General features: G+C 37.3%; 1 protein-coding gene across 4 annotated transcripts; it reads left to right on the top strand.

The window, feature by feature from the left end:
• The first annotated feature begins 25,887 nt into the window (after window positions 1-25,887).
• Window positions 25,888-140,954, top strand: PPP1R12A (protein phosphatase 1 regulatory subunit 12A). Of its 4 annotated transcripts, none has more exons than XM_027679778.1 (26): window positions 25,889-26,231; window positions 65,976-66,106; window positions 82,006-82,124; window positions 90,376-90,535; window positions 92,351-92,495; window positions 95,003-95,077; window positions 95,511-95,599; window positions 95,726-95,874; window positions 99,531-99,652; window positions 102,029-102,244; window positions 103,105-103,199; window positions 106,132-106,254; window positions 107,779-107,940; window positions 108,390-108,566; window positions 112,240-112,330; window positions 113,839-114,036; window positions 114,213-114,381; window positions 116,386-116,504; window positions 117,693-117,758; window positions 123,412-123,428; window positions 124,554-124,695; window positions 125,381-125,485; window positions 126,317-126,364; window positions 129,820-129,850; window positions 130,900-130,950; window positions 138,466-140,954. In XM_027679778.1, exons 1-25 carry the CDS (start codon window positions 25,995-25,997, stop codon window positions 130,929-130,931), a joined length of 3,018 nt encoding a protein of 1,005 aa, XP_027535579.1. In that variant the 5' UTR covers window positions 25,889-25,994; the 3' UTR covers window positions 130,932-130,950; window positions 138,466-140,954. The 4 variants fall into 4 exon arrangements, with proteins under 4 accessions (XP_027535580.1, XP_027535579.1, XP_027535577.1 ...); XM_027679776.1 differs by lacking the exon at window positions 129,820-129,850 and adding an exon at window positions 132,628-132,789 and having other exon boundaries at window positions 138,466-138,545; XM_027679779.1 differs by lacking the exon at window positions 106,132-106,254 and having other exon boundaries at window positions 25,888-26,231.
• The last annotated feature ends 3,225 nt before the right edge of the window (window positions 140,955-144,179 follow it).

The following is a 144,179-nucleotide window of genomic DNA, read 5'->3' as shown; positions in this document are numbered from 1 at the left end:
GCAATGTGAACAGTGTCTTTATCATGGTATACCAGAGCAGACTGTGTTGTTTGCTTCAGAAGAGAAAGTTACTAATGTTGCTACTGCATCTTTTAATCCTTCCTTTGACCCCCATTTCACAGTTCAGCTGCAGCACTCTGAAAAATACTGCTTTCAGCAACTGTCCTAGCAGTTGCAGAATAGGCACATCAGGAATCTCGAGACATACACAGTACAATAATTATGGGTGCTGCATGGAGACACCAAATCCCACACTTCCAGTACCAATGATACAACAAATACCTTGACTGATTCTGACATGGCCTTCTTGCAACTCGATCACTTGCATAACTCAAATATATTTCTCATTCAAAGGCAATGAGAGGTCTTCAAAGCCCTCCTATTTACTGTTGTTTAGATAACTGCAAGATTTTTAGACATCTCTTATTGCTGTTTTGCATAAGGCATCAGTAACATTTTTCATTGGCTGGGTACAACTTGCTAATTTTGTTTCTCTTAGTACGGTGATTATGCAGCTTCTAGGAACACCTTGATTGACGAGGTATTTAAAAGAAGTCATGGTCAATGAGAATTTATTTTAAAATTTTCAATAGCTTTTAATTCTCTGAATCTCTAGTGAAATCTGTGCAGCTTTCTTGACACATTTTCGCCAGGTCTATATGCTGTTGATGAGTATATGGATCAAAAAAATACAGGTGAAAATGAAATCATAGTGAAAATACGGTATTATTCTGTACCGTTAAATTCTTTAAGCTTAATGTATTCCTAAGACTAGGCCCATGACAGAAATTTCAAGATTCTTCTGCCAAAAATAACAAATCAGGGTGATTAACATCCCTTGCCACTTTTTTTTCCTTCTCTTTCATTATTGTTTTTTCCTATTCCTATCTTGCAAACTTAAATGCAGAACTTGTTTATATCAACATTATTATTAATAGTTTGATGGTGCCATGTAGTATATTATTGTGACATAAATATATATTGCTGTACAAATATTAAGTTTTGCAGAAAACCACATAACTCATCAGGATATCCCAGATTCTGAATTGACTATTTTTCATTGTGCAGCTTCAATAAAATTGAAAAGTTTAAGCCTTTTCATTCAAGAGCAAAAATTGGCTGAAGGGGAAAACAATGGATGTTTGTTCTGTAAGTTAATGATTAAATTTAAAAGATTAAATTATAAAGTCAAATATCCTTAGAATAACTTAATGAATCTCAGATGCTTTTGAAATTGAAAAGAAAAAAAACAAACAACATTTGGACTGATCCAGACCGCCAGTATCAACTCACTGTTGTAAAGTTGATTAGCCAGTTCATTTAAACTGTTTGTTGTTTTAGTTTTACTGAGCTTACCTGAAAGTAGAAATATAAGTATAAAAAGCAGAATTGTCACTCTGTTTCTCTTTTGTTTGTGTCTGTTTTCCTTGTTGCTAGACAACATGTTATTTTTTAGATGATTTCCCATAATTAAAAAATACCACTATAGCAGATAATATTAGAGAAAGTAAAATAACATACTGTCTCTTTTGTCCTAATAATGGGAAGGTATTTGTCTGGATAAGGTCACAGTTGCTTCTAAGTATAAGTTACTTAATTGTTTTCAGTAGGGCTGTTGTGTGAGTTCCAGGACTAGGCAGCCTAATCTAAAGCAGAACTCTCTGTCTTTGAAAGAATGTTTCTGGGGACGACCTTTGCAGGACATAAGGATGGAGTACTAGGTCACCAGGGGCTGGGCAGCTTGGATTTTATTAGTACTTTTTATTCTGTTTTAGAAGAGAATATGGATAATAAAGAAACATAATTTTACTAACACTGTTTTCTATGACCACATACTTTCAATCCTTTGTATTGTTTAGGCAGAGAAAAGGCCACTGCCAAAACAAAGATTGCCTTTGAAATAGCTCAATTCATGAGTTGCAGACATAGTTTGTGAGATTTTTAACAACAGCCTGGGTTTTTTAATTAAAAAATAAAAATGTTATGTTATTTATGTTTGCCATGTGGTGGCAAATATCGGTAAATTTATTAGGTATACATTCTAGTGGTGCATTTTCAATGGAAACAGGGGGAGAGTGGCACCCCATTAATACTATCTGCACATGTGCCTGTTACAGCTGGAACTGTGTTGCTGGGCACTCACAGAACAGCTCCATCTTCTTGGATAAAAATAAATTTCATTCCATCTAAGTTTGTATATGGATGGACAAGCCTGTGTGCATGGCTTTTCAAAGAGCTCTCCCTCTGCACAAACATTCTCTTTGCAAAGCCAAAGCTGGAGGCCAGTTCAGTCAAGATATGTACCAGTTTAACAACAAATTGTACTCAAGATGTTTTTTTAATTGACATATCTGTGGACAGTCTAACCCCTACTTTAATCTGGCTTGTATCAACTAATAAGTCCACAGCTTTTGTGGGAAAACAAGCTCTGGCCCTACCCAAGTCTTGTGCCTGTGCATGGAGTTTATAGAAAACTATGCAGCATTAGTTACAGTGCAATCAAGGGTTCACTAGGAGGAAAGAAAAGGACTCATCCTCATGTGAACTGTGCATAATATGCCTTTAATTACTTGTGGGGGCTTTTGAGGTGACACAAACTGAGAGGATGTTGGAGATGGAGGTAGAATTACAAAATAAATTTATGTAAGTGTTAGGAGCACATTTAAAATTCCTAATTAATTGATTTTTAAAATATCCCTGTTAGCCAAATGCATGCAACAGTCCAAAGATGAGCAAATGGCAGTACAAGAAGAGTAAATTTAGCATACACCACTATGCTAAAAAACAGTTATCCAAAACACAAGGCACAAGGAAGGGTGGATTTCAGGGTTGGTTATTTGTTTGGGGTGAGTTTTTTCAAATTTTCCTCCATAAAGCTAAAGTGATCCTCTTGGGGGAAAAAGAGGACTCAGGAGCTTTTTCCAGGGCAAGCAGTACACATATACAAACCTGCAGATGCAAACACAGAGATATATGTACCCTACATTTTCTCAGAGCCATTCCGGCTCCAGCGGAAGAAGGCTTGTTGAAGTGATCTTTCACTGGGTATGTAGGGAAAGCAGAAGCAGAAATAAATATTTGAACAAATATTCAAAGCCACACTGCTTCACACTGATTTTCAAGTAGCTTACTTTCAAATGCTTGTTACATGTTTTCATTATGATGTTTTACTTTCTTTCCTCATCTCTGTCTTGAATCATGTTCTGTCTCCCCCCTCTGCCTCCATTTTTTTGGTCCTTACACCCCTCCAGCTTTTTTTTCATAAACACCATAGTAAATTGTAATGTGGGAGCACCTATGACTTCACTTCATTATGCTTTTTGTGCTCAGCAATACTAGTATAAACATTTCTGGTTTTACATTTTGATCTCAATTGTTTAATCTGCAGTGTGTTTAAACTAGACATCAGCATGATTGCAGTCCTTAGCAGGCAATCCCATTCCTCTAGTGAGGATGCCTATTTTGTATAAAACATGTGATGTTAGAAAGGTTTGTTAGCGTATACAACAGTGAGACAGCTAGGATGCCATCTATGGATTTTGTTGAAGCCTATTATCTTATACAGTAGCTAAATGCCACAAAGTGCATCTTTAGCATGGTGCAAGACATTTTTATATATTCAATTCCTGTTATTATCAGTAGGATATACATCTACTCTGCCTTACTCCTGGCATGATATATTAACTATGAATTTATAGCTGCACTCTAAAAGAGCAAATTGCTCTTTTAGGTATTGCTGAATATATACTGTGTTATCTTGTTTTTAGTATGTTACAGGGGAAAAAAGTTTGCCAATATCTTGCATACCTGTACAAAAAAGAGCAAAATAGGAATAATGTATAGCTGAAATGCCTCACCAGCACTGAAAGGTTCTGGAAAGCTGCAGCAGCACATAAATAAAGAGCAACCCACAACTCTGTGCCAGACACGACTTAGTTGGGAAACTATGCAGTGATTAAACAATGAAATTAAACACATAAGACCTGGTACATTTAAATATTTAAATGCCACTTTTCATAACAAATTGTACTAATGCATGACTGGGAGTCTGACCTTGCTAGGATGGCCTATAACACTGTAAGCAAGAGAGATAACTTTGTGCATTCCTCTGCATCTTCATTTATGATCTGTGCTCTCACCTAAAGGCAGGGCAACCTACATGAGATGTTGACTAGGAAACATCTTTGGTTTTATATATTTATCAAGGATATGACAGTCATTTTTAAGTGAAAGGAGTGTGTTTCCATATAAGTGTAAACCTGAAGTAAATCCATTAACCTCAGTAGTGCTACAGGAAAATGCAAGTCTGGTTTCTCGATGGCTGCTACTTAAAAGTTTCCTCTTAGTATTTTAGCTACTACTCACATTACCTTATTGAATAACTCCATGGCTTTTTTCAGTGGGGTTATCTCCCCCCTTCATCTGCCATTAAGATAAACTTCACAGTGGAAGATCCATTCAGATGTCCTTCAGGAAAGAGGGTTACAGGTGGGAGAAACCTCCAGCAAAAGGAAACCTTTGTACCAGCTTTGTAATGAAGAAAAATGTTGCTGTGTGTTTCCAAAAGAAGTTTATACTCCAAAAAGGGAAGATCAGTAGCAGTCTATGCTGTGGCATACTGAGCAGGAGCTCTCAATCTTTTAGTGCTTTTATTTATGTCAGCAAAGAGCTGGTTATAAGATGTTGGTCCCTCCTTGTATCCATGCCAAAACTATATTAAAAGATACATGTAAATACATTAAGTGCTTTCCTAAAATTAATTTCCCTTGAAAGCAATTGCATGACTGTAACAGCATCATGCAGTTATTGAGTAACTTGCTAGTTTCTGTTTATGACATGTCTATGTGGAAAAAGAAGTGCCTTGGTTACAGCTAAGCTCACTTAACTAAAAGGTTAAAACAGCAAGAAAAACAAGGTAACTTGTGTTCTATCTCTGGGTAATAGATCGAGTTCCGATCAGCATTTTCCACAGATCTCAACTCCAGGTGCCAAGCAGAGCTAAACCAGACTTGCATTGTCACTGTCTTAGCCAAGGCTTTCTGTAGCAGGAGGGGGTGGGAAAAAGCTGTCTGGCACTATGCTGCTCTAAAGGTCACTCTGCCTTGCAGAGCCTGCAGCAATGTGAATTCCTGAGTCAAGATTGTCAGGAAACATTTTTTTATCTGAAACTACCTTTAAAACCATGTTAAAAAAAATCAATGGAAATGGATCATTCTCATAGAAGTCCTTTATCATGAGGGCATTTTCTCTTGGAGGGAATTTATCTTGATGGAAGTTTTGTAACCAGATTTAATCCTAAAAACATAGCATTTGTAGAACAGACATGCAATGGCCCTTGGGGATTATTATTTTAGCCCCACCCTGACACCTGCACATCTTCTGTTTGGTTGGATATTACCCTGGGGAGAATATTTGCTCCTACATGCAAGTCTCAAGAGTTTAAAAGGATTCTCTATTACAAATGTTCTGTCTCACAATTCCAACTTTTTTTTAAAATCTGTCAAAGTGTATAGTGTGTGCTAAGGCCTACTGACACATCCAGCTTCATCTCCATCATTCACTTCCTTTCAGTTATTATTGTAGGGTGCTTTTATTTGTGTGCACTCACATGTGTGTGTATCTAGCCCACCATCCATCCATCTATCCATCCATCCATCTATCCACCTACCATGGGGCTGCTGGGCAACAAGAGCAGAGGGAACATGTGGCTCAGGCTGTGGCCCTCTCACCCCTAGGTTGAGAGGTCACGTTCAAATCTCATTTTCTGATGCTGTGGACAGAAATCTGAACAATTAGTGTCTTCATCTCTCAAGCAAGGTATTGACCTAGGGTTTCTGAAAGTTGAAGATTTCAGGGGATGTTTTGGAAAGAAAAGGGGAATAACCCCAATGCCTTGGCCAACATCCCAGTCTTCAGCAGAACTAGCATCAAAACAGAGTGTGATTAATGCTAAGTACATAATGGCTGCCACATCTGCCTCTGCAAGTAGAAGGTCTCTTGCAAACAAGCTTTTTATTCTTTCTTTCTGGTTCCGGCTACAAATCAAAAAGTTTCTCTAACTGCAGGACAAACATTGTAAAATATGTTGGTGCTCTAGTGTTTTACAAAGATTATCTTGACTTATGAATATGTTTTCACTGCCAATTTTAAATTGGTGTAATTGAAATACTTGCAGAAGATTTCCATCCTTCTTAAAGACAACAGTCTGTGGCCTGAACTTATTGTCTTCAAACTCAACACTACTGCACTGATAATCTCTCTAAAGACAGAACAGTACTTACTGTTCAAAGATGGCATTTTTTTGAGTGAAATAAGCTTTTCTCATTCCTGTTGCTCTTGAAATTTGATGTAGCTAATGCTGGAGAAGCTTAAATGGCCAAGTTTAGTTTTATTTTCAGAATTATACTCTAACCCAAAATATGTGTTTAGAAAATCACTATGTTTTTGCTAACAAGCACATGAGAACTCAGACTGAGGCTGAGACAGTTCCCGTGTGGATCACATATACTTCAGACTTAGCACATAGAGAAACTACGTTAGAAGAAAATGTTACAATAAAAATTTATCTTAAGCCACATAAAAATTCGCATTTCCAAGTGGTGAAGGTGGACTGTGGTAGCCATTTGTATAGCTGTACAGCTCCTGGATAGGGAAAGGACCGCTCCCTGAGATCATAGAATCACAGAATATCCTGTATTGGAAAGGACCCGCAAGGATCATCAAGTCAAACTCCTGGTCCTGAACAGGACTACCCTAAGGGTCACTCCTTGTGCCTGAGAGCGTTGTCCAAATGCTTTTTGGACTTTGGCTGGCTTAAGATCAGTGCCCACCCCTCTGCTTGTCCTCCCACTTCCTCTCTGTGAGGAAGCTGTAGACTGCTATGAGGTTTCCTCTCAATCTTCTCTTCTCCAAGCTGAACAATACCCACCAGCTTTTTCTTTGCAGAAATTGAGTCTGTAAAAAGTGGGAAATGAATAATTAAAATTGCAGAAACTTGCTCTCCTAAACTGTAGGAAATAGAGAGGTAAAATACATCCACTTCTTACATGCAGCCTTAGCTCTGCCCTGAGGCCAGCAAGGACAGCTCTGCATGCACCACCAAGCTGCAGTTGCAGATGCATCTTGGAGAGAAACCATACGAACATTGTAGTAAAGTACTTGCAGTAACACCTTCTCTTTGCTATGGCAAAGCTCAGCTTCTCAGACACAGTGAACAGGAGACACAAATAGATGGCTGATTCTCAAATACTTGGGATCATCATGTTGGCACGAGGACATTTACCCACTGGGGTTACTTCTGGCATTGTAGCTTGGCTAGACCAAGAGAACAGCGAGTGCTTCCCCAGGGTGATATGCCCCAGCATTCTGCACTGCATTTCCTGGTGTGGCACTGTGCCAGGGGCAGCTTAGCACTGTGCTGTCAGTCCAAAATCCCTTCTTTAGGTTTGTAATGGGACTCGAGGGGAAAAGTTCTTACATACCAGCTTACACTTCCTATAGTCTTCTCTTCTCTTGTATTTTATTTTGCATTTCTTCTGTAACATCCATATTCATTTTCCTGTCACAGTTCATTCTCTTCATTAGTTTCCATAGAAATACAGGTGGTATGCAGGTCAACAGATGTTTCTCTATTAGAATTGTATAACATGAGGGGGTTGTGTTTTGGTTTTTATTATTATTATTATTATTATTATTATTATTATTATTATTATTATTATTATTATTATTTGCAGAATTTCAACACTAAAATGGGATATCCTGTGCAGGGCCAGGAGTTGGACTCAATTATCCTGATGGGTCCCTTCCAACTTAGCACATTCTGTGATTCTATGAAAGCAGTGAGAATAACTCCAGTGGACAATAAATTAGTTTCTGAATGTTATTGGCATTTAAGTAACACCTATACTTGGTAAGGTAAAGCTACAGGGATTGTAAGACAAGTCACAAGAAGTGAGGCTGAGTATTCATATAAGCCTTGGCAATCACCAGGGGAAGTGAGATTATGGAAAACAACCTTTGGAGAGTTCAGCCCCAGCCTCCAACTTGACATCCACTGAATGAGGAGAGCTTTGATGAAGAAAAAAGAGATGACACTGATGCAGACTTATTTGGCTTTTCAGCAACTATGTGGAAGCTGGAAGACCTAAGGCATTTCATCTAAGACTGCAAAGCTACCAAGTCAGCACAGAATTGTGACCATGGGCGATAGAGGGTCAGTAACAGAGGAACACAATAAATTTGCTTCCCTTTGCCTCCCTGTAATTTAGAAGGAAATAATATCACAATTTTGCTATCCACAGCCTCCTGCCTACTTTACCAATGGAAGAGAAAGAGCTAATTTACCAGGGATGGGAAAATGTCATTGAAACATTGGGGACATATCATTACTGTGAACACAACTGGTTAGGGAGATACATGATAAGTCTTCAGAATGAAACATTTTTTTTGTTTAAAAAAATGGACTTTTTTTCAAAACCTTTAAAAGAAAAAACAAAACTATTTTTTTAAGCTTTTTGAAAGTCCTAATGGGGGACATCTTCCTAGACTAGCACATTCACATTGGTGTTGTTGCCAGACTAACCTGTACCTGAGGAACCAGCTACTTTTCCTGTTCTTCGTGGAGCTGCTGGGATCTGAAGGCAGATGGGAGCATAGCTTGAATGTTTTGCATTTCCATGCAAAATGACTGTTTAATGACTGTATTTGTAGGCTGATGCTGGAAACACCACATAATTAGACTGTGTCTAAGTAAGCCAAAATATTTTTGTTCTGATATTTGAATATTGCATTTTACAGATTATTTATAAAACAAAAAGGAAAATGTTACCAGAAAAGAGGGTAGGGACAAAAATACCTCTGCTGATTTTGAACTGCGAGACACAAAGGCAATTATCACAGCAGACTGTAGAAATATGCACCTGAAGGAGGCCTTGAGGGCATGCTTTGACGTTATGTCAGAACCAGAGGAATATCTGCTTTGTGCTAATTTGTGTCACTGTAGTTGGCTTGCATATAGACTTTAAATGAACTGCTGATTTTAAATGAATATGCCAGTTTTGAAAGCTTGAGTAAATCATCGTCTACGTAAGAAATCATAGCAAACAGAGACATTTCTATGAAGATTTAAGCCACGCACAAAGAAGATTCAAGGTACTGATCATTCTTATATGAATCACAGATTAGAGTACCATTACCCTTAGGGTACAATGTGGTTAATATGCAGTGAGTACAAAGTGTATACACAAGTGAGAAGACCTAGTTTAGCCATAATGTGTTGTCATGTGGCAGGAGATGCCTGTAACTTAGATCACAAAAACATCCATAAAGTACAGTAGCTCTTGGCAAGTAAGTTTTAGGTTCTTCTGTGTCGTAACGCTTTATAACACAGTCTTTTGGTATTTGAAGGGTGCAAACATTTTGTATGCTTCCTTGAATCACCTTCTAGCTATTCTGCCCTCTCTTGAAAAGTTCTTGCCTTCACTTCTTAGATTCTGCACATTCTTGACCAGGTTAGAGATCATGTCCTTTTTTTCTATTTCTTCTTTCTTCCAGTTAAGTTTCTATACTTGCTTTTCAAGCATAGCACAGGAAGGCCACTGAGAAGTATCTGATGAGCAGGTAGAAAACTGCAAATGAGAAAACTCTTTAAAGTTTTTCCATAAGGATATTATTAGAAATATTTAATTTGCTTTAGATGATTCATTCAGGACAGTTCAGCAAATCCCATTATAATGAATACATGAAGGACGTGACCAATGGACTGCTGGATGTCAACAGTGATGAGATAACTGACTATACTTGTGATTCTGACTGATATTTGGCTTATCAGGATGCCAAGGGATCAGTGGAATAAATTGAAATGGATCAAGGATTTGTGCAATGGGATATTTCAGAGTGCTAATTCTGCCAGAGTTTCATCATTATTCCTGGGGTTGTTTTGCAGCCAAGCTTATCACTGATTCTTCTCCACATGGACTGAGGAAGCTGAGGACTTCTTTCCTGAGAAATTTAAGGAGCTGTACTTCAAATGGCTTTTTGGGAACAAGGCATTTTTTAAAACACACCAGGAATTCTAATGGTGGAAAAGTAGGGCTTTGAGATGTAATTGCTGCGACTTTGGGCCATAGAGTCAATAATATGAACAGTCCTACTTATAGGAACATCGGCATCTTCGATGAAGGATTAATCACTGACAATTAATGCAGCATCCCAACATGCACTAATGGGAAAGGATCAAAAGGGAATGCACATCAGCTAATTTTGTTAAATTGACGAAGATTTGAGATTTTACCAACAAGATTTGAGATTGCAATGTGAAAGTAAATGTCAAACCAGGGGTAGTTCTACTGATAAAATCAGAGTGGTTAGTGCTTGCCTACCTATAGGTAACAGTAACTGCATCAGGTTTGCTAAATGTTAGCAGTCTTCATTGTTATCCTGACAACATCTTTTAAAATATGCCCATTTTTACTACTCATCACCATACCATAGAAACTATATTTATTCACGGAAACAGGCTGCTGACACACAAATCGACAAGATATCTTTCTGCTTCTACTGTTTGTGGTCTACAGCCTACAGACTCTGGTACATTAATTCCATCTATCAGAAAACTTGTCTTCATATCTGAGTTTATATAGACACTGCTCATGATCAGCCTTAAGGATCTCAGTGCAAAATCAGAGTCAATTTTTTTCCCCTGACTTTCTCTAGGTCCCTGGGTCCCTTTGCCTGGGTGCAAAGGGCTGGCTGGATCAATCTATTTAAAATGAGCTGGAGATAAAATGCTCTCATTGTCAGACCAAAAAATTCATGCCTTGGGAAGCAGCAAATCGTTTGGAAAAATATAAATGTAAGAATACTAAGGTTGAATTATTAGAAGCATATTTAATGAAATATAAGGTTTTAGATTATTATCATTCACATCTTCACTGTAATTGTCATGTCTTATTTGCTCTTAAAAAAATTAAAAGAAGCATCTATCTTCAGTTCTTTAAAAGAAAAGTGAATTCTTCCTGCATGTAAGACCTAGGATAGCTGTATATACACACTGTACACAAATGAATGTCACATGGCAAAATAAAGTGAAAAACTGAAATTCTCCAATTGTTTTCCATTGTTCTAAATGCAAGCTTTAGTAGTGTTGAGATAGCAGTGATGTAGTTCATCGCTCAGAAATGCAGTAATATTATTTGGTCATTGATGTACAGTGGAGTAGGAACAGTCTCAGTTCTCAGTAGGCAGTCTTCAGTATCTGGAAGCTGCACCTCCAGCAGGGATTTTATTCAGAAAAGTAGTGAGGTTTTGAAGTGAATGCTCTAATCATCCTCACTCACTATATATTGGCTTGGTTTGTAGAGTGGGTTTGGTGCAAACATAAGATATTCTTTCTGGGGGAAACGAAACTGTAACTTTCATTCCAAAAGTATACCTGCTACACTCCAAGCCTAATTAGAGCAGAAGGATTTTGAACCACATGTATGGTAGGCACCACCCACAATATAAACCTAGAAATAGTTCAAGCATCACAGTAAATCTGTCCAAGGTAAGATGCCCATACATATATATCCCAGGGAAGTGGTTTAGTCACTATGGAAGTGGGATATGGTTTAGTGGTGGACTTGGCAGTGCTGGGTTAATGGTTGGACTAAATGACTCAGAAGTCTTTTCCAATCCAAATTATTCTATGATCCTATGGTTCTACAAAAGTCAGACTCAGTACCAGCCATTTCCAGCTGCTGATCTGCTCCTATGGCATGGAATTGCTGATGTACATGTGACCACGCTGCTAACACACAGTAGCATGCAGCCTACTACAAAACATTGAACGTGGAGTCAGACTGCGTAATGACACACATTTCCAAAAACAGATCTATAAAGCATGGGATCAACAGTGAAAGCTGTGAAAATCCAAGAACTGTACCTAAAGTTGTGAATAATAACCACTTTCAGGTGTTTCTCTGCAAGGTGAGTCTTTGGATTTTGCTTCCTTTGCTCATATCAGTTGAAGGCTGACATGAAATTGAAAGAGCTTGATTCACTGTCCAGCCATTTACACGTGTCCAAAGAAAATGTAATGGGAATGTTTAAAATCACCCCACCAGAAGCCCAGACCTTTCATTCCACTTTGCACTTGTGTTTTGTTAGTTTAAATGATTGTGAAGTAGGGGATATTAATGCTGCCTGACTTCAGGCACCCATCTTAGGAGAGCAGTCTCCCTGGACTCCGTGGTCACTGTAAAGAGAAAAACCTTTCCGGAAAGCAACTCAGATCACCTATCTTTGATGACTGAACTCAGACTCTGTAAACAATCCCTTGCACATATCAATAGAATTGTAATAATAAATAATTAAATAATAAAATGTAAAAGTGCATTAAAATAGTGAATTAATGCATTTTAATGTAATAAAAATTATGGAGAATCAATGATTTTTGCACAGCATGAAATTGACAACAAACATGGTTATTTCATGAGAAACCCATGTAATTCTTAAATCTGATTCAACAGAAGTTTAGATTGTAGAACCAGAGGAAAATAATCCTAAAGCATTATGATTATTTCCCTTTTAAACTACATGATAAACAACAACCAGGAGAGCCCTTGCTTTAAAAAGAAAAGACCTTGCAAAGCTTCCAGCTAGAGCAAGGATAAGACATGATTACAATGTGTTTACTGGAACATGATAAAGTCATTTAAGAAAACAAAAACCTCTGGAAACCTCACATTTGCTTTGGATACATATCCTAAACACAATGCAAAATATGACATTACCTTTTCCATTTCCTTATAAAACATGGAAAGAATATGAAAATGATTTTAAATTGTTGCACTTAATTTTTTTTATCCTGGAATAAACAAAGATCACTGTCAATAAATTCAGAAGATGTTACTGTGAGTGGATTTTACAATCTTATGTATGTTAGCAGAAGAAAGAAATTCTGTTTAAAGAAAGTATCTGATAGAAACAAGCCAATCTGGATAATTCAGCATGCAGGCTAGTTCCCTTTACGTAGACTTCCTTGTGTACATTTATATTATGTAAGAACATCCCATCCTGAAAAACCCATCTGACTGCTGACAATAACTAGTCTTGCTAATAGTTTATAAGTCTAAAGGTGAGCTGGGAATGAACTGATGCACTGTTTAAATGGCAAAGGCCAAAAGCTTTTTGGTTTTGAAGGACCAAAAGCTGGCATAGCGTCAAATGGCACTTTGGCACAAGTCCAGCATCTCACAGATATATATACATACATACATATACACAAACATAAATATACATGCAAGCTTAGCATCTTTCCAGCTAGAAGCAGATGCACCAAGGGAAAAAGGCTCACATCCAGTTCTGTTGCACTGCACAAGAGCAATGGGTGCGACAGACAGAATTTTTGTTATATGTATCTGGTTAGATTAATACAAATACCATAATTAATATCCTGGCAGTCATTTCACAGGAACTGTGCAAAGATGTACACAACTCTGTACCAAAATGTTTTATTATAATGACTGACACACATGCCAGAGAGCTAACCCATCTTCTTGCACCGCCTTCAGCCCTTGAGGTACTGAAATGCCTAGTTCCAGTTTATTACATCTTTTCATCCCCTTAAAAATTAAGGCTTCTGCTTATACTGAAGTAGAATCCTTAATAAGTATACGCTTACTTAATTAGTGTACATGTAAGCATATGCATACCTACTGGGCCTTTGAGGTTTCAATGGGACCGATTACATGATTGCGCCTCATCATATTGATTAATATTGTGTGAAAACAAATGTTCCACAGATTTCTTTACAGTCTTTCCCTAACTTTACTAAAATGAATAAATGCATTCTCTTCTAGGTATGAATATGCAATGACTAAGCGAAGAAGATGACTCTTCCCTCACGCAGCCAGTCATTGGGTGCTATGCCCTCAGGAAGTGGACTTGGCTTCCAAAACAGGTGTTATAGCCAGCAGACAGATGTGATTAGATGTTCGTAGATAGGGCATACACAAAAGATGTCCTGAGAACAAGTGCAGTGGCTTGAATTCTGTTCTCCGCCTTGCCTCGAGGTCTCTGTTGTTGTCTTTGGCTTCACTGTTCAAGATCCATCTGGCATTTGCCATGTGTTCATGTGTAGTTCTGGCCCAAGCCATATGTCCTTGCTGCTGCTCTGTCTGCCCCTTCTCCTGGACTCACCTCATGAATTGCACTCCCTGGTTTCCTGGCTCCATTTGAAGTTCAGCTCTGCTCTTGTCAAGGTGCATGCAAGCTTCCTGGTGCCAAACCCTACTTCCAACCATATGCCTGCTTTACTCGGTTAGCCTAATGACTATTATATGTCTCCGGTTCTTGATTTCAGATTGCTTTAATTACATCATCTGGCTCCTTCCTCCACCCAGACTCCAACCCTGGGGCCTCACTGTGAGGCTTGCAACACCCATGTCCCGTCATAACAGTCTTCACAGACAGGTGCAGACAGATGGCAGCTCGTTTCACTGGTGCTCCAAGCCCGGCAGAAATGAACCAGCTTTGGTCTTGGAAGCATACACCTACATTACCTGAAAGGAAGAGCTCTTTTATTTCCAGACAAGATACACAGAAGCTTGGAGCACAGACAAATTGAATCCATCTCTGTCTATACTTGCTCAGTTAGACATAATGTGTAAACCTATACTAACTTTTAGGGTACAGATTAAATTTAAATACTAAGTAGAGACAGACTGTTTACATGTCTCAAATGTTTGCCCAGATGTTGAGCAATATCCCTTGTGACACACAGGTGGACACAGACAGGAATCTACTCTGTGGTTCAGAGAGGACCAAGACAGAAAAATTTCTACTAAACTTTAAAAAAACTGGTTGTAGCTTACCTGCAAACATACCTATGTTTACCATGCCATTCAGGTGAAGTGTAGCAACTTCATTTCATTAATTTGGGTATTAACCAAATTCTAGTCTCAAGTGCACTTTTTTGAACATGATGGGCTGACCTTGGCTAGATGCCAGGTGCCCACCAAGCCACTCTATCACTCCCCCTTTTTAGCTGGACAGGGGAAAGAAAACAAGATAGAGAACAACTTGTGAGTTGAGATAAGGCAGTTTACTAAAGCAAAAGCAAAAGTTTGTGCGCGCACAAGCGAAGAGGAAAAAAAAATTTTATTCTCTACTTCCCATCAGCAAGCAATGTCTGACCAATTCTCAGAAAGCAGGGCTTCAGCACGCAGTTGTTCTGGAAGGCAAACATTGTAAATAATGAATGCCCTCCTCTTCCTCCTCCTTTCCTTAGTTTTTATATCTGAGCTGATGTCATACGGTATGAAATATCCCTTTCGTCATTTTGGGTTAGCTGACCTAGTTGTGTCCCCTCCCAGGATATTGCCCATTCCAGCCTATAGATGAGGGGTGGAATGCTGAGAGACAGTGCTGATGTTGTGCCAGCGCTGCTCAACAGTAGCCAAAACACTGGTGTGTTATCAAAACCTTTCTAGCTACCAATGCAAAGCACAGCACTGTGAGGGCTGCTACGGGGAAATGAACTCCAGCTCAGCCAGACCCGATACAGTGAATTAGGTGTCTCCATTTGTTTCAGTAGACCTAGTCTGAACTTTCTCAAAATATGTATTTCTGTAAGTGGAACCCAAATCTTATTCCTAAAGTACTAAAACTTGAAGTTCAGGACTTTATCCAGGGTAGTTAAAATAAGTTTACACCATCTGATGATTTGATCCTGTGTAACTTCCACACCAGCAGATGAAACATCAATAGATATAGAAGATGCCAAAAAGATGTGCTTGAGCTACCTTAAAGCTAACTAGTTTGGCTACTGTTGGCAGCATACACAGAGCTGCATAAAGCTCAAGTGTAAACTAAGTTAGGCTAGATTTAATTTAGACTAACAGAATTTTGCAGCTTAGGCTGAGCTCTGTGCTTACATAGCTTGTACCCAATCCAGGCAACCCAAAACTAACAAAGCCACTGTACACTGGAATCATTAAAGCAAATACTGAATCTAAAGGGTGCCTACTTTATGGCAGCTTTAGAAGCAAATGAAGCATTTATTAACTTCCAAATTGTTTCTAATACCTGAGTACTTCAATTAGACTGCTCCTAAGTACTGTACGATGTGAGCAACAGTGGCAGGATCTGCCCATAAATGCTTTCAGGCGTGTGACAGAGACAAATACTTCTGTGCTTTTGTTTCTAGGTAACTGCCTGGTTTTGTTCAACAATGTTTTGATTATGGTATGGACTTCACTAAACACTGTATGGGCAAATGGCATGCTTTATATTATATATAGCTTTATCTCTCTACTTATGAGGACCGCGTGGGGTAATTGCTTCTTTGAGGGCTGATCCTCATGTCTTTACTAAAGTTAAAGTGTGAATCTGTGGGAACGTTATATAACAGGGGAATGAGATTCCAGATCTGCTATAATATGTTTAACCTGAATAAATAGCCACGCTGGAAATTTTCTCTGTGTTGTATAATCCCCTCATAAGTTAACACATAATTAAATTACAGATTGTGGAATTTATACTGGAAATCATTTACTTGCATAAGAAACTCCAGTGGGATTCAGTGGGACATTACTGGGAGCTAATACAAACTCACTAAAACAAGTAGGAGTTTCTACAACGAGCCTTGACTGTTTTAAGTAAAAACAAATTAATGTATCTTGCTCTAGACAGAGCAAGAGGTCTAATGTGACCCCTATGCATGTATCACCTATACAATTATTAAATTTCTAGAAGAAAATGTCATTAAAAATACTGCAATATTTGGGGTATAAAAGACTAAGAAATGTTTTCTCCTTTGTGCTGCTGCAGAGAAGTGTGAGTGTTATATGACAGTGATTGTATGCAGGACACGGTTGCAGGATATTCCTGTTTTGTGCAGGGATCTGCCTGGTGTCTCTTTCAAAGTAAGAATCTTTGGAATATGCAATGCAGAAAAGCAGTGACATAGATTTTGAATTTTAAGTATGGATTAGCTCTTTTTTACAGAAAAAAGACATCAGAATTGTTCTTTAAGCCAATATTTTTATACACTGTTTCCTTTTCTTTAGTAGTTAGACCTCTTCTCTAATCTTATCTAAATGCAAAATGATGAAGGAGTAGGACAAGATCCTTCTCCTTTTGAAGTAATCATTTGGCATTTATTTTCCTTGGACTAACACTGTGATTTTATAAAGATAGTAACATTTCATATTATGCACAAATTCAAAATTATGAAAACTCTAAATTTTTTAAATATGGGAGCCCACAGATATTTTAGCACAGAAATCACTTTTGTGTTTTCTAACATGCAAGAGTGTTTGTGTTTTTTCAGAACACTCCTTGCTCAATCAAAATTCCCACTGCAAAAGAAGCTGCAGCATTGGGTGCTTCATCTCCAGTAGCCTTTTATATCTTTATTAAGGCTTTAATTTAAATATTTGAGATCTTAAATTGTGAACAGTGGGAGTGGGAAGATTCTAATTAATGTGACCAAAATTCTTTATTTAGCTCCTGAGGGTTAAATACAAACTGAGGTCAGAAATGCAAAATTAAGAACTTTGAATTATTAACCTGTGTAAAATCAAGATTCAGATGCACAAACAAGAATGTTCCAACTTCCTGTTAGTTATTCTACTTATCAGTCCATAGTCCTAAATAAGTAATCAAAATGTTAAAAATAATCAAAACAATTACATTTTAAAATTGTATCATCTTCCAAGTCTAATTATATACACAAGTAGTTAATTTTACTGTTATTAATCTAGTTGAAATAATGTCATTTCATATCTATCTATCCACCCATTTGTCTTAAAATAAGTGTAATGTAGAACTTTCCTAGGATCAGCCTTTACTTTCTTGAGCCAGTTCCATTAGAGGGAGAGAGCAAAAAGTGCACATAAACAGAAATCCAGGAATGCTTAATGCAATGTGGAGTCAAGTGCCTGATCTCAGCAAAATCCATGGTTTAGATCTCAGTTAGTACTTGAAATAAAAATATACATAATCATAAAGAAGTAGCTATACCAGTGCTGCAACAGGGAAGTGACCATGACCCAAACCTGCCAGGGAGGAAGAAGCAGGTGGGCATGGGAGATGAAGGACAGCACCAGCACTGCCTGGCTGTGGATGAGGGGGTGAGTTTCAGTTGGGTTCCTGCCTCACTTCATGCCACTGTTGCTGTACTCCTAGGACTGAGAGTGTGCTAAGTGTGTCCCCTCAAGATTGTCAGTTTCTAAAATTAACACTGCCAAGAATGAGAAAGTTTTTTTATAATTTAATATGAAAATTATCTATCCCTCCACTCACTACCATGTTTGCCCAGAATCCTATTTGCTAGCTGCCACATGAAAGCAAACAGAAAGTGAAATGAAGACAGATACATAACCTCTACAGAGAAGACAAAGGCAGTGCTCGTTTACTCTAGTTAGAAGATTTATTTTCTACATGCCAGAATCCATGTCCAAAGAACACCAAAACATTAAAGAAATCTTCCCAGACAGGAAAAAATACTGATTTAACAGTCACAACTAAAACTACGGGTGAGACTTCTTGTGATGGTTGAGCCTATATAATGTGTTCCTCCTTCTGCTGAGAGTGACTCTGTCCTTCCTCAGGCCTGGTCACACATTCCCAAGTCTTTTGGAAGCCCCCTGTCACCCTTTGATAAGTCTGCTCAGTTTGCTAGACCAGCAGAAAACTAGCTGAGCCAAGAAGTAAATAGCCTGCCAGTGCAGACAACTCACTCAAGTAGGTGTTAAATGAACACCAAAGCCAGGGAAAAGATTGGTAATGGCATTTGTGCATCTAGGGGTAGGGAATGGGCAGTACAAAGAAAGGAGGACTGCCCCCTTCTGTGGCAGTTACCTATCTGAATGTCTCCATTATCTAGTGAAATTTTAGCCTAGGTCTCTGAGAAAATGCTGGAAGACATGCCTTTGTCTTAGGCAAAGAGAAGGCTGAGTCATATATCCAAAATGTTAAGGGAAATAAAAAGAAATTGTCCAAGATCTAGAGGTTACAGCCTTTTCCTCATCTTACACTAAGTGATTAAATAATGCTTTGGTGAGAAGAAGCTAGTTTTGAGTTACTTAAGCATCTGCTAAAAGGAAAATTAATTTTACAGGTCCCTTCTCAACGAGGTGTTTTGACTTATCATGATGAAGGGGGAGTTGCAGAATTTGCAGGCTAGCAAGCCAATTTAGGAATAGTTGGGAAGCATAATTTCATCAGATGAGGGTTGAAAGTCATAAGCTTATCAAACCAGAAGCCATTTAAGAAGATTCTGAAGCGTACATCTCTGAGCATTAACGACATAGATATTAAAGTTTCTGGAGTACCTTGGTGTTACGTTAGTGGTTGCTGTAGGTTAATGTTGCCTCAGATTAATTATCTCAATTAAGTCAATTTTCTTTTGAACTGACAAGATGAAGCAATTCTATTTCACAGAATCACAGAATATGCTGAGTTGGACGGGACAAGAATCATTGAGTGTAACCCTTAGCCCTGCACAATCCCCAAGAGCCACACCAGGTGCCTGAGAGTATTGTCCAAATGCTTCTTGAACTCTGTCAGGCTTGGTGCTGTGACCACTTCCCTGGGGAGCCTTTTTCCAGTGCCCAACTACCCTCTGGGTGAAGAACCTTTTCTAATATGAAACCTAAACCTCCCCTGACTCAACTTCAGGCCATTCCCTCGGGTCCTGTCATTGGTCACCACAGAGAAGAGATCAGTGTCCACCCCTCCTCTTCCCCTCACAAGGAAGTTGTAGACTACAATGAGGTCTCCCCTCAGTCTCCTCTTCTCCAGGCTGAACAGACCAAGTGACCTCAGCTACTCCTCATACGGCTTCTCCTCAAGGCCCTTCACCATCTTTGTTGCCCTCCTTTGGATGCTCTCTAATAGCTTATTATCTTTCTGAATATTGTGCCCAAAACTGCACACAATATTCAAGGTGAGGCCGCACCAGTGCAGAGCAGAGGGAGACAATTACCTCCCTCAATCCACTGGTGATGCTTTGCCTGATGCCCCCAGGACATGGTTGGCCCTCCTGGCTGCCAGGGCACTGCTGACTCATATTCAACTTGCTGTTGACCAGGTCCCCCAGGTCCCTTTCCATGGCACTGCTTTCCAGCATCTTATTTCTTTATGGCCTTGTGCTAAGGAACAATAGGAGGCCACCAAAGGAGTCACCTGATGGTTTAGGATGAAGCCTGATCAGTTGAGCTGTAGCCTGAGGAGTTACAGAAGTAGCAGCTTTCCATAGCAAATAAAGGGCTTGTAACAAATTCAGGGGAGAGAAAAGCTGTAGTAGAAGTGTTTATTAGGACACTGAACTACTAGAAAAAAAGTGATTTCTGAGCAAGGAAACTGCTTTCAGTTGCTTGTTTCTGTTGTATTCAGAGACACAGGTCTTTATGAATATTCTTATAATAAGCATTGCTGTACTCTAACAGCCAATTCTCTTTCTTAAGAAACCACTTGGTTTTCACTTTAATGGCTGTCTGAATAGACTAAAGGATGACATTATTTTTGCGGTGATATAGGTGTGCCACTATATTACTGCATTGCTAAGACTAATCATGATGTGAGAGCACAGTTATGTCATATGCTCTGCTGGCTCACAAAAATAGAGTCTGCAGGCACCATGAGCAGCAGGGCATACTCCTAGATGCCCAAAATCCAAGCCAAGCCAATTGTTCAGCCACATAGAAATTTTAGTATTTTTAATTTAGAGAAATAACATATTTATATACCCCAAAAATACTTTAAAAGGAAATTCATATACCTTCTGGTAGCAGAAAGGCAGAAATCTAAGTGTCATGGCTGTCAATAACCCTTGAGTGTATGTATATATGCATTGTGAGTGAGAATCTAGAACAGGATGTCTTTCATTTCTATTTGTCCAAAACGTCTTCCTGCAGCCCTGAAAGTATGTTTCTCAGCTGTGATATGTTCAGAATGCAGCTCACAGGGAACATCTTGCATGCATTTCAGAGGGACAGGTCATTGCATTCCCCCTCAGTATTTAAATCGTGTGTTTCAACAGTATGCTCCTTGACTCAAGACACACACAAAAGCGGGAAAGAAACATTTTAACCTCAGAAATGCTGAGCAAAGATTCATAAAAGCTACTGTAGGATTGCATGGCCTTTTGGACATCAAAATAAAGCAAAGATCCCTGTTCTCAAGATCAAGAGGCCAAAATGGACAACTGTCATGGCAGAGTGTTTAACACTCTGTCTACATCCATACACATGCAGTATTCCCAGTACTGCAAATACTGAAGAGAAACAGAGCATCCATATTTCTGTTACACAACATATGGCCCACTTCTTTTTTTTTCATGAAGTGACTAGACAAAATTTAATTGAAAGTAGCAGTGGTTTTATAAAGTCAATGTTATAAAAAAGTATATTTTCCTATTTCTGAAGGATATACTTTTTACTAGACAAGACAATTTTAACTTAACCCATGTACTGTTGAAATTGTCCATTGAACATATGTCTAACTGAGCAAGTATAGAGACAGATGGGTACACACAGAAATATGTGAAAGCATCTCTATGTGACTAAAGTTTAAATGTTATCTTGCATTGCCATTCAGGAACAGAGAGACACCAATCTGTGTAAAGCTCATAGAAGATGCTGGTAGAATACACCATTGTAAATATGATTCTGAACTGCACAGTTTATAAATCTGTGCTCTAGTTGCTATGGTAGTGTTAGTTTTGGTTTTGGTGACTCAGGATTATGCAGCATCAAAAAGTAACTCACTTTGAAATGTGGGGTTTCTGTGTAAGAATCTTACTCAAAACTGACAAAATCAAAGAGCAAGAAGTCTGCTTCGTACATAGTTTACTTGAAAATTTTGATAGCAATTTCTGCATAGTCTTCTTATCATTTTTTTTCTTTTTATAAGGAATGTATCTACCAGAGTTGTCACTGTCACTTGTGTAGGTGTGTCACACAATAAGAATAGAGAATACACCAGATTTAAAGATAGAAAAGACTATGACTATCAAGTAAAACAGCTAAAGAAATGCCTTATTCTTATGATAAGTATCTCTGCAATGGCCTTTCCATGTGAAAAAAGACTTTTATATTTTCTTATCCTATCTGTCCTTTTATCATCCCTGATTCTTTAAAAATTCTGTTAGATTTATTAGAGCTGGGTTTGATGAAATTAACTGTGATATATTAGTTTTTCTTCAATGGGGAGAGAAAAATATTAGGACAAAATTTTTAGAAGCTACATTGTGTCTAATGCTGTTCAAAATGAAAGACAAAATAATTATCATGTTGGAGGTCAGAACAAAAATTCTACATCTCAAAAGCTGACTATTTTGGGTAGTGCAAAAGCTTCATCTGCGTACTTCTGTGGTCTACAAGCCTGTGGGAAATAGCTTTGAACAATGGTTGTAACACTTTTAAGAAAAAATGGAAAACCAGAGAGCACACTGATAAGAATCTCATTGCTAAATCATTGTATTGATCACTTGAACCCTGACATTTAATTAACTGGAAATATATACACACATAGATGCTATCTCTGCAAATGTTTACACGGTTACCTCTAGATGAAAGTAGTCCTACTGAATTCAGTCTTAGTATTTGCATATGGAAAATTACATATTCAATCAGCTTTAGTGCTATGTATATACACACAAACAAAGGATTTAAGAGCACATCTAGTGTGTTGGGTAGTCTGGTAGCATCAAAACAGCCCAATAAAAATAGATCTACTTACTGTGTCCTTAAGTTGGGCACATCAGGTAGCTCAAATGGTTGTGTCTCTTTTTAGCATACTATGATTATTGTAAGCACACATGCACACTTATGGAGTCATCTAATTCACTCTTGTTGTATTCTTTCTCTTGCAGTAGTAGCGACTCTTTCAGAATTAATTTTATACTCACTTTCAATGTGGCCTTCAAAGAGAGTTTGCTTTAGCCCTCTGCACAGATGAATTTCACCCTCCATGTTTATGTAGGTAATTGCAAAAGAATATTAGATTTCTACAGCAATTATTACTGGTAGTTACATATGTTTATCTCAATTAGTACTGAATTAGAATCTGTAGACAGTCTCCTCTCCTCTCAGCTACACTGATTTTACAATGAAATTGAATGACATTAGAATGGTAAGATGAGGTAAAGAATACGGCCCAGTATGCCTTTGCTATTGAAGTTACAAACTTTTATGAGAGACATGACATAGGAAAAATAAAAATACAAAAATTAAAAAAAGTTGTTGTTATTAGTAATAATATTTTTTTTTCCTGCTTTTTTTCAATTTTGTTGAATACAGAAAATGTGAACAACTGCAGAGATTAACTAGTTTACATGAATGACAGCTCTACTTTTTGCTTACGGAAGACCATATGCTTTGCTAGATTTAAGAGCCCCATATAATTTTCTCCAGAGCACACAGCTATCTCAGTAAGACATATATATTCTATATACATGGAATATCTGAATTTCAGCTGGCTGCACAGCTGAATTATATTTTGTCTGTAGAGTCTGCAAAAAGCCTCAAACATAACATCCAACCATGAGGTGCAACCTGAAAAATTTAAAAGTCAAGGAAAAATAGAGTCAAGAATGTGGAACATACAAATATCTGCAGTGTATGGAAACATATTTGCTGAGGTTTTCTGAAAAAGCTGTAGATGAATCAGTGAAAAATGCCCTGGAAAAAGGAATTACAGGAAAGTATTAGATCTGGTCTTTAAAACCAGACTGCGTGATACTTAAGAGCAGAATGAACTGTAAAACCTCTGCATTTCACTAGAAGGCCAAGAAGAGAAAGTTAGAGTTAAAGGGGCATCCATGACCAGAAAGAAAATGCTGAGCCGGAAAATGTAAATCAAGAAGAGGAGACTGGAGCCTATCAATTTGCCTAGAACTACTTTGTTGCTAATAAAGAACTGACTGAAACATTGCTTGCTGAAATCAGTGTATTACATTCTGCAGCTATATGGTTTCTTGAAGAGTCAAATTTTCAGACAGTCAACTGAGAGAGAGAAAGAGAGAAGCAGCATGTTGGGGAGGAGGGTAGTTGTACAATATCAGAGACATTCAGGGAAGGAGAATGCAGCTTTTATCTTGCTTTACCTTTTTCTGGCTTATAGTTTTCAGGTCCTCAGGAAATGGATTGAGAGTCTGTCCCCAAGGAAGTTTGCCCATGAGGAAAAGACCACAGTAGGTGGCTGGAGCCCACGCAAATCCCCTCCTTAGACATGAGTCAGGTGATCCAGCCAAGCTCACAGAAGGTAACTATCCATACAGGGCTGATGGTACCAGCACTACACCAAAGCACAACTGAATCACTCGTGTGAGTAATAAAAACTCAAAGACTGCTTTTGAAGTGCACTCTGAAGAGTCAGCCATATTTTCAAACCCAGGAACCTAAAATGTACCCTGGATAGTCACACAGGCTGTCAATAGGAAGGTATAAATTAGGTGCCAGGTAATCATTCATCCACCTACTTAACTGCAAATCTTTCTCTGGCAAATCTTTCATCTTGACTACCAGATGTTGTCTTTTGTTCTCAATCACATTGCATCTGCAAATTGTCATTGCATGTATCTCATGCACTGCTGTATGAGTAAATCTGACAGATACTATGCAAATATCTCCGATGGAAATCTGTTCTGAAAGATATTAAGAACAGCACATTGCTGCAGGCACCTTACAGCTATTACTTCTTGTGAAATGCTGCTGACATCTTTATCAATAGAAATGGAAATAAGAACCCTGAGTTGGCTGTGAGACTGCCCACCATAAGGAGGAGACATTATAATTAGAAAAGTGCAAATCATGCAAAATTTGAAGTGCATGAGGTTTGGTGACCCTCTCAAACTATACTTTGTTTCCTATAATTAGTTGAAAATAAACCCCACATTTTATCCCCAAAGATTATTCCATTTAAAGCAAAATACATATTGCCTTTAGCTAAAGAAACCATGGAAAATAGTTTATTATCTGTAATAGCTTGGTTCCTAGAAGTTGCAACTCTGAACAAAAAAATTTTAGTCTTTGTATCTTCAAATACTGCACTTGTTTTCTCCCAAGAGAAAGGATGTTGTGCTATCCCAGGTTTTCACATCAAGGAAGTGAACTTTAGGCAAAATGGACAATAAGCACAAGGCTTTGTTCACCGTCACACGGAATCACAGAATCCTAGAATGCTGAGAAATGCATGTACGTTAAAGATCATCTAGTCTCAAGTCCTCCATGTGCAGGGACACCTCCCACTAGATTGGGTTGCTCAGGGCCTTATCCAGCCTGGCCTTGAACACCACCAGGGTTGGGGCACCTACAGCCTCCCTGGGCAACCTGTTCCAGTGTCTCATCACTGTGACAGTAACGAATTTCTTTCTCATATCTAGTCTGAATTTCCCCTCTTTCAGTTTGTACCCATTACTCCTTGTGCTGTCACTACAGTTCCTGATGAAGAGTCCCTCTCCGTCTTCCCTGTGGGCCCCCTAAAGGATAGGCACAAATGTGGAAGGTAACATAGGGGCAAATGGCAGCTGGTGCTTTTGTATGTCACGCTGGCCTGATGTAGTCATGTGCAACCTCCCAAAACAAAGGACCCTCACGAGCTGTCCCATTTCTTTCCTCTTTTCCCTCCAAGTGTCTGCATGTGCCCCGTTTGCCAATACAGGCAGAAATACGGATGTTGCTACAGGTGACACAGAGGTCGTACGCAAGGGCTGGCAGTATGTTCAGCTGAGCTGCCCGACGCAGCCGTAGGATCACTAACTCCCCCACCTCCACTCTCACTCCGGCGCTGCCCGCCCCGCGCCGCTCGCGCACGCGCCCCGCCCCCTGGAGATCTCGCGAGGTTATGCTAACGAAAGCCACCGCCCCGCCCCTCCGGTCCCCGCCCGCCCCGCACCCTCCGGCTGGGCGGGTGAGCGCGCGCGGCCGCGGTGCGCTGTGGGATAGTGGCGGTATAAAGTGTACGCTCGGCGCGGCCGGGGCTGAGGGGGCCGGCGCGAGCGGGGCATGAAGATGGCGGACGCCAAGCAGAAGCGGAACGAGCAGCTGAAGCGCTGGATCGGCTCCGAGACCGACCTGGAGCCGCCCGTGGTCAAGCGCAAGAAGACCAAGGTGAAGTTCGACGACGGCGCTGTGTTCCTGGCCGCCTGCTCCAGCGGGGACACTGAGGAGGTGCTGCGGTTGCTGGAGCGGGGCGCCGACATCAACTACGCCAATGTGGACGGGCTGACCGCCCTCCACCAGGTCGGTGCGGGGCTGATCGAGGGGGGCCTGGCCGAGTCGGGCAGGCGGGGAAGGGGGGGCGAGGCCGGACGAATGTTCCCCTCGGCGGAGGTGGAGGAGGAAGGGGCCGGAGGCGGCCGCGCTCCCTCCGCTGGGGGGTGTCGGGGCGGGGAGGCGGCGGCGGGGTCGGGCTGGGACAGGCCGGAGGGACCGGGGCCGAGCCCCGGGGCCGGCGGGGCTGCAGGGGCGGGAGGCTGCGCCCCCTCCCCGCGGGCCGGGCGTCGGAAGGGGCGGCTGGGCCTCTCCTCTGGCGGGGAGGAGGTGCCGCTGACCCCCTTACGCTTTCCCCCGTTGGCAGCGCCTCCCTCGGAGGGCCGGGGGCAGCGGGCCCTGCCCTGAGGGGGTTACGGGGCCGGGGCAGCTGCTCCCCGGCGCGTGGGGGTGGCTGCAGATGAGGAAGGCGGACTCGCTTTCCCCTCTACCCCTTGCCTGGGATCCCAGCAGCAGTTCCCTGCGTCCCCCGTCTCCACGGTTCCGCAGCAGTTGAGCCGATTAAACCCCGCTCGTGTGTGCGAGCAGGCGTGGGGAGAGACGGATCATCTATTTCTCTCCGGTTTCTATGGGGAACCAGTGTTTTGTTCCTTATATAGAAACGCGTATCAATAAGAGGCTGCTTGTTTTCGTTACCGATGTCTCCCGCCGCAGTGTGAAAGCTGAACTTCAAGGGAAGCAGGGCTCTTACATTTTTCTTCCGCGCGTTGGAAAGTAGTAAAAAACCCAATCCATATCGCTTTGTTCTGGTTGTGAGTATGTGGGAGGGGGTTGGTGCCGAGGGAGATAACTTTCACTTGGGGCAGGGGGGGAATGGAAGGGAAACTGGCTATGGAGTTTCCTCAAAATGGATGCTTTGTGCATGTTGAACTTCATAGCAGTCTGATTGGAATCTCAAAACGTTAGCCAAATAAGGAAAGGCTGTGGCAATCCGGAGATAATGCGGGTTTGCCTGAATAGTTTTTTTTCTCTAGAAGGCCAAAAGCTTCCACGCAATATTACATTCACTGAAAAGCGAAAAATGATCTTTGACAGGCTAACTTCTCATTCTTAATTTTAGAAGTTCTTCAGTAGTTTAAAAAAAAATCTTAGTGATTATGAGGTGTAGGTTGATCAAGTAGAAATTTGCCCAAAATGATTAGGTGAGGTAGTTAGGATATTGTTTTTATGCAGCACTTTTCTCACATAAACCAAAAATGAGATGGTTAGTTTATTTTCTCCATTCCATATAGATTTTTCAAGGGTGTGAGGCTCTAGAAATACATAAATTGCCCTGCAATTATCCCCTCCTGAAGATAAAAGTTTCTATCACTCTTTGCTCTGTTTCCTGTGTATGAGTTGTCACTTGCTCCCCTGTAAAGGGTGTTGGTTTACTTTCAGTTGTGAAGTGAACTGGAAGAATGAATGTGTGTTGTGGTTAAGCCTGTCAGCATGTTACTGCAGCACAGTTACCTGACTGCAGGCTAGCCCATCACTTCAGTGTGAGTTTTATGTATTTATCCTCCTCTAATCAAGTTATGATTGCTTCATGCTTCCAGGGAGCTCTGTACTAGAAGTCATACCTTAACTGGTTAGATCCTTGGGTCTGCAAGTTACTGTACTCCAGTGATTGGTAGGAAAGGATGACGTTTGGCTGAACTCTATTGTTAGAATAAGAGGTGGCATTATCTCTCTTTACGAAGTCCAGATGGCATTTTCAAAATACTATATACAGTAAAGCTTTCATCAGGATAATTCTACACTTATTCTCTCCTTTTTACCTGTAGTCAGCTTGCAGTTTGGAAGGTAAAAGTTGAAGGGAACAGAGGCGAAGATTTACATCACTTCTAAAATTCTTACTCACTCTCCTGCCTCCCCTTTAGTGATACCAAAGGGCCTTTTCTGATTTTATGATATTGAAAGCAAATAAGATCAAGTTGTAAAGTTATAATCCTCTTGAGGCAGTCCCATAAATCAATGTTGCCTGTTGCTATTTAAAAAAAAGGCATATAACAAATCCCTGCCTATAACCAACTCTGAATGGTTTCACTTCTTTATTATCAATAAATCTTATTTTCCTGTAATATGCCATATAAAAGGTGCAAGTCAAACATGATGCAGTCTATAACATGGATTCATTTAATCAGATTTGGCTGCGGCATGAACAAAGCTGTGTCTGTTCTCAAAGGAAACTTCAGAAACTTGTCATTCTTCCTCACAGTTTTGACTGACTGATGTCAGGTGTGTCAAAGTCCATGTTGTTGTGTTTCAGACTGCTATGGTTTGCTGTTGCTTTGTGGGTTTTCGGTTGGTTGGTTTTTTTGTTTTGTGTCATCTGTCAGATCCCATGTAGATGTTACTGCTTCGCTGGAATAAATTTATCATAGCAAAGAGAAAATGGTTGTACCTCTTTGGGCCGTGTCTTTTTTTTTCTTCCATCAAATTTTTTTTGCAGTTATGGAGGGCAAATGCATGTGTCTGAAATAGCAATAGAATTAAATATTTAATATACTGCTTAGCTTCTGGTTTTCCTGATGCGTATGGCAGTTATAGGAAGAGACTTAAGCTGTGTTTTCTTTTCCATGGCCCAGGTAGTTGGAAGTGCTGAGGGGAAGTACCATTAATCCTGAAATTCTGGTAGACTTCAGATCTGGTCTTTAGTGGAGCATCAAGCTTTTTTACTAAAGCCATTAGCTAAGCTTTTCCTTTATCAGTGGGGTAGAATGCCATCACCATCAGAAAGCTTTATGTAGAATTGTTTCTCTTTCTGCATATGGGAAAGAAAAAATTACAGTTGACTTGGTAACTCAGTGGTGGAAGGGGGGGAATTATATTTGTAGGTACCTGCTTCATGTCTTGACACTGCCAATGAGTAATTTTGATTTATATTTGCATGTGCATAAATGAGGGGACTTGAGTGCATCATATCTGAGGATAGGTCAATTAAATTTTTTTGAGATCTTGCAGAAGGGAAAAAACTTGTCATAATGTGATTATTCCTGTATGTAATGGTGTCAAATGTCACTTACTTTAAGAACTTGTTCTAGCACAAGTTCTCATATTAGGCCTTTAGCACAAAGGACCAAACTGTGCGTACCATTTTTCTGTCTCAGAGACATGTGCAATGTAGGATATTGCAGCAGGATAACATGTACTCTGCTGCATAACCCTCATTTTATATTGTGTGCATGTGTCTGGAAGACCAGAAAACTTACTTTTAAATTAGACCTTAAATTTACAATCAGATGTCAGTGTTTACCAAGTAAAGTAATGCATTGAAGTTGGTTTTCAGTGTTGCATTTGCAGACAGTTGTCATCCAGGATGAGATCTAACTTAAAGATAAGTGCAACTTTTCTAATCTCCTTAACAATTGAATGTAAGGGGAACTTGAGACAAAAAAGAAGCCCAAAGGTGAGCTGTGACCTTGCAGGTTATTAGTTTCTGCAGAGTGTGGGGGGATAAAAGTGGCATATTCTGAAATAATGTTAAGAGATAATATACTATTTTCAATAAAACCTGATCCCTTCGAGGGCAGACATATTTATTCAAAGTAGTATTCAGTTCTATCATCCTGAAAGCTTAACACCTATCCTTCCTCAGGGTTTAGACTCTCTTCTGCTTTCCCTGGCTTCCATGAAAGAGGACTTGTTTCACTAGCTCTGAGTGGAATTTATTGCTTAGGTGGCTGAAAGTAGTTTGTCTAGAAGTTATGTAGAGCTTTTTACAGGAAAGAGGAGCCCACCCTTTCTGGGCAGCACACGGGAAGGCTGTGTGTAGTAGGGAGGGACCATGATGTGGCCAGTTTCCTGTAAGCCTGGATTTCCTGTGCATGCTGCTCCCCCTGGGAGTATGGGATGTGCACTGTGGAGTACCTGCACTCTCCTGATAAAGAAAGTGGCTGAGATTAGGCTGTGCTTAGGTATGACAATTTATGCAGCCTGCTTTTTGACTGCCTTTATTCTTTGAGGCTGCTCAGACTTAGGAGATAGTAACCTGGTTTTTGGCCTCATTCTCTCTGGTGAGAAGGTTAGTGCTGCAGCCTAATTCCTCTACATAGCATGAAAAGAATATGTCCTGCTGTCCTGATCTTGCTTCTTCCTGGGGAGAGTACTGCTTTGGAGCTAAGATAAGGGAAATTGGTTGTTTGTGCATGGGGATCATCGAGTACCTGTAGGGGGTGTTACTGGTGAAGGCCCCTGGTCCTTGATGAAGGATTCATGTGCTCTCTTTTCGTCTGGGACAAGTACAGTTTACTTAAGCAACATTCCTTAAAGTCTGTCTCTCTGTATCAAATAGTGGTTTTCTGCAACTCCTCAACTACTAAGCTGAATATGAAGGTCAGACTGTTTTACCAACATTTATGTAGCTATATATCAGTTTGCAGGCAGAGCAGTCTGCAGTGTTAAGTACAAGTTTTGATTTGATGCCACTGTTGTAGGACTCTGCTGCGTTGATCCTTTGGTAGTAATTAAGGGTTATGTGTTTTACTGAAATCTTACTCTTTCTAACTGAGTAGGGACAGTTGCTGCTGTCTTAATATTTCCTTGAAAAGTTCTGTCAGGACTTCTGTTGGCGTATTCTTAATACTTGGTATAGTAATGAGCATTGTTACAGTTGGCATCAACTGTCCTTGTTACAACACCCTTTCAAACACTGAGTGATACCAAAGGTACATAAAATCTACCAGCACTGGATCCATTTGCCTTAGAACTTGAGAAGAGGGCATTAAGTCACACTGTTGGGATCCTTTTTGATGAATGATATCATGGGTCATGTGTTTCAGCTGGGGCCACAGCATGTCAAGTCATAAGAGCAAAGAACAGCTTGTTACAGTCTTAAATCTTAAATCTGTAAGGTGTTTGCATCATAGCAGCAGCACCCAACAACCAAGGGTAAGGAAGGTATGGAAATAGCTCAGAGCTGTCCTAGTAAAGTTGCACTCTTTTGGAGGGGAAGCAACCTTGCAATCACCAAACCTCCTAACGCTTTCATTGTAGATGTTCTACAACTGAGAATTTTGGAGAAATTTGCTAACCTTGTATTATTTTATCCTGCCTTTTTTTTTTTTTTAAAGTTTTCTGTCTGTGCAACGAAGCACAGAGAAAAAGAGTCCTGAAATAATGGTAATATTGACTTCACTTGGTGATTAGACTACAGAGGCATATTTGTTTAAAATTCTTTTTGTAATAGGAGTTGGTTCTTGTGTGGGCCATAGATCTTTCTCTCTGTAGTTACAGTAGCTAGGTTCAGATTGTACAATAAATACTTGTTAACTTTCTACTGATTTTGCCATCTAAGATTTTTTTTTTTACTCTTTGAAATGGAGGTAAGAAGAGGAGGAAAAAAAAGGTGTGATTTTTTCATAATATACTGTAAGTATAATGGTGAAAATCTTAAATGCATTCAAAAGAATTGTGTTCTTTTTGGTGTTTTATAAAAGAAAAAAGGTGAAGAGATGGTTATTTGTTTAAGTGTATTATTTATGAGTGGTCTGTCAAGTCTGAACCTGGGATTTCTATGTTTTCTTTTCATTGCTATGGATATTTCTTGTACACAGATAGAATAACCCAAGTGAATTCTAGCATGTAGAAATTATTAAAATATTTAAAGCCAGTTTCCATGTTAGCATAACTGACAGATTTCTTAAACTTGCTAGTCATGGGGGAAGAGTTCTACATTCCAATGTAAGGATGAATTCAGCTGGTAGGGCTTTGGTGTTTACTGAAACTAATATTCAGGGACAATTTCTGCTGGTCTATAGATATGAATTTAACCGTAGCATTATTGCTGCTCATATAGTAGAGCTTTGTCTATGATTTTCTACATATTCTGGTCTGGTTTTGTATTATTAGAACACTTTTTTGTGATAAGTCATCAAAAAGCACCTTGTAAGAGTAGATGAGATGTGCTCTTCTATGTAGGAATCAAATTAATGGGAACATGGCTGAGTCAAGGCCTTTTTGATATTAGCTTTGTAGTAGCAAAAATGCTATTTTTTACCAAATTACTGAATTTCAGTTTGTTAGCTAAATCTGAGGCTAGGAGACAGAAGCAGTCAGTATAAATCACTAGTAGAGATACCACTTAAGTCTTCTGAGGGACCTGTATTCCAGGTTTAAGAATATATATTAAATTTTAGTTGGAACAGATAATTTGACAGGGTCTTATCCAGTTCTTTACTTGTTTGTCGCTTTCCTCATACTCTCACTCTCTCAAAGTTATTATTTAGCCTAGTCAGACACTTACTGCAATCCTCTCAAAACTTGAGAGCCCAATAAATTGATAGCCTCTCTCTGTGTGATTGTGTCTCTGAAGGCTGGACTCACACCATGTGAAATTGAGGAACATGCATATGTTCTGGCAAATACTGAAATTTTATCCAGGGATATATTCAGATGAGTTAGATTTAGAACAACTAATATGCTCTGAAGGGAACGTGGTGGTAGTTTTGGACAACTGTAGCAGGAGTACACCTTTTCTGGGATTCTTGCAACCAAGAAATTGTAAACGATATCTTTACTGCTGTATTGTAATATAAATATAGTTTATAACATGTAAGACATGCAGCATATGAGGACATTTGCCTAACAAATATCAGTGCTCAACAATATATTTTTCTTCATTGATCTGGGCAATGGTAAAATGCAGACTGGAGTTGAGCTGCAAGGCAGTGGAGCCATCGGTAAGCTGGGCAGCTTCTAATGCTGCTGGATGGGTGGTGACATTCCAAGCTCCTTTACTTTCCTATATGCATTCTTGAAATGACAGTCAATGGAAAGCATGGCATAAGAGTGGCAGCATTCCTCAGCTGTTTCCTTTCTAGTAGTTTCAAAACTGTAAGATAAAACAAGTAGGCAAAAGATGGTCAGGGTACTTGAGGATATGGGGGAAGCATTGTTGGTTTGTTTTTTTGGGGTTTTTTTTGGCAAGACCTGGAACCCAGCTTTTCTGTTTCAGTTGTTTTTTGAGCTCACTGAATCAACCTCTGTGCTTATCCTGGAAACTCTGAATCTTTTGATGGCTCTTTCACAAAACCAAAATTAGAGCAATATGATGAAGTTTTTGAACAAGACTGTTTCCCATTTATGCCTGAGTGTGTTAGCACTTAGCCATTAACAATATATTTGTTAGACTAATGGCTTCTAAAGGTCTGTTAAACAGAGAGAAGAGTGGAGTTGGCTTCATGAAGAGGGTGAAACCTCTGAGAAAATCTTAACCAGTAAGTGTAGCCTCACTTTGGGGCTGCACACAGACTTAGGTTTGTCTTCAAGACTGCAAGTAAATAGTTCCTATACTACCCTAATTTCTGAATATTTACATTTGATCTGTAACTAGCACATAACCATCTATTTTGATACTAAATTATCTGTAAGCTGTGGTTGTTGGAAATGGTTCTAGCCCCTAAAACCTTCTATCTCACTGATTTTTTTTAATCTTTTGTTTTTAAATCAGTCTGAAATATCTATCCTTTGATTTATTTTCCTATGTTACGATTGTAATTCAGGATCTTGAGTTCAAACTATGATAGCTTGCTTTAATGTGACTAGTAAGCCAGCCAGTGGTGATTACTATGCAAGTTTTAGTTCCGGGGTGATTATTTATTTAGTTTTGCAGTTTCTGTTTTACCATACTGACAGTGAAGCTAGAAGAGTAGCCAGAGTTTTCTATATACATACTTGAGTATTTGAGGTTTCCTGCACATCAGAGAATTGTGTGCAAGTCTTGGCCTGTGTTGTGGATCTGAATTATATATATTTTGATGTGAATTTCAGTTTCCTGGGGTCCCAAGTTTTAACAAAAGTACTGTTTTTGCTCACAAATATATGCGATTATACTTGAATAAGTAGGCTTAATTAAATGAATAATCTTAATGAAATCAATTAGTTTTCCAAAAGCGGGCCTCCTCATCCCAACAATGAAAAAATCCAAAACTACTTGTATTATCTCCTCAATCAGTTTGAATTTTTATTACCTTCCCTGTGTTCTATACAATATAAGTAACCCTGCTTATTGTTGTTGCATCATTAAATTATTTTTTAGCTAGTTATGAAAAGTCAGTGCTTTTAAACTTGTTTTGTTAACCTGTTATTTGAAAATGTTTTTAAACCTGGTGCTTTAGGTTCTGAACTTGCTGCAAATTTGGGCAAAAATTATTTGCCTTAGGTTTTGGTCAAAGTGAAAAGTGAAAGTTACGGTGACAGCATGATGTCTGTGGGCCAAATTTGGACTCTTGTTATTAAGTAATAATCTCATTTCTATGAAATTGTATAAAACAATGTCTTTAGAGAGCTTGCCAAATTTCACAATTTGCTATCACTTTTATTTTGTTCAGTTACTGTAGCAAGTTGAATTATTTTAGGTCCTAACAATAAAGATTTTTTTTCATGAGGAGTCTGTACTTTGTCTCTTACTCAGTAGAAAATGAAAGTGAAGTGTGTTACCTCTGAAAGAAGAATTTTTGTGTAATGTCACTTTTTCAGCTTCTGAGTGTAGCAGAGGAGAGGGGGTGAGTTGTGCTAACACAGACTGGCAGTGGGTTTTTGTGGATGAATTTCTCTGGACATGGCTTTCTGGTCACTCATTTTCTGCTTGCTTGCAGACAGCCTAGTGAAATGCTTGGCACTTGTGTGTCCCTATAGCTATGCTTGGATATGTGTAACAGGGGTACTGAATATTAACACTTGGATGTCGCAGTGCTTATTGGATATTGGTAGGCTTAGGAAGAGAAGCAGCTTTCCTCCACCTCTGTAAAGGAGTAACCTAACAGATCTAGTGACTCTTGTGCTTAACACTTCTAAAATACTTGTAAAATACTGAAGGCGGGCTTTGGCCTCATCTATCAAATGTGACTCCGAAGAAGGCTTATGAGGTTACTGCATAAACCAAGTTTTACCTATAGCTGTATGTAAATATAGCAGTGGTGATTTTAAAACTACTATTTTTAAGGAAAATACAGAACAACTTGGCGTGAATGCCAGAAGATACATCATATATTGTATGTTTTATCAGTTACCCATGTAAGATGTGGGGGTGGGGGAGCTCTGTCTCGATTGTTTTCTCAGAAGTTGAAGGGATTACTGTACTCTATAATACAGTAAAAAAGTGTTGATTGTAACTATAACAATAGCATTTGAAAGCTCAAGTGGCTGTTAGGACTTGACTGCTGCAAATAAATGTTTTTAGAAATTTTTTCTGCAAAAAGCCTACTCATATGAGAATCGCTGTACTGGTGAACAAGTAACCATAGCTTTCTGGAGCATGATCATTAGTAGGTTCTATGGCATAGGGAACGTGAAAATGGGAGTTTTTCTGGATGTATATGGAGCAGTTCCTGAGAGAAGATCAACTGTTGGGTGTCAGCTTCAGTTTGACTTATAAAAACTTTACAAAAGCCAGAAAAGCCTACTAAAACAAAATGTGTGATTAATAAGATGGTGGATTTTAAGAGCTGTTGATGCTATTAATGATTTGGCATCCTTTTTTAGAGTAAGTGACCTGCCATGTCAGGTGCATATGCTGGATTAAAACATAAAACCACAAAAGCTCTGGCATGGAAAAGCTTGCATGATAGTATTCTTATTAAAGACATTTTGCTGTTAAGTTTGTTTGTAGGGTTTTTTTTTTTAAATTTGAGTTTGTTTGGTTTTTTTTTAAACAGCATATAAATTAAAAAAGCATTAGTAAAAGTTGAAGACATGCAAGCTATGGGGATTCAAAGTGAAAGACCAAACAGCACTTAAATGTAACTTTCTATTAGGGAGCATTGGCATCAGAGCCATAGTTTCTTCAGTGACATCATTCATCATCAACTACTCAGAGATATGACTTGAAGAGCTGATGTGTAACTTCCCCCTTTTTGGAGATCCTCCCGGGACTTAGTGTCTGAGCAGCTGTTTGCTTACCTGCACAAGTACTTAGTGTTTTCAAGACAGAAAATCTCATTACTGCATTTGGAAGGCTTTTTCTTAATTTCTTCTAGGATTTTGAGCACTTCTCATTTCTTCTCTGTAATTACCTAATATTATTTTCTATTGCCAAGATAAATGACTTAAATATGGGAGAATTTTCTTGTTTTTTTTTCCCCGTTCATTTTGCTTTGTCATGTTTTGCTGATAATGTATTTGGTAACATGCTTTGCATTCTATTAATACTTGGAGGGTGCTTATGCAGAACTTAAGTAACAGCCTAAATCAACTGATTTGGACTGCTTTATTGTAGCTTAAACTGCAGATATTACTTGGGTATTAAACTTTAGGTCAGAACCTTCAATTTCTAAAAGAAATATGGTTTAAAATCTGGCTTCAGATGTTTGGCACTTGAGCTCATGCATGATAGGCTGTAAAACTGAGGAGTGTCACTTAAGTAGGAGTGACATCACTAACTTTTTATCAATACACTTCTGTGCTTATCTTTAGTAGCTGTCTGTGATTCATGTGACCCATATTACATGGTACAGTTGCATAAGTTTCTTTTTTAAGAAGTTCTACTACCTAGAGGAAGTTGGGCATGGGGAGAGTATGATTCCCTCCTTGCTTGAAACACTGTATTCATACAACAACAATACTGTTACCAGTTTAGCAGAGAATGCAGAGTGGAGGGAAGTTCTTGCTTACAAGACTATGCTAATACACAATGAGTAGCAGAGTGATGGTGGTCTACTGGAATAACTAGGCAAAGGTAATGTGTCTGCCCCACTTTCTTTGGGTGGGTGGAGGGGATGAGAGCAGCAACTAATTTGAAAATTACACCTGGCACAGTGTCTAAACTGAAAATTAAAAGAGGGCCACAAGTTACTGGCTTAATAGGTTGGTCTGTCACGCTGAGAAAATACTCTCTTTAGCCATCAAGGCATGTGTTTCTGTAGTTGAGCCGGTGGTTCTGGCTACTTTGCTGTCTTGGATTTGAATTGTGTGTTCTGATGCTTGTTTAACCTGGGGCTTTTGACTTGTCATTGGATATCATGTCACATGTAATGTCCAGAAAAGCAAGAATCAAAGGGAAGTGCTTTATCTCACTGAATGAGTGGAAAAGGTCAGATTGGACTGGTTATGGTAAAAGCTGTAGGAGCTGCAATATGAAGTAAAGCTCACTGAAATACTTGTGCAGAAGATGCTGTAGTTACAAGCAGCTGTGGTCAAGAAAAGTTATATTTTTCCAATGGAAATAGATATCCCTTATCAGCAGGTATCAGGGGGTTATAGATTAGAGGAAACTCCTAGTGATTGTTTACTTAGCTTTAGAAGCATTTGGAGATGTCAAACTCTTTGATCTGTTTCACTTAAAAGAACTTTTTCATTCAATCCCGAAGAGTGGTAGTGTATTTTTAAAACAGGCTGTTGTGATGGTTATGGTGTAAGTGTATATGTTTTCCTCCCCTCCCACTTTCAGTGTAAGTTACATTCTATGGTTAATAGTTCTTAACATCTTGAGTGTCTTTGGAGCTATTAGGAGGAAACGTTTACGTGCCATTATAGTTTATTGACTCTTGTGGTATCCCTTGTGTTCAGGATCAAATATGGAGGTGTGCTGTAGAACCTTCAGGTGTATTGTAGTGATGTCATCATGACTAGGCTTCGCGAATGAAGATTTGGGAAAGGCTCTATCCACATTTGTTACAAGCACGCTGGTGGCTAATGAGGCCAATACGAGATAGACATATCCGATTGCAAAAGGCACAGCAGAAAGACTCTTAGGTGGTATATTCTGCAGGACACGATTCTTTCTGCATTGTCTTTTCTCCTCAATAGTGACCCTGCGTGCGTTCTCAAAGGCATCAGCAGCGTTATAGATGGTGTGTCTCCTGACCTCCCGATTGGAGGCCAGAGTAGACCAGTTATGGTGGTCAATATGGCCGAGGCTGAGATGATGTTTCAGGGAGTCCTTGTATCTTTTCTTCGGGGCTCCTCTCTTGCGGCAGCCGGTGGCAAGTTTGCCATAAAGCAGGATCTTAGGGAGGCGGTGGTCCTTCATCCTTGAGACGTGTCCTGCCCAACGCAGCTGTGTTCTCAGCAACATGGCCTCAATACTTGTGATTGCTGCTTGTTCTAGAACAGATGTATTAGTCACATAATCTGACCAGTGGATGTTTAGGATTGTGCGGAGACAGTGTTGATGGAAGTGCAGTGATGTAATAAACCTGTAATATCACCATGTCTTCATATTGTTTTTACTAGAGTTTACAGCTACTAGAGTTACTGTATGAATAGTATAGGTGCTTAGGTCATTAATAGTGCTCTTCAGCCATAAAACAAAGAGTTAAAATTTCAGCTTTAATTGTCTCTGAATCTTTGCAATAAACTTGTACGGCATTCTTTTTGAGCTTGGGAATTTGGGTGAATGTCAGCAGTATTTTTTTTTTTTTTAGAAGAATGTTCAAATTGGCAAGCTTTAACTTTGTACTCTTCATTTTTGCATTGAGTTTGACCTGTGATTTCAGTATATGTCCCACATACAGTGAAAGAATTCAGAATTTTCTGTATTGTCATAATTCTTTCATATATTATGCCCGTAGTTGTATCAACTTGTTCTTCTACTAAGTGCCATAAATCAGTAATCCTTTTTTTCCTGAGTTCTTTCAAAGGACTGTGGATATTCTGTACTTGCTAGTTAGCAAACATATGTTGAGGTGTCCAGACCACTCAATTTGGAGATAGAGAAGTCTTTGACTGCATGAAGCCAAAGTCCTGACTCTACATTCCTGTGATATGGGATTATTTAATTTATAACTTCATCCAACACTTGAGCTAAAACTGCTAGAAGTAGACATAAAATTCTCCAGTAGTAGCTGAATCTCTGTAGTAAAGTTCAGTGCAACTTTTGCCCCAGCTGAGGAAGTTCTAGTGCACTTGCTTTGATGAACTTAGATTTTATTTTGTGCATGTACTGGCACAAGCAGCTCCTTCAGCTTGTAACCAGCTATGATGTGTAATCAAGTATAGCCAGATTGCTCTGACCTCCTGCAAGTTGGTCTCCTAAAATGGAAATTATTCATTTTGCAGATGGAAATTGGAGCCAAGCAGCTGTGAATTCCAGGAGACAAATACTGAAGCAAATTCATAAGTTTGTTCTTCTGTTCAACAACCAAATGACAGTTGATTCCTGTATTTGCCACTTGTTTTCAGACTGTGATTCAAAGATCTTTTTTGTAAAGTCAGCAAATATTTGTATGAAGACACTGCTTAATATCCAAAGGTTTTTTTTGTTAGTTTGTTTAAATAAGTCTTTTTTTTTCAAAATCCTCACTTTCCCTAGCTCCTTCCACTAAAACAACAAATTCTTGCTATTCCCTAGCCCTCACTTCTGTGGCTGCTGTTACAGGGCGTTTTGTTAATTTGCATTTAATCACTTCTACAGATGAATGGCAGGAAAGTAGGGTAGGTTGCCTAATATGTGTGCACATTTTCATGCAGCAGTGATGGTGATTACCTGCAGTTGTAGAAGTTGGTGTAGAACTGCTGATCTAAAAGGTCTATTAAAAGTGACAAACTACATGCTTACAGATGATAATTCCATGAATCTGTGCTCTGCTGTGGCTCAGTATAACTGTACTGTCTAGGTGAAAAGTTTACTGTTCCATGTGTGGTTTAGCTTCGGAAATAAAAGACAAAACCTGGGTGAAATTGTATTAGTGCTATGCTACTGTTCTGTGGTGTTCCCAGGGATCTACATATTTAAATCTATAAAACCATAATCTAACTGTTGTAGAAATTTTTAGTCTTGTGTTGAAGCTTGCTGTATATTTCAGATTTTCATGGAGGCTTGCAACTAGCACTACTTCAGGTTTAGTTTTTGACAAAAATCTGACTTACAGGCAAAGGCAGAGCTGGAAATATATGCAAGCAAACAACCAAACAACTCTGCCAGCATGTTCCTAAGGGTCCTACATAAACTGGAAGAAAAATTATGCAGCCTCCTTAAACTGCAGTCCTGGTAGCCATATTGAAACCTTGTCTTTGAAGAAAGAAGGATATTGTGTTGTGCCCTAAGGCTGCAAAAAACCTAATACAGTGGCATAAATAGGCAAAATGGTAAGGATCTTTTCCCAATAGGCAGGTCACACTATAAATTCTTTTTGATGAAAAGTGCTTTTTTGGAGGACAGTTAAGAAGGTGAAAGACAAAGTAGAGCTGTGGTTTGATGAAAATTACTAAAAAAAATACTTCTACTGGTCCTTGAAGACAAAAACCTGCTGTTGCACAGGTTTCACAACCTTTCTAATTTACCTCTCAAGGAGTAGACACTGAGCGTGGTACTACTTTGTTATGAGGTGGGCTGTATTTAAAGTATATAAAGTACCTTTAGATGCTGGCTGTTGAGTACCTAGTGGAAGGCTCTACTAGTTCTGCCACTGAAGTATCTGGAAGATGTTTGTTTAACCTTTGTCCCTTTGCCTGAATACTTCTAACTGAAACAAAAATGAGAGGATTTTCTTTTACTTTAAAGACTTTTTTTTTTTTTACATCTGAGTTATGTGGCTTCTGATTTATAGGGTCTAAGGAATTCTGACTTCAAGTCCTTGGCCACAGAAGGCAAGTAAATATTTGGAGACAGGATACTTACTATAGTAGTGTACCAAACAGTCTTCTGTTTCTTGTATTCTAGTTGACCGCTTTTTTTTTCCCTCTTTCTTCCCAACACTACCCAAAGGAGAAGAATTATTTTTGCTCTGGAACCCCTGGTGGCCTAGTGGTTAGCATGCGGGACTCTCACCGCTGCGACCCAGGTTCGAATCCCAGTCCCCCGGGCAGATGGAGCTCGTTAGCCCTGTGAGGCCATCCATCAATGAGAAGGTCACTCTAAACAAACCTACGTCCTGAGGACCTCACTGCCATTGTCCAAGTTTGCTTGGCCCCGGCAGATGAACCTTAGGATTAAAGGGTGGGTTCAGTTCAGCGCATGCTGTGTCTCACCTAAAAAATCCATTGCGCAGGCTGGAAAGGTAAAAGACCTTTCCCAAAATCTTCGTTCGCGAAGACTGGCCATTATTATTTTTGCTCTGCACATCTTTTAACTTTGTTCATTTAGCCAAGAGTTTCAGAATGCTGTTTGATATTATGTTGGTCTTGATAGCTTGTAGTGTGGTCTTTCTTGTTTTAGTCAGTCCAGGCAAGGAGTTTCTCTCCAGTCTAAATGCAAGTATGCAGGCTTCAGTGTGCTGAGCAGGGATGGCTTTGCTCAATCTATTTCTGGATGTAAGAGCTTACTTTTTTTGGCAGGTAGGTAGGCACGTGTTGTGTTGTAATCTTTCCACCTACTGCAAAGTTAGTCTGGACAGAAGCTGTGTGGTCTTAGTTCCTGAAAAGTGTGATATGGAAGCAGAGAAACTAGTGGAGAGGAGGAATGGCAGCAGCATACCAAACAGAAAAGGTTTGTTATGGAAAGAAAGTAACAAGTTTTGTTATAGCAAAGTATTCTTTGTTCTGCAAAGCAGAAATGTAAAATGCAGTTGCTAACTTCAATGCTGTATAAGCAAGCAAATACTTATTTAATACCTGTTATCTTGCATTACTTTCCTAGAGTTTTCAAAAATGTTATCTTAGATTGTCTTTTGACTTTTTTTTTTTGAAAAGGACATGTGAACAGGTGAGTAAGAGATGGGGGCACTGGCTTGGTGAGAAATGAGTTTGAAAAGGAGTTATTTTTTTTTTTAATGAAAGTATGGTTTAGATTGACTGCTTTGAATAATGATTCTTAGAATTGGATGCAGAAATTTAGATGCTCAGTATAGTTCTTCAGGAGTATTGTTTGGGGAGATGGGGACTTTTACTGGTGTGTTAACTAATGTTTGTCTGCCTGTTTGGGGGTTTTTTGGTGTGGTTTTTTTTTCCTTTTTGAAGACTGCTGGTTTTTGCTACACTCAGGCAGCTTTTTGGCTATTGAAGCTGAAATCTTTTCCAGAAAACCTCAATTGCTTCACAGATGTGGTTATAGATATTTCTGGAGGTCCTGGTGCATGTTTAGAGCTCCTGGGTGTTACAGTAATAGAGGAACTGAAGTGGTAACTGCTGTACTCAATAGCTTTTCTCTCATGGTGTGTCTGACATACAGATACAGCAGTAATTCCTGATGAAACAGTGGCTTCACTTGTGCTAGGCTCCATATAGATCTCTGGAGACATCATTCCTGCTCTACAGTGCATCATACTGGAAGATATGTATGAAGTTTGGCAAGGAAGAATACAACCCAATATATAAAATGTGCTTGCTTGCATTTTAATGTTTGATTCTTGGTGAAGAAAAATAAATTTTATTACTTACTATATCATTTTGTCAGACATAGGTTGTACTTCATCTGTATCTGTACCTGGTGAATTGAGGGGCACTATAGTAATACTGGGGGGGGGGAATTGTCCACAGTTCCTGGGCTGTTTGATGTTTGCTTTGTGTTTTGTTTGTTTTTTTCCTTATCTGATGAACTTAGAGTAGTTGGGTAGACATAACTATTCAAAATTTCTTTTGAATGTGATAGAGTATCTTTCAACAGTCTGTAATTTTTAATAAGTTTTCATTTATGTAGAGCCAAGTTCCTAAAGTAATAAATTAAAACTAAATGGTTGGTTACCTTCTAGAAGTTGTGATGGTATAAGTTAAGACCCCTGGTGGCCAAAAAAATGTCCCTAAAATCCATCCAAAAGGTGTTAAACTGTTGCTATGTGTTACTTGATGGCAAAGAAGGGATGGGTTAAATTTTGTATACTGGTATTTAAGTATTGTAAAGTTTTTGGCTTTTTTAAAAGTAGATAGGCTCTTGCTTCAAGCTCATTGTAATTGTTAGTTTCAGTGAATTTTATCTTGCTTTAACCGTAGTTCTGTAGTTGTGATGTTCTGAACATACTTAGACTGAAAGCGTCCAATAAAAACAAAGGTAGCTTGCAGTAATGGAAAAAATGACTCAGTACGAGTTGAGAACAGAAATTAGCCAAAAGGCAAACAGTAATCCTTAAACCAGCAGCTAAGTTTAAGCACTTCATAAACTAGATTTAAGATCATTCTGTTCTTCTGGTTTTCTAGTTACACGAGCACTTCAGTCATAGTGTTTGTGTGTTATTTTTACTAAAATTTCCCAGTTTTGCCAAACCGATTTCATACTTGGGTGTACTAGGATTGATCTACTACCCTGTTTAAGGACCATAAGCCAACATAATACAGTAATGTGAGATTAAGGTACAATTTAACTAAGGAAACTTATACCACACACTTCAAAATGACACCTGAAGCATAAGGGTGGTGCCAGTTTGTCTTCTGCCAATAGCTGCATATTTCTTTGGAGTAACAAGGAGGTTGCTGGTGACAAAAGGGCCATCAGCTGTTCAGCTTCTCTGGTACTAGTCTGCATGCCAGAGTTCTGAGATGTAGATCAATTCGCAAATGAAAGAAATAGCCCATTTCCTTGTGAGCAAGACAAATCATGTATTGCAGTTCCATATTTAACCTTCATTTAGACCTCATATCTTCAGTTCAAGACCTTAAGTACCTTAAGTAATTTTAAATATTAAGCATTAATAGGGAAGATTGTTGTAATTAGGGAGCCGTCTCATAGTTGTGAGTGACACTAGGTCACAGATGTGTCATATAAAGAATTGATGTTAATCAAATTAACAATAAGGTGCTTCTTTCCTTGGATTCTTATTTAATTCAAGCTGTTCTATCTGTACCTTTGCCCAAAGTAAAACTATTAAATAGAATATTTTTCTTAAATTACCCAGTCATATTCTGCAGTGTTATACTCTTCATAGATGTGTAGCAGGTACCTACCAAAAAAATACCTGGAACTTGTGTTGTAATACACATTGCAATTGGGTAATGTTCATTTTACAGACACCTCTTTTGTTACCTCAGTGCTCCCTAAATATGCTTATAAATAACATGACAGGAACTAACTCCTGATTTTATGGCATCCAAATGAGCTCCAAATTACTGAAAACTGTTTTTGTCATTTGGTTTCTTAAGAGGAAGTGAAAATTAAACACAGCTTATTCTTAAAGTTGTTAATCACTTTTTTCAAGATGATAATTCTCAGTTTTACACTCATTTTACCTTCCCACATTCACTCTTTGATGATGTTAGCTCCTGCATGAATGATGTCTCTGTTATGCAGATGGTTTAAAGCACAAGCATGCATAGACTTCTTCCCTAGATAGCATTAGCTTTCCAAATAAGAATGGGGAAGTTCTGGAGCAAGGGCTTTGGCTTACCTGTAAGGCATTGGCCACATTTCAGTCCATCAGTGTTTTCTAGTTTCATTGTTGGAGTCCACCTGAACACAGTGATTTAAAACATCAGGAAAATAAACACAATTCACTCTTTTTTGTTGTCCTATTTGTAATTAAAATTGATTAAAGTTACGCTTGATAACTTCTTAATCAACTATTGCTAATCATTCTTTTAAGAACGTTGTTAATCCATGTCTGACACCTTCATCGGGAAACCTCAATTATCAATGCTTGTCTAAGAAGCAATGATTAATTTATTTACAAGTCTTTATAGGGTTCTAGTGTGGACAGTAGTGAGCACAGACTCAAGAACTGGATGTTGCTTCTACACCTGGAAACACTTATACTCCTCTAAATACCACAACTTCAGAAGAATTATCCATAAAGCTTGCCCATCTGTGGCTCAACTCTACAACCCTGTCTTGGTATACTTGGAGCGTTCTTTTTCAGTGCTTACGTTTAAAATCATATATTCTAGATTCTTCTAAACTATAGCTGTAACTTCAATGGATCTTTCCAGTTTTTCCCTATCTCTAGAACAATAAACAACTCCTATCCACACACACAGTTAGTATCTGTTTTAGGTAAATAAATTGCTTAGCAAAAGGAATTACCTGTGGTAATACCTAAACCTGTTCTACTGCAGTACTTATCGAAGTGCTGTTTCTGGTCTCTTGGATAATTACATACTCTGCTTTTGGAATAGAGTGGTTAAATGCAAACTGCCAGAGCAGCAAGGTGGTGTGAGTGTATTTTGTCTCACCACTGTTTTTACTTGCCATCTTCATGTGGGGCAACTTTGATACAACTCAGCTCTTTCTTCGACTTTGGTTAATTACCTCATCCATTCATGGATGTACTGGTGTCCTGTTTTTCATTAGGGCTATGGGAAATGATTTGCATAACCATCTTAAAGCCCTTTTTTCTGAAACTCAACATCTACATTGATTTTAAGGCAAATTTATACATATTTTATTGTTAAATATATTAACAAAATGGTGTTGTAGAAAAAACAAAGAACGCCCACAAAGTTACTGGAAGCTTCTTGTCCAGAAAGTGACAGCTAGTCTGGATCTGAACTTTTCTTCACTTTGAGCTTGGAAAGCTGGGGTTGCATCCTGCTTTCACAACTGTACTCTGCAGTTGAGATGCAATTTTGTGATTAGAGTGAGGATGAGCACTGCCCCAGCATGTGATCAAGGTCAGCTGTTTGTAGGTTTTGAAAGAAGAGTGCTTGTCTTCCTTTGTGACTTTACAAGGCTTAGAACTTCTAAGTTGTCTCTTATTGAAGCTTTTAATTTGCCCTGGCCTGGATTTTCATTCTTCTCCTAAATTATGGTAAAGGCTGGTGGGCTAAGTTTTGTTGATAATCAGTTACTTTCTCCTCTCACAGTTCCTAGGGCAGCAGGAGTGGTATGAGGAAGAGGAAAGAGATGAACTGATTCTAAAATCTTTAGCTAATGACTGCTAGTGACTGGATATAAGGTCCAGAGTGACTGTGCAACATCAGCTGATGCCTGTGTAGAACCCCACTCCTTGTGGCTCAGGATGTGTAAATGTAAAGTATGTGGCTGTTTTAGCAGCCTGTTCTTAGGCATTAGTGATTTCCTTGGGAAGAAAGTAGTCTATAGCCCAGACTAACTTGGATAGGGAAAAACTTACCTGCCATCTCATTTCCTTCTCCCTTTTACATATTAGCACATTACAGAGGACTTTGGTGTGCTCATGTTTTTAGGTCTGCAGCATGCTACAGTTGTGTTGAGTCTTTTGCCTAACCTGATTTAGTCTAATGAGTAAGTCCACAGCAGAGGAGTAATAGGTATTTTCTGTGCCATTCCTAAGGCCAGGAGTGTGTTAATGTTATGTTGCTTCAGTGTTGGCACTTCATATTTAGTCTGGGATTGATAGAGAGTAAGTTTGATTCTAGAAGTGTCTCAATATTGAGCCCTTCCAAACGAAAGCTCACCATCCCAGCTGAGGCATCCCACAGAGGCAATCTCTGCCCTTGAAGATTCCTTCTAAATAGAGCCAATGTATTTGGCTTTTTGAGTCCAAGCTCACATAAAATGTGCTTTTAACAAGTTGAGACCCTACAGAGCAAAAATATAGTTATAGCTACTGCGAAGTTATCTGAAGTATCTTGGTATAATGATATATTTTTCTGAAATAAACATGCATTTACTTTAGATACTTAGGGATATAGATACTCTGAACTACAGAGCTGTGGTTGTTATAGCCTAAATGCCTACTTAAGCACAGTGCTTACTCATTGACAGCTCCTGTACGTTCCCATGCTCATTCACTCTTCTGTAGAGAAGTTTAATTTGTTCACTTGGCAAGTCATGTTGTAGATGAACTTGCAGTTGGAGTGCAGTAACTTTTAAAATACTGGTATAAGAACTAATTGAGCAGTCCATTATATTACTGCTTAGGACAACTCAACATAAGATCATGAGAAGTGGAGTCTTAGCTCTCTTCTGTGGATAAAATCACATAAATCTACAGCTTCTTATGGGATCTTTTTAATTTGGGGGAATGCTAGTTAAATGAATTCCAAACTTGAGTGTAGAGGTGGTTCTAGATTGACAGTGGAACACATTGGTTTCAAAGGTGTTTAGTACTGAGGGCAAATATAAGATCAAACTAAAATTTCATCTTTTACACAAATGTAGTTGTCATCTCTCCTCTTTGTGTGTGTATTTTTATATTTTCATGCTGGCACATACCTCTAACTTAGGCTTTTTGTATTTCTGTATTTGTCTGTCTAATCCTAAAGTTGGTATATATCTCTTTCTTGCTCCTTCTTTGAGACTGACATTTCCTTCTATTGTCTTGAAAGCTCCCTTGCCCTTCTCAAGTGGAAGCCCTGCAGTCCTCTTTATTTTGCACTGCTGTCTGTTTGAGAATGGTGCTTTCTCTAGTTCTCCCTGTCCTTTCTCTGTAGACTGTGTATTACTATCTCCTTATAAGCACTTGCTCGTTAGAGTTATTCTTGTTGGAATCTGGGCTACAAATAATCTTTCCATGCAGCAAGTTGCTGCCTTGGATGTATGCAGGCTGCAGCCAGTGGCTGGCAGGGAGATTCATTTGCTGTCAGACCCCTGAATTAGGCTTTTCTAGTACTTTTCATGTGCACCAAAATCAAGGGCATCGTGTTTATGAATGCTGCCTGTAGTTTGGAAATTGATCTGGTCTTAATATTATGTAAAGAAATGTATTCAGTTGAACCTTAAGCAGTAGATTCTTTCTGGAAGGCTACTTACATGAACTCGGTTAAGGCAAAAGTAGTGCTGTATCTGTAAGGTTTGATTCTAAAGTGTCTTAAAAATGTACTGCAAATGTTCAACTTAACTGTAATATATAAACTAAATAGACTGCAGGGATATGATTTGTGTAGGCATTTTCCTTGGGAATCCCAGTACCTTATATGGTCAACTTGCTTTGTAGTTCCAGTGAAATGAAGGCAGCCATCCAACAACAGGGGAAAAAAAAGCCAGCCTGGCTGGCTTTAGCTTTGTCTGTAATACCCTGTTTCTTGGCCTCCTTCAGTAGTACAGTAGCTAATTATTAAAACTAAAAGTGTGCAAGAGCCTGTGTAGCAAGTAGAAGAGATTTCTTTTGTAGTTGTGACTTTATACTTAAGATTTAATGTTAATTTACTAAAGAGTAGTAGTATATTGATAATACAGCTTTGTTGCATAATGTACTTTTGCCATCATGTAAGTTGTGCCTTTACTCAAGCTTGTTGTAAAGTGGTGATAATTCCTGTAGCTGTTACAGACAAAGCTTAGCCAACAGAATCCAGCATGCTTTTTTCTGTGTGTTTGGCCTGCTTGTTAACTGCTTGAATCATAGCATGTTAAGGGTTGGATTGGACCTTAAAGATTGTCTAGTCCCAACCCCCCCTGCAATGCGCAGGGACACCTCCCCCTAGACTGGGTTGCTCAAAGCCTTATCCAGCCTGGCCTTGAACACCACCAGGGTTGGGGCATCTACAGCCTCCCTGGGCAACCTGTTCCAGTGTTTCACCACCCTCACAGTAAAAAATATCTTTCTCATATCTAGTCTATATTTCCCCTCATTCAATTTGTACCCATTACTCCTTGTACTGTCACTACAGTTCCTGATGAAGAGTCCCTCTCCAGCTTCTCTGTAGGCCCCCTTCAGATGCTGGAAAGTTGCTATGATGTCTCCACACAACCTTCTCTTCTCCAGGCTGAACAGTCCCAACTCTCTCAGCTCCAGTCCTCTTATCAACTTCGTGACCTTTTTCTGCACTTGCTCGAACAGTTCCATGTCCTTTTTACATCAGAACTGTACACAGTACTCCAGGTGAGGTCTCACGGAAGCCAAGTAGAGGGAGAGAATCACGTCTATCAACCTGCTGGCCGCACTCCTTTGGATGCAGCCCAGGATTCGGTTGGCTTTCTGGGCTGTGAGCACACAGTGCTGGGTCATGTTTTCATCAACCATCACCCCCAAGTCTTTGTCTGCAGGGCCGCTCTCAATGACTTCTGTCCCACCTGTAGGTGTGCCTGGGATTGCCACGACCCAGGTGCAGGAGCTTACACTTAACCCTGAACTTCATGAGGTTTGAATCGGCCCTCCTATCAAGCCTGGATGGCATCCTTGCCCTCCAGTGTGTCAGTGCACCGCACAGCTTGGTGTCATCAGCAAATTTCCTAAGGGTGCTCTCAATTCCACTGTCCATGTCACCAACAAGGATGTTGAACAGGATTGGTCCCAGTACCAACCCGAGAGGGACACCACTCGTCATTGGTCTCCATGTGGACAGTGAGCCATTGACCACAACTCTGTGTGAGGCCATCCAGACAGTTCTTTATCCACTGAGTGGTCCATCCATCAAATCCGTGTCTCTCCAATTGAGAGATAAGGATATTGGTGGAACAGTGTCAAATGCTTTGCATAAGTCCAGGTAGATGATGTCAGTTGCTCTACCCCTGTCCACCAATGCTGTAACCCTGTCAGATGTAAGAGTTTAAATAAATGCCTTTTGAGGCTTGCATATTAAGGGATTGCTTCAGAGGAATCTGCTTCAGGTTCCTATGGAAAGAGCATCTCAGTATAGTAGCACCAGTCATTGAAAATGACAAGTTTGTAGTTGAGGTAAGCTACCCTGCATTTACTCTCAAGTATTAGGATGCACATAAGCTTTACTGTAATGCTCCTTGTGGTAATTTGTACATCTATACTTTAAAAAAACCCTCCTGAATGAGAGGCTAGACTGTTAAACTTAGTCATATTACTTTATTCAGATGAACTATGATAAACTGAGAATGCAAGAATGTCGGCGCCTTTACTTGGAGTCCTCATAGAAACACAACATATTTTCTATTGCGGAAAAGAAAAACGGAGAAAAATCTCTGTGATGAGATTGGTATCAGTAAAAATGCTATAATATTAATTTTACTTGTAGTGAAGAGGGTTTTTTCTATATCTGGCTGTCTAAGGCCTTTAGGATTCTTTCAGTTAATCATATAGCTCCAGTGCCTGGTTTGTGTGAAAAGGAAAGGCCAGTCTACTGAGATAAGTCATCTCTGCTTCTGCTGATATGGTTCATTCCAATAAATTTTCAGAAAAGCAGCTTTTGTTTCTTTGTGTTTTGGTTACAGCTTCTGCTGTCTTGACGTGATGACTTCAATTGTTGTATTAGCAGAAACTGTGAGCAGCTGATTCCTATTTACTTTCTCTGTATTATTAATGATTTTGTAGTCATGTATTGCATGGTCATCAGCATCATTTTGTTCTAGGCTGAAGAGTTCTGGCCTAATGAGTTCTTTTTTTTCAGTAAGATAGTCCATCCCTTTGGTCAAAACATGGATCTTCTACAAACTCTTACTGTTTTTGCTTACGAAGCTGTAAAGGTTGATGGATTTTTTTTTTTTAATTTTTTTTTTTAAATACAGAATCAGATTGGGAGAAGCAAGCAGGCTTCCTTGGATGAATCTGTGTTTTACTATTCTAGCATTTTGGAGGGTGATAGGATTTTTCAGAAGAAATCCTTTATTCAAACTTTTTCAGATTTACCAGAAGAGTGCTTCAGAGAAAAGCTGATATCCAACAGAATTTACCAAGACCTAAAGAAAACCCACAGTACTGTACAGTGATATGTCTAATTTAATTTTGAGTATGATAATTCAGAGCACGGAAGCAGTACAGATGTCAGGCTGTGGACTTTTAAATTCATTTAGAGGTATGCTAGTACTATCTGTGCTGTGACCCCTTTGCCTCCACCAGCACAGAGGAGGAAGCTGTAAGATGCAAAAATAGAGTAGGGGTGTAGGAGTGAGTCAGAAGAGTGGAGGCAAAAGCAAGCTGTCAGATGTGGGCTGGCTGTCACGATGAAACTGAGAGTTGGGAAAATTAATATGTGGGAAAGAAATGCTGATACTGGGAATACTGAAATAATGGAACTCAGGTGTTGGTGTATTATATATCAGCTAATTAATGTGAAATCCGTACTTGGACTTAACATGCATTAACCTTTTAATACTCTATTATGTCATCATACCTAGATTATAGGGCCTCATAGAGGATTTGCTCTTGGGGTAGATCAGGACATCCGAAAAAGATGCTGTTGGTCATGGAACTTCTGCTTTGTCAGTGAGGGGGGAAAAGATGAGATTGGTGTCTGGGGTAGGAGACTGCAGGGAAATCTGTAGGAACATTTTGTGCTTGTGACTGTAATGAAAGAAAACTTTCCTTTAGAGATACAAAATGGTATACATCCCAAAACCTCAGTTCCATGGTATTCCAAATTGTATGGTTAAATTAGGGGATATGGCTTATGATAACCTTTTTGTTTGTTTACCATCTGTAAAATGATAGCTTTTGTGGTAGAGACTTTATGAATCCTTCTTATGTCCCTAAATGGTTGGTAAGTGCTGATAGTGGAAGAATGCATGAGAAAGTGAGTTTTGTTTGGAACAGGATTTGAGTAGTGCAGGCTGAACTCTGAACAGTGAAGAAAAATCCATAATTTTGAATAGCTGCACATTATGAAAGCACTGATCATCTAATAGATCGAATGGATCAAGTTCCTTTAGCCACAGGGAAGTAGAGGTCATATAGGAATGTACATAGGTCATAGGTTTGTGGGGCCAATTGCTTTGGCTTAGGTAGCATTAATTAAAGCATTTACTAGGCCTGGAATATTTGACTGTTGAGCCTTACTATTGCTTATATATGGGTCTGTGCATAAATGGATATTTAAAGTCAAAGTAGAGTCCTTAGAGAAGCATAAAGCTTTAACACATTTTACCTAATTTAATAGTGTAAATTCAGCTGGCAGAACAGCTTTCCCCTCCAGGAATTTTTTTGTGTAGGTGTGCCCTGTAGAGCAGAAAAAGCAAGCTCAAAGCAGCAAAGGTAGTCTTGTGGCATGTCATGGAGCAGGTTTCTCTTTTCTGTTCAACATGGAGGCAGTCTCTTACCATGCACTCTGAGGTATTTGAAGCACAGCCCTTAGACTGATGGATAGGGCTTTCAAGAAAATAAATCGAGAACCAGTTTTCAAAACAGTTTGCATTGCAGGACTCTCAGTTTACAGCATGAACGGTGGACTGTTGAGTAGTAGAGAAAGTCAGATGAGCCTTTATCTATTTGTCTGAAATGAGGAAACTTGGAAGTCTTCCTTATCAAACCCTACCCCTTCCCTTGCCGCCGCTCCACCCTCACCACTGAGTGGTTACCCACCAAAACTCTGCAGCATTCCCCATGCTCAGGCAGTGTGTGTATTTTGTGTACTTTCTCCATATAATCAAATCAGTTTCATTTTTTGTGTTCAGAACTTGTTCTTAGGTATTTATGGGGGAAATGCAGTCACTAAAACCAGTCCACATTCCTGTGACTGACCTTGAAGCCAATATGCTTTTCAACTAGGCTTTCATTTTTGTGCTCTTTAATAATAGTCATCTTTAACTAGCAGTCTGATGTATAAGAAGCAGACTTGAAAACATTCGTGATTAATTTTATGATGATGTGCATACTGCTATGATCAGGTAAACAACAGACTCCTGAGTACTTGTTATTTCTTTCATGCTGACATAGTCCTGGTGAAGAGAAGGCCAGTGTGTTTTCCACCCTGGTGCAGTTCAAATATGTTAGCAGCCTCTCAGAAGCTAGAAGTCAGTACAAATTAGTTACTGCATAACTAGAAATTTAGGCTTTTATCCCATTCTCCATAATTCTTTTTTGAAAGAAAGTCAGAAATGGCTGCAGTTCCAGGTGCAATTAAAGCAGTACTGTACTTTGTTGCCTTGAAAGGGTGTGCTCCTGCTTCTTCCTACCACTATGCTATTTTCTTTCCCTGCTCCTTTTTTCTTTAATTCAATGGGTGGGGAGGGAGAAAGGGTTGTTTCTGCCTTGCTGGTTAGTTGAATTGGCTAATGGAGAGTCTGACAAATGCTTTTGGGAGTGTGCAGTTGAGAATGAGGAGAGAGACTGGGACCTCCCTGTTTGTCAACAGTGAGCTCTGTAGAATCATGCCCTGAGTGATTAGTGTATGTTAGCTCAAATGAGTTAGGGTTTGCTGCTTCTATAGTGCTACCTCCTGCAGGGAACAGAGTATTGCTTAAACTCATCTTGAAACATAGAAAAAAGCAAATTATCCAATAGGGTGGTATTTATGAGTACTTTGAAACATAGTCATCATCTGAATGTCATAGATTCTAAAGCAGAATATTCAAACAAGGGTCTAATTATTATCAACTAGAATCTTGTTTTCATATAACTGCCTAAAATCAAGCATGGCAGGGAAAGAAGATCATGTAATAAACTCACTTAAAATGCTTTCCTAAAGTATGTGTTTTTATCAGCATTTGACTACAAGAGCTTTTACCAAAGCTATATTCTCCTAACCTCTTAAAGTGATATTATGTGCTGCTAAAGAGCGTGGAAGAAATACATCAGTGTCTTTCTTTTACTCAAGTGAAAACTTCCTGTAAAACGACACTGTTGATGAAGTAATGAGCATAAGAACTTAACCTTTTTTAGGAAATATTTTGGCTTTCTGACAGGTTTCTTTAATGCCTTTTCTCCTTGGAACTCATGTCGTCTGAGCTTCCAAAATCTGGCATGTAGGACTGAGAAGCTAGAGATGAACTGCTGCAGCCTGTGTAAGAATGCGTGAATTCCTTGTGCTCTGGCAAAAGAGCAGAGTACAGCATGATTTTGCCATGCTAATTTTGGCATGTATGCTGTTATGAGTTACAATTGCTCATCCAGGCACACTATTTTTCTCTTGCTTGCTTGCCTGCTTGGATAAAATTGCTGCTCAGAAGGTTTGCAAGAAGTGGAAAACTTAGAATTTACTAGACTACAGGTTTGTCTTTATAGAGATAACTTGGTTTGTGAGGACCAAAGGCGCTGTAGAGCGTGGGCAAAATACAGCTGTATCCTTGCTCTTTTTGTCAGCTCTTCCCTAGAACTTGGAGAGAATAAGGGGATAGCAGGCATGACCTCTTAGTAGTGCAGGTTGTGCCACACAGAATAAGCAGTGACCAGAGCTGTGGCTGGAGAGTCCTAAAGTAATGCCATGTGAGGTGCTGCAGATCTGCTGTCTTAAGTGTTTGGTGGCAGTGGTGAAGGTGGTGTAGCATGAATCAGAGTATACAGACAGATTTGCCAGAATGAGGCTTGAGATGATGTCAGCATTGGAGCACACACAGCAGTTTGAAGAAAAAGAAGCTAATTTTGTAATATACTGATGAAAATTATAACATTCTTAGTATACTGATACTTTAATATAGTGACCAAAAGTCAGCATATATCGTTCTTTCCCTTTGTATCAGAGTAAATATGGAGTCAGGCTTGCTTTTCTCTTTAATGCTGTGAGGAGAACAGAAATGCTAGTTGCCGATGCACTCTAGAGAACTGCTTCTCAAAAATACTCAGTTTGTGATGGGTTTTCATGCATTGTGTGCCAAAACAGCAGACCAGGTCTTAGATACATGATGTAATCAGGGTCTGCTATGGTTAAAAAAAGAGAAATTGTGTAACTCAGGTTTGAGGAGACATATTTAAGGGTGTCCTCTGAACCTCTTAGGTTCAGGTTCTGCACCTGAACATTTATGAACAGCTGTTCTGTGTGGGGTCAACTTTTATCTGGCAAGGCTACTGGCTTAAAAACTCTCAATGGACCCATGTTGGTTCAAAACTGTTTGCTGGTGCCCCAGGCCATAGCAGTGAATGTCAAGTGGGTTCAGCGTTGATCAGGTCTGGCTCCATGGCGCAAAAAAAGCAACGGTGCTGTCGGTGAAGGTAACCACCCTTTTGGAATAGTATAACTGTGTTGACATGTTATTGCCTTTCTGCTAATAAGCCTAATGAACCTCAGTTATCTTGGTATCTGTCACATGAATTGTTTATTTGTTTGTTTGTTTCTATTTATTTTATCCAGCACAGCTAACACTTTCAGGCATTTGTGTTACTGCTTTGCAGTGCTGGTAGAGTGTAAACAGTCCTTTGCTGTTTCCCAGGTATTTCAAGATCTGTTTAGAAAACAAACATTGGCAAACTTGAATCTGCATTAAGTTCTTGAATAGTGGCTAGAGAGCTGCCTAAGCGCACTTGTGATTTGTATTACCAAGATCTACTGAGTTAAAATAGTGTTTAAAATACAGTTTTAGTGGTTTTCTTAATTACTAATAGACGAGAAGATATATAAGCCTCATAACACAAGAGAAAACTTTCTGATTCTTTCAAAACACAAAGTAGAAGTATTTGTTGACCAATTTTCTGTATTTTTATATCTATATCTCGTTGCTATTTTTTCCCATTCTTAACATATTTGAGAACTGCTTTAGTATTCCTGCCCCTGCCAGCCGTGTTTTTTCACTGACGTTCATAACTTTTGTATCCAAATTTCTGCTCTGTTACTTAAAGCTTGTACTATTTATACCCATTTTGAAGTGTGATTTTATCTTGATTTTTCACGACTTTTATTTTTTGGGGGTATTTTGTTTGTTTTTTTAGTTGCTGACATACTTTTGCTTTATTTCTCTACTTTGGTAACTTCCTTATCAAATTGCTTTGTTGGATAATGGCTTCTGGTCCATGTGATACCCATTCAGAGGACAAAAAAAAGACTTGAAAATCTGCCCTTTTAAAATGTCATGTATTGTGTATATATGGTGATACATACTGTTGTGGATGGATCTAAATAAACAGATCATTTTACTTGTTGTCTCTTGTCTTCCTGTCCGTTTTTCAATGTAATTGGGATTTAAGTGGTTTCTTAGGAACTTGTGATTACTTGCAGTTTCTTCTTTAATCTGTCATAATGAGTTTCTAATGGGACAACTGTACCAAAGAATTTCCTGTTTATATAGACCAGAAGGAGTTCAATGTCGAAGCTGGTACTTCTGTCCTGCTCTTTTGGGAGAGAGAAAGTTCCAAAGTGGATGTTGTTGTTAATTTTGTGGCTGGAGATAAGTCATTAGGCTTCTGTCTCTGTTAGGAAGTACTCATGACTGTTTTCTTGTGCTAGTGAAAAATTTGAATACAGTCAAAAGACAGTTGTTGGAGGTGGGACTGGGGATGGTGCTGGGGCAAAGGAAGCACACACATGCGAGCGCAGGTTTCATCTTTCCTCAAGTGAGGCTTTGCTCAGCAAGTTCATGATGTGGCGAGCCTATTGAAAAGGGTGTTAGGTTACACTGTGGCAAAAATGCCTTTTTTAGAAATTGCAGACCATATCTGTGCAGATGAACAGCCGCATAGCTGGCCTTTGAGAGAGGAGATGGATCTTGAATGCTTCTTTTTATTCTTTATACTTGACAGAGGCTTGTAGTGCATTTGATTATTATCTCCTTATTTGTTTACACGAACAGTTTTGTTCATTATTCTGAAACATGCAATGTATTTCATGTAGGTTATTTTAGAAGATTGTTTAGCAAATTTAGCAAAGGCACAGCATGAATACACGTTATTAACTTCGAAAGGATTCCTTAAGTACCTAGACTGACTTGAATTTGGGCTTTAGGTATGTCCTGAGTTGATCTTATCCTTGCAGAGGATTTGAGTTTTGGTTACCTTAGTCTGTTGCAAGTACCTTACCTTTTGGAGACCACAGGGACATTTCTTTGTGCAGATTAAATGAGAAAAAAGGCTTTGGACAGGTTGGTTGTTCCAAACAATGTTCTGTGTGTACCTACAGTGTGGAAATATGAAAATGTATATGGAAATTACCTGACACTGAATTTTTTAGCATTGTCTATATGTTATGTGCTCCTCTGTTGGAAGTTGAAGGAATTACTCAGAACAGAAAGCATACCAGGTCCCAGATTCTTCTGGTTTTGTTATGAAGTCAGAAATGAATTGAGCTATTTTAAAATTAAGTTATGTGTGTACCACAGCCAGTCTTCTCTAAACAGGAAAATTGGAGAGCTGCTACTTGCTTGGGTTTTTTTGTTTGTTGAAAAGTGAAGTTAAAATGCATATATGCCAGAAATCTAGAAATCATCATCAACACACTGCGCTAACAAGATTATGCTGGAGGTTTATCACATATAACACCTCTGTGTTGCCCTGCTTCAGAGCTAGGTCTGTCCTGAGGAGCATTGAGGTGTTACTGCTGGTACACCTGGCAAAAGTGTTGTCTGACACCTGCAGTATGTGGGGACCGGAAGCTGCAGGCTTCTCACCTTATTACCATCTGAATAGACAAAATCCATATTAAATCTAGTTTTAAGAAAGAGCAGTGTTTGATATTTACTGTAACAAGTTCATATAATTTGCTTTTGGAGAATTTAACTTAAACTATATTTAATTGGGTTTTTTTAGAAAATCCTTCTTTTTTTGTTAAAATTTTACTGAGACTCTCAGAATACTTTCATCCTGAACCTGCTGATTTGCAACCGATATCAACTTCAAGACCTAATAGGATTTTTGAAGAGTTGAAATGCTTTCCTATTTATCTGGTCAATTCAGTGGATCATAAATTTGATCATAAATTGAAAAATGTACTGGAATTTACATAAGAGAAGAATAGCTTTTCTTGTCTCAGTCTAGGAGGAGAAGGTAGCAGTGGCAAGATATTCTTTCCTTAAAAATGGAAAATTATGACAAAGAATTAGTCAAGTTTCCTGTTTAGGTGTAGTCCTACCTTTGTTTAAGTGGTTTTGTGTACAAAATGCACTTTTGATAAACAAATATATTTACCACATTTAAGATTATCCGATTAATGTTTAAGCAATTTGAAGTGCCATTGTCACTTCTAATATAATTCTTCATTCCACATATGACATGATTATATTAACTTTTTACATGTAAAATGCGTATAAATATAAGTAATGCTTAATTCATACTTCATATGTACTTTTTTATTCTATTATGTTAAATTGAGTTATACAAATTAGTCATTTATTTGGATAGATTCTCCTGCTTAGGGGGTAAAAAAACCCTGACGGGTACCAGCCTCATCAGCTTACTACATCTGCTTTTACTACTAATATGTTGTATAATGCTAAGGATAAAACCCCACATGGCAAGTGCTAATTGAATGAGTATCTTACAGCCTTTTTGAAGCTGTAATCTTGGTTTCTTCTGCTAAATGTGCTTTTTGTTGTCAAATGTAATGTGTATTAGGAAAGTGAGTACACAGAAAGTCTGTCTTGGTTTCTCTGGTATGCTCTATCAACATGTATATTTTTTCCCTTGATGGGGTGAAGGGTTATTGTTGTTTTTACTAAATTCAGTGTTATTACTTATATTCAGCTCTGCCACTTCATTTAGCTAAAATTAGAAAGCAGTGAGAACTTCCCCTAGATCCTCCTAAAGCAGAAGATTAAACGTCAGTTGATGACTACAATACTAATGCAGCCTGTAAGAGTTCACAGAGGAGTGCTGATAGATGTAGCCAGGTTTGCTTTCTTCCAAAGCAGCGCAGTTTTCCACTCTGAAGAACTCAGAACTGTATAGAGGTGATAGTCAGAAGCAGAGGGAAAAAAACCAAAAACTTGGCACGTGTGGTTTAAATTTAATACAAGGAGCATAGAAGCGAACAAACCTATTTGTTTATGTAAACGGATTCTTCTAGTAAATTTTCTTGATGACGTTTTGTTAAGAAAGTATATTAGGGCATATCAGGATGTTAAGTATTTTAGATAGAAAAGGTGCTTGAACTGGCTCATGAATTCAGTTAGTTGCCCATATGCTAAAAACAGTTTATGTTTACTCATTGAAAAAAAATACCTGTTTGAAATATGATTGGCATATTATTAAATTTTACTGGGACAGAAATACATCTCCTATACAATGCTACTTTCTCCTTCTCAAATGTAATACTTACACATTGTGTGACCATAAAAAGTAATAGCTGTCTGCTAAAGTTATAACAATAAATGCTTAATGAAAGCATAATTGTATAATAGCACTGTATTTTTACAGTATGACAATTTTGTTTAATCCTAAACCCTATTTCTTTCCAATGAAGAAAGACTGCTTCTATACCTGTCAGGAGGTAGATGTGGGTAGAGGGTTGTATGTCTCTGTCCTACTGAGCATGGTGCATCAGCCACAGGGCCTGTTCAGCCTTGAGAAGAGACATCTGAGTGGGGACCTCATCAATGTCTAAATATCTGAAGGGAGTGTGTCAAGAGGATGGATCCAGGCTCTGCTCAGTGGTGCCAAGCAATAGGACAAGAGACAACAGGCAGAAACTGATGCACAGGAAGTTCCACCTGAATCTGAGGAAGAACTTCTTTACTGTGCACTGGAACAGATTGCCTTGACAGACTATGGAGTCTCGCTCACTGGAGATATTCAAGAACTGTCTGGACACAATCCTGTGCCGTGTGCTCTGGGATGACCCTGCTCGAGCAGGGAGGTTGGACCAGGTGACTCACTGTGGTCCCTTCCAACTTCAGCCATTCTGTGATTCTCTGATTTGTTGAAATTGCCTCAGAAAGCAATGTGCAAAGGCATGGGCCGGAAGAAAGAGAAAGCCACTTGTGAAACAAATGAGCCTGAAATTTGGTTCTGGATGTGACTCCCAAATTCAATGATTTGATAGGTTTCAACAACATGTAGCTAAAATGAGAATCTGTCATATGTAATTTGTACATACCTACCTGCTTAAGCCTTCAGGATTCAAGACAGCTTGTAATTTGCACATCATACGAGCTATAATACCATGCTGTCAGTCACATTTTCTTTTCTCTATTTCACCCAAGAAACTCATGTGCTTTCACCATGTTGACTAAGAAACCTGAATGTGAATTTAAAAGCAAGTTACACATAATGTACTAGTTTTGTTTTTAAATTCAAAAAAAACAGAGGGAACAGCAGAAGTTGTTTCTCAAGTGCTTGATACCACGAGTTTAAGGGAAAGCCTCATTTGTGTGAACTTCAGACAGAGTTTGCTTCATAGACCAAGGTGCTCCTCACCAACTTGGTCAATATATTGAGCAAGGAGAAAAAGAACATTCAGGCAAATAGATCTGTGCCAGCATCAGTATCTTAGTTTTTCAATGCTGTTTGGTTTGGTCTTTTCCAAAATATTTTTTTTCCATGATGTCTCATTTTCCTAGGATTGTCTGGGGGGTTTAGGGCAGGGGGTTTTTTGACAAGTTGTCTTGAGATTTTTCTTTGAGTTGAAATACATGAGTACTATTAAAGTTTAATACGTAACATTTAGTTCAGTGGTTTTAATTAGGAGATAAATTTTAGTGTGGGGATCTCAAGCGCTCCTGAAAATAGATTTGCACACAGCTAAAAAGAAAACAAATATTTATTTGAAAATACATTTGCATATAATACTAGGTAGCCTGGAATAGCTGGGGTTGTTTCAGCAAGAACAGGAAAGCAGGCATTAGACCAGGTCATTTTTCTGTATGATGTCTGTCAGAATGAGTCTTAAGCCATTACTGGGATTGGGAACAGTAAGGGTAGCATCTCAGGTTATAATAAATAACATGTTGCAGCCAACTCTCCTCTTCCTCTTATTTATCTTGGCAGGAGGTTAGAGGGCAAGAATAATTCTATCTTTACTTGAAACACTCTAAAACCACTTAAATATATGTATCCTATTACAGTCCTGATTAAGAACTATGATTAGGCATTCATTAGGATTTAAATAGTGGGAAGTCCCTATGAGATCAATTTTATAATATGTAGATTATATCAGTCTAAACAGCGATAGATTTTAGTATTTTTCATGAACTGTGCCCATAATTAACGGAATTAACTATAAATTACGAACTAGCAAAGCTTTAGGGCATGTAATTAATTTAGTAATTCAGTGTAGCAAAGAAAACAAGGCAAAATTGTAGTATGGAAATTACATTATGCTCTTTCTGCATATTGGGGCTATACAATGATTGATTTCATATAGCACCTGGTTTTATCCACGTCTTGGAGATGAAATAAAATCTAAGTGAATTTCTATTGAGATATAAATATGACAGGTTGTTTACATGAAGTGGAAATAATAGAGAAGTTTGATTTCTGGAATGATCTGTCTATTTTTGGCCATGTTTGACAGTTCTGCAGCATTCTAATTAAGTAACGGTGGTTAATGGGTGCTCAGTTTCATAGTTTCTGCATGCCTTCCCCATGAGACTTGAATGGGCATGAAACATTGCATCAGGCTCAAGTAGTGTTTTCTCCTTAGCAGAAAGTGTCTTTTTCACCTGCTTTTGCAGGTGTCTAAAGTGATTCTCATTTTCTACACTTAAAAATGAAATGTTTTGAGAAATTTCTCTGGAGAAGAGTTTGCTGCCCTGCAGTGGAGGAAAGCCTTTGACATTGAAAGTTATGCCAAGATTGACTCACATTCTGGGGTGAGAGAAATTCAAACAGTAAACTTGAAATGCTAGAACTGGCAGAGGCCATGAGATGCTCTTGAAATGATTTGGCAGTTTGAGTTATTTGGTATGGCAACTATAATTTTAACTCCTTTGTATGGACCAACTCTCCAGTATTTTAAATAGTAGGCCATTCTTAGATGAAAATAACACACAAGTGCAACATACACACAATATTTACAAAGAAGTTAAATAAAATAATACTAGTCTAGCTAAACAGTAATATTACTAGTTTAACAAGAATATTTGCACTGTAAACTGTTCCATTTTTATTAGAAAGCGTGCTTTAATAAAGTAAAATATTCAATCCTAAAACTAGATTTTGGCAGTCGGCAAGGTATCAGGTATTACCCCAGCTCACTGAAAAATAGAAGCTCTGACTTGTGGTTTGTCTAAAGGAACACTTAATTTCATAATTCAGCAACATTTGTCATCTGTAATATTAAATTAGTACCTGAAGTTCTGTTACAACACCAAAACTCTCCTGTTTCTACTCGTAAAAGTGAACATCAACAGCAACCTTTTTGCCCTGTACGTGCTATATTAAATGGAATACCTGGCCATTTTAAAATACCTGCTTTTATAGTGTTACTTGAATAGTAAATAACTGTAATAATCCTAATATTTTGTGACCTAATTTGTTGGTAAAAAACCTCAAATGTCTAGACCTCATTAGATGCTATTACCTCATTAGATGTTACTAGTAATGAAAAGCAATAAAAATTGTAGCCCTGCATAAGGTACATACTGTATAGCTCTGCTGCATGTGTGTGGGAGAGTAGCCTAACTGATTGATGGTCTCTTTCCCTACAAGATTTCTGATTTCTAAAAAATATTTACAGACTTGTTTTTCCTCTCTTTTGGGGAGGAGTGCTATCTGCTGTATTCTTTGGCTGAAGAACCAAGCCCTTTTGATATTCTTTTAAAGCTGTTTATTTTTAAGGTTACTCAGTTATGTCTACCCTTCACCTATGCTCTTAACACCTGATAGTAATGAGAGCCATTTGATTCACATGCCACTTGCACTGGGATACGAAGTCATGGTGAATACACTTAAAAGTCTAGCGTGTTTAACAGGTATCTGGTTATCCGCTTTAGAGTATTTATGGGAAGAGGTTAAAATGTTGTCCCCAGCATAAATTGGACTGGTCTGTGTGGGAGCCAGGTGCTGCTGATCTTTACTGGTATTTGCAGTCCTGGTTTCAGGTTATTGTACAAATGGAAAGTGGTTTTTTTTTCCTGGACTTTAATATATTTCTTTTGAGATTTCATCTCTGTTCTTATCAGAAAAGGTAACCAGACTTTGTATTCTCAACTTTGCTTTGTTTTACTTCCTTTATGACTGATTAGCTTAGTTTCTAAATTGGTTCCCAAATGAGAAAAGGTTTATATGATTGCATCGTGCAACTGTCATTCTGTTTGGGGATCATTGGCTAACTTCGATCAAATCTGGCAGGGGAATGAGTGCTTCATGCGGAAATGCTGCCTTTCTACCAGCTGGTAGAGGCTGGGGATGAGAGACAGAAACCAGCACACGGGATGAAGGGTATCTTGTGTGTGAGCTCCCATGTTCTGCTTGCCCCAGGAACTGGCTGGTGTGTGTGCTCTACAGATATGATTTGCAAGCACTCAAAAAGAGCTTTAGGGTGACCTCTTGTTCTGCTAAGTGGTAACTGAGGCTCGAAGTGGGAACTATAGGCCATGAAAGGAGAGACTGGGGATGAGGGGAGATGAGCTCTAAGAAATGAGATGAATCCTGAAAGGATTGTAACAGATGTGGAAGAGGAAAGCCCACAGTTGTCTGTCTTCTGTGCAGATTCTGGGACAGAAATAATGGTGGGAATTTATCTTTTTGAATCACTCTAACATCAGTGGAATACTTGTTATTTACATCTTGCATGTACATTGCTTTTTCCTTTGTAATATCTTTGAAGCTGAGGTGTAGAAGGGCAGACTATTTGGAGGCTGTTGCTTTAAGTTTATCATGCTGCTCTGACAAACTTTCCTTTTGTGGCTGAGGTGTCAGTCTTTAACAAGAGGCACTTCTGACACTTGATAAATATTGCTTTTAGAAGTGAGCAGTGCAGTAGAAATGGAAAAACATTGAGATAAAATTTCTTTTATAACATTTGTTTCTTGGCTTTCTGACTTAAGATACCTACTAATAGTCAGAGGTGCCTTTCATATGGAAAGTGCTGAGACTGATAGGGGCTGCAAAACACCTGCCTGTGATCCTGTTAAGGAGAAAGAGGGGACATGAAGAAATAGGATACATTATATACGTGTTCTTCAGCAATAGAATCAGTTGTATTTGCTTTCTTTGCCTTAAGATAGATATTACCTTTTTGGAGGCCTCAGTGAGTTTTCAGTAAAATTATTTTTCTTGTTACGAATGTGCTATCTGATAATACGTGAGAAGTGTATTTGAGCTCTTCTGATTCTTGCCATGTATGGCACAATAAACTACCCAAATTTGGTCAAATATTTTTAGCCACTTAGTCATATGTCTTTTAATGTGCCGCATATGTAAGCTTTTGATTCACTTAGCAACAGCATTTTTATGAGTATATCTTGCCAGGTTTTCTTATGTATATTTGAAAAAACAGGCAAGGATTCTTCTGTGTTGGGTTGTGTCACAATCAGTTGGTTTGGGGGGGTTTTTGGTTGTTGTTTTGTTTTTTTTTAATAGTGCTAATCAATTTTAAGATATCCTTGTTTTCACAGATGATGAATTATAGAGGATTTTAAGATACACAAGTATGCAGCATATTAAAATATCTAAATTTAAAAATGTTTCTGATAGAAACATTTATTTTTCCTTATAATAAACTGGTGAATATTATTATAGATATAGAATATCAGTGGTCAGGCAAACTGGATATCCAGAAAAATATGGATATGTGGCATGTGTGACATATGGCTCGGTTAGTGTTTCTATTAAGAAACATCTGAGCTTCTTGAACTTGTTTTCCTTCTGAACTGATTTATCATCTTGCATTTGATTCCCTTTCATTAAAGTAACCAAATGTCTTACAACAAGAGGTGATTCTCTTCTTTCAAGCTTGTTACTGGTGTATAAGCATTGTACACTGATGATAAGTGGAAGAAATTAAAGACAATATGCTTGATGAATTTGTGGTCTTTATTGTTGGAGTATGTTAAGAAATTATTTTATTAAAAGAATTGCTGATTTACAGATGGATATCACTAAAACGTTTTCAAGGCAGTTTTCAAAAATACCTGAAAAGGTAGGAAGGTTTCTGAATGTTTTCACTCAAGAATGTGTTTTTTTGTTTAACTGAAAAACAAATAATGCAAGTGGTGTACTGCAGTCTAGCTGCACATTTCTGAGTGACGAAGTCCAGATGAGACTCGTTAAAACAGTTCTATGTTACATTCTAAACAAAGCCTGAAGTTCATACCTAGCTGAAACAAATGGGGTCAAAGAGGGATGATTTGTTCCTGTTTTTGTTTGGCTGGTTAAACTGGGCAGCAATACATCAGTGTAGCTGTTGCCTCAACATTGCAGAATGAAGGAGAGCTTCAGGATTCATCTTGGAATGTCCAGTTGCTTAAATAAAGAAATCTGAAGGGGTTTTTTTCCTTAGTAAAGCAGTATGTGATTTTTTGTCTTCTTAGAAGTATACTGGAAAGTAAAATTTATACCTTAATTGCATTTAATTAGAGGCATAATTCTCTAGAAGGATTTAGGAGCCCAGGAGTAAAGTTCTTATTTCAGCCTTCTGGCTATGTAATATTGTTGATTTATTAAGCTAAAAAGTTAATAACGGTCTTGTGGGGTCTAGCTGTTTGGATTTCTTGCTGTCCTGAGATGCAGAGGGACTTTTCTCTCAGTTACTCTGTCCTTTTAAGGGCAGCATTATGGAAGTTGGCAAGAAAACTCACTGAGCACCCTGTGAGAAAAATACTTGAACACAGAGAGGAAATGCAAAATAGGAGTCAGTTAAGATGGAGGTCTGCAGAATGGCTGTAGTTCTGCATCTGGGCAACACTGTTTGCTTGGTAATTAAGAGATGTGCAGATATGATAATATTTTTGCAATTGCCCAATTGATACTCAAGTAAGTTTTATAAACAGGGATGATTAATAGACTGTTAAAAGATTTATGGTGGTATAGAATATGCTGCATTAGAAAACAGCGGGGGGGATGTTGAAATACAATGTAGCATCCTCTTCATACTCCTTGGTCTCAACTGTATTACAGTTGAAACCACATTATAGTATTGTTTCCAAGCTGCTCCCTATCTCTTAGTTACAATTCTACTTCATGGTGTAGCTGTTTATTCAATTTTAATATCCACTCCAGTGGCTGAGCTGGGCCTGGGATAGAGTGAGGACCTGGGGGCTTTATGAAAGGAACCTCTTTTTACTAGAGAACAAGGTTGGTGGTAAATGGCTTCTCAGAAAATCAGAATGCATGTACCTGAGAAAATAATATTTTTTGTTTTTGTTAAACTCTGTTTACATTCATTTATTTGAAGTTTTACAAATTTGAAACACCTGCTGTTTATCTCTCAAATTCTTCCTGTCTTGCTGTCAAGACAACAAATAAACCGTCCTTCCTCATCAAACCTGGAAATACTTACCTTTTCTCCTGAAGATGTTGCTTAAAGATGCACAGTATTGTAGAACAGCTTTTATATGAACTTACTTCTTAACTCTTTCTTTCTTTGTAGGCTTGTATAGATGATAACGTAGATATGGTGAAATTTCTGGTGGAAAATGGAGCAAATATTAATCAACCAGATAATGAAGGCTGGATCCCTCTACATGCAGCTGCTTCCTGTGGATATCTTGATATAGCAGAGTAAGACTTTTTCCTCTATTTTTGAAATCAATATATTTTGCTAATACATTGTTAGAGAGGCACTAGAAGCAGATGGTATTCATAAATTGTCTTTTTAGTTGCCTCTGGGATGTGTAGTGAAAAAGAATGCTTTTGTATTGTGTGTTGGTTGTGAAGTGTGCTCTGTCCATAACTTTGTGTATTGCATTTTCTCTTTCTAGCTTTCTTACATTGCATCTTAGGTAGATACAAACAGAAACAAAACATAAGACTGTTTGTGACTGTCAGATCATTTTTCTTAAATTATTTTCTTCCGTAGAAAGGTTTTTTGGGGGGGAGGCATATGGAGAAAGTTCAAATTTACATTTATTAGTAGTCTGAACCATTATCCCAGGATAAGTCTGTGTAGGAGATACATTTTTCAGTTGTATTTGCAGTCTTGAAACATTTGTTTTTCACCTGTGGTCTAGAACAGTGACTTTTGCTAGTTATTTTGGCTGTAGAGCAAAATCTTAGAGTTCAAGTTAGATGCCTGTTACGGTATTAGTTAAAGCTTACTCACTACTGAATTCCAGGAGTGGTTTTATTATTCTTGAAGTCTGTTCAAGGCCACTGAAGATATGCTAAAATCAGATTTTTCTAAAGGTTGTCTCTTTGAGCCTGAAATAATGATTGATTTGAGAAAATGTGTGGTGTATGTTGTTCGGGACACTGTTGCTGCAGCTAAGCAGGTAACGGTGTCTTTCTAAAGACACTTTGGGTAAACACAAACTTCATTAATTCTACTAAATTCACTGTGATGTCTGATCCAGTGCAAGATTTGTATAAAATATAAAGCAGTATTTTCTCATGTAATTATGTACTAATTACAGTGGCAAAGAATGGAAATGGTGAGTTTGTTCTGTGAGTTTGAGAGTTTTAATTGCCTCAGTCTAAAGGAAAATGAAAAATTTTGGGGACTTGTATACAATTTTCACTGGGAATTTTTTTTTTTGGATGTTCATATGGTGAAGTGCCTTGTATGTCCTTGGTATAACTGGGGCACTGTGTGATCACAGCATCTGTAATCTGCGTTTCTATGCTGTGCAGATGTTTGATGCTGTAATCCGCCTTGCGTGTGTATTGGAAGTGTTTACTTGATGACCATACTACGACAAGAATTTCCCTACAAACTGAGATAATAAAGCTTTTCTTCAGTTTAGTGGAGATAAAATACCTGCCTTTTTTCCACAATAAGAAAAAGTTGAATAAGTGTTCTTGATTTGGCATTGCAGCTTAATGTAGGCACGTGTTCAGGAAAGAGACAGCAATGTTCCATGTCCACAAGACAGTTTTTTCCTGTTGACTTGAGTATCTGAAATTTATCACCTTTTTTTTATCTTAGAGTGGAACAGAACCTGTGTGCGTATTTTCTATAGATAGCTTTTAGAGAAATGAGGTTATTGGGGTATAATCCTGTGGGATGTGGGACATCTAAGCTGTTGGAAGAGCAGTGCTTTTAAGGTGCATGGAGTTTTGAAGATAAGCTGTTGAAATGAATTTCCGTATACAGCTGAGAAGAGTAACTTGATGTGGATGTGGCAATACTTAGATCTGATGAGGCCCATGGAGTTTAGATTTTCTTGAAACTGCTTCTCCAAGAGCTCAGCTTCAAATAATGTACAAAACTTAATTCTACAAAGCATAATTTGCAGATGAAGCAAAATTGGGAGAAGGTGAAAGGAACTTTTAATTTGGGTAAATTATGGATCTCATGTACGTAGTTCTGAAAAGATGACAGCTAATAGCTTGTCATCTTTCAGTTCTTTATGATTTAGCATTTTTGTAAAGAACATCTTCTATTCTTTTCCTGTTTTCATGCAAGAGAGAAGAGAGTCAGGGAATGAGTTCTAGTGTTTCCTGACTTTGTTAATGTTCTTACAAGGGCATGTAGTGACAGGACAAGGGGGAATGGCTGAGTGAATTCATGGCATGGCCTCCACTTGTTGGGGTTTTATTTTGCTTTTGCTAACTGTGCTGTCTGGTCAGTGGGCTTGTCATTGCAGGTATATTCCCTGTCCCTATTATCCTCCATTGTGTTCACCACTCCTATGGCATCTTCTCCCAGCAGTATCTCCTGTCCCATTTGAGTTTTCTGCCCTTCAGAACAGCTGTCTTCTCTTGAGTATGCTTCCTGTCTCTTCTAAAAAAACGAATCTTGCAGTTTAAGAAATGTTAGTCTTATGGAAGGCCACTTCAAGTGAAATATACAGCAAGAGAACATAGTATAGTGTGAAATAAAGTGTCAGCTGGTTGCACATGGGGAGTTGTGCTGTAAAAGCAAAAATTCTGGTGTGGAGTGCAACTGCTCCTGTTCTTTCTGTAGTTTCTGCTATCTGTAAGTGCTAGGAGTGTTTCAGCTTACTGGAAATTCTTTGAGTACTTTTAATTTTAGAATTGCCTGCTTAAGTTAGTGTTCATCTAGTTTATGATTATGTGAATTACCTTACAAGTAATTGTAATATGAACATGTTTTCAATTATAATTCTTCAAAATTGCCAAAACAGGTGGATTTTGTGTAGCATGTTCTCTTTTTCTATTTGTCTCCATTTTTTTTTCATTACACAAAACTTTACACAAAGGAGCCTTTTTTTCTCTAATGTGCTAGTATGAACTAAAAAGTCAGCATCAAATGCTTTGTAAAATTTTAGTTATGTGGAAAGAAACTTTTATGCAGGAGGACTTGAACAGAAATTTTGTGTGCATTCTTTAAGATGGTATTTAATGGGTAGGACCCTTAAATTTACCTTTGTAAGACTCCTGTAAAACTATTTTTGTATATAATGAATTATTTTATTTGATAGATGTATTCTACAGTTTAAAAGCATGTATATTTTTTCAGTATCAAGGAATAGACAAATTCCATTTTAGAATGTAAAAAATGTAATGGAGGAGGGAAAAATAGTGGCATTTAGAAAACAATTCTAAAATGCTTCTTTTTGATTTTTCTCTGCTTTGTATTGCACCAGATTAATGTAAAATAAAACTGAAATTATAAAAATTTCTGGTCAAGAATTAAAGTTTGTGTTAAAAATTTATTCTCCTGTGGGTTTTGTAGGATGTCTAGTTGTGAGTGTCTAGTTGATGTATTTCGAACCTTGTTTGCAGCTGTACAGTTATACTACTTAAATATGAATGCTTTTTCATTTTACCCAGAATGAAAGAAGGTGCATCTTCCAGCAAGTGTAAGAAAAGTGTTTTTCAAAACCAACTTAGAAGTCAGTGACAGTTACACTTTTGTGCAAAAAAACCCCCACAAAACAAGAACTGAAGGGGGAGAGAGATGTCTACTGAGGGCAGAATACCTTCATGTAGTAGGTATTACAACAGTTTGCCCAGTGTTGCTGTAGATACTAAAATTCCTCATGGATTCACGGGTTGAGAAGTCCGTGGAGGGTGGATATATAAAAAAATACAAATGCAGAATACATACATACAAATGGGATCTGGTTCAGAAAGTTGATGAAAGTAGATGGAAACTGGAAAGGTATTACAGGAAAAATAGCATGTATTTGCTCCATTTTTATTCTCTGTGAAGATCTAATTTCTGGATATAGGCTAGTTGTTGAATGAATGCTTGGACTAAATCTGTGTGTTTGAGAGCCATGTTTGATACACAGTTACATAGACAGACCCTAAGACTTAGCACATTTTCAAAATACACCTTCATTATTTTAGAGGTTTTAAAGGGTGAAGCATGTGATTACAGTCAGAAAGAGAAAATCTTGTGAAGTTCAGAACCTTCTCACTCAGTTTATTTAGGAGGAGAATAGCAGCTTGACCAACTCTGCTGCTCTAAAACCCAGTTCACCCACTTTCCTTCCTGCCTGAAGTATACCTATGTTGTATCCTCTCCTTCCCCTAGTATTTAAAGCAGACTTTAAAAGGCTTGTGTGTAACCACCGGCTTGTTGCTGACGCCCAACTGTTCTTCCAGACTCCAGACACCTGAAAGTGAACCCAGACAAACTCGTTTGCTGAAGCCTCGGCAAACCATTGTCCCAGGATGTCCCTATTTTAGTAACAGGCCATTAAGACTAAATGAGTGATCATTGTCTAATATACAGAGGACTCAGAGACAGTCCTACAAACCTGTAGTTGGATACCTAGATGTTCAGTGATAGGGTGGTTTGCTTACAGCTCGAGTTGGCTTGTGGGGACTGCTGTGGGTGCTGGCTGGTAATGATTCCTGCTTGTGCTCTTCTGGCAACAGCTAGTAAAGAGAATCCACTGCAGTTTCACAATATGCTTAATGAGATCTAACTTGAGACTACTGCGGAAACGAGGAGATACTTTCTTCGGTTTTACTCCTTCCACAGGCTCTTGCCTCGTCTCTTGCATTATCTAATTATCACACAATGTGGGAATTATTAGCATAAGACTAACCTTCACGGAGTTTGGAGGTTTTATTCTCTTTTAGATCAGTGAGCTGACCTGCTTACCAGCAGCAGTTGGCATAGACACGCAGGTAAAAAAATTTCTGAGCTGCTTTTCAGACATACCTAGTACTTCTGATCAGAAGCACAGCTGTGTAGAGGTGCCTGTGCAGTGGTAGAGTCCTATGTTTCATCTCCCACTTCATGAACCTGAACCAGTTGGTACTGTTGAATGTTCTTTCACAATAAGTGAGAGTGTTGGTGTCAGAAAGTGTGTTTCAGAGCAGTTGTTTTTAATCCATTTCTCTCCAAGTTTTAATCACTTTATCACCTGAAGCTATTTCTTACTCACTGGGGGTTTTAATCTCAGCTCTTTTAATCTAAATCTTTAGGATTAAACATTTTAATCCTAAAGAGAAAAACATTATTTAGGCAGAGCAGGCCTATAAAAATGCTAGGGATGGCTTCTGTTCCTTCAGCTTTGTTCCCAGTTATGGTTGTAAATAACTGAAATGATATTATTAATGATACATTCAGAAATGGATCTTTGAAGGATAATCAGAAATTTGGATTTATGAATGACAAGGTGAAGTTCGTGGTCTGATATAAACCACATGGAAACTGATTATGCAAACTGGTATGGGGTTTGGTCTGATAGAGATGCTGCAAGGTGAATGAGTGGTTTTGTCAGGATTCAAGACGTTTCTTTAAATGACACTAGGAAATGTTAACTGGAGGAGTAGAATTAAAAGGAAAAAGAACCAAATATGAAACTTGATACAACCCATTCAGAAAATAAAGACTTCAGAAGGATGTGTTATAAGACAAGCCATGTGACAAAATAAAAGCAGGGAAAGAAGATTTATTCCCAACCAGAGGAAAAACAGCTCTTCTAGAAGAATGACGGACTCTTACAAGTTGATACTGGTAAAGACGCAGTGTTTGTTTTGAGAGCTGTGAAAAGGTCACTGCAGGCTTTGGAAGATTGTTTCAGGTAATTAATTTCCATCTGCTGCCTTCTTTCTGGAAGAATAGATTGGGAAAAAACATTAATGGGAGAGAAAATATGGCAGTATGGTAATCATCTGTGTAGTGTCCCCTCCCTGCCAGTCAAAAGTGTGATGCTCGTTCTTTATTGGCAACATAAAAGTTTCTCCTTCTCCAAGCTTGTATTGGATATCTGCAAGGATAAAGCTAAATTCTGTTAGATAAAATAATGGGGAAACTCAGAGAAGATCAGTGAGCTAATATCGGTTGGCATTTTTTTTTCTGGGGATGTACTGGGCTGTGTACTGTTACCAGCATGTTTTTGCCACATATATGTACGTCCTGTGAATAATGAAATACTAATGAAGTTGTTATGGTTGATGGTGAGATTCCCTTTTTAAAATCATGTCACTATGTGGTAGAATGTACTCTTTCCTACTGTGTTGCTGTGATCTGATGTGTTGATAAAACCCACTTGACAGAAATACACAGTAAGATATAGTTGATGGGTTAGAGGAAACTATAGGACCCAACAAATTTGTTACCTGTTTGTTCAACTGAGTGTAGGAGACCTGGTCACTCTAGAATGCACAAAGGCAGTGTGTGCTCTCTAGCTGCTTTCTATCAGATTGGATTACTGTGTGCATCTCTACTTGTGACCGTAAATATTTTTTGGTAAGTATATTGTGTTTCTGTTTTTCTAAGGCTAAATGTACTAGAGTTTAAGTTCAGAGATATGTTCCTCAGGGACATATGACTTAACGGAAAGTATCTTTTTTCTCTTAATATGATTTAGCAGTTCACTGGATCTATGGAAAAGTCAAGGGACTGATGTCCAGTGTAAAGCTCAGAGCACTGAAAAAGAATTTGAAAGTGCAGCTCATGTCTCAAAAAACCATCCTGCTTTGAGAAGTCATGTACATAGGAAAGATCTTACTTATCACAAAACATTGGTTTTATTGGTATTCTGAGAACAATTTAGAGTAAATACCTTACCTCTGAATTCTGAAGTAGTATGTGATACATATGGAAGAGAAGACATACAGAAGAGTGATAGATATGGAAATCTGGGAGCTTGGATAGTCTCCCAAGAAACGTAACACTCAATTCCTTCCTGGCTGGTGGCTTGTGGCCCATTGCCACAGATAAACTCCTATTTTCTAGGTATGACTGGAACATGAGAGAACAGCTCTAGATACATGAGCAACCAAGTTTTGAATTGCACAAATGCTTGGTGAGTATGGCATACTGTCACATGTGAGTGCCTCATCAACTAATTCAAAATTGCTGTTTGAGAGAGAGGTGAATCTATGGAATTGTTAGTGCCATTGACTGTTGAATATAGTATTTATTCAGTTATCTGATATAAAAATAAGTTAATTCGCAGTAAAGTTGGTTTTGAATATTGTTTTTTAGGAGAAAACAAGGATATGGTATAGATTGTCACTCCTATGCATCTCAGTTTTTACTTTCTTTCAGCTTTTACTGGAGTGGTTTTCTTTGTTGTGAGTTTGACCCTATTCAGGCACATAGAGTAGACTTTCTAATGACGCTAAAGCAATTTATGACCTATTTGTCCTTTCTTAAAGCCATGTCTTTTGTTGGCTATCCTAAACTGTGTCATTTCATTGCAAATGATCCTAATCTGTGTGTGTTTTTCTAGCATTATCCCTGACTGAAGCAGCATAAAAGCTGTTTGAATTCTTCTGAAATGCATGTAAATAAATGTGGTATCTCTAAACATATAGTACTGCTGTGCATTGATGAGAGTGAGTTATTTGGATACAATTCGGATACTAAGACAGAATTGGGGGGGTTTTCGATAAACAGCAGATATGACAGAAAAAAAGTATAAAAAAGGAATTATTTGAAACCTCTTTATTACAGATGAGGTACTGCTTATCAAATTTGAATAAAGAGTAGGAATTTCTTTTGGAAGAAATGTGATTTCAAGGAAAATTAAAGTGGACTGGACATGTAACAACTGCTATTAAGTGCAGATTGTTGATATCTAACTAGTGGTCGTACGAAGTTCAATACTACTGAGTGATGCTAAAAGCTTCACCGTAGTAGTAATGTTGCCTTGTAGAGAGATATGCTCACTATATTATTACATAATATAATTACAAAGAAGGTAAGTTCTGTGATGTAGTAGTTATGTATACACTAATACCTGTTTAGCACAATAAAAGAATTGATCTTGGTTTAAATTTTTCTAATATAAATGCAACAAGTGGCTGTAAGCTTGTTGAGTCCATACTCATAACTTCCACAGAAATAGGAATCAACAGTTACAAATCGTTATTTGTCATGCTAATATACCCAAATTTAGCAATGCTGCTTTTGGCACAAGGCAGGAGGGATGGTGAGCTACTGGTGTGATCACCTCTTGTTAGTGGAGAATTAGCTGAGGAAGGTGGGCAGCAGCATAGTTTTCCCTCTTTCTCCTCATTTTCTGTCTCCATGCTGCTGTTACCTCTTCTTTTCAATCAGCGTAATTCAAAACCAAGTGTTCCAAGCACAGAGAGTGATGTGAGCTGGAGTTACTGTATGCACTCTGTAGCTGCAATGAGATATTTTTCAAACTCAACCTTCATTTTTGCACAATAGGGTGCAAACATTAAAGGAGAGAACACATGTTCACAAAGTGACATTAACATCTGATATGCACTTTAAAAACACTTTTTGTTTTGCTTTATATCATTCCTGCAGAAGTTTTTTCCTGGTATTCATCCTGGCATTGCCAGGCTCAAGTTCTATCATTTTTTTTTCTTTTCTTTTTTTTGTACACAGGTTTACACCGTATGTTTCCCTATATGGCTTTCTTCACGTTTTCTACTTTTGCTTTCCTCACTCACTGTTTATTTTCACTTACACATTGCTCTGCCACCTTTCATATGTCTTTCCTCTGTATGGATATGGCAAAATATGAAGGCTTAGTTGCTTTCAAATGCTGCAGGTAGGAATTTTTCCTGTTCCATCTTTACACCATTAATGTTTAGGTGGCCACCTATGTACAAATATTTCTAGAGCTTATTGCTGTTTTTTTTCAGGGGCACAAGAGGACTAAGACTAACCAGATAGTGTTATCTACACTGTTTCTTTTATGCACCTGCATACCAAGAAGGAAGCCAGATCTCATTCTAGTTACTGTGCTTCCTTGGGCATAGAAGTTGAAGTGGAGGCTAGGTACAACCCCCTGTGTGCAGACCTCAGTGATGTGTTGGTATGCTATGAAATGTTGGCTTCATAATCATAAATAAGTTTTTCATACAGGTACAGTATTTAGAATTGACAGTGCTGTTTACATAGAAAGATATTTTTTGGTTTTTTACTACTTTGATAGCTTTGGGAATAGTTGACGATTTTGAAGCAAAGATGTGTTTCTGTCCAGGATGCCTTTCATAACAGCTTCACGAGGGAAGATCAGAAGCTGGACTCAATGCTATCTGAAAGAAATACTGCATATGGAAGGACATAAAAAGAGTCTTTGCAAACTGGTTAATTATTTAGAAAAAAGGCACAGAGTGAAATTTGGATTATACTGGTGAAAATAGAAAATGTCCCTTTGCATTTGCTCAAAATCATTTGGCCATTTGTTTCTCAACTATTCTTTGTTATTCTTTTTTAAACATCTCTAGCTATCTGAAATTATCAGGTTTTGTGTTCTGCAAGACAAAATCATAAATTTACCTCAGGTCTCTTGCTGATATCAACAGCCCTGTATTTCAGGATAAATAATTATCTAGTTATGCCAAATAACCCTAATTAGTCTTATTTAATTTAGTGGTTTGCATACTTGCTGGGTTGATACTGCTCATGGTGGGAGCATTCCTATTTAGAAAGTGCTGCAGCATTTTTTTTTCAAGAGAGAAGGTTATGAGTGAAAATCTTCTGGATTTTGTGAAGCATCATAACCTTAAAAGTGCCTGAGTTTTCTCATTATTTGATTTTAATTTAAATGCCATTGCAGAAGCCCATCTTCCTGTGTCAGTCTCTATTCAGTTGTAAATGTTCAGAGGCGGAAGGTTGAGGCACAGCAGCAACTGACAGCGTGGGATGGCATTTTGCAGAGTGCCTGAATAAGGCACCCCTATGAGTTTGACTTAATTGTTTTTCACGTCATTTAATTTGTTCTACTTCGGTCATAAAATCATGCAGGAGAAAGGATTCTTGGCCCAACTGAATTTCTACAGTTTTGATTCTGATACTGAATGTGGAACCTTCATTTCCTTCTGTAAATCATGAATTCAGGAAAAAAGACAACTGCAGGAATATTTCAGCTGTGGAGAAAGGAGGTCGAGGGAAATGATCTGTCAGTTTTCTCAAAAGGGGGTGAGGAGATTCCCTGTCGTGCAGAGCGAGGGTGCTGTGTGAGGTGCCCCTGCCCAGGCAAGCAGGACTCCTCCACACCTTGCAAGACCTGCCAGCTGCCTGCCCCGTGTAGCACACATTTTAACACTCTCCACCAAGTGATTACAGGGGTTACAACATACATGGCCAAAACAGTGAAGCTGTGATTTCTTTATCATTACGTTTATATGGGCTTTGAATTATGTGTTTAAAAGCGATTGTAACAGTGTGAGAGTGAATGAGAGAGTGTTTGAGGGGTGGCTGGATACTGGCTGTTCACTCCTATTCAACCAACTGAACATTTTCCTTGAAACTTGCCTGCTGATGCAGGGCATATGTGTACTGTGTACCACAGCAGAATTTAGCATAATGTTATGCTAATGCTACTGGATTTGCTTCAGGTTTATATTATTCAAGGAGACCCCTGGTGGCCTAGTGGTTAGCGTGCAGGACTTTCACTGCTGCGACCACGGGTTCGAGTCCCCGGTCTCCTGGCCTGATGGAGGTCGTTAGCCCTGTGTGGCCATCCATCTATGAGAAGGACACTCTAAACAAACCTACGTCCTGAGGACCTCACTGCCATTGTCCAAGCTTGCTTGGCCCCGGCAGATGAACCTTAGGATTAAAGGGTGGGCTCAGTTCAGCGCAGGCTGTGTCTCACCTAAAAAATCCATTGCGCAGGCCGGAAAGGTAAAAGACCTTTCCCCAAATCTTCGTTCACGAAGATGGGCCATTATATTATTCAAGACATTCAAGAAAAATAAAAAGACTAGGCCTTTCTTCAGTATCTTATTTTGAGAAGAACATCTTATTAATGCAAAAATCACATAGAAACTATAATTCTATCTCTCAATATTTTGTATATGCAGGTAGGTATACCTTTGCTTGCCTGGCCTTTAAATGTTATTTTTGCTGCAGGTTAAAAAACAAAAAAACCCAAACCAACAAACCCAAACCCAAAACAAAACCACATTTGAGAAGGACAAAGTAGCATGAGCTTGAGGTAGCATTTCTGCTTCTGTCTGACTTAATAACAACATTGTTAGGAATTCAGATTGAAAGTGAAACTCTTCTACAGTTAGAAAATATTTAAAGAATCATTTACAGACACTTAAACCAATAGGAGGTCTGAAAAGGGTCAGGTTTTACAGTTTTAGTGTATCTTTGACTTTAAAAAAAATTGGAAATAGCAGTATGAAAATTTTATAGTTTTTATTTGATAAATATCTCCTGAAGTTTGATTGTTTGGCCAGATATATTAGATATATTTTTATAAGTTATTTGAGTGATTTACAAAGGTGTACTTTTAAAAGTCTATTGATACTTTATATTTAAAAAAATAAAGAGTGAAACAATTCTGAAAGGCATTTTAAAAGAAGGCAATTTAAATTCATATTCCAAAGATGTTAGAGTTTTTAATTTGTTTTACATCCTGTGGACTGTGTGCCGAATTTTTTTCATTGTTTGTTTCTTCAAATGGGGGCTTACACAGCTGCATGAACACAGTGACACTTTTTGTCTCTGGCACCCTATTATTATTCAATAAAGAGACTCTTGGAATTAATTTCAACTCCACCATCTATGGATTTTTTTTAAAACCAGCTGGGTTTAGCTGAAATAGCTAATTAGTTGGGAGTTCTTGGCAGATCAGTTGTGCTCGTAGTTGGTGCCCCCACTTGCAATTAGGCCATGTTTACTGGGAAGGCCACACTGGACATGCTTATTTCGGTATTTTTTAGGAGGGTCCTTATCATCAGATTTTAGCAGTCAGGGACTGCTCTCCGGTCTTCTGACCAGTCTGAAGGGGCCACTTGTTTGCCCAATGAGATCAGTAGGCATTTTGTAATGAACTGAATCAACTCAGCAAATACTTCTCTCCCTTCCCTGGGCTTACCACCCTTCTGGTGACCTTCAGGTTCAGCGAGTACTTAAAGTTAATTATGTCCCTAATGACTTTGCAAACTTGTTTCCAGATGTTGTGAAATGAGCCAAGGTTCGACTGTAAACATATGTCCCTCTTTCTGGTGCTGTGATAAATAATATGAAAATGTTATCTGCAGTGTATCTTATCTGCAGCTGACAATTTTTAGTAAATCCAAGTTTTAGCATCTCCCAGATTTTTAAATTCTAAATTCATAGGTAAGACTCAACTTCATATATAAAGTGTTTTCAGAGAGAGGTGTTTTCCTCTGTTTACTTTGTGTCTATATATGCTTTTTGTTGGTATACACACAGAAATCAGCTGTAAGGAGTTTGGTTTTTTTTTAATTCAGAATGCAGGCCACGTCGCTAGTTAAAAGTTTTAACTTCTGGTTCCTGAGTTTGGTTTTCGTGTGGAATATTTGAATTTTTACAGTAATCTCAGAGGTTTATTATTGATTGTCTCAGATATACTGAGATTCCAACCCTCTATGGATGGTATTGAAATGTATTTGTCGTAAAAGGATGGGAGAGAATCTTGGTTTCATAGTAATTCCAGAAAATAAATGTTTCTTTTTTCCCCTAGGTTGTTAGTTTCAGTCCTCAGTAGCTATTGAGGAATATACAGCAGTGATTCCTAAAACAAAAATTTCAACTAGAAATATTTTTACCTTCATAAAAAAATGATATTGCAAAGCAAACTTGTTCTTCCAGTCTTACTGAGACTGCATAGTGCTTGTCATGGAAATATCAGGGCTTAAGTATCAGGAATGATTTTATTTTCTTTTCCTGCTTTTGTCTTTCCTACAATTCCTGGGATACTTGCAGTTCTCTATACTTAGACCGCAAGAGCATCTAAAAGTGGTACCTTTAGCTTCCGTGTTAACACTTTAAAATTTTAGCTCCAAAAAAAAGCATGGCATGAATCAAGTTACTGTTTCCTTCTTATCTGTTTAGATTTAGAATGAGCACCTACCAGTGTATTATATAGATTGCCACTGGATTTTCTGAGTTATTCTTGTGTAACTGTCTGTTGAACGTGACCATTTTTCAACAAGTGAATTTCAGAAGATACAAATTTAAGTGCTACACCAAAAGTATTAGTAGGTGATGGTGGAAATCTTATTTGTTTTTAGTTTTTCACTGCGTCCATGTTTGCGAAAAACACCTTTTTCTAGATGTGGTATCAAAAGACATGGTTCTGAACTTTCTGTTACACAGCTTCAGTTTCCTTTTCATTGCATACATGTAGCTTTATCAATTAAGTATCAGCTGAGGAAATGAAGTTATTTTTACATACTTTAGAAAGATGGAATTTCAAGATGAAGGTAACATCTACTTAAAAAAGGTAAAATAGAAGCAATTGTTTCTGTACATTGTTTGGGTTTTTTTCCCAAAACATGGAAGACTTTTAAAATATGCATACATACCTACACACAGTAATACACTGTTGCATTTGAAGATTTTGGTGTATGGTACCACAATAACTGAAATGTCAAATACACCCATAAGTTACACTATAAGTTTTAATTAACATTTAGATTGAAATACAATTCATTCAAAAACTAATTTATTTACATAAACCCCAAAATCTTCTGATTTTTAAGATTATTCTGGTACTAACTTCTGCTCAGTTATGCCTTGCAAACTCAGGACGTCATTCACTTGGTCATGTTACCAAGTCCGTTTCCTTTCTGTATGTGATGCAGAACTAGGTTATCTGCACACCTGCAGTGATTGCTCTCCTTTCCATTGGTAGTGCTAGGTTTCCTAATAAAACCCTCTATGCTGTAGGTACCAGGTTGACTTTATGCATTGTCTGAACCCTGTCATTGCTTTGCTGAAACTACTTCTACTGTAAATAAAGATAAACAAATGCATATGAGGTAATCTGGATGATGTCGGAAACAGAAAAAATGTAGGTTTCATTACCTGGCTTAACAGATGTCTTTAAAATCATTGGATTTTGAATAGTTTGATTTATCATGAGCAATGCTCTTTCACTTAATTTGGTTGAGGAGGGGGGTCACTCTTAAGTTTTTGAGAGGGATAGCAGAGGAGAGGCCTAGTTGGAATGGCTGAAGGAACATTTGTAAACGACAGTTGTCACTTCTTCAGCGAGTAGTGTGCTGCCTTTCATCTTTGTTCTGTTTCTTCCATCCTTTTAAATCCTGTGGACTCTGGGCATTTTCACTCATCCTTATTTTGCTGACCCAGGAAAATCAAAGCCCTGTAAGCACCTGCAAAAGGAAAATCAGATAACTCTACTTCTCTAACCTTACTAATCTCCCTAGCTCTGCTGATCTGATGTTGATCTGTAAGCAGCTTCATTTTTGGAGTCTACTTTAAAGGAGCAATTGATCATGAAGTTGTCCATGTATAGAAATAATTACTTTCTGAAATGCTATGCTAGCTTTTTACTAATTCCCTACATTTTCTTATGCATTCTTTCTTTTATCATGTGTATAAGTTGTTGACTCAGTTAACCAAATACAACTGCTTCAATGAGGTATGTATTTCCTTACAGAAATACTTTTCTGCTAGAAGTATTATGTAGAAACAGGTAAAAATCAGTTTTTTTAAACATCACTTTTTCCCTGTCTATATTAGAACATACACGTTGAAAGAACATGAATATTCACTTGGATTTGTTTAAAAAAGATATTTTTGTCAGTGGTTGGCTTTGTTTTGACCTCGTAAGAAAGTGTGTTTCCCCACTGCTGTTTCTGCCTGTTTAGCAGACACCTGCATAGCAATTACCTGATCTGTGACCGGGAGGGTATTTCACTTTTGAAACAACACAACTGGTATTGTTGAGAAATGTTGTTACACTATATTAATTTTTCATTCCCGCAGAAGTTAAATTTTGTAACTGGAGAGAGGTAAGAGTTACAGCACTGCACTCTTTAAAGAGGAATAGTATAAAACTGGCACCACATACCAGCATCAAAGTTGTTGGTGGCAACTGATGATGCATATCTCAGGAGATATGGTTACATTTCTGGGAATTAATTTTCATTTTGTAATCTGTTCATTCTTACCTCTGCTTAAAGTAATTACAGAGGTTTACTGACATGTACTATTTAAGTCATACAGTAAAAAATAGAAATATATGAAAGTACTTGATTCTGAGTTATTGAATAAAGATAAGGAAAATATAACTGATTCCGGATCTAGGATCATCATTAATTGGGAAAAGTTAAGCATCAATTAAGTACTTCAAGTAATTTGTATTAGTGTTGAATAAATTCTGTGATTGTCTCTTGCATAATTTGGCATTCTGTAATAGTGAAGGTAAAAAAGCCCTCTTCATTTCATCCACAAATGGATGAGTAATTCTTCAGTATTTCCTGATTTTTTTTTTTCCTCAAATATATGGAAAATATAAATTAAGCTCTGCAAGCAGGAAGTATGTTTGCATATGGAGGAGGTATGTTTTTTGCTTATGTTGACTCCTGTCATAGCTTAAAGTATTGAATTTGTTAGGGAAGTGGAAATATTAAGTTGCAAGACTGATCTGTATTGATGTTTTAATTGTGTATTAAACTTTACGTTCTCAATAACTTCAATAGGCCAATGGTTTAATACAATTAAGTAATATAATTCTTGTGTGAATTATTGTTGGAATTGATCCATTTGACTTCATTGGAAATTTGGAATTTTGGATTGTTGACTTCTGAGGCAGCAGCACATTAAATAAGAAAACATAGAGAGGTTGGAATGTGTAAAGTACTGCTTTCTTTCTCCCCCTTGCCTCCTTCCCCACCAAAAGCTGACCTTACAAATACTTGGGAGAAGAGGTGGTTCTGTTTTTATTAATTTCATGAAGGTGCCTAAGAAATCATTCTGATAAAGTATAGAAACTTCGTGCCACTGAATTTGTGAGCTCTAGGATAAGTGACTAAATAAGAGGAGGTCATGGGAATTGGTGGTTCCACCCCTGTTTACCTTGTGTTCACTTTTGTTTGTAATCCAGCCATTTTCTTATTTCAGTTCTTCCAACTATGTATTAAACATGTCAGGAGACAAACTGAAGGCCAGAGGGCTATTTGTATTAATGGTTATTATCTTGAAAAGACATACAGGTATTCAGGGGTTGCAGACAGTCACGAGGGTTTTTACTTACACCTAATATAATTGTTTCTGTTAATTGTGTATGTGCATATGATATGCTAGTGGCTGCTAATTTTTTTTGCATCAGCTTTGCTATGTTATTTACAGGTTTTATTTCTTTGTCTATTTGCAGGTATTTAATTAGTCAAGGAGCACATGTAGGAGCTGTAAATAGTGAAGGAGACACTCCATTAGATATTGCTGAAGAAGAGGCAATGGAGGAGCTGCTTCAGAATGAAGTAAATAGACAAGGTAATTTTGAAAATGGAAGGATGGTTGTGTTTACTGGACACTAAATATATTTTTGAAAACTTAAGCTAAATTGGGACTTATAAAGTCAGTTTATTTTCTGAAGAGAATTGTCAATACAGTGTGTAGTGTTTAACTGTCTTTAAGTGTTTTTGCTCAGCCCAGTCTCTTGTGAAGAAAGAGGTCAGAAGTATTGAACCCAGGTGGTCAGTGGATTCCTGTATTCACTTAACTCAGCCAGAATGTAGGTGTCGTTCAGATACTATGGATGGTATTCAGTGCATTTGGGATATGGACTTCTATATCCCAGCTTCAGACTAGGTCTAAAGAGATTCCTGCCTTGGAGAAAAGAGAAATAGGCAGGCAGTTTTAGGATGAGGTCCTAATGCACTCCGAAGGTAACGAAGGTAACTGTTTCAGTTGACTACAAGAAAGCCTAGAACAACTAAAACAAGAATAAACAACTATCCCGTATCCCATAAATTAATCTTTGTGTCTAGTTCTGACCTTTTTGATGCCTTTCTACAGCGACAAATATCTAAAACTACTCCTTGGGATAAGGAGTCTTAGATTGCAATTGCCTTAGACCTGAGAACCTGTCATGAGCTTTTAAGTTCCTCCTGGGGGTTTTTTGTGTACTCTTCTGAAAACAGTATACAGGTGAGCATTCATATAAAACTTAAAGGAGAGATATCAAGTTTTGACATTATTGTTTAATAACATATACCCTAAATTTATGCACCTTGCTCCTAGAAAATGGCTAGTACTGGCAGTAGTGTCTTGACAAGAGAAATTAGCCTTTGAAAAAGCATACTGATTTATTTTTCCCTGCTTTTTCCCCCTCTCCTTACACTGCTGTATTCCATATTCCAATCCTCAAATGGGTTTTTCAGTGAAAGGTGTTTGAAAGTTTCTGGGTTTTCTGCTTCACAGAGAAAAGAATATTCAGTTGTTGTTGACTGACCGTCTTGAGTCTGATAGAATTGTGCTGCTATCCCAGAACTTTGAGTACAAGAACTAGGGTGCTGTGGTCTGAGTTACATATTGAAGGAAGATGACATTCAGAGTGAAGATGGAGCCTTTGAAGGGGGTGTGTTAGGGGGCTGCATCTCCATAACTTCTAAACCCCTGCCTGCCTCTTAAAAGGCTTCTTCCTGCTTGAAGATGGTTCTTCTTTTATAGTGTTGAGTTTCCGTGTCTTAAGACAGATTTACATAATTTAACAGTAAACTAGTAATTGCTTTAGGCTTTGCCCTGATTTAATTTGTATGCTTAAACCCATTTAATGCCCAAAGCAAATGGTAAAAAGAAACTGGAAGACATGATATGTGAAATAAGAGATACCTACTGACACAGAAGTAGACAGTAGATTTGCAAAGGCTTTGATTCAATTAATTGGTAGTGTTAACAGAAATTTGATTAGCAGTTTTATAGTTAACACACAAAGAACATCAGATTAGATAGTTGCAAGTATTTTTTTTGTCTGTATTATCATTTCTTTGTTTTAATTACTTGTTCTCTTTTCTAACAGTACTGTCAATCTTTGCTCGACAGTTGTTTCTGGAATGTGCCTCAGACTAGATTCTTATGGGTTGTTTTTTAAATGTTTGACTTCACTGATGTGCAATACTAATTGACTGCAATAGCTGATTGTAAAATTGAATTATTTGGGGAACCAACTTTTCCAAAATCTCTTTTATGTTTTGTTGCTTTTTTAAAAAGAAATTATTTGTTATATTGGATTTTATATACATTTTTACAATGCATATATTCAGCATTACACAGTCTTTTGCAAGTTTATTTAAATTATTTTGAACATCCCAATTGTAATGTTAACATTTGCAACCTAAACTAAATGCCACAAATCACTGAAAATTTCAGTGAGGTTTACGTATTTCATAGTTAAACGTACTATAAACTGTCTACTGTACTGTCTTTAAAAATCTGAAAAGAAGGTACATGTTCCCACACTGTAGCTATTCGCTTCTAAAGTAATAATTTAGGTTGGTTTAAAATACTAAATTTCACTTGCTATGGAAAACCTATTTTCCGAGCATTCCTCTGACATTTTTGTCAGTTGTTTTGCTTGCCCTGAAAGAACTAAGGGCTTTTACCTGCAGAGGTGAAATCAGAGGAAATATTTCATGATTGTGCACGAGGAATAGAATAGAAAGGGTATGAATCTGGATGTGAACTTGTGTATATCTTACTAAATGATGAGACAGTTTTCTCAGCAATAAGGTTTTAATTATGTGCTTTTGATGACATCCTTAACTTGAATGTAAACTTAATATTAAATACAAAATGATTATTTAGTCATTATAACGATCACTTAGAGAAGTGCCTAATTGTGTATATGTTGTGGCTAGAGAAGTTCATGGCTCTGAATTGGAACTTAATTGTTTCTCCTTATGTGGAATTAACAGTGATGCATTGTCACAGTTTCATCTTTGACTATACTTGTAGCAGAATATAATTATTCCTCCAGCAGTGGGATAATTCATATTCCTTCCATATGATGCACTCTTTCATATCATATAAAGCAATGCCAGTTTTGATAATGCAAGTTACCAATGAGGTCTGTGGAATGGTCAATCTGGCTCATGTTATGGGTAATGGAAGATCATCCTATTTATTTTGAAAATAAACAAATAAACCTGGGTGCCAAAATATCCTACCTCTGCATAGGTAAAACATGCAGTGTGAAAAGTAAGTTGATATTTTCTGTAACATTTTTACCTTCCAACCTTTTCATGTGTTTATTCCTACATTAATTAGTTTCATTTTCATGTTGCATTGTTAATGCTGCAAGTATGGCTTCCTATATATTGGCAGTCAGAGGTGCTTGGTGGCAAAAGATTGCCTGGAAAGATCAGTCAGGTTCATTGTGATTTCAGATATGTTTAACTGATGACATTTGGTGGTTGTTTCTGTTAGAAATCTGAGGAAGCCCACTGTGTTAGATCACCCTTTTTACTGCTTTTGCAGGCCTTCTTTCTCTGTAGGAAAAGTACAAAGAAATCCTTCCAGTTGTGCAGCTATTCAGTGTGCAAACTGATCAGTGGTGCACTGATGTACAAATGCCCAAATTTTTGCAGGTAATTGCAAAAATTGTATTTCAAAGACATGTCTTACTACAGGACAAAATGTGGGAGCCTCTGAAGACAGTAAATTCACAAAAAGTAAATCACAGAATACAATTCATTTCTATGTGACATAACAGGCTTAATAAAAGGAAAGATCTGCAATGTTTGCTCATCCTGTTTTAGCATTCAGACTCCAGAATCAGATCTGATTAGAGAGGAGATGATCAGTGATCCAAAATAATCTTGTTGTTTTATAAGTTCTGTTGTTGTAAAGAGCGTTGGACGTGAAAGAAGAGAGCTTTTCTAGTATTATTATCCAGTGTCTATTTTTCTTCAGTCATGCTGATCTCCATATGTGACACCTCTAAATTGCATGAAGGGTTGGGTGCATTTTTATGTGTCCTCTTGTGTTCTGCTGGGCGAATAACATGACTGTTGATACAATGAACTCTGCAGTGATTGTGAACTAATGGAATAGATATCCTGTAACTAAAGCCATACCACTCTGATAGTAAGGAAGACATTTTTTTACCTTAATCTTCAAAGGGGAATTATTGGCTTAATTATTTTTAAGCTAAAAACCTAGTTTAGTTTTATATTTTGTGAGAAGATACCTTACATACTTTAATACAAACACTTCACAGATAGCAAAATCAGGTTTTTTATGGAAATTATTCTGAATAATGCTGAACAACTATTCCCTTTTCACTCCATGTGGTTTAACTGGTTTGTGTGTTATTAAAAAACCCTTCTTTTAGGTCTTGTTTTGTTGTTTCTGCTTATGGCTGATGCCTTTACCATTGGCCAATCCCAGGTATGTAGGTGCCACTGCAATATGCAAAATGCTTTAGCTTCATCTGAAATGTTATTTAGTTTTTTGAAGTGATCCCTCATGTTTCTACTCTACAGTGTTTCAACACAGAGTTGTGGAAGTTATCTTTTGCCAGTAGTGTCAACTTTTTGTTTGCACTGGTGAAAACCAGCAGACTTGAAAGAGATTGGCCAGGGCTGACCAAGACTAAAGCCACATTTTAAATGTTGTCTCTCCTCGGGTCTTCAGTAGGGTTAACTATAATGGTTTGAAGGTATTTTTTTAGCTGTTTATCATCAGATGTCCTCTTAAAATTGACTGCTTAAGGAGTTATTTTGAATTATAGGAAACATTCTCAGGAGGTGAGTTAGTAGGGAGAGGTGATGTGAGGTGAATTAGGAGTTCACCATACGCCGTGGTAGCTATTTATTTAGTAACTCGAAGTCAATCACTAGTTTTGTTTCAAGGAAAGAAGCACATGTTCCCCATTCTTAATTATAGGTAATGTAACAGGACTCTCTCAGAATTATTGCTTAACTCAGCTCTATTTATGTGGATAAAATGTGAACTATTACATTTGTATATAAACATTCACTTCATGAAGTAAAAAGTGGGTTGATCTTCCCTGCAGTATCTATAAAACATGCCTTTATATGGCTGAGTTGTCCTGAAACAATGATTCAGCAGTTAAACTTATGCTGAATTTCATTAAATTCTCACTGAATGGCACACTGTTTTCAAACCTGTTGGGTAACACTTGTTGATCAGAAAAAAAGTGAAAACATTTAGTAATAAATTATTAGTGATTTAAGAAGTTGTTAGGCTGCCAGAGAGGTTAATCGTACTGGTGGTGTGAGCGAGTGCTGTGGCTGAGACTGAGCTGGGAGGCAGCACATTGCCATCTATGGGCCGTAGGGAGAAAGGGTTGGAAACCTATGATGAAGCGTTTTCTTTTCCCTCGGTATCTTAATAGAGTCTGGAAAACAATAGGAAAGAGAAAGCCCGTACAAGGTATAATAAAGGCTATTTGCATTCTGTTTTCTGTAGTCAATAATGGGAATTTTATTTAGCTTATCTCAGAGCACAGCTCTTTTTCTATGACACAAAGTTCAATTCCCATTTTCATGCCAGTTATTTAATGTGGAATGTTTTATTTAGATTGGCAAGATTGTGGTACTTTGTTCTGTTGAAATATGACCAGAAAATTACTGTCTTGTCAAATAATGTATTGATGCAGCCATTACTCCTCTGCAACCATTATAGCTTGTTTGGGCTTTGTTTGTGATACTGATAGAAGTCAATATTCAGTATTAGTTACTTTTTCTGCAAAATCATTGCTATTTTGACATAAATCCCTGAGTCTGCAGGCGTGTCTGGAAAGTGTGCTTAGACATGACCCACTAGAAACTCAAGATCAGGGTTTGGAAGGAGTTTTTTCTCTGTTCTACCTTTATACAAAATTGCTTCAAAACAACCAGCCATGTAGATGGACAGTTTTACACTGATAGGAATTTGCATTGTATCCTTCAGGTGGAAATGCTCATGCTCATAAGGATTCAGAGTTGGACTTCGGGCATGCAAAAGGGAATGGACGTAAATGTGACAAACAGAGAATGAGATATAAACTATTTATTAGCGCAGTAGTGTTTTGCAGGCAACACTGATATGTAAATAACTGCAGTCTAGAGCATTATTGTCCCAGGATCTGCTGATTTGCACTGCTGTGTCAATCTGAAAGGCAAGCAGATGCCAAGGCCCAGGAAGTTACAGTTTGCAGTAATTCACACTTGAATATGTAGGAGCCTTCTGGAGGAATGAGAATACAGGATTATCAATGCATTATTGATTCAGAGTTCCTGGTCCTCATTCTTTATATTGGTCATAAAGTTTTTTAGCTTTTTCCTCTACTGAGTGCTTCTTGTATATCTTCCTGCATCTTGCAGACTCAGCCTCCAGATTATGGTTCTTCGTGAGTTTCTGATAAAATGTAATTCTGTTAGTTTTTATTAAATTGTCAAGACTAAAATGATTTTTTTAGTCAGTTAAGTGAATGAGTCTAGGAGTTTGGTCAACTGCTTAGAACACTGAATGTTTAACCTGCTTCAATTATTTTATGATACTTTGTAAAATTTTATCTTTTGGTTGTTCTTAGAATAAAGTTTTACCAGATTTACTTAGTTGAGAGACTCTCTTCTCCAACTGATCTTTCTTTGTGTTCTGTTTTTGTTTGTTTGTTTGTTTGTTTTAATTTCTTGGCTTTTGGGGGGTGATTTTTTTGTTATTTTGGGGGGGATTTTGTAGTTTTGTGGGTTTTTGTTTTTTCTTCTTACGTATTTGTATATTCCTGCGTTTCAGGAAATTTTGATATAGGCATGTCATTTTCAAGGGTTTGGCTGCTCTATAGTTGAGGAATTGCAGCAACTATGGAATACTAATTCATACATAACATAACAAATATATCACTCTGCTGTCCACTGCCTTAAGGGTGTTTCAGCAATGCCCATATAATTGCTTTCAATTTTTCAGTTCACTGCTTTGACTTTCTAGTTGCCAGTGGATTGATAAGAGCTGGATGAATCTGTTTTATTATAATCTGTTTTACCACATTTTACACAGTAGAATGATGCTTTGCATTACATAGAATCATCTCTATATTATCTGTGTGTTTTCATTTTGTGATACTAATAATTTGTTTAATGACGGCCGCTTCGCTGCGTACCTCAGTTTCTGCTGCGTGTTTAAATGGGCAACAGTCAAGTTGGATTTCATTTGGTTTCCATCCTCTGGGGATTCATTCACCCTGTAAAAGATTAGTGGCTTGCGGTTCGTTTGAAGACATTAGAGCTTGAAATTGCCATTCATTATAAAGACTGTGAAAATTAGTTTATTAATTATTTGAAGTAGTTTTGAAAAGAGATGTTCTAGCTTTGCATACTCTTGTTTGGGGTCTGCTTGATGTTGTACTTTTACTAGTTGGACAGTTAGGAGAGCTATGTGATAGAAACAAGTGTGCTGGAGAAAAAAAGTTTGGGGAGAGATGAAGTTTTGGCAGGAAATACTGAAAGAATGTAGAATTAGATCTGAGTCAAGGGGCATCTATCTTTTAAGTGTTTTGAATCTCTGATTTAATAGGCTATACGGACTATTGTTGAGGTCTGTGGTTTTATCTAGAAGATCAGTACCTGTTTCTAGATATGTTTTTATTATGTCCATGTTAATGATTTCCTCTACAAGAAATTAGAAGTCCAGAAGACAGAAGAACAGTATATATCTCTCAAGTCCGTGCATACCAGTGTCTAAGATTAGAGAAATCGTTACAAATAAAATTGTTTTGCTGAAGATTGGGCCACTGATTTTTCTGTTAAAGGTCAGCTACAGTTTGTAATCTTGATGATCACAGTTACTAAAACACTTCTCCTTACAAGTTGTCACCATTCAGGCATCATAGATAGAACTATGCTTACGCATAGTTCTCTTCAAGACCCCTTTTCTGCTATGTTCCTAAGATTGCTCCATGTAGTAGTAATTAAAAAATGTTTACAAATATATGTTTGCTTTGCCCATCAGGGTCTGTAATTTATTCTCATCTGTTTAACGTGATGTATATACTTGTTGATGTTATAATGTTGGACTGCCTTTCTCCCTTTTCATCAGTGTGTGATAATTTTATGTGAGACATACTATAAAAAGTTTTCAGTGTTTTTGGTTTTTTTACTTAAGCTATGAAGTGAGATATCCAAAGGGTTGGCTTTTTGAGTGTAAAGTTTATGATTCACAGTGATAGAAGACAAACCAGAAATGCTGTAGAAAGTATAAAAAATACACCTCCATCGTGTCATCAGTGTTGAAAAGTGAGGCTGTTTCTCTTCCCCTAGATAGCTCTTTGTAAAACAATTTTAGTTGTTTTCTATTTTGTACAGATACATCAACTTATATGTATATATAAGACTTATATTTTAGTGCTTAGAAAGTTAAAATAGAATTTTCCTCTTTTTTTAACAGGTCAGTTCAATGGTTATTACTGTGATGGTAGACATTCTTAAAATGAAAGAGCCAGTTTTAGTAGATTGATTTTTACAGTTATTATTTATTTATAATCCTGTTTATAAACCCTTTTGTTAAAAAATGCATTATGCATGCAAACTGTCTTATAACATTGGATGTTTCTATAACCTGTTAGGATTCATCTTCAAAAAGATATTCATATCTAACTCCAAACATTATTCATATTGTTTAGTGGTTATTTTATTGTATCACCTAAACATGGCATAAGATTTGTTACATAATTAAATTGAAGTATTTGAACTAAAATATTTTGTGTCCTCTCTTACCCTCTCCCCTTCCCTATCTGAATTAGGGGTTGATATAGAATCAGCTCGAAAAGAAGAAGAAAGAATAATGCTAAGAGATGCAAGACAGTGGCTCAACAGTGGCCATATAAATGATGTCAGGCATGCAAAATCTGGTGGTACAGCACTTCATGTAGCTGCTGCTAAGGGCTATACAGAAGTCTTAAAGTAAGTGTGGTTTAAATGGAAACTTTTCGTATTTTCTCATCTTGATGTTACACTGCTTGGAATTGATAGAATTGGACACTTCTAACTTTTAGGAGTTGTATCTTGAAAAAATCAGTCTCTAGAACAATCTTTTCTCAAAGCTTGATTTTATGTTTTCAAGCACTCATAAATCATGATGCTGTTAGCTTTCATTTTAAATCATTCGAAATATGAATACAATGTACATATTTAGCCTGAATACTTATTTAAGAGAAGGAAGTTGATAAAGAACTTGTCCAGTTTCTAAAACCAACTATGTAAACAAGCCTAAGACCTTTTCATAATGCCAGTTAGCATTATAAATTCTGGTTTGTACGTATTTTCAAGACAACATATTTATTTGCAGACCTAAAGCACAGTTTGTAATCCAGACTAAAAGTTTTTACACCTGAAAACCAGGTAATTCTACATTTTCATATTGTTGAAAATCATGACTCTTGAAAGCTTTCCTGGAAAGCTTCAGGCTTGTGGTGTCCCCTAATTGACAGGTAGTTTTTCGTTAATATAATATCAGTATATACCCCAACAGAAATTTAATAGTTTTTTCCATAAAAGCTCTGCTTTATTTCAGTAAAGCATAATTAGTAATAACATTGCTTTGCTGTGATTATAGATTTATTTGACTGCTTTACCAGTGCTAGGAGCACTTAGATATTGTAACATGAATGAAAATGAGCGCACATCCTGACTCTGTGAGTATTGCTGCCTTTAAGGTCTGCAGAGCAATTTACTGAATGAGAGTTCTACTTCAAAAAACCCTGATGCTTCAACATGACAAAGAGAAATTATTCTGTTGGAAAAGAGTAATTTTAGTTTTAGAGTAGTATGTGTCTGTAAGGGAGTTTTATCTATAATTGTTCTATTGTTTTCTAGCTCTCTCAGTTATTGTAGTTTTTTGCAATCCAGTCCATATACTTTTCCTAGGAGGGGAAAAATATGTGTGCAGGCAATTTTTGTGATTACTTCAAATTATCAAAAACGTGTCCTTTGTATAGGATGCCAGACTGCAAGACTTTACAGCTAAGCATATGTGAAGGTTGACTTATTGGAGGATACTACTATAAGTATATTGGCTCTTGAGAAGCTGGGGGAATTTTTCGAGAAGAATACTTTGTGGTTATGTGATTTTTAACAATTATGGACAGCGGTAGAGAGAGCTGTTAGCCCTTTACGTAGAAGTGTTTGTTAGGTTAAGTATCCTTTGTCACTTTGACGCTCACCTCAGAACCATGCTAAATTTGAGTATTAAATGCAGGCTGAATGGCAGGTCCTCTATTTGAGAAGCTCTGTTCCCTCAGAGAGAAATTGAAACATGTAAACACTGGATTGTTGCAAAACTGCTCATGACAGAAGGAGATGCAAGTTTCAAGCAACTAATATTAGAATGGGAGGTAGTTTTAAGAATTTACTAATAAGAACAAAATTTTTTACATTTTACAACTCTTTTCCTTAAAAGGGCTATTCTCTATTACTACACATGAAAAGAAAATTATCTAACTTTTTTCTATTGCTAATAGAAGCAATGCTTTGAAGAGAAAGTGAATAGAATGGAAAAGACTGTTTTTCCTGATTTTTCCTTAGAAATATATACCTACTGAACAATGAAAAGGCAAATGTTTCTGTGAGAAGTAAAATCAATCAATTTTCAATAGCCCAACCAAAATATCTATGCTGAAAAAGGAGAAGAATATTATCATAGAATAATTTAATGATTTTTACGACAATTTATTTATCCCTGTCAGTAGTGTCAAAATCTGTTTCTTTTAATTTCTTTAGGCTTTTAATACAGGCTCACTACGATGTAAATATTAAAGATTATGATGGCTGGACACCACTTCATGCTGCTGCTCACTGGGGTAAAGAAGAAGCATGTCGCATTTTAGTGGAAAACCTATGTGATATGGAGGCTGTCAACAAAGTGGTAGGATTTTTATGTAATCCTTGTCAAGATACAAAGTTCTGGTCTCTAAAGTGACTTTAGAAGCCAGGGTAAGAAAAGTGATGATAAACTGCTGTTTACTGTACGTGGAGCTTTATATAATGCATGTTTTGTCAAAACAGCATGTTTGTGTTCAAAACTAAATTCTCTGGTTGTCTAAATTAATTTCTAAGCCGACATGATGCTTAGTTCTTTATTAAATGGTCCATGCAATCTTTGACATGGAAACTCAAAATCGAAAGGGTTTGTTGACATTTCAGTGAAGCAAAATTAGTGACTTGATGGATTGCATACAGGCTTTCATTTGATCTCTGAGGAGGTTGAACTCTTAAAATAAGCTTGTGCTGCCATACTGAAGAGTTACCACTATATAATGCTGATTTGGGTGTGCTGGAAGAAACTTTTAGGCATCTCTGGACTCACTAGACATAATTTGAATGCTTCCTAAACTGTATTTCCTAGACTTCTATGCCTGTGTAGCTTGCTGGCTTTGCAAGATCTTGCTCCCAATAAGTACAAATACATTCATGATTCACACAGGCATCAGAAGGATCCAAACCTTTTCATTCAACTATGTAAGTGCTGAGCTCTCATTCTTTTCTTTGCAGTGTGTTCTGATCTGCTTCCAGTTACTGTCAATAGTATATATGTAAATTACCTGCCCAACTCTTAAGATGGATTCTTCATAGAATTTTTTCATAAACTTTTAAAAATAAATTAGGAAAATAATGCAGATACAGACCATGAATTAGCAAATATTTACTCTATGTAAGGGTAAAATTACTGCTGCTTAACATTTTTAGACTTTGTTGAATTTTTATTCATTACAAATGGAGGATACTTATAATAAAATTAGTGAATTCCGAAACGAAATTCCAGATAGCTTCAACTCTTTCTGTATAATGCTTACAGAACTTAAAAATGTCAGCTGCATAATTGTATTTTGTATCAGGTAGTCAGACGGAGATGTAATTAATCAAAGCCAGTTTTTCAAATTATGTGTTAGACTTTTTACTGGGACTGTGACAATGCGGATATAATACGCTAGAGAGCACTTTAATAAAAGTATGTCCAACTCCACCTAGGCAAGAATAAGAAATAAGGCGGCATAGAAATATGTCAGCTGGTTTTTTTTGGTATATGGGCTTGTCTCTGCAAGCTAGGAAAGATTTGCCTGTTGTGTTCTTAAGTAAGCTAGTAAGCATTTTTGGTTTTGGAGATCAGAAGATTGAAAACTCCTCTGGATTTGGTTTCAGTTGTATGTGCTTAGCACCTTGGAGAACTCAGCCTTTAATGTTTAGGCACTTCAGATATCAATTGTTGTGGATTTGGGTTTAGATGTAACCTTCCAACTACAACAGTTTTTTGTAAAATGACTCCTTGTGGTCAAGGTAGGTCTAACTCCCACTTAACAGCTACCTAAAAATAGAAGGCCACTTTAAAAACTGTAGTCATAAAGCAAATATAAACTTGAGATAACAGTTCAAATGTCAAACTCTTTTGGATAAGCCTTGTTGAAAAGTGCACATGCTTCTGTATGGTCAGAAGCTTTATGGATGTGAAAATTAGTGGTTTCCTGTCTAACCAGTTAAGATAGCCTTCACAGTGTCATTAGGAATATATTTACCTTTAGTTAACATTTTGAGAAACTGAAATAAGTGCAAATAGGAACACCTTTAGTTGTTTTTATAAGCTGCTCTGACTGCATTTAAATGACAGCTCTGTCTTTATTGCTGGTTATCGTACAGAAGAACTTACTAGACTGATCTTGTCATGATCCTCCCAACATCTCGTGAAATCCACCCATCATGTTGATGCAGCTGCATATATACCAGTGGATCTAGGAATTTGCCTAGATTCCAGCCTTCAAGTTCATGGCTCATGGAAGTCATACGCTAAAGATAAATAAGAACAAGTGGTCGTAGCAGATCTTCTCTAAAATGGAATGTAAATTGTAAAACAGAGTTTTGCTGTAAAATGGGAAAGCATGGCTACTTAAATTTAGTATAGCTTGTTTAAATATTGTAATCTTTAAAAAATCAATCTGTGGTTGTTGTGGTAGTCTACAATGGGAAGGATACTGAACTGCTCAGGATCCATCCATACAACTGCCATTGAGAACAGTTGTTTGTTTGGAACTAATATTGTGAGAATTATATTCATCAATCTACTTTTCTTTTCCTTCATAGTGGGTTTTTGTTCGCTTCAAAGGACAGGAAAATGTTGTTGTTATGTCTTTATCACTTAAATGTGTTTACTCATCAGGTATAGATGGTTTTGTTTCAATTACCCCCAAAAAAAGTAATATTGCAAAATTGTTTTCAAATACTGACAGACTAACAGTTTGCAATAGAGCTTGACTTATATTTTTCAATTTCTCTCTCTGAATGTGCTCCTTTACCTGCATCGTAATGTGAGAAGACATTGTAGTCTGTTGTATTTAAATTCTCTTGCACAATTACGATATTTTACTTCTTCCCTTTCTCCAGGGTCAGACAGCGTTTGATGTAGCAGATGAAGATATTCTAGGATATTTAGAAGAATTGCAAAAGAAGCAGAATCTGGTAGGCCTTGTGCATATATATGTATACATATATATATGTGTGTGTATGTTATAGTTTATTGTACATAGGATTATGGTATTCAGCTCAAGAGCAGCATAAAGATTAAAACCAAAGTTTTGATTTGGCACTTCAATTCAGGTAATCCTACAGCCGTCTCAAAAGATCTTTTATGCATTACTTGGTCAGTTGTGGTAACCAAAAAGCCTTCGAAGAAGAAAGATGCTCTACTACTTGCCTCGTCCAGTGTCATTTTATGATCTGAAGTATCAACAATTGGAATAACAGTTTCTGATATTTTAGAGTTTTGAACTTTGAAAGCTTATACACACACACTCCAGTATTTGTAATAATTAGAGAAGATTTCTCTCCATTTGTAATTTTGTCACAGTGGTACCATTCTATCTATTAAACTGCATCATTCTATTTTTTGAAGCTTCATAGTGAGAAACGTGAAAAGAAATCTCCCCTAATTGAATCCACAGCCAACCTGGATAATAATCAGACACAGAAAACATTCAAAAAGTAAGTAAAATAGGAAAAATTATAAGCTCTTAAAAAAGATGACTTTACAAGCTATCACAAAGCCCTACTTAAGAGGCTTTAGTAAATTTTTTGGAACTTAGTAAGTACTTTTCTTTTTAAACTCAGTAAGGAGACATTGATTATGGAGCAAGAAAAGAATACAGAGTCTCTGGAGCAAGAAAAAGCAGATGAGGAAGAAGAGGGAAAGAAGGATGAATCCAGTTGTTCTAGTGAAGAGGAAGAGGAGGATGACTCAGAATCTGAAGCAGAGACTGGTATGTTATTTGGAGCATTGCCTTTCTTCAAGTTTTTACTTTATGAATTTACTTATTTAATATCACATGATAGAGGGTTAAATATAGTACGTTTCACTTATTTTTCTGCATTTCACTAAGCTTCCAGTCATATTAAAGCAAGTTTATACAAGTTGAAAGTCATAACAGATACATCAAACGGATGTGTTTACTGTGGCTACTTAGGTTAAAGCTATTAACCAGTTTACTTGATTGGCTACTTAACAATTGATACTTTTAATTAAATAGAATAATATAAGCCTTAAGTAGCATGTCAGAAACATTTCAGTGTCAGAAACATTGAAAAAGAAGATCAAATGAGAAATGAAGGTTTTGTAGCAGTATTTGCTTGTGGAACTGGTTTAGAGATTGGATCAGTAAAATTACAAACATTCTTATTTGCTCTTTCCATCCTGAAGTAATTATCAATTAATCTGGCAATCGTGACTCAGGTACTGATAGAGTAATAGTGCGTATATTTTCAGTGTGCACTGAGATAAACTTTTAAAGGTGTTATCTTAATGTTAACAGTTACTTCATATACAACTTGAGTTAAAGAGGAATGGTCTTTGAAAAGTTTGGGATTGTACGCAAAGTTGTATGCATATTACCCTGTATTTTGCTCTTCTATGGAATTTATGGGTTGGTTTTTTCTTGAACAATTTTCAGAATAGCCAATAGTGATGTAAGAATAGCATAGTATCATTTTCTTTCAAACCAGAAAACAAATGTCAGCCAATTAGTATTTAAATATGTATGTTCGATCCTAATAAAGAATTTTAAAATTACAATGCAGCAATAAAATACATAGACAAGGATGTCATTAGAAATAGCTTGTTAATATTTTATACTTAGATGTTTAAAAATAAGTGACCATTTTTGGTGAGCTGTTGGTTTTCATTTTAATACATTCTAATTTCTTCATCTGAAAGGTAAGACTAAAAGGTATTTTAGAACCAATCTGTCATGAACTTTTAATGTAGGTAGAAGTAAAAACAAGTTGCTGAACCAAGCTGTCTGTTATGGTTTAATTATTTTTTTATATTTTGAAGTAAGCCAGCATTTCTCTATTAAGCTGGAAAAAATGTCTGTCAAGCTTTGTAATTAGTCTTTTACCTTAGTATACTTGCATCAGTTATTTACTGAGCTTTGCTAAATTCAAACCACTTATAATATATAACATAGTAATTTCTCTGTCATTGAGCTTACTGTAATGTCTGCTGAGCTTTATGATTCTGGTAATTGTGTTCTCTTCATTGCCAGTATGTAGTTTGTGCCAGGAAAATTTGACTCTGACACAAGAATTAATTTATGTAAACTTTGGGAGTTTTAATATCAACAAGGCTTTATCATACTTTATTTGGCAAGATGGACTTTAGGCTTTTCCCTGTAGAGCTGCATCTCTAAGTTCCAAGATTGTACTTTCCCTTTCTTTTCCCGTTATTCGGCTTAAGGTAGTGAAAGATTTTTCTAGTGAAAAATCTTAATATTATAAGGAGCAGTCTGGTTGTGAAGTATTTTAATAGTGTTCCATATTCTGAAGTACTGGAAACTGTGATTTCTAATCTCTCGGGATATTTTAAATGTTTTCCTAAAGCTTATAATTTGTTACATGAGTTATGTGAGAATACAGTTTCAAAATAAATACAATTCTGTCTGTAAGACCAAGAGGGGAATTATGAATACAAAGCTAGCATCTTGCAAAGGACAGGGAAACATGATGAAAAACAAAATTTTTCAGCAGTTTAGGTTTTGTACCTTACTTTGGGGTACTTTAATGTTTTTTGAAAGTTAGTCAGTATTAGCTCAGCCATGAATACGACTATGTTCTTGGTGTCCTAGAAATAATTTCAGAATACAGTTGTGAAAAAACCATTTTTCTCCTTCCATGCTTTTGCTCCAGATAACTTTTTTCTATATTTTAAATCATTTTAATTGTTCACAGTTTTCCATCAGATCTGCCTGTGCATCATCTCAAATTTTACTGTCAGTCCACATTGTCCTGTTCAGCTTTTTATCATCTAGAATTTTACCACCATTTTTTTCAGTTGTGTTTAGAAAGTACTTTCCATTAAGTGGTTAGTCATGTAAGCTGGTTTTTTTGTATTTGTATTTGCTTACTGCATAAGTCACTTTCGAAACATTTGTTCAACTATGTCCATAACTAAAACAAGTATGTAACAGCAATACCATGAATTATACAATTTCTGGTTGAAGACTGGTACTTTGTTGAATTTGAATGTAGTTGTGAGAATGCTATGAAACATTGCATACTTTCCAAGTTAACTGCTCCTATGCTGTATAGGTAGTGTAGATGTAAAAGTGTGTTTATTGTAAGGCCAAATCCAGTGGGGATTGAATCCCATGTTGCTCCATACTGCACAGATAGGAAGTAGCGTCCCATCCCAAAGAATGTGCAATTTGAATACGTGAAACAGAAGTGAGGTGTAACATTATGAAGCTGAAGCAAATGCAGTGACAACAGTTACTGTATCACAACCGTGTCATTTTCTGTATGTTTATATAAGAGGGATTAAGGTACATGAAGCACAGAGAAAGAAATTTTGGTAGAAAGGACAAAGCAGAAGAGTAGATAGACAGTGAAACTTTGGTAGGGAAAACAGGGGACAAAGAAGGAATGAAGCAAATGGAAAGTCAGCGCTCTGGAAGGCAAGTCCCTGCCACAAGTCATTCTGGTGACCAGAATTCCTGGCTGGGTTCTCTGTGCAGTTAATCATTTCTTTGAACTCAACATACACAGTTATCCGAGAACAAATATTTCACTTTGAATAAGCACCTATCTTCTTTAGTTCAAATTAATTATTACATAATCACAGAATCAAAGGGTAGTCAGGGTTGGAAGGGACCTCTGTAGATCATCTAGTCCAACCCCCTGCCAATACAGGGTCACCCAGAACAAGTTACGTGGAAATGTGACCAGATGGTCATCCAAAGAGGGAGACTCCACAACCGTCCTGTGGCTGCTACCCCCAATGTGAAAAAGTCTTTCCTCATGTTGAGGTAGAACTTCTTGTATTTTAGTTTATGGCTATCACTCTGTGTCCTTTCACTGGGCACCACTGAAAAGAGTCTGGCACCATCCTCTTGGAACCCACCTTTGAGATATTTATATGCATTAATGAGATCAGATTAGATGCCAACATACCTCCTACTGTTACAATTTTTTATGCTCATTATCTAGCTACTAAAATATAGGCTGTCTGGGGAGACTGTGGAATCTCTGTCTCTAGAGGTTTACAAGACATGTCTCATCAAAGCCCTGAGCAACCTGGTCTGTAGGCAGTATTGACCCTCCTTTGAACAGAAGGTTGAATTAGGTGATCTCCTGAGGTCACTTCCAGCTTGAATGATTCTGTGGTTTTGTCTCATCATCTCTGAGTGGTAACACTTCCTGAATACCAAAAAAAAACATTACATGCATGACCTCTTAGAAAAAAAGATGGACCTAGCTAAGATACAGATTGGGAGTGATGGGGAAAACACTGAGGAATAAATAATAAAATGCTGTTTGTAAAATTGACTGTCAAATTTGTTCAATAGAAATTCTACTCTGTGTTTTAGAGGTGAAGAAATTGTGAAAGAAAAATGAAAATTAAAATCTTGTAAATATTTTGCAGATAAGACCAAAACGTTGGCAGCTAATAATGCAAATACCACAAGTACACAATCAGCATCGGTTGCTGTGACGGCGCCTTCAGTAGCTGGTGGCCAAGGGCCACCTACATCGCCTGTTAAGAAGGTAAAATAAAATACCTTTTTTGTGATTTTCTATTTCTTTTCTTCTGGGTAAGCATACGTTTTTTGATTCTAGTATAAAAATGGATTGGGTTAACCAAAGTGAATTGATGAAATTATGCACAGATTCTTAAAATATTTTGTATTCTTCTCCAGAAACTGTGTTCATTTTTTTTAAATTTTGAATGGTTTTAATTCTAAACTGTAGCTTAATTCCAAAAAAAGTAGCTGAATGGAAGATCCTCCTAAAAAAAAAAAAAAATTGTTGCACAGTGAGTGGAGTTCTTGTTTTTTCTGAAGCTAAACTTCATCTTTGGAAGTCTTTTCTATGTTGGACTCCACCAAAATTTCTAGAAGCCACAGTTCTAGTGTCTCTCTGTGTCTGTATTTGTGCAGTAAGAAGTACTGTAGGTCTCATCCCTGTTTCAATATGGTTAGGACCTCATGGAAGAGCTAGATAATTAGGACACATTTTTTCAATGGACAGCTCAAAAAACACACCTAGTAAAGCCATATTGCATGCTTGAAGCTTTTTACAGCTTGTAACTTTACATGACAAGTTAATTTGAAAGAACTTTAATTTGGCTTGTCAGAGGAAGATAGGTATGCCTGGGGGAAAAATTACAGTAGATAATAATGCATAGTCAGAAGATAGTACACAAGTCAAACTTTTAGAATATCAGAGCAGACTGGATAGTAAGCTGGTAAGTCTTCATTTGTCAATCAGTACAACTTTTCTATATGCATCATAATGAAAGTGTAACCCACTACTGATGCTTCTGAAAACTGTGTTCAGGAGAAATGGTAGCTGTGATATAATGAAGCCACAGTAGAGAGAAAAGACATACTGCTGGGGGAATAGTATGTAGTGTATTTAGCTCCTGGGAGCTTACTGGGGTTATATTTTCCTACTCACAATAGAATCTAATGATGATTCATCTTACAGAGCATCTGTTAATGTAACAGATGCAGTTGTGTGATTAAATGACAAGGGGGGTTATTTTTATAGGAAGAAATAAGTTTGATTTTAAACTGAATTATAACCTCTTACAAATCGTTAATACACTGTTGTAATTTTATATGCAGTAATTTTTTTATGTTTTGATCTCAAAGGTAAAAGGTACAGTTTAAAAGTAAACTGTAGTTATCTTCCTAATATTGTATGAAAAGCTCAGGGGCTTTAGCAACAAAATAAATGCACATTTATATCAAGACTGATTATCTTGTAACACAGCAGGTACATGTGATCTAGAGGAGTAGTTGAAGCTCGTATCAATGAACAAAAAGTTTTTAAACTGTCTTTACTAATGAAGGTAAAGCAGCACTGTATGAGTGATCTTTCACCTACTCTTGCACGTGCCTTTTCAGGTTTATACTGTCTGTGCTACTGCAGCTGCTCTTCTGCTTTTACACCATAGATGGCCAAACCATATGTTGCGCACAGGTGGTGCAGATGCAGTACTAAGCTTGAATTTGGGTTTTCTTCAGTCTACATGGCATTCAATAGTGCTGCTCTCTGACTGCGAGTACTGAAGTAAAGCAGGTTTGGGAGGGTAGCTAAGCCAGCATGGGATGTGATTAAAGGATATGAATGATATAGGATTAGAAGATAAGGGGTATGTTAGTGTGAATCTTCCAGTGTTCTCAACAGTATGAGGATTTAGGCCATGGACCTTGTTAGGTCATAGGCTTTGTTCTCTTCTGTGCAAACTGTAATTCTGCCTCTGAATGAGATAAACTTGCTGTGTTTAGTAGGAATCTGTTACTAAGGTTTTAAGTGTCTTACTGCTTTTGGTATTTTGTGCTGTAACGAAGACCTGTGTAACATAAAGATAGGAGCAAACTACATGGTGTTAAAACAACCTTTTGTTTCTGTTTTCCATTCTTTCGATCTTCATCTTTGTCTTGTCTTAATTGGCTTTAGTATGATTTCATTCCTCCTATCATGCCTATCGTGGAGTCAGTAGATCCTGCATCATGGAGGCAGGGCTTGCGCAAAACTGGCATTGTTCTTGTGCCCAATAAGGGTGAAAAATCTATGGTGAGGTTCTTGTGTGCACAGGTTTATGTACAGGTTGCAAAATAACATATTTAATCAAAATGTTAATACCAGATTTGCATGTTTCTAAGTTTGCATCTCAAGTTCACAGTGTGTGTTACAAAGTGTGAGTTTTCCTAAGCTAACTTTTAGAGGAGTAGTGTACCTTGACCAGTCTGACATTTCTTATTTCATTGACTAATTTAAGAGAAAAATAGGTTGCCTCTCATTACAACTCCCCTACGAATTCGGCACTTACGATTATTAAAAGCAGTTGTGTTCTCAAATCTCTGCAAGGAGCATGAGTTACCACAGGTAATGTAAATTTCATGTGTGTTACAGTTTCCAACATCTACAACCAAGGTTTCTCCCAAAGATGAAGAGAGGAAAGATGAATCTCCTGCTTCATGGAGGTTGGGTCTTAGAAAAACTGGTAGTTATGGTGCACTTGCAGAGATTACTGCTTCCAAAGAAGCTCAGAAAGAAAAGGACTCTGCAGGTGTTATGCGTTCTGCTTCAAGTCCTAGACTTTCCTCTTCATTGGACAACAAAGAAAAGGTAGTAATATTAAGTTTAAAACAATATTTCAAGGAATTTATATATCTTTCTTAGTATAGATGTTTATAATGTATTATAGAAGTAAGATTGTAGTACACAGCTCTTCTTTACTAAATTTAGTACACAGCTCTTCTTTACTAAAATTCCAGAAAGTTAAATTATGGAGCTTCTGTGTAGTATTTCTTAAAGTGTAATATGCACCTTCATTGCTTGGTGATCTGGAGTACAAGTCTGGCATTTAACCCCTTTTTAGGACTTGCAGTGCTAGTAGTAGTTTTTACACTTTGGGGACACTAGAGGTTTGATAGTTTTGGCCTCACTTGGAGAGTGATGTTGAAAGAATCTTATAAACAAAAGAAGTCTCTTTTGTGTTTGTTTTCATTTCGTTGTGATTTTTTTATTTACAAAAATTGGTTCTGTAATTAAGCATGGATACACTGAACCAAGTGATCCAGTGTATACACTGAACCACTGAAACAAGCGTTGTTTAGGTAACTGAACAACACAGAACTTGTGGTTCTGTTTCAAGTACAAGTGTTTCTATGTTTTAAAGATTAAGAATAATAATGTACTCTACCATATAAAAACACTGAACCAGTTGCTTTCAGTTATCAATGTTGGAATTGTGCTGCCACAAAGCAGAAAAAAGAGAAATCGAGTCATTTACCTCACTAGAATGAAAACATTAACAGTTTCCTTTCATTACTGCAGTCTTTATAATATTTTACTAAAGCATAAAACTCATTTATATAATCTGGTCACAGTAAATACATCTGGAGCTGTCAAGGATGATGATTTTCCAAACAATTAACAGTATAATCAATAATAGTAACACTTAATAGAAAATACATGTCTTTCAGGAGAAAGATGGAAAAGGAACTCGACTTGCATATGTTGCACCTACAATACCAAGACGACTGGCCAGTACCTCTGACATTGATGAAAAAGAAAACAGGTGATTCTGAAGTTATAATTTCTTTTAAATATAAAATTACTTGATTTTAGAGTGGCTGACAAACTTGATGTATTTTAAGACAATGCTAATTTATACCATCCTGCTTTATAGATTATGCTAATCCATATGATAATCCAGTTCCTGAAGGTTTTTGGTCTTGTAAATTATAATGACTTTTTGTAAAGTCCAAATTATTCTGTGACAAGACCAGAACTGCGCAATGAGTGTTGCCTCCTGGGGAAAAAAATAAAAATCAAAATTTTTTTTTACTGCTTTATCTTGAGTCACAAAATGCTGCTGCTGGGCTCCATTATTACTTTTGATAACGATAAAATGATGTGTTTCTTATAGTCTTTGCTTAAAACCATATTGTGCAGCAGCAGTACAGAGATCATAGCTTAGAAAAGCCATTCTTCTATTGTTCTTGTTTACATGTTGACCTTTCATCTTTTGTAGATTTTTATTTTCTTTGCTGACACTTCTTATGTAGTTTTCAGTACAAAAGAAACAAAAGGTGCATAGGCTTCCCACCTGTTAGGATTTGGAATACTTTGATGTCGTATTTACATTGTCAGAATGTAACATGATCTTACCTTAACATAACCATAACTTAACCTTCCCATTTTTCACTTCTCTTGGGACATTTTCTTGAATTACTGTAGAATGCCTAGTACAAAACTTAGAGGTCTTCCTAATGTCGTGCATTTTGTTGGATCATGTCTGGATAGCCGAACGTTGAATGACCTGAATGAAAAGCCTCCAAATGCTCAAAATGTGCTGTTGTAATCCTTGCGTATAAGACTGATAATTTCTTTATACCTGAAGAGGAGTGTCTTTTGTTGCTATTCATAAGAATGGTTTGTTTCCGTGCAAACACAAGATAAATACTGCTTTTTCTTATGCTTGCAGGAAATTGCTGAAGTTTAGTCTCTGGGTGACAAATTCTGTTTTGGAAGAGGAATATCCCAGATCTCATGCTCCCCTAAAGTGCAGTGTAATTTGTTAGCATTTCTCATTTTTCTTGGCCAGATGCATTTTAATCTGTATTTCTATAATGCGGCGGTTTAGAGTTTCTGTTTGTGCTATCGTTCTCTGGCACACTATATTCTTTGAGACTGAATTTGCCAGTTTTGGTTTGTTTATACAGGGATTATTATTATTCAGTTTTTATTCTTTGAGATCTTTTCAAAAACTCTTGTTCTCTAAAAGTGTCTGAAGTAGAAGATACCTTAGGATTTGGACAAACATTTCTTTAGTTTTATTTCTTAGAAGCTGTTACTGGTTGTAACAAAGGGATTAAGTTTTGCTTCAGTGTTGAGGTTTATTTGTGTCCTGGATGTGCCAGTCTTAACCATCATGCCTCATTCACAGACGCAGTTCCAAAAGTGGTTGTGAGCAATAGCACAGTTTTTCTCATGTGGATTGGGTTAACTGCAGTCACCAGTCTCGTTAGTCCCAGTGCTTGCCAAACAATTGATTTTTCTGAGGACTTTCTGTATGCCTTGGGGTACCAGAGATGAAACCTGCTTTTAGGCCAGACTGTTTAGGCACCAGTACTTCGCCTGGTGTATGTAGAAAACCCATCTTGCCTACCTAAACCATAAGAGATTTTTGACATTTATTCTGACCTTATTTACATGTTGAATTTAACCATGTGCCCTTCAGGTACCTTAATAAATTATTAAGATTTCTGCCTTTGTCACAGGTCTTTGTCCTTGTTGTCTGGCTTAATGCCAGATTGTTCTTCTACCTGTCTGAACACCTACTTGTCTCACATATCAATAATGTAGTGTAATCCAGTTAACATCCTACTGTGAGTGATGGAAATTACTTCAAGATGAATCCTAGCTGGGCTTTTAGGTTAACAGATCTCAGACACCCAGCCTCAGTTGAGTAGCCAGTGCTTCAGCAAAAGTCAATTGCGTCTTGGCAAAGTGAAACCTTGAGTAATTATGAAAAATTTCTCATGCAGCAGGACCTTTCTGTGTAAGATGATATTCAATATTTGTGTTTCTCTTTGCTGGTAAGATATAACACTACATTGTTATTATTTCATCATTTTCAAAAGTTGTTTCCAGCTGCAGAAGTGCTAGCAAAGTTTTTGTGCAAAAAAGAAGAGAGGTGCATTCTGAGGCCAAAGGTATCTGAACATAAAATAGATCTTTACAAAGTTTTGTTTTATTTTTTCTTACACCTGGTTACCTTTTATGTATAGTTTTGTGAAAGACATGGGGATTTTCCCTTCTGTCTGAACTTTATTTCAAATCTTGAACTCACATTTTTGTTAGAAATTCAGTTTTTGCATCTCAGTGTCAATTTTCAGGATAGTTTTTCTAAGTAGATTTTTGCAAGGTTGTTTCTTGCTGCTATAAACTGCAACAACAGACTAAAGTCATGTCAGCTAGTGATGCGTGGCAGGCCACTCAGGAATGGCTACTGTAAACCTGTTTACACTAGTCTACAGTATCATGAGTTCTGAAGGCTTGTCAGCTTTTCAACTTCTTATAATATCAAAGAATGAAAAATCCCGTTAAATCAGCTACTAAAAAACCCAAGTAGTTTTCCCCTTATTACATTAGATAATCTCAGGGGCAAACAGGTAGATATTTTGTTCCTTTTCTGGGAAAAACAAAGCCACCAATGATCACAGATAAAAGCCAACAGCTGATTTTATCTGGTTAAATCCTCTTTAGCAGTTTTCTTTTGATGTTACTTTTTTCTGATATTTCTAATGGCGTTAGTAGGAATATAGTATTTTTCCACAGGGGCTTGAAAATGATTGTCCATAAAGGTAATTTTATTCCTGTTTGGTTATGTTTATTTTAAGTGTGTTATGCAGGGTTTTAATTTGAAGCTGCTGTTCAGCTCACATCAAGAACAGCCTTCTTTAATATCTTTAATGTGAGCTTGCTAAACTAAAATCTTTTTTCAGAGACTCATCTGCTAGTTCAATACGTGGTGGCAGTTCCTATACCAGGAGAAAATGGGAGGAAGATGTCAAGAAAAACAGTTTGAATGAAGGTCCTACATCATTAAACACAAGTTATCAAAGAAGGTGTGGAATTTTCTTTTTTTTTTTTTTTTCAAAGTAGGCTTAAAAGAGGGAAAATATTGTCTCTAAATTTTGATTCTTGCATGACAGTCCCAGAAGGCTTGGGCTGTTCTCCTTAATGGTAAATTATAGCCATACCTCTGTTGAGTATCAGTATCATAGAATGCATACATAAAATTAACTTGAATGCGAAGTAAATGATGAAAATATGAAAATAATTTTCAGGTGTGCTAGTTCCTAACTTACAGGATTTTCTCAGGAGGAATCATATCCTGCAAATATATGCATGATTAATTTTCCTTCATTGTGTAGTTTCAGTGTAGCTATTTAAGTCAAGTTCTTCATTGTAGTTAGTGGAGCAATAAATAGCTCAAATGAATAAATCAAAAAAAAGTCAAGTAACTAAGCTGCATATTGATACATGCTGCTGATGTACGTGGTGATGGATACTCAACATTTTTTTGAGTCTTGACATTGGTATTATCAGTGGCATGTAATCAGGCTGTTTCATACAGCATAATACATCTTAATTCCTTGATAACCTCTTGCCTTAAAAAAAACCTTGTCAATTTTCCTAACTTTAAGTTTAGGAAAGATGTTGCACAGATTTCCTGTTCTGGATGGAAAATATCAACAGTTGATATATAAGAACAATCTTTGCATGTTAGCCTTTACCAGTATTTACACTCCAGTCTTCAAAAAAAAATGTGCTCACCACTTTTAAATTGCATGTTGTGCTTTAACAATGTATTTCTTTGGTTGTTCTTTTACCATTATTTTTTGCCATTTAAAGTTGATAGAAAAAAATATCAATTGCAAAATGACAAAGAAGCGTCTTTACCCTTAAATCTTTTGCAATTAGTAACAATGATGCTCTGTCTGTCCTAACTGTGGATTCTGAGATTTAGTCATGGGGCAGACATTCTGACCTGCTAGTACAAAATTTATTCAACCAGAACAGTGGATAAAAATGTGGAAGCCACTGGGTCTTCTTTATAACTTGAAGAGCAAGGGAATAACCTGAGTCGGAGGTTATTCTTTCTGGGAATGATTTAAGTGGTTGTTTGTTTTTTTTTTAAAGGCAATATATTTAATTGGTTTCAAATTATAAGAGGAGTGACATTTTCTTTTCTGACAGGCTGTGCAGTGAAGTTCTGCATTTTCTGAGGTATTCAGTGTGGGTGAAACAGCAGTTTAAAAATGGGACATTGGGGGCCCTATATGAATACTTTAGTAGATGTGATCAAGACAGTCTTACATAAACAAGTGAGATTCCATTCTTTATCTCCTTGTTGTGTGAAGAAATGGTCAGGACTAAGAGACTTCTGCTGCCCTCTGAAGTCATAAATTAAAAGTTCTAGTCAAGGAAACAGTGAAGAAAATGCTTCTTTTGTCCCAGAAGTTTCCAAGACTCAACTGAGGCACAGAATACATGGGCAGGAATTTAATGGATCATTCCTGCTTGGTGATATTTTAATGAGCAAAGATAAGTAATAAATGCAGACATTGTACTTGTCTCTCCTTCAGTGGCTCCTTTGGTAGAAGACAAGATGATTTTATAAGTTCTAATGTTCCAAGTACTGCATCAACAGTTACCTCTTCTGCTGGTCTTCAGAAAACACTGCCTGCCAGCACAAACACTACTACGAAGAGTACAACGGGTTCTACTTCAGCAGGTGTACAAAGCAGGTAATGGCACCAGCACACTTTTTTTTCTTGTTTTTTTTTGTCGGGTCTACTGTGTGCTTATGTATGTGCATGCGTTCTTGTTTAGTAGATTCTGGGGCTCTGGATTTTTTCACTTTCCTGTTAAATTTGCTTTGATTTTGTACAATTTGGCTCAAAAATTGTGAATGGCTTTCTACTGTAAAGTGACAGCCATGTTGGTATAAAAGAATAAATCGAATGTTAGAAAGGTGTGAAGAATAAAAGTTCAGTTATTGTGAACTGCTAATTCTTAATTTATTCAATTTAATAGCTCAAGTTGAGCTTTCATGGTAGAGACATTTCAAAGTCTACCTTTTTTTTAAAAAAAATCCATCCCTCAATTTACGTGTTATTAGTTGTTTAGTAAAGTGCTTTCATTGTTTAGCTGTTTCCTTTTCTCTTTTTTTGTGTTGCTGCTTGTTATGCTGTAGTACCTCAAATCGTTTGTGGGCTGAGGATAGTACTGAGAAAGAAAAGGACAGTGTTCCTACAGCAGTGACCGTTCCTGTTGCACCATCTGTTGTAAATGCTACAGCCACTACCACAGCCATGACTACAGCTACTTCTGGCACTGTGTCCTCAACATCAGAGGTCAGGGAGAGACGGAGGTGTGTAAAGGTCCTAAGAGTAATGTTGCTCTTACACAAAAGTTATAATTTTTTTCTTACTTAAAGGAATGTGTTGGTTACCAAAAATGTGGACAGTACAGTATGTAAAGCAGTGTTGTTTTCTTTCTGTGTATTGAAACAAGTAACATGTATCAATTTATCTAAGAGCTAAAGTCTAAGAGTACTAGTAGAGACCATTCATGAATTTTAAACATCAATACTGTATGTTTTTGACTGGCCTTGAGTTCTCATTTGGTATGTGGTATTTTCATATTTATATTTCTGTTAATAGATTAAATGAATCCTCTTAAAAATACCCATAATGGAACTATGTAAAAACACTGAATTAAAAATAATGAGTAATTAATTAATTACTACAAGTACATTGCTGCTGATTGAGCTAGTGTGCTGCTGGCAGTATGCTAATAAGTTATAGCACAGCATTTTTTCAACTATTTTGTATGGCTGGCAATTCTGAGAAGAGAGTATTGAACCCAACACATTCTGTTTATTTCATTGCATCATTTAGGGTCTCTTCTACTTGGAACATAATTATACAATTGTAAAGGCAATGCTTTAAGAGATATTCAATATGAAGAATGAGTAAGAAGCCGATGTAAATCTTATTTTAAGAATATGCTGTATTTTTCTATTTACAGTTATATGGAGGATGAGTTAAGACTGGTGCATATTTATGTTTCCATAAAGAGTTGTTTCCTGCTATTTATGGAAGCAAAAATAAGATTTCAAAAGATTGTGAATTCCTGTTAGCTTTCCCCAGGTTCTTCTTCTTCTGGATATTTATAAATGTTTATCCTTTAACCCTTCTGCTGAAATGCAAGTTCAGATTTCTGTGTTGCTCCTGTAATAGTTTTGAAATGTAGCTCCTGTATCAGTGTGTATCTCTGTATGTTCACAGAGGTCATGAAGCTGTTCCGTATTACGCAAGAAACCTGCATTCTTTTGGTTCACTTAAGGCAACAGCATTTAAAGCTTTAGGCCTAATTAGGGTAGCCTGTTTTCCATAATCTTCCCTCATACCCAAAACTGAAATGAAATAACTTGTATGAAAATGTGGATTATGTTTTTATTCTTTCCCACCATGATTCAGGAAGTGCCCACATGTGCTAATGACAAATTTCAATAACAACCATAGTCAGATCAGGCATTTTCCAGAGTGAAATTTGACTGAACCCAACAAATGAAAAGCAAACCAACAAAATGCATCTTTTTTCAAAAATAGTTCAGATTTTAAAATGCAAATGCTATTTCAGCCTCATATCAGCTGGAAAGGCAGAATATATTCTATATTTAGAATTAAGGATTTTGCGGTCTTATTTACTCTCATTAGTGTGTTTATACTAATGTGCACATACTACACACGCTTTAGAATACCTGCAGTTGGCCTGAAATTCCTTGGTTTTGTCTGACTAGGATGATTGTGTAATATATTGTTGCAGATGCATTCTTCATGGTATATTAGGGTATCCATTAAATCTTAATAACCAACAAAATTTGAGTAATTGCTGCATGCATGTGAGAAGGTAGTTCTCTAAATATCAGCACAGACATATGTATCTATATATATATACAGATACATATATGTGTGTGTATTTACTTATGTTTATATGCACGTGAAAAAATAGTATGTATATGAATTATTACATGCTAAATTTTTTCTTAAGTAAAAAAGTTGGTTAGTCTGTGTTTATAGACTGAAATAGTGTATTTAGAAAGTATGTTTGACACAGTATTTCAAATATATTAAATATGACACTATAAACTTTTTAGTAATGAAGCAGGTAATGGCACATCCTTTTGGAATAGCTGAAGCTATAGTCTTTGTATGATTTTTAGGATTGGTTTGCAGAAACAGGGAAGAAAATTACAAACTTGAATCTCTAAATCTTTTTATCATGAATAATACTGTATAGGGAACCTGTGTGGCGTCCACAAGGGATGCTAGGGAAGGGCGTTTTCTACTCTGACAGTAGCTGCAGTGTGCACCTGGCAAGTTGGAAGTTTTCGTTTTCTCTCAGTGAGATTTAAAGTGTTTCAGATGTATTGGAAGGTAGGTGTAGGTATGACAGTTACCAAAAACCAGTTTAAGTGGAAGAATTTGTAGCAATTTTCAAGTCCTAAAGATTATACCTGCTCTGCAGTCAAAACCTTCTAGGTGAGTAATGTTTCAGGTCATTTTAGCTAAAGCAGCTAGCAGCCACCCTTTTCCTGATGTACACAGGGCCTAGAGCTCTAGGAAAATGGAAAGTCAATGAAAAATGCTATTTGCAAGAGAACAGGATAGGGAAATCAAATTAACATAGTATGGGTTTTTTGAGATGTGTCATACATTGGGCATTGTTTCAATATTTTTAAGTATAGCAGATAAGTGTAAGTATTTTCTTGTGTTTTAGGGGTCCTTAGTTTAATAGAGTTAGAACACAGGTAGTGATACGTAGGTCTGTATAAATGAAGTTTATTTTTAAGTCTTAGAATTGTTTCAGTACTGTTTTTAGTATGTGCTAAGGCTAACAAATGTATTATTAGATGATGAAAGAATTTCTCTTTCTATACATAAATTATTTAAGTGTGGCATCATAGTGATTATGATGGCATAATCACTAGCCAACTATTGAATCATTAGCCAGTTATTCTTAACTAATGACATATAAAAAGAGACAATTGGAAAATATTGCAGAATCTGATCTAAAGAAGCTCAGAGAGGCTTTGTGTTTTAAGCAACCTTTCAGCAACCTTCTGATTTTGCTTTTCCAAAATTTTTTTTATTTTTTCTAATTTTTAGCTAATCTAAGGATTTCAAACCAGTGTGAAATTACAGCAGCATTCCCAGAATATTCTGTAATAGAAAATAAACAAATGCATTAAAAACTTCTAAATTCTTTAATGATGGTTATACATACGTACAAATATATGTATTTATGCATATAAAGATATTTATATCTTGGTTGGTTTTTTTTTTTTTACTCTAGTTACCTGCATTGGAGAATTTCTTTAAAGAGTCCAGACTTTGTGTGTCTACTCCAGTAGCCTTTTGGCTTTGATTACAATTACCTGCTTACTCTGCAGGATTTTCATGGGTTTCATGAGGATTTATTTTCAAGCCCATTTTTTTCAAAGGAAGTTGGTTTACTCAAAGCATAAATGATTCATATGAAAATGTAGTAACCACCTCCTCAAGGACTTTAATTTCTGGTGCAGTAAGTGATATAATTAGGTTTTCTGCATTAGCTGTACATTTAGCTTTTTCTAAAAGCTTACAAATAATGTTAAAAGTTAATATGCACACATATTTGATGTTTAAATGTCTATATGGCTGAATCTCTGAGGTCTTTTATCCCTGAAGAAGTACTTAGTAGGCTAGTGAAATACCAAAAAAGCTGAAGTTATATTTAGAGAAAATGGAAAAAGGAAATCCAAATTAAGTAAGAAAACACTATGTATTTCATTTGAGTTCTAAGGCTGCTGTCTTGATGAATAGATTATTAAGATATGGATGAAATGTCTAAAATGTAACCTAGTTTATATAGTTAAAGATTTTCTTCTGACTGCTTTGGTTTTCAGTTGTATCATGTTGTGGGGGTTTATTCTGACCTTTTAATACATTTGTACAAAAACTATCATTTGCCAATTTTGTTTGTAATTAACTCTATAGATCATACCTCACTCCAGTACGGGATGAAGAGTCAGAGTCCCAAAGAAAAGCTAGATCCAGGCAAGCAAGACAGTCTAGAAGATCTACGCAGGTATAGTAGTATTAAAACTTCTACGTTTATGGAAACATACCCATAACATAATACTTGAGAAACAGGCATAGCATTTGCATCCATTTCTAATTCTTTTTCTTCTGTGCAGGGGCTATTGTAAATAATGTGATTGAGCTGACCAACATATGAATAGCTAACAAGATCCATGACATAGAAAAGATACATTCAGTCTAGTGTCTGTGGAGACAGAAAAGTACTACAAGAGAGTTTGGAGAGAGTTTTTTGGTTTGCATGCTAATAATCTAGTATCTGACTGCATGTCTCCTTGCAACATTTCTCTCTCTTAGTTTACATACTGATATATTTGGTGATTCTTCGCAGTTTCTGTCAGAACTTCCTTACAGTGAGTTGCAATTAGCACAATCCTAACATAGGGAAGGATATGGCAGTAGCAAAATAGAGGGAGTATCTCTTATGGTACTTGAATGCTCTTTGGGCAGTGGAGCAGCTACCAACCACTATCTGCTGAAAAACTGAGAATAATCAGCATATAGGCCCTGAAAAACAGCACAAAATTACTGTAGCCATTGTCCTTACCTGTTTTAAGGCCAAGTCTCTATGTACATTGTTTACTGATGTTACTTTCAAATCTTAGCAGTTTTAAACTTCTCAAATATTTCTGGTTACCTTTCGTAATGAGAGATCCACTCTTGATACAACTTTATCTTATCGGAGTTATTTTTGCTTCTTAATACTAATTCAGAGCCCTGAATGGTGGTTAAACTACAGGCCAACTATTGTTGAATCTTTACAGTAAAGAAGCTACCAGGAATTACTCTATTAAAACTTTATCAACACAAAAAACAATTAAATAACTAATAAGCTGCAAAGTTGGCTTTAAAGAATAGATTACGAAGTGTTTTGAGCAATGTCTCAGTCAGATGCATCAGCTGAAAAGTGTAGTAGAGAAAAACTGTCTTCAAAAAATTGTTTGCTTTCTGAGCTTACTTCAAGACTAGTTTTTAGCCTCAGAATAACAACGAACTAAGAAATAAGTTACAACTTTCTCTAGTGCTGTCAGTGCAATTTTTTATGTCTTGCTGGCCTAAAAATCCAATTGCAGAGAGTGAATTACCAAGTATCAACATTTCTGAAAATATTATGTGTTATGTTTTTAGGGTTCTTTCAGAAATGTTTAGTATGCTTATGGTCATGTTGAAAGCATCAGAAGCACCTAGTGGGTTCTTAAATTATCTCTATAGGATCTTCTATGCAATCTGTATCTGTTAGTTCAACTAAAAATTGTCTTGCTGGAGAATCTGTGGTAGATCACATTACAGCAAACACTTGCCACTTATCAGAGGGGTGTTTGGTTCCAACATTCTAGAGGAAAGCTTATAGGTAGAATAGTAAGAAATTTATTTCTTACTAGATAGATTTAATTTTCTTAAGTTGAATTTTTTGTTTAAAATATTTATGTAATGTGATCACCTGCATTAATATAAATGATATATTAAAATGGTGTTCGCTGACTGCTGTTTTCACAGGGTGTAACACTGACAGATCTTCAAGAAGCTGAAAAAACTATAGGAAGAAGTCGTCCCACGCGAACCAGAGAACAGGAAAATGAAGAAAAAGAAAAAGAGGAGAAAGAAAAGCAAGACAAAGAAAAACAAGAAGAAAAGAAAGAATCTGAAACTAAAGATGATGATTATAGACAAAGATATTCCCGAACTGTTGAAGAGGTATTTTCATGATGAGTCTCTTTAGGTAGAGAAATTATACGAATCTTGACTCCAACTTTAATAATTTAATTTTGGTACTAGTATGAGAATTACTTTTATAATTAAATGTTTTAATATCCCATGATTTGTATTTGTTTATCTTGGTAAATTAATTTTGACATTTTTCTGCTAAATAGCCATATCATCGCTATAGACCAACGTCAACTTCAACTTCTTCATCATCCACCTCTTCGCTCTCCACCTCCACTAGCTCTTTATCAACTTCAAGTCAACTAAACAGACCAAACAGCCTTATAGGTATAACTTCTGCCTATTCTCGGAGTGGAACAAAGGAAAGTGAGAGAGGTAGGAGTACCTTTTTGTGAAGGGGTTTTTTTTTGTTTTTTTAGTTCATGAAGGGTAACTTATGTTTCTAGAGATAGTTCAAAATGAGGTGCGATATGTAAGACCACTGGGGATGTACCTTGTTCCCAACTTCTGTAACTTGCGTATAGAGAGGAAAGAAGATTTTCTGGACTTGGTGGTGGTTTGCAACTGTTTAGTATTTTTCCATTGTTGGATCATAGAAATGTCAAATATATTGCAGTAAGTATCCACATAATGCTTTCATTTTTGCTTTAACACAGCAACTATAATAAAATACCATATTTCAGAGTCTAAATACTTGCAGGTATTAAGAAGGAATTTTACTTGATTAAATAATTGATAAATGACAGGGGTTTTGTTTCAGTCCTTCTACACTGAAGGACTGGAATGATGCTTTACTGCTTTGAGGACATCTCAGGGTTTCATGAGCAGCTGAAAACAAAGGGAAGGGCATGCTTCCCATGGTAGTTCAGAATGTTTAATGGAACCATACTTCTGGATAGTTGAACTGGTTTATGTAATCTTAAACTGAGGATTAGATGCATGATACAGAGATCACAAAAAAGCTTTTCTCTGTCACACTTTTTGCCCTCATTTCAAATGTGAATCACCTGCAATAATTCTGAGAGATGTTGTGCCTGATACTTTGCCTGTCAAAGGAGGAGCCTTTGCAGTGTGATCTCCTAGTCCCTCTTGGAGGCTTGACACAGTTGACTTGAGAGAAATACTTTAATTCGAGTTATTATTCAGTGGCTTTAATAGGGTTACTGATTGACATCAATAATTTTGTTCTACAGAGGGTCAAATAAAATGATCTATTGATGAAATTTCCATGAACTATATAGCAGTCTTGCCATGTTCCTTAAAATGGTATTTTCTGAGGAAATTGTTGGGGCTAAGCTGCGGGGATATGCTTTCTGAATTTTTTCCCTTTGTCCTAACATGAACTGAAATTTGGATTAAGATTCTTCAGTAATGCATTCTTACTCTAGGAAGCTCTTTCTACACTGTTCTGTGGAAAAGATTTTCGTGGGTAAATATTAGCTACAGCAGGTTTTATATTTTTTCACATTATGACTTCAGAGGAGAACTACATTACCATCTGAGATCCCAGCAGTCAAGTCCTAAGTTATTTACTTACAAAAGATACATGATCACCACAAATATTTGTGTTTCCCTTCTGTCCTGTTTAATTCTTGCTTCACACTAAAATGTTTATTTACCTCTGAAGTCTATTGATGGTAGTTTTTAATTTTTAGTGATTAGTGATGCTTCTATCTGAACTCAAATCTGTAGTTGCTTTATTTAATAAACGAACATCAGACTGAATAGACTGTGTGATAATAAGTAAATAACTTTGGTTTGGCCAGGTTTGTTTAAATTTATTTTTTTAGAAATTACTTGTAAACATACAGTGAAGCAAACATAATCCTGAGGTATTATGTTTTTTTGAATTGCAGTTGCATTCGTTTTAAAGAAAAAGGACATCTGTAATACAGTAATAATCTAACGTAGCAGATCCCATTTTATTCTTCCTTAGAGCAAAAATCGATGACTGTGATGAAACGAAGGACTCTAAGGAGGACTTAACAGACTTTTGAAGTTGGGATTTTTTTTAATACTGAATTCTTGATTTAAGCAAAAAAAGCTTGTTTGATGAAGAATGGTGAAGAATTATCTTCTCCTCCTTTGTGCTCTTATACATCTGCTGACACAGATGTTTGAATTATTAGGATTATTGTTACATTGAAACATTTTGTCTAGGTGGCTGAGGTGGAATTAGAATTACAGTATTTTAGAGCCATATACTGGGCAGTGTATTTTACAGAAAACCCTGTATGTGGTAAGAAGCTCTATAGCAAATTTATTTCAGGTAACTAAAACATTGCAAGCAAATTAAAGACTGAGAAGTATTACTTTAGAAAATTTTCAGCAAATTAGATTGTGTCATAATTCAGTGAATAAGAAAGCTGTTATTAACAGAAGGAGGCAAAAATGAAGAAGAAAAGGAAGAAGATAAGTCACAGCCTAAGTCTATAAGGGAAAGACGGAGACCAAGAGAAAAACGAAGACCTACGGGAGTTTCTTTTTGGACTCAAGATGTAAGTAAACTTCGCTTATAGCAAAGTACACTCTTCATGCATAGTGTACTCTTTAAATAGAGAATACTTTAGAGTAATACAGTATATAACTAATTGTTCCAGAAAAAAATGCTTTTCTAGTTATATATTCTCTTTTTCTTTGTTTTGATGCTTTCAGGAGCAGAATCAAAATTAAGCCTTTGTTTGGTTGACAGTGCTAACTAGAACACTGTAGTAACCATAACTTAATAGGAATTAATCATAATCTAAGGAGAAACATTAATTACTGAACAAATGTTTTATTTATTATGTTGTTTATTATAATCCTGTTAATTATGAGATATCTTAAAAGTTGTGTATAAGAATTATTTTTTAATAAGCTCTGAAATAAATGGAATGTATGAGCCAGTTCCCTGTCACATAGCTATATAAATTGATTTTGCTAAGTCGGTATTAGCTCTTTTGTCATGTCAACTGCAGAAAATATTAAAAGAGAGTGTCAGTTGAATATCAAAAGTATTTCATGTGTGTTTAAGTTTTCTTTTCAAATTCTGTCAAACCTAATATGGAATTTCCAGAATGTTATCAAAATTGCTGGGAGGAGGAGAGAGGAGAAGTCCTAGCCATGTAATTATTATAATACTGTTAATTACAAGGTATCTCAAAATTTGTGTATAAGAATTTTTTTCTTATTAAGGTGTTTTTTTCTTTTGCATACAAATGGTTTCTCAGAGATTTAAAGCATTATGTGGATTTCAAGTAACTTCCTTTCTTTGATAAACAACTATTTAGCGTTTATCAATGATCAACTGAGAATTATGTCTATTACTTTCGACAATGCAATATATTGCATACATAGCAAAGCTGTAAGAAGGAGAGTCGTTATTTGGCACATTACAAGTAGCTATGTACTACTATCAGAGTAGAAAGGTTATAGTTGATGTTTTGGGCTCCTGTTCCCTTTTCTTTGTCATGGGATCAATATGTAATGTAAAAGCATGATTTTCATGTGCCAAATGCAAAGTTAGGTTTCATCTCCTTCTGGTACTGAAAACACATATCTCTTTGAGAATTTTCTTCATGTATCCTGTATATTCTCTGTAGAGTATTCTGCTGGTCTTAGTTTCATAATAAAAGTCTAGAATGCCTTAAAATCTCACTTTGCTTTCAACAGTTTAGTTATTTTTCCTCTCCCACCTCTTTCACCAGAGTGATGAAAATGAACAGGATCACCAATCCGATTCAGAAGAAGGAACAAATAAGAGAGAAAGTCAGGTAATTTAAGGAAGATAATCTGTTCATTAACTTTCTAACAGATATGTTTTTATTGTAAAATTTCTGTTGAAGTTGGATTCACATATCAACAGTGGCCAAAACTGATAGTTTTTGTCTGCCATTCTGATTATATAGAATTGTCATCCAGAAAATGTAGATTAAATTTCTGACACGCAGGTCAGGGACGTGATGCAGCAAGTTATTGGAGGGACCTTTCAGTTTCTGCCCTGCAAAAATCTTTATTTCATCTATACTTTTATTTTCAGGTAAATTACGTCCAATAACTAATGCGTGCTAATTAAAACCTTTTAAAATTAAACCCAGTGCTGTCATTATTATAATTAAAAAATAATATGACAAGTTAATTTGATGAAGCATAGAGAGTTGAAGAACACAATGTGTGTAATTTCTCCATTTGATGAAAATGGTTTTCTGAACATCCTGATTTAGTATTATTGGTCTTGTTAAAATGTCGGTAGAAGACAGTATAATAGGCTTGATCTGATGGGAGAAATCCTTAAAAACTGAATGGTGTGTGACAGTGGGATGAAGAGGTGCTAAAAAGGAATTAGTAACATAAGCTGTACTATAACATGGTATAGCAGAATGTATTTCTTTGAACCTAAAACCTGGAGTAATGCACTACAGAATTATAGAATCAGGTTCATTACTGAAGAATAAAACTCAACTGATATTTCTCTCTTTTTTGTAAAAGCTTCCATTGCACATTCCTTAAATACTGTAGTTAAGACATTCATTCTGTGCTGTTTTGGTTTGCTGTATTTTTTATTTCTGTGTCACATTAATGTAAATGCGTAGTCCTGTTTCATTTCCTCCCAGTAGTACATATTATTCTTAAATCTGTAATTACACCATATTCTGTTCTGTAGAAATTAATTTTCGTAGAATGTGCGTGTGATGCCTCTGTGTAGAACTGGCCGACTGAGAGTGCTTGGACAAGTGCACTTTTTTCTGGGTTAAAAAGTGGCCCAGAGAGTGGTGGAGCTACATCCAGCTGGAGGCTGGTCATGAGTGGGGTTCTTCAGGGCTCAGTATTGGTGCCAGTCCTGTTTAATGTCTTTAGCAATGACCTGGATGAGGGGATTGAGTGCACTCTCTATAGGGGGATCCGGACAGGCTGGATCGATGGGCCAGGGCCACTTTTATGAGGTTAAATAAGGCAAAGTGCCGGGTCCTGCACTTGGGTCACAACAACCGCCTGCACTCCTGCAGACTTGGGGAAAAGTGGTCCAGGGGAAAAGGACCTGGGGATGCTGGTTATCAGCTGGCTGAACATGAACAAACAGTGTGCCCGGGTGGCCAAGAAGACCAGGGGCATCCTGGCCTGTATCAAAAAGAGTGTGGACAGCAGGATCAGGGAAATTATAGTCCCCCTGTACTTGGCACTGGTGAGGCCACACCTCGAGTGCTGTGTCCAGCTCTGGGTTCCTCACTGCAGGAAGGACATTGAAGGTGCTGGAGCTTGTCCAGAAAAGGGCAGCAGAGCTGGTGAAGGGTCTGGAGCACAAGTCCTGTGAGGAGCAGCTGAGGGAGCTGGGATTGTTTAGTCTGGAGAAAGGGAGGCTCAGAGGAGACCTTATCACTCTCTACAACTACCTGAAAGGAGGTTGTAGCCAGGTGGGGATTGGCCTCTCCTCCCAGGCAACCAGCAACAGGGGAAGAGAAAATGGCTTCAAGCTGCTCTGGGAGAGGTTCAGGTTGGACATCAGGAAGAATTTCTTCACTGAAAAGGTGGTTAAGCTTTGGAATGGGCTGCCCAGGCAGGTGGTGGAGTCACCATTTCTGGAAGTGTTCAAGAAACGACTGGATGTGGCACTTGGTGCTATTGTTTAGTTGACATGGTGGTGTTCAGTCAAAGGTTGGACTCGATGATCTTGAATCTTTTCCATTCTTAATGATTCTGTGATAATCATGGCTTGACTTAGGAGTCAAAACACTCTTCTAGGCTGTATACTTCCTAAAGAAGATGTTGGTAATTGGTTTCATTATAAATCAATATAATATCAGATAGGAGCATATGGAGAGCTCTGAAACAAATTGAATGTATGAACCAGTTCCCTGTCACATAAATTGATTTTGCTAAGTTGATATAAGCTCTTTTGTCACATCAGCTGCAGAAAATATTAAAAGAGAGGAAAGAGATATGAGTAAACTAGAATTACAGTGTCAGATGTTCAGAAAATAGTTAACCCATTCAATTCTGCTGATTCTTTGATGTACTGTTATTTGGAAGACAAAGTTTGGAAATGCTGAAAATCTGTATTAGTCCCTTGTATGATGCTATTGTTGCTTTTGTTTGCTGATTTTTTTATTGGTTGGTGAAGCTAGAAGCCAGAGGTGGAAAGTGGTAACTGTAAACTTTCAAAGGCTTTGGTGGTAACACAGGAATTTAACTAAAGAGAGGAGGTCTTGTGTGCATGCAACAGAGAAAATTAAAGGACCTCAGACAAAATAGTTTCTAGCCTGAATTTTTTAAGGAATCAGAAAAATCATTATTTTATTCATGTTGGAGGTCTTTGAAGGAACTCTCTTGTAAGATTTCAATTTGAATTTCTTGTTTTTCAGTACTTCAGAACTGTCTTTTGACTCCTTAGCTGATCATTTGTCCATAAAGAAGAGCTATTAAAAAAAAGTTAGACTTTGCTAAGCACTTTTACACCTGGATGTTGTTCTCATGAAATTTTGCTTAGGCTTTTTAATATTAAGAGCAGAAAATTTCTTCAATTAGCACAAAAAATGCCATGATACTTAAAGGAAAGTGGTGTTCTTAAGGACAGTCTTAGAACTAAGTTTTAGGATAGCCATTTAAAAATAAGGAAGTCAGAAGATTACTTTGGTAGATGAAGGATTCTAAGTCAAAATGTGTTTCTGTGAAGCTTGTTTTTCAGTATGATGCGTTAAAAAAAAATAAACCCCAAAAACTTAGTAATTTGACTAGATACTACAACTGTGGTTAGGTTATAATGAAATGGACCGGAATTTTATCTTAGCCAGAGATTAGATATGTGTTTTCTGAAAGGTAGGAGCTAGCGATGTTAGGATAATAAATGTCATTAGGTCTTCCAGTTCTGTGGAAGTAAACATGAGAAACTGGATTAATAGTGTTGGTTAAATGCTGTATTCAAATTTTGTTTTTCAGTTTCACTGCTGTGGCACTTTTACAGAAACACTAATTTATAACAGTACAGAAAATTCCACCTGAATTTAATATTTTATTTTCATGACCAGTAGTTATTGTAACCTCACTAAAATGTAATGTGCTCGTCTAGAAGCTTAATGTACTTTTTCGAATATGCAGTTTATTTAGATCTCTAGGGTCTGTATAGAGCGATAGTGCAGGGTCAGGTTGTGTAGATAAGGACACATATGTTTTAATTTTTTGTTATTGCTTTTGTGCTGCCAATGTAACTGTGGCTGCTCAATCTGCTCAGTTCTATGACTGAGCAAAGAACACCCATCTCATGTGATTTGGATGCACAGGCATATCTTTGTTGGCATCATTTGTCCTCATACAAGCTTTATGCAAAGTTTGCAGGTTCTCAGTTACACTTTTTCACAGATTTTTGTCAAATGTCAAAAATTGAACTGAGCAGAACTGACTGATTTTGAAGGAGAAAATAGTGAAAACAGCTAAGACTGCTAGACCACCACCCCCACCAAAAAAACCTCCAAACTAAACCCAAACACATTTTATGAAAAGTGAGGGGAGCAAGAACAGGCATGTGCTTGAGAAATGTGAGGCTCTTTCAGTGAGGTATGGAGGCAGGATGGTGCTGGAGCAGCAGGAGCAGGGATTCACAGCTTTTGGGGAACAGAAATTGCTGAAGGACAGGTTTTTGAAGATTATGGCATCCTTGTCTGACTTCTCAGGTTCCCAACCTCAGCCAGGAGAGCAGGAATGGGCTGCATTTGTGTTTTCCTGCCTCTGGTAATTACTGCTCTCTTGCCTCAGCAGTTCATTTTTTGTCCCCCTGCATAGCTGGAAAATTTTGTTTCTAAAATGGTCTCTATGTGACTTAATAACTTGCCTTTCTGTTTGGGAAGCTATAGTGTAGCATGGGAATGGAGATGTGGAAAGTTTTCACATTACCACAGCACCATAGGGAGTCCACTAGAAACAAAGAAAAACAGCCTTTAGGAAGCGTGTTTGCTAAGAAATATTTAGGAATAGTTTACTTCTCACAGTGGCTGTCCTACATTGTAGGTAAAGGTTAAAAGGATCAGCTTAGCATTTTTTTGCAGGCAGCAGTCCTTGTAAAAATAGAAAACTAAAGTTTTTATGGACAAAAATTCCTCTATTTTGTTCTCACCCAGAGAAGGAATCAGTGGAAAAGGGATTTTTGTAGGTCGTTGATTACATGGTGGAATTCTGTAATCTTGCACTGAACATACTTACACATAGGGTGGATGATGCAAGGTAAGACTCCTGCTTAGGTTAGAGTTAGTTTTCTTTTGGCCAGTAGCCTAAAAACTATCTATGTATAGGTGTGTGCCACCTAACTGTGACATATTAAGAGCATTATTCATGCTCTTAGCAGAAAATAGCAATGCTTTATTAGGAGTGGTTAGGCTATAGCATGTGTGTATGATATCCTCTGTGCAGTAAATGTACTTCAAGGTGTTAAAGGGGAAATTGAGTGTATTCTGGAGAATGCAGCTGTTTTCCTCTGCATATTGAAAAACTACCGTTTACTTCTGTAAAAGAAAACCAAGCAAGGCACATCACCTTCCAAAAAAACACCCTATGGGAAGGCTTCAGCCACTGCTGGGGGAATAACATCGGAGTATGTCCAGGTGATGATACATCAGTAGAGTTTCTTGACTGAAATGCCTGCACTCAAGATTGTTACTATAATTGGAATAAATTATGAATCTGTATTGACCACCCAGAGGGGAAAAAGGTTTGTATGACTGATGTAATGCTTAAAGGGCACTCTCTCGCTCTTAAGTCATCACTTCTAGTTAAATTTCACTGAAGTGAAAGTGAGTGAATTTTGTGCCTGTGGATTCACCTGGAATGAATGAAAGTAATATAAAAAATGAAACTATGTTATTTAAGTAAATAATAAGTACTTCCTTATGTTGGTGGTGCAGTAACTTGTTTCCATTCATGCTGTGTTGAAACAGTTATCCTGTAGCTTAATTTATATCATTAGTTTGAGCTGAAGTTATTATAGCTATGTTAGAGAAGAGGAAGAAGGAATAGTGAATTAAGGGAACACAGTTGTGATGCCTTTAATAACAGGCAGGCAAATAACAGAATGCACTGACTGCTGAAATTAACTCCAGTGTTTAGGGCACTCTAGACTTTTAGAGTGTGATGTTAACATCCTTGTAAATCATATTTTAGCAAGCACATTGTAGCACATATTTCTTTTCTTTTCCAGACATAACAAAATTGAAGCTTGGAAATGTTCAGACAAACCCTACTAGTGGATAATGTGTGCATTTAGCATAGTTGTTTAGCTGTACTTGTTCACAGATTGTTATATATTGTATTGAATTAAATTACTGACTTTTATTTTACTATTATACTTATATAATATATATATTTATATATATGACTAATATATTTATATTGACTACTATTGAATTATTCTTTTTCTCTTTTTTTTACCTCTTCTCACCTCAGAGTGATAGCATTTCAAGGTATGTGCAGTTTAAACAAATTAATTTAGAACTGTTACACTTTTTCTCCACATATTGTAATTTTAAGTTCTTTATGTACAAATTCAGCGTAACCCCACTAGTTAAGCTGGTTTGAGCTTTAAAGGGCTGTAATGATACTTAAATTTTGTATGAAATATGATTGTAAAGCTACAGTATTGACATTTTTTTTCTGTGTGTGGGTGGAATACTGAATTCTGGGGAATATATTGAACTCTGTATTTATAGTGCACTGAAGGCAGGCATTTTGTAGAACTTAGTGGATACAGTGCTATTCCCCATGGATTTATCAGCATGGAGTCAGCTTTTACAAAGAAGACAAGAGGTTCTTGTTGCCCCTCTTTTAGAATACCTACTGAAAATTTTCTGTGTAACCTCAAGAAAAGTACTACAGCCTCTGAAAATCACATTTCCTTAGAATTTGTTAATAAGTAAATGCTGAAATAGTATTTTTTTAAAAGGGTTTGATTTCTTTTTAGACCTTTAGAATTAATTATTGGATTTTATTATGTTCTGTCTCTGCTGAAAATCTGTTAAATAAAACTGCTTTAGTGCATGATTAGTGAAGAGGGAATAGTGTGAAATTAGTCTAAACTTTATTAATAGCAGTTGTAATTTAGTGATTACTAGGATAAAGACTGCTGAAGATTTGTTTCTTAAACTACTTCTACTGAAATGTTAGAATTCACAACAAAGTTTTGAAATCTTGGTTTCTGTAATCAAACTTTGAGAATTCACGTATGCCAGTATTTTAGAGATTACTTTTTTAAAACTCTTCAATTAAGCTAATACATTTTTTAAAGAATATGTCCTGTTTATAAATAAAGAAGAATTTTTGCTTGAATTAAATGATTTAATTGAAAATATTTCTCTGTATACATTGCTCTGCAGACTGAGCGATTTGAAAACACATTCACAGAGAATCTTGCAGTACTGAGGGAATGTAAAAATTAAATTTGCATCAGGTTAGAAGGTAGTGGTCTAAATAAAATACATAATTGCTTTTGGTTATTTTCAGCTGGGTAGCAGCAAACTCAGTGTTTGATACAGTGAGTAGTCTCAGTTTGAGCGCAAAGGCAAATTAAAATGAGAACTTTCCTTTTACAGATATGATACGGGCTCCCTCAGCATCTCTTCAGGTGATCGCTACGATTCAGCACAGGGACGATCAGGATCACAGAGTTATCTTGAAGATCGAAAACCGTACTCCAGTAGACTAGAAAAAGAAGATAGTCCTGATTTTAAGAAGGTATCTGATCCAATAATTTTGGTGCAGAAGTAGAACTTTGTTACTGTTTTTCATAAACTGTTTGCAAATAATCTCACATTGCATCACAAACGCTACTTAAAGCAACTAAGCTGAATGGAGAAGCAGAGCAACCACTACACTGGGGGAAAATGCACATTTACAAAACAGCTGCTGGCTTTTGCACTTTTCTCTTTAAGGAAAGGGAGAAATCCAGAGGAGCCAAGATCCTTTTTTTAATGACAAATACTATCATATTATTTTTTTATTTGATTGTGTCATTAAAGCTGATTTGTGCATATGTGAAGCCTTTTATTTTATATGTTTGCTAGCTTACATATGTATAAGGTAAAAATATGTTTAGATCTTGCATTAAAATAGAGGAAGAATTTGTTGAAAAGTTTACTGTGGTGGTGTAATCTGTAAAGTCAAAGAAAAAAAGGTGGCAAGTATTTTTTTTAATATGTGTAAGTTAAGCTGTGTGCTCCCTATGCAAAAGCTACTTGTTCCTAGAAATATTTGGTAACAATTCCTTACGGTGCTTGCTAATTATAAACACCTTTATTTTACTTTTTACACTATTAATGTATTTGTTAATTTTACATGCAGTTCAATCATGCTTTTAAAGTTTTTCAGCTAATCTCACTGAATTATTATCTAGTATTTTTTAATGAATATTTTCTCTTAGCTTTATGAACAGATTCTAGCTGAAAATGAAAAACTGAAAGCACAGTTACATGACACCAACATGGAACTCACAGATCTTAAGCTACAGCTGGAGAAGACCACTCAGGTTTGTATAAAACAAAAAAGTATGTACTGAGCTGGCAAAATAGATAGTAAACCAGAAGCACCCCAGGTTATGGGCCACTCTTTACTAGGCATCAGCTTTGTTTTTTATCCAAAGATTGGAATGGAGAAGAGTACCTCTGTTTCTAAGGAGAAAAGAGTGCAGGATTCTCTTCTTCAGGTGTGAACAAAATCTGTGAGACTGCCTCCTGCCTAGTTAAGTAGTAGAGGTTCTTGCCAGCATGTGTCTGCATGCAACTTGTTTGCAGGGTAGGAGTAAACACTTTCTACACTGTTAAGCTTATATTCAAACTGACAGTCAGGATTGATTGATTAATTCATAAACCTGCTGGCAGATTGGCATAGCTGCCAGTTCTTCCTGGCTGGTTAGATAGCTTTATCTTGGAAATGAAGAGCAAATAGTGCATTCCAGTAATGGATAACTGCTGTCAATAACACTGCTGCATACAGTAATACTAAACATGTAACAGAAGTTAGATTTGTCTTAAATTGCTGTTGAAAGTGTATTTCATATTCTCAGACCGTGCTTACCACAATTTACCTGTTCTTAAGTGTCTTCCATGTGTACCACATAAATGTCATTTAAAAGATATTTGTTTTGAGGCTGTGTAGTGATTAAATAAAGGAATGGTTACTGAGGAAGTTCATAATAAATCCATTTCATTCTTTATTTCAGTGTTACTTCCTTGAACACATTTTAAAATGCTTTTGAAGACATACTTCAGACAGAATACAAAAATGTCTAATTGTTTTTCCTCATTTCTGTGTTGTTTAAGAACACATATCAATGTCTTTATTAATTTTTGTGTTTCAGAGACAAGAAAGATTTGCTGACAGATCACTCTTGGAAATGGAGAAAAGGGTGAGTTTCTGCCAAAGAATTTTTAAGTACTCCAATTCAGGCTTTGATTTAGTTTGTTTTGCAACCCATGGCTTGGATATAGTTTAGTGGGAACAGAAGACTTTCTTATAACTTGCATTTTTTAGAGGATTTTGGGATTTTAGGTTTTAAAGTGGCAATGAATGTGAGATACTGTGAGATAGAATTACTCTTAAGAATTGCCTTCATGTTGCCTGTTCATTCATGATAACCAGGTTCTAAACCCCACTGCCCTCCAGGGATCTGCTGCTTGCTCCTTTTCATCCAAAACAATGTTGGCATTCCAGAGGGTTAAGCAGATTCAGTGTGTCTCATCTTCTAATGCATTTCCAAGATTCAGTGAATTTAATTTCCTCAGAGCTTTCCAGAGGCACCTGTGTTCTTTCAGCAGTTATTGTTGGTAATGAAATAGCTGTTTGTACCTCGCAGACATGAGACCTTAAACCTGCAAATGATATAAAATTAATCTTTATCTGTCTCTTTTCTCACACTACAACTTTTTCCAGAGGGAGTATGATAGTGCAGCAGGGAGGGAGAGGAGAAGAAGGAGTAAGCAGTGTGAGAAGAGGGGCATCAGGGTCAGAGACAACCCTAAATTGAATGGGAAAGAAGTCATGTAATAAATTCATATGTGAGATACACTACAGGAATTATTTCAGAAGTTGGGCATATGATAATTTTAGGCTGTAGTTTCATGCTAGTTTAAAATCCAACCCTATAAAAGTGTAGTTTCACAGCAATGTAAAGCAAACTATATTGGTTTTGTGGTGGTCTTGGCTTCCTTCATGACTGTGACCACTTGTTCTTTTCTTCTCCCTTGATCCTGGAGTGACACATTAGAAACGTAAACAGGAAAAAAAAACAAATGGACTTTGACAGTTATAAGTGATATGGCAAACATTTGTTTATCCCTGCCGAACTTTACATTCATTAGCCTTTTGTATTTGCTTTCAGTATTTTAGGTTTAGAAAACAAATTTTAGTTTTACAAGCCTGTCTGGTGTATAAACAAACAATTGGTAGATTTTATAGGAGCACATGAAGATGTAGAAGTACTCTCAGGCACTTCCTGAAGTTCCGTTATCTTTACCTTGATAGTCTTTCCAGTTAATTGCAACAGCCTTTTAGCACCTATTTCTCCTTGATTTTTTTGGGCATCCTACTGTAGACAGTGATTTCATCAGTAGAAAAGTTTCATCATCAGCTTTAATTAGTTTCTTGCTTGCTATCATGGCCACACAAGTGCACATTTAATTATTTAGTAGATTTAGCTGCATCCTTTATTATGTAGGTTCCATAGTAATGTATGGAGTATTGCATAGATAGACTTTATTTCAGTTTTAAATTACTGCTTTGCTTTTTTCCCAAAATAGGCCATTTCATTAAAACAATTGGCTGTATTAGAAATTCTTGCACCTTTTTGTTTTCAAAAAGACATTTAGTCCAACAGGAAAATGTCTTTCAGAAGTGTTATTCTTCCTAGATATATTAGTAATAAAGCTAGCAGGTAAAAAAATTAACTTAATGATAATGCTGTATTGCTGAAACGTGATTTACACAAGATTTAGACTTTCTTTGTATTTTATAATTACAAATTTCTTTTTGGACAAGAATTTAAATCAGGAATATATTTGCTATTGTATTTCCTGTGTTGTTAAAATCTGGAGTTTCTTTTACTTTGAAAGTGACTCAAGCAGGATTCTCAGCCGCTAGTCATCAATAGCTGATCTCTAGAAAAAAGCTTATCAAATTCAGAATTTAAGAAAAATTTTGAATACACCTTTATAATGTGTAATGTAACAATATAAATGTAAAAAAATAGAAAGATATTGTAGAATGTTTGTAAGTATACTTATCCAAGTATATGAATTCACTAAAATAAAATATAAAACTAGAGATGTTTATATAAATTACGTAGAGAAAGGGGAGGGGGAAATTGGAACAAATAAAAGGCCAGCAGAGAAAAACCTGAAGGCATCTTTGAACTATGACATTTTCAAGCTGAAACATAGCTTTTCAGTAAAGAAAATGGGAATATGTATTAAACCTGTATTTACACAGTAGTAATATTTAAAAAATACTGTCTTTGAATTTTATTTGGACTGAGCCTTCAGAAGTGGGTTTCCATGATGGGACTTGGTGATGCATTGTCAATATTGTTCATTTGAGAACTATTTGCCAGAAAGGGGCTATTTCCTTGGGGATGAGGACACAGATTGGATCACAGATGCAAGGTCCTAGCAATACATGGGCAAAAATAAGAGGTTCATTAACAACCTGTCACTCTGACAAGTATGCTGAAAGTCCTCTGCAGAATTTTGTATGATATGGTAATAAAACTTAAACTGCCAGGTTTCAGTCTGGATTAGAATTCAGAAAACTGTAGGTCCCTTTAACCAGTTTTCCCCAAACTTAGAATTACTAAGCTGGGAATTTGGGTTTTGGAGATGTGTGGGTTTTTTGGGGTTTTTTTGTATTACTGAATACAAGAATATATGTAGGCATATATGTTTGGTTTTACTTTTTAAAAATTGTATAACTCTGGGGTCAGTTTTTCGTCTGTGTGTATCCCTGTAGCTCAATCTCACTGCACAAGCCTGTAGCTCCTAGTTGCTTTGATAAATACAAACAAGCTATTGTATTTATAAGCTGAGAGACTAGCATGTATTTTTTCTTATTTGCGAGTTACAAATGTTCCTTGGCATACCTTGTGGAATTGTGGAAGTTTATCATAAAATTTTAGACTGTGTAGATTTCAAACCCTTTCTTTGAGTCCAGGAACTAATCAAATCTTCCCAGCAAAACTGCAGTGTGTTGGCATTCTTCAAGCCAGTTCCTAAGAGAGTAAGCAGTTCAGGAAAAAGAGGATTATAGCTTCAGCTAATTGGAACAATATGGTTCTACAAAGAATCTTATATCTAGACCAGTCCATTTATTTCTTTTATATAATGTGAAGTATAAAAAGTTAATGAAATAAAGATTTTATTGAATTGGCTTTTATTGCTAATAGCTGTTCTTAGACAACCTCAACATAGTCAAGCAAATGCATCATAAGGCTTAACAATTTGTAGATACCTGAAATTTTGAAATTTATCTGATCATTCATCCATTCATCTCTTGGTAATTGCAGGAATTGTTGAATATTTCTTAATATAAGAAGGCATAATACATGATATTCCATAAAGCTAGATACAATTCTAAGTACTGTAAGATGGCATGGGGTTTATGTTAGTTACTTACATCAGTTAACTTGCTGGTATTTATTATACCTGTTATTATCAGAAAGGTCTTAACTCAAAGGAGTTAAGTACATTATGTGCTAAAAACTGCAGTAATACATTACTTTGATAAAAATTAAAGTTGTTTGCTATAATGGGAAAATGTTGGGGTATAACTGCACTGTGATTAAACTAAATTCAAATGATTTATATCTGAAAGGTGGCCGGCAAGAGTCAGTATCTACTGGGCGGTATGATCTAACCAAAGTTTTACACACCTCAGTCAATGCTGCTTGCTGTTTGCATAACACTGTTGTATGCAGATGCATATGTCCACTTCGCAATAATCTGTTGCTTTTGCCTTTCACACTCTGGAAAAATCTGAATGTAGAGTACTGATAACTGCAGCTGCTTTTAAATGAGAAACACTGCATTGTCTGACACAGGAAAGCAAGCAATCAAGCTATAAACCCCAAATTCTATTGCATTAACTGCTCATCTATCAGATGTATTGAAAAATAGGTTTAAACAAAATAATATCATTTAGAAATATGGATGTGTGTCTGCACTGCAGACTGCAGTGTAGTATAGAAAACACTAAGCTAGCTTTCAATAAGCTAGCTTGGTTGTGTTATTAGTATAATCAAGTTCTATAGACAGGATAATTTCTCCTGCTTCTCAGGTAAAAAGGAAAATAAAAGCAAAATAAAACTATATGGGAAACGCAGAAAATATTCAGGAAACATTTACTCAAGAAACAGGTGATCTTACAGAGCTAGATTTCTTTGGTACTCAGCTAAGTCCTATAATGTAAATTGGGTGTATCAGCACTAGGTTGCAGTTTGGGGTGTGGACAGATCCCTCTGAGCTGAGACAGATGTTTCAGCTATATGTGTTTGTCTATGAAAGCTCACAATTTTGTGCTTGTATCTTTTAATATTCTTGTTTGTTTCTGATCATTTTCTGCATTTCTTGGATATTAAGCTCTTAAAAAAGCCTAGCTCATGAAAAATAAATCCAAACAAGTGGTTCTTACAACCTGTCTAAATTTTTGAAAAGGAAAAGAGGTATATTATGCAGGACTTGATATAAATTTCTATATCTCTTCTTCCTTAGATATTAAAATTCCATATTGACAAAATTTCTATATATCACTGCCACCACAAGTTTCCTGTCCACACTATGCTTTTGGTTGTATGATCTTTGAAACTTGAAGTATTTCACTGTTACCACAGTATTTAGAAGCTGTAATTTTTAAAAAATTGTATTGTTCAGTGTTAACACGTACCTTCTGATTTAGGAAAGAAGAGCACTAGAAAGAAGGATATCTGAAATGGAAGAGGAACTGAAAGTAAGTAAATTATTACACATTAAACTATTAATAACAAAGTGTATTATTGTGTCAGTGAGACGTAGTCTGGCAGTATTATTGGTTTCTATGATGTCATTAGAAAATGACTAAGTTCCAGCTGCATGTCATACATAAGTCAAAGATAGAGCTTGTAGCGAAGCTGGCATAAGCAGTCATACGTGTAAGATTGAGAAGGTGCCGAGTCCTAGGCTTCTATAACATGTTGGTTAACAAGAAACATTCAGAGATAGTTGAAGTGAAATATATCTTGACTCCATTCAAGATGGAATTGCAGTCTATGATTTTCATGTGATACTCATAAGTTTTATTAGCTTATTAATTACTGTTATTAAATACCATTATTATTAAATAATAGTAGCCTATAATTCCATAGATACTTAAGCATTAAATGTTGCTTCAATCTTTATCTCATCTTCTATAAATTGTTAATTAGACAGCATGTTACAATATCAAAAGAAAAACTTCCATTTGTATACTGTGAACAAAAATCAGGTTTTAGTTAACAAAAAACAGTAGATAAGTTTCAGATGTTGACCAATAAGTAACATTTACCATATTGATTTCTGGTTTTTTCAGCTATGTGTAAAGTGAATCCCAGAAGCAAAATACTAAAATACTTAAAATAAATTTCATTTCTGGTTTGTTTTTTTTTTTTTTTAACCAATCCTCATTATCAATGTTAAACTCTCTGATATGATTAAGAAGGATGAGTAAGTTGGTGGGTTTGTTTTTTATTATGTCCTTTGATATAAATATTGGGCACAGTCAACCAAACTGATGGAATTAAAGTGAAATATGAAAGCAACGTTATTTTGACATTTGATATTTGTCATTGATTAATAAGAAGTTTCCTTTCAAGCTCATTTTTTAGCTCCCTCTGGTGCTCGGAAACGGCATTAACTTCCAAATACTTTTCATTAAAATACATGCACCAAGTTCTGCTGAAATAATTGAAGCTGACAGGCAGATGTAGGCAGAAGGCAACCGTGATGCCTCTAGCAACCTTGGATTCAGACCAAGATAATTTACTGTAAGGGAGGACACCATGTCTGTGGTTCCTTCAGGGGTCTTCAGAAGTTAAATACTTAGAAAGCAAACTATAGCAGAGGACAATAATTGTCTGTCAAAGAGTGGAAGACAGGATGCAAGCTTCTATCATCAGCCTGTAAATTCCTGTTAGGGAATGTTGGGCTTCTGATAAAAATAAAGAATGCGAATATATTGCTTTTTTCAGAAACTTACTTTCAATAAGCAATATGTGAAAGTTTTGAATTAAAGATTAAATACTATTCCTATTGTTTGTTGCATAGTTGTGTAAAAGTATATGTTAAATGTGTCATTATTTACAGACTTTTGAATAGGGGATTTAGGTTGTGCAATTAGGATGTTAAGTGAAGAATTCCAGGAATAGCTCTCATTGTTAAGGCATCCTGAACTGTTTTGGAAAACTGTGACTAATCACTGCTGGTTCTTAGATTGCTTTTCAGGAATGTGCCACTTCTTTGATACTTTCCTTTCACAGCAACTTATCTACTTTAAACAGGGCTGTCTCTTCTAAGTTTTCTTTCAAGTTTGCTTGTCTTTAATTCTTTTAAACGTAATATACATGTGGAATTTTTTTTCTCGCTTTCACTCCTTTTTCTTTGATTCCTGCAGAACCTGCAACAAATAAAGCAGATTCAATCTTTGAGACACATAAATGAGCGACTGGTGACAGAGAATAGGGCCTTGACCCGAGTGCTTGCCAAGTTGTCAGGGTCCTGTAGGCAACTGCGCTCTGTGGACTTGTAATTTCTTCCTTCTCCTTTGTGTAGCCAGGCAGGTGTTGACATTCAGTTTGTGCTTGGGCAGAATTTTACTATTAACACTTGTGTGTCAAAAACTGACTTACTGCTTCTCAGTTCTGGAAGTGTGGCTAAAGCATGGTGTCCGGTGTACCAACTACAGGTGTTGCAGATGTGTTGGTATGGTGTGGTATTGCCCTTTTTAGCACTGAAGCTTGTCCTTGAAGATGAATTGGCAATGATCCAGACCTTTGACATATTAAAACCTTGGCTACAATTGAAAGGATTTGAGTTTGCATGAGCATACACTGAAGTCCGTCCCTTGTTTTGATGTTTGAATAAATCTTTAAATAGCTTTGCCTCTAGTTTTCTAACAAATTGAAATTAAGATTTGAGCTTTCTTACTGCAGTATAAGTGAAGTGCATAGAATTGACGCAAATCTAGTCTTGGCAAAAGAACGTTTGAGAACTGTTTTCAGTACTGTGCATTCATGAACAGTTGCATTAGCAACCTTATTTCTTACATTTGTGTGTTTTAGTGTTTGGGGGGATCAAAGTGTTTTGTTTCAGAAATGTATTGGAATTTCAAGTCAGTTATTATTTTCACATATTAACTTCCCGTGTGGTTCTTGCCAATACTTATATACCTAGACAGCTTAAAACATAATTATTGATTTATATTGCTATATATGTAGGCATTCCAGTCATAGATGAGAGTCCTACAATGCATGGACTTTAAAAACACAGACACAAAAAAACCTGCCTAGTGTGTCAGATTGGTTCAGTCCCCTTCTGTTAAAGGACCAATTGTATTGAGTTTCATCTTGGAAAAAAATTCTAGTCTATTGTTCTTAGTATTATTGCAGGGCTCACTGAAGGTTCAAAACTTCTATGAGGAGCAAAATGTCATTTCATTCTACTCCAAATCTATATACCTTTCTTCCTCCTCTTATACAACTGTCTAGGCTGGAGGTTTCAGTGAGTTTTTAAGATGTGTAGTTGAAAAAAATAAAACCCCTCTGCAGAGTGACTCTTGCTAAACCGCTTCCTCTCATCTACCTACCTTCCCACTTTACAAGGAAGGCAATGAGTGTACATTCTGCTCAGAATCTGATCGCAGGTTTTCCCCACTAAGAGGCATGAAATAAAGAGGTTTTTTCCTTTGGCTTGGTGTCTTCCTGGAATTGGACTAACAATAGGATGTGGATAGAAAAGTTGTTCCTGGTCCAGGCCCTGCTTTCCTTAATGTCCCTTTGTGTTAACCCTTGCTGAGTAAGTTAGCTCACCGACCCGACTGAAAACAAATCATAGAATCATAGAATCATAGAATAGGTAGGGTTGGAAGAGACCTCCAAGATCATCAAGTCCAACCCCTGATCCAACTCCAATTACTATATCATGGCACTAAGGGCCACGTCCAATCTCTTTTTAAAAACCTCCAGGGATGGTGAATCCACCACCTCTCTAGGTAGGCCGTTCCAATGCCTGATAACCCTCTCTGTAAAGAATTTCTTCCTAACATCTAACCTAAACCTCCCCTGGCAGAGCTTGAGCCCATGTCCCCTTGTCCTATTGTTGGTTGCCCGGGAGAAGAGACCAACCCCCGCCTGGCTATAACCTCCCTTCAGGTAGTTGAAGAGAGTGATGAGGTCGCCTCTAAGCCTTCTCTTCTCCAGACTAAACAACCCCAGCTCCCTCAGCCTCTCCTCATAGGACTTGTGCTCAAGTCCCTTCACCAGCCTCGTTGCTCTTCTCTGGACCCGCTCCAGCACCTCAATGTCCTTCCTGAACTGAGGGGCCCAGAGCTGAACACAATACTCAAGGTGTGGCCTCACCAATGCAGAGTACAGGGGAAGGATCACTTCCCTGCTCCTGCTGGCCACACTGTTCCTGATGCAGGCCAGGATGCCATTGGCCTTCTTGGCTACCTGAGCACACTGCTGGCTCATGTTCAGCCTCCTGTCGATCAGCACCCCCAAGTCCCTTTCTGCCTGGCTGCTCTCCAGCCACTCTGTCCCCAGCCTGTAGCGCTGCAGGGGGTTGTTGTGGCCAAAGTGCAGGACCCGGCACTTGGCCTTGTTGAACTTCATTTCATTGGAGTTTGCCCATCTCTCCAGTCTATCCAGATCCCTCTGCAGAGCCCTCCTGCCTTCCGGCAGGTCGACACTCCCTCCCAACTTGGTGTCATCTGCAAATTTGCTGATGATGGACTCAATCCCCTCATCTAAATCATCGATAAATCCCTTTATTCTTTATAATACTTGATCCATCTTACCCCCCAGCATTGTTGAATCACTGAAGTAACATGCAGAAACCAAGAGGATCATGCTGCTGCATGAGGAGGGAGAGCTGTCCCTTTAGGGCAGCCTGTATTACATCAGCCTCAGCTAACAATGTGGTTTTTCAACACAGTTGAGCTAATCTAATGCCTGCTGTCCACAGCTACACATCTATACCATCTTTTTTTACTAGCACTGGCATTCCTTTAACCATGGTAAGCCAGTTCAGGGTGTTAACCACAGAAAAATATTGAGTATTCCCTTCTGTAGAGCGAGTTTTCAATGGCAGAGTTTTCAATGGCAGCTCATTGTAGAGCTTGAGGAGCCTGGCTAGTAAAAGAAAAGCAATGGAAACATAGGAGGAAGGCTTGACAATATGATAGTAGCTTAACCACAGCAGTGTGTCTGAGTAATCTAAACAGGTACCTTCACAGTTCGTGAGTTTTTTGTAATCTTTATTCACCAAGCTGTTTTGTATGTAAAAACTGTTAAATCCTCCAGCAAACGCGGACGTTATTATTACTGTATAGATCTGAGTTGGCTCCACATATGTCAGGTGATTATTGAATAATCATTTGCTCAATGACAGCATTGCAAAGTTTGTAGCTAGTCATACGATACAGATAGGCAAAATAGTGCATTTTTAATCTTAGTCAAGAATCTCATCACAGGAAGATACTTTACAATTTTAGTGAGAAACAAATTGGAATTCAGTGTTATGTGCAGTATATACCTGTAGTTTTACTGAATTTACTGCAAAGGGGGCTGTTTCCTGCCTCTTGACATTAAAAGTGTATCTTGTCACCTCATGAGAAGTTTGAGTACCATAGAAATGCACTGCTCCAAGAAAATTATGTGGTTTTGCTAGGTTTAAAGTATGTGGGGATTACTATAGATAATAAGCGTAAGTATTTTAGGTTAGTTGTGCTTATCGTTCCCGATGAATCTCCTGTTATTCATAGAATCATTTAGGTAGGAAAAGACCTCTTGAGATCATCAAGTCCAATCATTAGCCCAGCACAGCCACCCCTAAAACACATCCCTGAGTGCCACATCTACCTGGAGGTCTTTTAAATACCTCCAGGGATGGTGACTCCACCACTTCCCTGGGCAGCCTGTTCAGGTGCTTGACAACTGTTTTGGTGAAGAAATTTTTCCTACTATCCAATCTAAACCTCTTCTGGTGCAAGTTAAGGCCGTTTCCTCTTGCCATATAAACCCTTTTGTCTCCTACCAGTCTTCCCCTATTCTTTAGCAGACTCAGAACAAAAGAGAAAATATTTTCTTAATTCTACCTATTAATCAGGATTAAAATCTATCTACAGAGATTTGCAGATATATAGTAGTACCAGATTATGTTAAAGCTTTTTTGTTAAAATAATTCACCAGAAAATATGCCACTCTGTGGGTCTGTCTGTACATAATTAAGCATTATGGGCTGCAGCTCCCTACTCAGTGAGTTGAGAGAGGATTGCGACATTCCTGAATTTACTTTGAGGTTTCATTGGAATGCATACACAACACTACTTGTTGAGATACCTATTTAACCAAAATAAAGCCAGACTCCCTTGCTTCCCCATGCATGGCTAGATGAAGGCTGTTGTGGTTTCACCCAGTACCTTTGGTATGAAATCCATAACAGAATGAAAAGGAGGAGGGAAAAGTTTTAATTGGTTTGCTTGAACAAATGGCTGTTCTATTGTTTGCTGATACATGCCATAGAACATCCCAAGTTTATCCTAATATTACAGGTGCAAGCACAAATGTGGTACATGTGCATATGATCTGGATATGACCCCTATCTTGGACAACAGTAGTTATTTTTTACAGCTCAGAAAACTTAACACAAGTAGTACTTCAATATTGCCAAATGATCACTTGTGTTGCCCAATTTCTAACATCTTGACATGGTTTTTGAAAGTCATCAGCATTTTCATACCTCTTTCTGTTCAGAGCGCAGCTCTCACTTAACTATAATGGAAGCTTCCCTCTGACTCTCTGAACAGCTCAATTTAGGTGGCTTCCCCTAAGCTCCAGAATGGAGCAGAGTTGGAATCCAGGGTAGCAGAATAATTTTTATCTATTTTCTTGTAGAGACCACCTTTTTTCTTTTTATGATCACCTGTCATCTTCCTTTCACATACTTTGGTATTTGCAGGGAGATAAATTAGAGGTCTGTAACCTCAGTCATTTTCAGTGCACCATCATGTTTCACTCTGTGAGAGGGTCTGCAGTTCCATGAACTGAGTGTGGACAGGAATCTTTTCAAGGACAGGTATAAATGAAGCCTCTGGTGTAGTGCACAGTTAATTAACCCAGCATTTTTAAACTTCTCAGTTCTTTCTGTTCCATAGTAATGTTCTGAATATAATGGGATTGGAAGTACAATTTGCTTGAATAAAATGAAAACAAACTACTGCCAAGAAAATTTCTTTACAAAAAATTGTGTAACAGTTGTTACATAGGTCAGCAGCTGGACTTGGACCTCCTGCATACACTTGCACTTGAGGTTACTGAGTAACCACTGTGCAGGAATAGGCTGTTACCTCCTGTGTAAACCTGCTGCTAGAATCTGTACACGTAATTTAGCCATGACTATGATATGTGCTTTGTTATCAGTGTGTGAATATAGCTATGGAGAACTACTGAGATTAATTCTGGTTTCTCTGGCAAGTTAAATTCTCTCAGTACCAACCTCTGTGCACTGACTTGTCCTTCTTTCCTGTCTGATCCTGTCCCAACTCTCACCTCATTCGGCTTCTGCCTTTCAGCTTTTGTCCTTGTGTGTCATCCATCTCCTGTGGCAACCGTAACTTGCCATCTCCTAACTTGTATGCCTGAGTATGCAGCCTGGTGTTCTGTGATCTCTTTCAGTGATCTGATCTTGTGTGAACTGTGCTATTCAGGGATATGATCTCAAATTACAGGATGTGTGCTTCAACATGAGTTTGGAAGTGATTGGAAGATAAATGCTGTGAGCTAACAAGCTGAATCACACTCTATCTGATCAGGATGAAATCATCCAAGAGCACAGTAGTAGAGATGCTTAGCCACAGCATGTTTTTTTGAAACTGTGCAAGTGCAGTGCAGACAAGCCTCTTCAAATTGTTGGTAATTAACTCCCCCCCCCCTCTGGAATTTGAAGTATTTCATTACTTTCCTCACGCTACTATAAATGCTTTTGTCAGAGGCTGGTCATCTGCACCACTGAGTTTTAGTGCGTCTAGTCCAAGCAAATGAAAACTCCTAATCTCTAACTCTTAAATGTATCATGCTAAAAGGTGAGATTTTTCTGAACTGCTGATATGAAGGGAAAGAACTGCAAAGATACTTAAGCTGAATAAAGATTTTTACCCCCAGTGCTAGTGAAGTCTTGCTGCTTTTACTTGGGATGTAACAGCAAATAACCATCACGTTTCATTTTTTCATAGATGCTACCAGACCTGAAGGCAGACAACCAGAGGCTAAAAGATGAAAATGGGGCCTTGATCAGAGTTATAAGCAAACTTTCCAAATAAAGGGTTTACTGCAGCAGCAAATAACGGTATTGCACATCACTAGTAACTCCAGTGGACCATGGTATGGCAGTCACTGGAAGTGTGGGAAGATCCCTCGGAGACTGTCATTTTCAGATATCCTGCCAAACACCCTCTTACCTATGTGTTTTTTTTGTATCAAGATCATTGTTTCTGTTAAAATGCAGCTGCTGAGAAGATAAAATGACTGAGAAATCTTGTTTACAGCCACAGCATAATAAGGAAAGTGTTCAAGGCCAGATATGCCTCAGATATTTAACCAGTAAGCCTTAGTTGTACATAAACACTTTTACATCAACAAAAGCTTTCAGCTCTCACAGAAGACAGTTACTCAAAAATGTTTTTGTTGTGCCACAATTCCCAGTTTTTTCCTATACTCAGTTTTTCTTTAAGATTTAAGTTTGGATTTTTTTTCCTTCTAAATTTTCATGTACCAGATTTTCTTGTACAGTGTTTTCACAGCTTTACCATTTGCAGAGACCACACGCCCTTTTGAATTACATATTTGTGTAGCTAACTAGAGTTGTATTGTCCAACCACCTGGAACAGAGATGTTTGGTGGAACGTTTGCTTTCACTGTTTGTGCAATATGCATTTATTTCCTATACAAAATGCTTTAAAGTCAGTTGAAACTAGAAATATTTTAAGAGTCCTGTTTTTTGCCTTTATTGGTCACTTTAAAAAAAAGAAAAAAAAAGAAGTTTGTAGTGAAAGATGTTAGATCCTGTAATCGTCACATTCATTTGAGCAGGTACTGAGTGATGCTGTATATATAAATGTGTACTGGTTTGATTTTTCAGACCACCACGTGGCATGCTTGAATATATTTCCCTATTGCAAATGTTTGTTATTGCAAATTAGGCTATCCAGAATAGTGTGTTTAACAAAGTTCCTTGATTTTTATGGTATAAAGAATTTAGACATTGTACATGGTATGGAGCCCTATCTTTACAAAAGGTCTAAACTATATAAAATACTTTATTATCTTTTTCTCCCATTTTTTTTCATTTGATAGTGTTCACCATAATAAAAAAATGCATAAATATAACTGCTTCACTACATTTCACATACCTGTATTTATCTGAGTGCTGTCCAAAACTGTTGTGCTAGCCAAAGTAACGTACTAAAACATTTGAGAAGCATAACCCATTACACTCACAATAATGTTTATATGCACTGTTGTTGCCATGTGAGAAGGCATCCAGTTTAATAACATCATCATGTCAGACCATTTTATACATTTCAGTGGCCTTTAAAAACAAACAAAAAAAAGTACTTAAGTGAAGATCGTTTTTGCTAGGAACAGCTTTTATATTTTCACTAAACCATTCAAAATACGACATCCTATTGGCACATAGTTTATTGCCTAAAACCACTGAACAGATCAGCCATTAAAACAAATTGTACATTGTAAAGCTTGTAGTAGCTATTGTATTATTGATTATACTGTATACTATATTAAATGTGAATTTGTACCCCTTCATTTAAAAAGGTCATGGTGTTCTACTGCCTACTTGTGGGAGGGGGGGTTAATTTTATGGGGGTGGGATATGTTTTGGTAAGGAAGACATGATGTCCTCTCTCTGTTGATTGGTTTTTTGAAGATGTAAGGTTATGCTCTTACTACCAAGCTCAGGATTCTTGATTTTAAAGGTACACGGATAGTTTGAGATATCTTATTGTTATTGATCTGTATGAGAGGTGGGTCTGAACCATAGGGACTTCCATTGTCTTACGCTAACATAAAGAATTGAATGGCTGCAACGTATTGAGTTCTGTTACAAGACAGTTAGGCATATTTTGGATTATATTTGGTAAAGTTTGGGTGCCTGTGAATGATTAAATACGTGTTTCTAATATTTTAGTGTTTTATATTTAGGTTATTTATTCTTTATATCTAAAAAATGAATGGCTACTGTGCTATATTGATTTTATTGGTAGTACTGAGCAGACCTTGTATCTGCATGAAACTAGTTGCAAAACCCACTATTTTGGAAAAAAAAAATTGTATTTTGACATATACAAATAAAATGAATACAAAATATTTTAAATGTGTGAAAGTTTTACTGAGAAGACATTGAAATTTGTTATGAATTTAAACCATGTTATAAGTTGCTGTTTAAATTCTTTGGTGGGCATTTTTCATTCATTGCGTTACTTGGATGCAAGGTTCAAGTACCTTTCAAAGATTGTAATCAGATTGTGATTATTTGCATATCATTGTACATGCACATCTGTAAATGCAACAGTAAAAATGCCATATTTATGCAATCTGTAACAACTTGGACAAATGTTTATATATTTTACATAAACCTGTCTGTGTGCGGAATCTGAGAACCATTTTTTACGTGATGTTAACCAAATCTCACAAAGCAATTGCTAAACTTGTGTCGCTGTCTCATTGTTCTTTATTGTGTTGAAGATCCAACACATCCCCAGAAAATCTGGCTACCACAGAGAGAAAAATGGGTTATGGACAACTCTTATTATTTAGGAGACAGTCTGCATTCAAGGAATATATTATTGCTGGCTGCTGACTTTGACAAGCTTCCTTAAGTGACTAATGGCTTCAATGGTTGCTCAAAACAACAACTTAGATTTTCAGGGGACTTGTCACAGTGTGGAAAGGGATCTCTTAAGTCCAGAATTAACATCAAATACACACAGAGGCATGGAATTAGCTGGTGTGGAGAGTGAAGAGAAAAAGGGCCTGCCCAGAACCAACTCCAACCATGAAGGGAGCCATAACCTGGGGGGCGGAGTGACCACAGGGGATAGCAGCACAGGCAGCAGAGAGCAAGGAGCGTGGGGGCAGCGTGGCTGCGTAAGGCCTGCCTGATCTAATGGCTCCAAACAGTAGCAGTTACGTAGAAGAAAAGACTCAGGAGCTGGAATTTCATCTTTTGCCCACAATGTCTCCCTTACCATAAACAGTTCTCTCTGAGCCTCCCTAATTCCTACACCACTCGCAGACTTCTGCTACTTCCTTGCCAGATCCCAAAATGAGCATTCATATTGTGCAGGTTGGTGCATTTCTTTGCTCTGCACAAAGTACAAAATGTGAATCTCAGATTTCCCTCATTTAGAAATATCTTCCATTCTAAACTTTGGGTTGGGCTCAGATGAACATCAAACCAGTGCGTATTTATCTTACCTGTCCAGAATTCCTGGCCACTGTCTATCAGCTGCCATAAGAGAAAATGAGTTGCTGTACATGTCCTCTCATTTCTATTTTAGAAAGAGTAGCTATTTACATTTTCTAGACAAGGAAAAATGTGAGCTTTTAGGTTGCTGAAGATACCTGCTCTAGGAGATGTGCATTGAGGGAGAAATTTTAGTTATTTCACCCCTGTCATACACAAATGGGCTCCTTATGAGATGGCTCCTACCCCTGCTGGTTGACGTAACCAGGAGGTTTACAGATGGCACCACAGAATGCCACGAACATCTGTATGATGGTAGACAGGAAATCTGCACTAAAAAAAGAGGAGGTGGTGAGAAGGAAGTATGCCATGATGTCACACTTGGAAAGGCAACACCATGTCAGAAAATGAATGGTTCACATGGAGAAAGGCAGGGGTTGGCATCAGAACAAAACTAGTCCTAAGTCAAGAGTTCATGGCCCCATCACATCCCAACTCCTGGATAGAAAAAAGTTGTCCAGTGCTGCCAACAGTATTTGCTGCTGGCTCATAACACTGCTCAGAGAAGGTATTAATTTATTTTTAAATTGATTATTACACTGACTTGTACTTCATCTGGGTGATCCTGGAAGTGCCTTGACTTTCTGCAGCTGGCACTTTACCTTTCTTTTATGGCCATCTTGAGGTTTTACTCATCTGTGTAACACATCAGCTGCTCCAGAAAGGTACATGCATCCTTTTGTCTCTGCTGTATTGCTTGTGGTCTTGTGGCAGAAGTGTAACTGAAGGTGGCCAAATCTGCCATGCCGGACTGTGGTGCAGCCTCCGTCTGAGCCTCCCCAGAAAGAAGGGTGGGCAAGGGCTTTTCTCCTTTTAGTGGTAGCTTCGGCTTCTCTAACTTTACATGGTGCAGTGTGGCCAGTAGATAATGTTGATGCTTTAATTGTGCATCTGTGAGATTAATAATGTTTTATAGATGAAATTTAATTGCCAGTTACAATCTAGAGGAGTCTCACAGCAAAACACTACACAAATTCACTACATAATGTACAATTAAAAAAACCAACAACAAACTCCACAGCCATACAAACATTACATATTTTTTTGTGGGCCTACTTTTAAAGAGGGGGAAGAAACAATTGCCACTGCATTGTAGAGGGTTGCTTTCCCACTTGCTTTAAATCTTTGAATAGTTCTGTTGCAGGTCTGCTGGTCACCTCTGTGAAATTACAGGGTTTTGTCCCACATAGGGATAGCCAGTCTGTTGGGGAACAGAACAAATGCTCTGAAGCTTTTCAGAAGAAGCTCTTGTTCATGGTTATGTACACACTTACATTTAGATGTGGTGATTCAGCTTCCTCAGGTTCTTAGGTCAAAGCCACTAATAACGAGTAAAAAAAATGCTGGCAACTGGAGTTACTTGCTTTACATTTGTTTTGATTGCAGGAGCAGCAGTGGAGTTGGTTAGAGACTAATAGCAAGTAGCATTGTGCTTGGTCGGCCTCAGCGTAGATGTAGAGTGAGGCTGGAACAGCCCTAAAGGTGACTGCAGGTTCCTGCACAGAATTAAAAAGCAAAACAAAAAACAAAACCTCCCAAACCCACAATGAATTGCTCACACTTTAAAGGGAGAGCTGCTGCCACACTGATGAGGTAATCAGCTATTCCTGCTTGTGTCAGCACCTCCCCATTTTGTATCACTGATTAGATAGGAAAAGTATGTAGCCTTTAGAAAAAGGAGGAACTGTTCAGTTCTTTCAGCTGAAAATATCACCTGTTGGATGTCTAATGTTTCTCATCTGGCCCAGGGACAATTACAGCAGGGACAAAAGCCCCACATTCCAACTCTTAATTATTTCACCCTTCTTCCTTGGGTTCTACATGTCTGTTTTGCAAGCCTATTAAAGCTTAGCAGAAATAGCCAAGACCGTGCAATTCATCTCCCAGTGTGGTCTTTTCCCTTTATTTGCTGGAGAAAAAAACCAAAGTGTGGTGTTGGTGGAAAAGAACCTGTTTATTTCCTTGGTCTTCTTCCAGCGTCTTTCTGCACTCTTCCTGTTTCACTACAGAGTCCTTGGAGCAGAGACTCACTGGGCTGAATTCCTCTTTTAGCAAACCAGTGCCTGCTGCGCTGCCTCCAGTGGGATCCCCATCTCCCCCCAAGCAGAAAATAGTCCTGTTGCCCTTGTTTGTGGCTGCTTTACATATACGCCTGTTTTAGTGATATGTCTCTAGCTCCAGAAAGGACAGGCCTGATCTGAGGGAGTTGCTACACTGCAGCTAAAATAGAGCTACTGCTTTCTGTGCATGGTTACCTAGGCCTGTACCCCAAGTCTGCCAAAGAAAAGAGCATGACTTTTTACATCAGCTGGTACAAAATACACATTTACACAAAATTTACACAGTATACACATCTTGCCACACAGTCTAGTCACTGCTCGGAAAGAAGATTTAATGAAAAAATTT

The sequence above is a fragment of the Neopelma chrysocephalum genome, unplaced genomic scaffold, assembly GCF_003984885.1.
Source record: "Neopelma chrysocephalum unplaced genomic scaffold, ASM398488v2 Primary Assembly neopelma1_59, whole genome shotgun sequence".
Taxonomy (NCBI): Eukaryota; Metazoa; Chordata; class Aves; order Passeriformes; family Pipridae; genus Neopelma; species Neopelma chrysocephalum.
Note: the sequence above shows the minus strand (reverse complement) of the source record. Positions and strands in the feature narration are given on the sequence as shown.

Coding starts and splice junctions, on each gene's coding strand:
- PPP1R12A (XM_027679776.1), top strand. CDS start 25,995: ATGAAGATGGCGGACGCCAAGCAGAAGCGGAACGAGCAGCTGAAGCGC. Junction 103,200..106,131: donor ATTGATGAAAAAGAAAACAG/GTGATTCTGAAG, acceptor ATCTTTTTTCAG/AGACTCATCTGCTAGTTCAA. Junction 112,331..113,838: donor AGTCTAGAAGATCTACGCAG/GTATAGTAGTAT, acceptor CTGTTTTCACAG/GGTGTAACACTGACAGATCT.